This window comes from Neurospora tetraspora, assembly GCF_033439725.1.
Source record: "Neurospora tetraspora strain CBS 560.94 chromosome Unknown B0H65scaffold_6, whole genome shotgun sequence".
In the NCBI taxonomy this organism is placed as follows: Eukaryota; Fungi; Ascomycota; class Sordariomycetes; order Sordariales; family Sordariaceae; genus Neurospora; species Neurospora tetraspora.
The window spans coordinates 3313443-3434158 of NW_026944388.1; the positions used below are offsets into that span (position 1 = coordinate 3313443).

General features: G+C 49.4%; 28 protein-coding genes across 28 annotated transcripts; 14 read left to right on the top strand and 14 right to left on the bottom strand.

The window, feature by feature from the left end:
• The first annotated feature begins 1323 nt into the window (after positions 1–1323).
• B0H65DRAFT_274738 (uncharacterized protein) lies at positions 1324–3444 on the top strand. The gene has a single exon (XM_062822797.1). It carries the CDS (start codon positions 1475–1477, stop codon positions 3227–3229), a length of 1755 nt encoding a protein of 584 aa, XP_062679828.1. The 5' UTR covers positions 1324–1474; the 3' UTR covers positions 3230–3444.
• Positions 3445–5949: 2505 nt separating this feature from the next.
• B0H65DRAFT_274757 (uncharacterized protein) lies at positions 5950–7792 on the top strand. Its single transcript, XM_062822798.1, has 3 exons — positions 5950–6454; positions 6519–6680; positions 6742–7792. The coding sequence occupies exons 1-3, from the start codon at positions 6181–6183 to the stop codon at positions 7746–7748; spliced, it is 1443 nt and encodes a 480-aa protein (XP_062679829.1). The 5' UTR covers positions 5950–6180; the 3' UTR covers positions 7749–7792.
• Positions 7793–8725: 933 nt separating this feature from the next.
• On the bottom strand, positions 8726–9870 carry B0H65DRAFT_473886 (uncharacterized protein). Its single transcript, XM_062827218.1, has 3 exons — positions 9618–9870; positions 9385–9464; positions 8726–9223 (listed from the first exon to the last, which is right to left on the bottom strand). Exons 1-3 carry the CDS (start codon positions 9660–9662, stop codon positions 8890–8892), a joined length of 459 nt encoding a protein of 152 aa, XP_062679830.1. The 5' UTR covers positions 9663–9870; the 3' UTR covers positions 8726–8889.
• A 1162-nt stretch (positions 9871–11032) lies between these two features.
• Positions 11033–13215, bottom strand: B0H65DRAFT_430474 (uncharacterized protein; the record flags this gene model as incomplete). The annotated part of the gene is made up of 6 exons (XM_062824883.1): positions 11033–12288; positions 12347–12634; positions 12697–12777; positions 12835–12876; positions 12987–13043; positions 13086–13215. 6 exons carry the CDS (start codon positions 13213–13215, stop codon positions 11033–11035), a joined length of 1854 nt encoding a protein of 617 aa, XP_062679831.1.
• Positions 13216–14067: 852 nt separating this feature from the next.
• B0H65DRAFT_274893 (uncharacterized protein) lies at positions 14068–15190 on the top strand. The gene is made up of 4 exons (XM_062822799.1): positions 14068–14334; positions 14397–14510; positions 14574–14693; positions 14752–15190. Exons 1-4 carry the CDS (start codon positions 14154–14156, stop codon positions 15015–15017), a joined length of 681 nt encoding a protein of 226 aa, XP_062679832.1. The 5' UTR covers positions 14068–14153; the 3' UTR covers positions 15018–15190.
• Positions 15191–31769: 16579 nt separating this feature from the next.
• On the top strand, positions 31770–41649 carry B0H65DRAFT_473892 (mitochondrial protein from FMP27-domain-containing protein). Its single transcript, XM_062827219.1, has one exon. It carries the CDS (start codon positions 32005–32007, stop codon positions 41179–41181), a length of 9177 nt encoding a protein of 3058 aa, XP_062679833.1. The 5' UTR covers positions 31770–32004; the 3' UTR covers positions 41182–41649.
• Positions 41650–44898: 3249 nt separating this feature from the next.
• B0H65DRAFT_510930 (Glutamate/Leucine/Phenylalanine/Valine dehydrogenase-domain-containing protein) lies at positions 44899–48293 on the bottom strand (the record flags this gene model as incomplete). Its single annotated transcript, XM_062828443.1, has 3 exons — positions 44899–44935; positions 44995–47911; positions 47966–48293. 3 exons carry the CDS (start codon positions 48291–48293, stop codon positions 44899–44901), a joined length of 3282 nt encoding a protein of 1093 aa, XP_062679834.1.
• Positions 48294–50560: 2267 nt separating this feature from the next.
• Positions 50561–50890, top strand: B0H65DRAFT_444831 (uncharacterized protein; the record flags this gene model as incomplete). The annotated part of the gene is made up of 1 exon (XM_062825704.1): positions 50561–50890. The coding sequence occupies one exon, from the start codon at positions 50561–50563 to the stop codon at positions 50888–50890; it is 330 nt and encodes a 109-aa protein (XP_062679835.1).
• Positions 50891–53555: 2665 nt separating this feature from the next.
• Positions 53556–55631, top strand: B0H65DRAFT_473909 (pyridoxal phosphate-dependent transferase). The gene is made up of 3 exons (XM_062827220.1): positions 53556–53818; positions 53892–54247; positions 54314–55631. Exons 1-3 carry the CDS (start codon positions 53608–53610, stop codon positions 55232–55234), a joined length of 1488 nt encoding a protein of 495 aa, XP_062679836.1. The 5' UTR covers positions 53556–53607; the 3' UTR covers positions 55235–55631.
• A 2453-nt stretch (positions 55632–58084) lies between these two features.
• On the bottom strand, positions 58085–58971 carry B0H65DRAFT_432103 (60S ribosomal protein L32; the record flags this gene model as incomplete). The annotated part of the gene is made up of 4 exons (XM_062824981.1): positions 58085–58193; positions 58334–58455; positions 58637–58761; positions 58932–58971. 4 exons carry the CDS (start codon positions 58969–58971, stop codon positions 58085–58087), a joined length of 396 nt encoding a protein of 131 aa, XP_062679837.1.
• Positions 58972–59770: 799 nt separating this feature from the next.
• On the bottom strand, positions 59771–61834 carry B0H65DRAFT_275462 (uncharacterized protein). The gene is made up of 4 exons (XM_062822800.1): positions 61582–61834; positions 61446–61504; positions 60297–61373; positions 59771–60239 (listed from the first exon to the last, which is right to left on the bottom strand). Exons 1-4 carry the CDS (start codon positions 61622–61624, stop codon positions 60147–60149), a joined length of 1272 nt encoding a protein of 423 aa, XP_062679838.1. The 5' UTR covers positions 61625–61834; the 3' UTR covers positions 59771–60146.
• Positions 61835–62344: 510 nt separating this feature from the next.
• Positions 62345–65173, top strand: B0H65DRAFT_275469 (uncharacterized protein). Its single transcript, XM_062822801.1, has 5 exons — positions 62345–63055; positions 63146–63218; positions 63300–63337; positions 63403–63789; positions 63853–65173. The coding sequence occupies exons 1-5, from the start codon at positions 62720–62722 to the stop codon at positions 64984–64986; spliced, it is 1968 nt and encodes a 655-aa protein (XP_062679839.1). The 5' UTR covers positions 62345–62719; the 3' UTR covers positions 64987–65173.
• On the bottom strand, positions 65173–66719 carry B0H65DRAFT_275499 (COP9 signalosome complex subunit 5). Its single transcript, XM_062822802.1, has 2 exons — positions 66455–66719; positions 65173–66366 (listed from the first exon to the last, which is right to left on the bottom strand). The coding sequence occupies exons 1-2, from the start codon at positions 66456–66458 to the stop codon at positions 65360–65362; spliced, it is 1011 nt and encodes a 336-aa protein (XP_062679840.1). The 5' UTR covers positions 66459–66719; the 3' UTR covers positions 65173–65359.
• A 144-nt stretch (positions 66720–66863) lies between these two features.
• On the bottom strand, positions 66864–69360 carry B0H65DRAFT_473932 (uncharacterized protein). Its single transcript, XM_062827221.1, has 4 exons — positions 69068–69360; positions 68604–68664; positions 68421–68532; positions 66864–68355 (listed from the first exon to the last, which is right to left on the bottom strand). Exons 1-4 carry the CDS (start codon positions 69175–69177, stop codon positions 67301–67303), a joined length of 1338 nt encoding a protein of 445 aa, XP_062679841.1. The 5' UTR covers positions 69178–69360; the 3' UTR covers positions 66864–67300.
• Positions 69361–69499: 139 nt separating this feature from the next.
• On the top strand, positions 69500–70837 carry B0H65DRAFT_275574 (regulator of chromosome condensation 1/beta-lactamase-inhibitor protein II). The gene has a single exon (XM_062822803.1). The coding sequence runs from the start codon at positions 69657–69659 to the stop codon at positions 70764–70766; it is 1110 nt and encodes a 369-aa protein (XP_062679842.1). The 5' UTR covers positions 69500–69656; the 3' UTR covers positions 70767–70837.
• A 31-nt stretch (positions 70838–70868) lies between these two features.
• B0H65DRAFT_431547 (Rad9-domain-containing protein) lies at positions 70869–72599 on the bottom strand (the record flags this gene model as incomplete). Its single annotated transcript, XM_062824949.1, has 6 exons — positions 70869–71057; positions 71117–71727; positions 71784–72020; positions 72075–72216; positions 72273–72410; positions 72486–72599. The coding sequence occupies 6 exons, from the start codon at positions 72597–72599 to the stop codon at positions 70869–70871; spliced, it is 1431 nt and encodes a 476-aa protein (XP_062679843.1).
• Positions 72600–74465: 1866 nt separating this feature from the next.
• Positions 74466–76738, top strand: B0H65DRAFT_541498 (uncharacterized protein). The gene is made up of 3 exons (XM_062829174.1): positions 74466–74816; positions 74884–76209; positions 76280–76738. The coding sequence occupies exons 1-3, from the start codon at positions 74793–74795 to the stop codon at positions 76400–76402; spliced, it is 1473 nt and encodes a 490-aa protein (XP_062679844.1). The 5' UTR covers positions 74466–74792; the 3' UTR covers positions 76403–76738.
• Positions 76739–76983: 245 nt separating this feature from the next.
• Positions 76984–77414, bottom strand: B0H65DRAFT_275668 (uncharacterized protein). Its single transcript, XM_062822804.1, has one exon. The coding sequence runs from the start codon at positions 77331–77333 to the stop codon at positions 77115–77117; it is 219 nt and encodes a 72-aa protein (XP_062679845.1). The 5' UTR covers positions 77334–77414; the 3' UTR covers positions 76984–77114.
• Positions 77415–77853: 439 nt separating this feature from the next.
• B0H65DRAFT_430908 (PLC-like phosphodiesterase) lies at positions 77854–79044 on the top strand (the record flags this gene model as incomplete). Its single annotated transcript, XM_062824911.1, has 1 exon — positions 77854–79044. One exon carries the CDS (start codon positions 77854–77856, stop codon positions 79042–79044), a length of 1191 nt encoding a protein of 396 aa, XP_062679846.1.
• A 1002-nt stretch (positions 79045–80046) lies between these two features.
• B0H65DRAFT_275711 (uncharacterized protein) lies at positions 80047–81307 on the top strand. Its single transcript, XM_062822805.1, has 2 exons — positions 80047–80467; positions 80546–81307. The coding sequence occupies exons 1-2, from the start codon at positions 80182–80184 to the stop codon at positions 81211–81213; spliced, it is 954 nt and encodes a 317-aa protein (XP_062679847.1). The 5' UTR covers positions 80047–80181; the 3' UTR covers positions 81214–81307.
• Positions 81308–83608: 2301 nt separating this feature from the next.
• B0H65DRAFT_473952 (ribosomal protein S13) lies at positions 83609–85166 on the top strand. Its single transcript, XM_062827222.1, has 4 exons — positions 83609–83745; positions 84346–84383; positions 84493–84679; positions 84737–85166. The coding sequence occupies exons 1-4, from the start codon at positions 83722–83724 to the stop codon at positions 84956–84958; spliced, it is 471 nt and encodes a 156-aa protein (XP_062679848.1). The 5' UTR covers positions 83609–83721; the 3' UTR covers positions 84959–85166.
• Positions 85027–86745, bottom strand: B0H65DRAFT_275751 (Shwachman-Bodian-diamond syndrome protein). The gene has a single exon (XM_062822806.1). The coding sequence runs from the start codon at positions 86292–86294 to the stop codon at positions 85347–85349; it is 948 nt and encodes a 315-aa protein (XP_062679849.1). The 5' UTR covers positions 86295–86745; the 3' UTR covers positions 85027–85346.
• A 787-nt stretch (positions 86746–87532) lies between these two features.
• B0H65DRAFT_473957 (Alpha/Beta hydrolase protein) lies at positions 87533–89085 on the top strand (the record flags this gene model as incomplete). The annotated part of the gene is made up of 2 exons (XM_062827223.1): positions 87533–88254; positions 88322–89085. Coding segments are annotated over exons 1-2 (1266 nt in total), but the record flags the coding sequence as incomplete, so codon positions are not given.
• Positions 89086–91701: 2616 nt separating this feature from the next.
• On the bottom strand, positions 91702–94268 carry B0H65DRAFT_551315 (uncharacterized protein; the record flags this gene model as incomplete). Its single annotated transcript, XM_062829800.1, has 2 exons — positions 91702–94016; positions 94079–94268. The coding sequence occupies 2 exons, from the start codon at positions 94266–94268 to the stop codon at positions 91702–91704; spliced, it is 2505 nt and encodes an 834-aa protein (XP_062679851.1).
• Positions 94269–102509: 8241 nt separating this feature from the next.
• Positions 102510–109020, bottom strand: B0H65DRAFT_444848 (uncharacterized protein; the record flags this gene model as incomplete). Its single annotated transcript, XM_062825705.1, has 6 exons — positions 102510–103369; positions 103429–104161; positions 104232–104574; positions 104638–107008; positions 107074–107697; positions 109011–109020. 6 exons carry the CDS (start codon positions 109018–109020, stop codon positions 102510–102512), a joined length of 4941 nt encoding a protein of 1646 aa, XP_062679852.1.
• A 514-nt stretch (positions 109021–109534) lies between these two features.
• On the bottom strand, positions 109535–113954 carry B0H65DRAFT_579001 (Metalloenzyme, LuxS/M16 peptidase-like protein; the record flags this gene model as incomplete). Its single annotated transcript, XM_062830745.1, has 4 exons — positions 112726–113954; positions 111804–112658; positions 110113–111748; positions 109535–110049 (listed from the first exon to the last, which is right to left on the bottom strand). The coding sequence occupies exons 1-4, from the start codon at positions 113533–113535 to the stop codon at positions 109535–109537; spliced, it is 3816 nt and encodes a 1271-aa protein (XP_062679853.1). The 5' UTR covers positions 113536–113954.
• A 2403-nt stretch (positions 113955–116357) lies between these two features.
• On the bottom strand, positions 116358–117327 carry B0H65DRAFT_510949 (uncharacterized protein; the record flags this gene model as incomplete). Its single annotated transcript, XM_062828444.1, has 2 exons — positions 116358–116712; positions 116819–117327. 2 exons carry the CDS (start codon positions 117325–117327, stop codon positions 116358–116360), a joined length of 864 nt encoding a protein of 287 aa, XP_062679854.1.
• A 491-nt stretch (positions 117328–117818) lies between these two features.
• On the top strand, positions 117819–118505 carry B0H65DRAFT_430990 (zinc-finger domain-containing protein; the record flags this gene model as incomplete). The annotated part of the gene is made up of 3 exons (XM_062824918.1): positions 117819–118085; positions 118211–118378; positions 118443–118505. The coding sequence occupies 3 exons, from the start codon at positions 117819–117821 to the stop codon at positions 118503–118505; spliced, it is 498 nt and encodes a 165-aa protein (XP_062679855.1).
• Between the last annotated feature and the right edge of the window lie 2211 nt (positions 118506–120716).

Sequence of the window (120716 nt, forward strand, 5' to 3'; positions counted from 1 at the left end):
CTAATTTAATATATTATACGGCTATAAATAGAGTATTCTTCTACTTTCTAATAATTTAAAACTATACCTTTTAAATTAAATAATAAAAATTATTAAAATTTTTATATTATAATTAATTCTTTATTTGTAGATAATTCTCTTAATCGAAAAAATTTATAAGTATTTATACTTAAATTATTAAGCGCTATTATCGATTAGTATATTAATAACTAAATTATAATTACGATTTTATTTATAGAAATTAAATTACTATCCTTTAGTTAAGGAGCTAAGGAAGTAATTTACGCCTGCCGTTTCTTTAACGAATTTACTTTAGGATTCGAAGATTAAGAAGCTACGTTTATAGGCTATAATAATGAATAAATAATATAATTTATTATAAAAGAGAGAGTTTAACTCGTAATTAAATTTAAATATATCGATATATATAAGTATTAATTAAAGTAAATATAGGAGAGGAAATTAGTAAATGTAGTTTACGTGCTTACCAAGGAATAGATTGTAGATAGCCTTATAAAGAGCTTCCTTCCTGTAATATATTTAAAATCTATAGAATAGTTAGGATTCGTAGAGTTATAGCGGCTATAAATTTAATTACGAGAATTTAGTAGCAGAGATATCGCTATAAACCGCCCGAAGGGTATAGAGGATTTTATAGAGGAGGATTCGGGTAACGAATCAATAAGTATAATAATAAGTATAATAAGGCAAGACTCTTACGAATAAAAGTTTGAAAGCTATTGTAACGAAGAAGTAATTTGGGAATAATATTATTTTTGGCTAATTTTGGAAGGATTTTAGGGCATTTTAGGGTATATCTAGGTAGATCTAGCGTAGTTTGTACACTAAATCTAAGGAGGTATATTAGAGGCCAGGGGATCTATTGGGCGTGTACGTGCCCAGTTGGGCTGGAATATGCGGGATTTATCTAGATGCCAGAGCTTCTAGTCTGCAGAGCCAGTCTTACACACACATACACACAATCAAGCCACGTTGAACCCATATCGATTATTACCCATAATATCACATGGCCCGGATGGAATTCCACTTGGCGTTTGGTCATCAGGATTCAGGGCGGATTCAGGGAAGGGCAGGGGGTGGCGGGGCGGCATCTTGGGCTTCCATCTGAATCTTCTGGACTTCTTTCTACTCTCATGACTCCCTTTCTCCATTCTTCTTCTTCTCTTGTCCGAAATCTGCGTAGGTCGGGTCTTCTGCTCATTGTTACCAACACGAGCCGGAAGCTACTTTACCTCGAACACGAGACCAAGTTTACACGCAGTCCCTGCGCCTGTCAGGATTACATCACTCCAATAAACTTATCAGATTCACCTGTCGATACCTACAGGAGCAGTTTCACCCATCGAGTGAACCAGACAAAGCAATACCGCGTCAAAGAGATACCTAGCTTTTCTGCAGGGATCACTGTAAGCCAGTACCCGAGACAGCTTCACCACTTCCTCTCCAACCTACGATGCTCGACGAAAACTTTCCCACCTTCCGCTCCCGCCCGTCTCCGGACAACCCACTCTCTTCCATCCTCTTCTTCACACAGAACGGCGCCGACCCTAGCCCCGAGTACATCCTCCGACGGGCCGACCCGGCCCTCCCGGCCTCGCGCAGCAAGTACGCCGCCGCCCTCTGCGGTCCGTTGAACGCCGACGTCGTCTACGCCGAAGTCCTCGTCACCCCAGAATGGTCGCAACCCACTGTCTCGGGCGCCGAGATGCGCGCCCAGGCACTGAACGGCGCGCCGCCTGCCCCCGCGACGGCGCTGGTCCCGGAAGCCTTTGCCATTCAGCTGTACAACCCGGACTCGACCGTCGCGATCAAGATGGTGCCGGGCACGTGGAACAAGACTGACTCGTGGGAGTTTGAGCTGCCGGTCCAGACGTTCAAGCAGCCCTCGGCCAGCGAGCTTGACAGGGAGAACGGAGGACTGCCACCGCCGGACTTGATGCCGAGGGTCATGTTCAGGTGGAAGAAGGACAGCAAGTTGAGCAAGGATATGACGTTGTACATGTGTGGAAAGAACCTGGGAGGGAGGAGGAACAAAGAGCCGGATATCACGATTGCCATGTTCAAGACTACGACGCGCAAAGATGGGGAGAGCGTGGTTACTGTCTACCAGCCGAATCTGCACCGGGTAGAGGTGGAGGATCGGAAAGGGCTGGAGCTGGTGCTGTTGCTGGGAGCCGAGGTGATCAAGGACTTGTATCTGTCTCCAAAGGCCGATGTGTTCAATGTCGGAGGAGGGGGCTCTCCCGTCGGAGTTGCAGGCAGGAGGAAGAACTCGAAACCTACCAGCACGCCACCAGGAGTGCCCATTATGTCTGGTGCTGTGGCGGCTAATGGTGGTCCATCAGGGGCGGGAGGACAGTTTATTGCTGCGAACGCGATCCGGCATCCAGATACTACACCCGTCAGTGCTTCAGGTGCGGCAAAACCTGCGTCATCAAAGGCAGATATCGATGCCGAAACGCAACGATTAAAAGCCATGGTTGAGCGCGAGGAGCACGAGCGGCAAAAGCGGGAAAGGCAAGAGCGTGAGAGGCGTGAACAAGAAGAGCAACAGCGCATCAAGAGGATGCTCGAAGAGGAAGAACAGCGCGAACGTCAACGAAGAGAAGCAGAGATAGCGGCCGAGACGGAACGCTTACGGAGAGAATATGGAATGGAAGGGCAGGAACTCCCGTCGATCGTCCACTCTCCTACAGCTCCTCAGAACGGAGGGACGTTCAGTAGCAGCCCTGCCCTCCCGCCACGGCAAACCTTCCAAAACACACAACCTCCGCCGCACCTCTTCCAACAGCCAAGCCAGGGCCAGCTGTCACCAACGACCACCTGGGGCGCCACACCCTCCCTGCCTCCGCGGCCCCTTAGTGCCGGTCCGCCGGGGGCTCATCATGGGAGCGGGAGTCATAACAGCAGCAGCAGGCCAGGGCCGTTCCACTGTGATAAGCTGAATAAGGTGTGGAACGGCGTCGTGGTGCCAGCTCTTGATCGTGGCTCTGGAACTCCGGGACCTGGTAGTTCGGGGAGGAGGCGCAGTAGTGGTGCGCCGTACTTGTCGGCGGATCAGAATGGCAGTGGGAGGTATGGGTATAGCCAGAGTTCTGTTGGTCTGTCTGGCGGGAATGGGAGCTCGAGTGCGAGGGATAGGGAAAGAGAAAGGGAAAGGGAAGAAAGGAACAGGAAGATTGCGAAGAAAAAGAGTGCGCATTGGTAGGTGTCTTGAGAGGGGTATTGACACGGGAGGTGTTGGAGCATATCAGGCGTGGTTCCATATATGCATTATCATTTGAAAGGAGTTGGTTGGCGTATCGTAGCATATTTTACCTATTTAGAGAATGGTCTGGCTTGGTGAGGATGGATTTATTTGCGGAGGGTTCGACATCATTTTAGCATAGCGGAAGACAGATGCTATTAAAGACCTTAACTTTGTTCGCAAATGTAGTAGTGACTTTGACCAAGACTAACAACTACGACGAAAAGCAAACCTCAGACCGAGAGGTCTTTGAATCGTAACCACTTGACACATTCTTAACCTGTTCCTTCCAAATAAACTATCCGGGCTAAGCTTGGCCCGGGGTCAATCAGAAACGCGGATGGGACAAAACAGTTGAAACACCTTGACGACTCTCTAGGTAAGGGGCGTCTGATCAAAGCTTCATACCAGGAACCGGGCTGTTTCATGATATGCACAATGATGCGATGGTTTCTATGGAGGCTGTTAGTATTTCTTTCTTGGTTGCATAGCCTACGTAAACAGCTCCGTTTTTTTTAGGTCATCCTGGAGGATCTCCAGGAGGGCTTAAAGCACTTGAAGAGTTGAAGCCATATCTAACTCACGTAATTCTTGGGATACTGTAGGAAAAAGCCCCAGGGATAGAAAATGAGTTGAGCTGCTTGTATGTAGTACAAATATCCAAGAAAGCTTTCTGTTTGCGTCAACTGGGGGGGAATACTATAAAAGGAAACCCCCACATTCATCCCATCTCATTGCCATTGTGTCCATGTCCGTCCCATATCCCTTGAACCTACCCGTCCCGCACGTTCCTTCCTTGCGTGCTTTTGCTTATCTTCTTCCCACGCTTCCCCAGCCGCAACCGCTGAGGCGGGTAGTAGCTTATTTTCCGCTGCGGCAACGTGGTGACACGGGATGAATGGGGTTTTGTTCCTTTAGCTTTGGCAATTTTGGAGGGAAGGAGGGGAAGCTGAGGAAGTGAGGGATAAGAACATGAGGGGTTGCTGATTGACAGGCTGGGGAGTTGGTTACTTTACATAGGGCATCCAGTTCATATTTATCGGTTGATCGTGGTGGTTGACAGCAACGATCTGCACTTTAGAGGAGGGAAGCTCTCCGATACATAGTCCAGTTGTTGAAAAGTGTGTTAGGCTGTCGTCATTTGAAGACTCAAAGACATGATATATTGCCCGTCATTCCCATTAAAGCCATTCTGGCTTGGATTAGTGATCCCAACCATGATGCTCAGGCCGCAACGTCATCGGGCACAACCAGAACGGCAGAAACGGACGAGCAAAGAGACAAGAGACATGGGAATATAATATCCCGCCGTCGCCGTCATGCCATACAACGTTGTGTTCGGCTCATGGAGCTATAGTAAGTTAACGGATATTGGCAGCCCGACTACGACAGAAAGAGTGGGATCGTTTTGGTCGAATTTCCAGGTCATGATTAATTCGATGGGACTCTCCAAACAGTCTTGTCGCTTTTAAGCAGCTGGGCGAAGCTCCCAAGCTCATGAAATCAAGTTTTTGATATACGCCGAGCAAAAACAAGAATACTTGGAAGTTTGGTTTAGGTCTTGAGCGATATACGCACCCTGAAAAAAGATGTGGACTGGAAGACTCGAGCTGTGCCCCTGACAGGAACACGCCGGGCAGGTAAGGTACCTGTGAGAAACGTCCAGTACGGAGCAATATCCGGACAGAACCCAAGCAAGAGACCATTCCCATATGTAGAAGTCGTACCTTTGTACCTGCAGTGAGTTGAGGTTTTTGGTCAACGACCGGGCGGCGCACAATGCCCAAGTGGAAGCCAACCAAAAGACTTTGAGGACCACCGACTGAAAGCGACTTGAACGATTTGACCATCTTTGGGCGCTAGTAACGGTTTGGGCAATAAATGGGGTCACCACTCGCTCGGCCACCCGCCAGACACGTTGCGGCCACTTGCCTGACTGGTCGACCTGGCCAAGAGCTGGCCGAGAACTGGGACAGGCGAGCGGCTAGCAGCTGCGGGCGGGCAATAGGCCACCTGAAATGCTGTTGCTGTGCACACCACAAGCACCTGCCGCCCAAAGAACCTCACAAGCCCGTGTGGAAGAGACGCACGCCCGCAATCAATACAACAGCGCACCGGTCTTGACTGTGAAGTCCCAGACGGTGCAGGAATGGAAAGGAAGACGGTGGCAGAGAGGCACCCACGCAGGCACTGCACCGCAACGGCATTCAATCACTGCACTCAACATTTGCTGCATCTAGACCAAAACATCCACAACAATCGACCAACTCCACCACCGCGACAAGGACATTCAAGAGCCCGTCGTTGCACTGTCCACATCCCACTGTCACCACCGACCGGTCCTTGTCTAGCGGGAGGTGTCTGTCATCCATTTACCTCTCGCCTACCTCTACCTCTAGCCGAACTCCATCCGGCCGATTTCATCACACTTCACGACACGGGAACCTGACCGACCGACGAGACGACAGGTTGCTTGTCAGTCAGACTCGATCCAAACCCGCCTCCGCTTCCCGTACCCGACGCTTGCTGTTGCTCCCACCGCCGTAATTCTCGCCAAACATTGCTCGCTGCTTGTTGCACGATCCGGCCAACGTCTTTTTACTGCAACCAGCCAAGCTTGGAAAGCCCACCGCTTGGCAGCTCTACCCGCCCACTCGCGCCTCCTCCTCCATCCTACTCGTTGCGGAACCGCTCTTGCGCTCCCCAGTCGCTGGGAATTGAGGCGCTCCCCTTCGTTTGTCGACAGCAGCAGGGCCCTCCGCTCTTCTTCCCCCGCATGTCGATCCGGACGACGCAGCGCCCATCGCTGATTCCCGCCTCTCCGTCCTCGAGCCTCCCATAAAGAACGACTTCGGCGTTTTCTGTCTCCTGCCGCCGCAGCCCCGGCTGTGGAGGCCCGGCAATTCGCGAACATGAACTTCGACTCGGGCACCGCGTACGCTGAGTCGGACGCCGACGACGAGTATGAGCGCGATATTCACGGAAGCTCCCCTATCGATCACACCGACGTCGAACACTCACCCATCGACTCTGGCCCCCCCTCGGCCGAACACACCCCTACAACCTACGGCTACCGAAACAGTGCAGATAGACACATAGAAACCTTGATTTCCGACTGGTCTGCCGACGACTGCGCCGACTTCATTGCCTCGATTGGCCTACAGCAATACGCAGATAGATTCATAGGTCCGTTCCGACTACATCGCTAAAAGTAGCGTATGGCTTTGACTTTTGCTAACTCTTCGCACAGAAAACGAAATTGTGGGAGAGGCCCTAGTCGCGTTACAACATGATGATCTCAAGTCGATGGGCATTAACAGTGTTGGCCACCGCTTGATGATTCTGAAATCCGTCTACGATGTGAAGAAGGCTCAGGATGTCCCTATTGAGGACGACCACTACATGCCTCTTAGTACGTGCCGTGCCCCCTTACCTTGTGCAATTCTCGCGTGCTAACAAGCTGAACTTTGAAGCCGCCGCGACCGAAGCGCTATCGGCAAATGCTACCCTCAACGACATTAAGCATCTCGCTGAGCAGTTGCGTCTGAGAGACGAGCGCATCAGCCTCTTTGAGCAAGACCTGCGCCGGTTAACCGAAGACTTTAGGAGGTTACGGGAAGATATGCTACCGGCATTGCGACTCGCCAAGGATGCTCAACAACCGCTACCAAGTGGACCGTCTTACGAATCTACTTTGTCACCGCCAGCTCCAGCCTCGTCGGCGGGTAGCCAGCCGAGTGCCGGCCTAAGTCGGCAATATTCTACCAAGAGGATCATGCTTGGGACAACGCCAAAGGCAGTCTCCCCGTCCCATCTTCAGACTTCCCACGGCCCGACATACGACTCTTCTGCGACTAGTAGAGGTATGATGTCGTCGTCTCACCTTGGCGCCATGAACGGGTCTAGTGCGAACACCCTCTCCGGTGGTTATCCGTCACCGAACATGCCATCGCCTACCTCTCCGCCCACCACCAACATGTCAGGCACTACTCTTGATCCCAGATCTTATCGCGGTGACAACCAACCCCCATCATCGAGCCGATCCACATTTGGCGATAACGATCACTACGGTTCTCAAGACAAACAACCTGTGTCCGCTCCCCGCAGAGGACAGACGCCGGCACCTGATACCCCTGGTTCCGCGAGCAACGCGTCCGTCGAGATCTTCAAGTCGTTCAGGGTCAGTATGGATGACCCGTGCTATAAAGTTCTTCCGGCAGCGCTCAAAAAGTACCAAATCAACGCCCCATGGGATCAATACGCTCTGTATATCGTATATGGCGATCAAGAACGGTGTCTGGGACTGGACGAGAAGCCTCTCATATTGTTCAAGCAATTGGACAAGGAAGGAAAGAAGCCCATGTTTATGCTAAGGAAGACGAACAACGCTCCAGCTGAGGAACAACCCGGGAGCGCAGGACTATCGGCTGCTGCTCGCGGGGCGACGGCCGTCTACGATCCACCGGGAGGTATCATATAAGTGGATAGTTGGGGGAGCGTAAGAGGGACTGCGAAGATGCTGGACCGGTCAACCTATTTTCGTCCGTCCACTATCCGAGCCGAACTGTCAGGGTGCCTCTCTGGGTTGCACAGCTTTTGCATAGCGTGACGGAGGATTATGCTGTGAAGGAAGCCCTGGCATAACTGGGGGTCCGTTGCTCGAGTGGGAATGTCCATGAGAAGAAGAAGTGAAGGCTGAGTCGAGGTTCAACGGTTCAGTGTCGCATGACCGGCTGGCCAGTTCCGTCAGGTTAGCTCCTATCTGGTCTGGAATGGGCGGCTTAATAGCTGAGCGGGTGGAAAGGCAACCGTTAACATGGACTCCAACCTCTACACACACAACCCAAAGAATGCTTGTGTATGAGGACGGTAAACCAGTTAACCTTAGCCTGTTTTGTGTATCTTTCCTATTTAATTCACGGCCGGGGTGGCATGGCAACGGGTTGGAGAAAATAACTGACTGCGCAACGGGGGGAATCGGGGAAGGAGGCGATTTTTGTAAACTCAATCTCATCCGAAAGTGTGGTCCACAACGTTAAAGAACAACACGTTTTGGTATCAATATGCTTGGGACTTCATCTGGTCTGGTTGAAGGAAGAAACGCAGAGGAGGAGGAGGACATCGAAGAGGAGCGGAACCGGGAAAGGGATGGGGGTCAAGTGGTGGGTTAAGAAAACTTTTCGAACTTCTTGTGTTATTTATTTATCATTTTGAGTGAAGAGCTTACACACTCTTTGTTGCTTGGAGACTCTAGGACTGTGGCATTCATGTTCAGGTGTTGTTCATTCGCAACTGGTAAAGCTTTCATGGTGGTGATTTAACGTCTCCTAAGTCCCAACCCCATCTTGAGTGGAGAACACTGTTCGATACCTTGACCGTTGACCAAGATGCTCAAGAGACACTTCGTAAGATCAAGAACCGAAGATATTATAGTCAAAACAGCGAGAACATACATATCTCTAAGTTATGAAATCAACAAAAACCAAGTTTTCTTTATTTTTGCCCAACAACAGATCTCACGAAAGGTAGATTACATCCCATCAAGTATCCTCCGTCATCTACACCACCCAACTACCATCCATCCCCCCAACCTCAACACCCCAAACCCTCAAAAACTCGATCTAGTAAAGCGCATTCCCAGCCTTGATAAAGAAACTGAAAATCGCTCCTATCCCCGCCATCCACACCAAGCTGCGCACAGGCGCAAACTTGCGGTTATCCTGCAAGAAGATATACACAAAGTTGTACACCAGCCTGCTGCCCAGGTAGAACAGCGAGAGCTTGTTGAGCGTCTCCACGGGCACCTTGGCGGCGTTGGCGGCCACGACGCCCGCGGCGTAAAGCCCGATGGTCTCAAGGCCGTTGTTGGCGGCCGCCTTGGCGCGCAGGATGCGGTTTACCTGCTGCTTGGAGAGGGTGGTGTCTTTGGCGAGGTGTTCTTCTGTTTTGCGGGGGCTGTGGTGGGTTGGGAGGGGGGTGTTAGTAAAAGTATGGTGATGGTAATGTTGATGTTGGTAGTAGGTGGGTGGTTGTAAAATGGGAGGGAGGGGGAGGAAATTGGGAACGGATGGGAGGAGTGAGATGATGGAGGGACGGGACGGGAACTTAAGACTTACTTGGCCAAGTCATAGTTCTTACCGGCAGCGAAGCTGGCGTAGAAGTTGGGGAGGAGGGCGAGCACGAAGGCCGCGGGGATCTGGTAGCTCGTGTCAGTGATTGTGTTTCGTCAAGGTTGATGATTTGCGTTTCTTCATTCCCAGGTGCGTTCGTCTGCCTCAAGAAACTGAAGCGTGAAGAGAACCGCATATCGGTTCCTCTTCACATGTCATGAGATAAGGTAGGTACATACCGAGTGGAGAGACCAGTTGGACGAAAGATCAAGGAAGGAAGCCATTGTGATGGACTGTTGATAGAGTAGTATCAAATTGGTGTGTTTTACGGGTTGGAGTATCGTCTTTTTGAAGGATGATGCAGCGAAGTATTACGAAACATATGCTCAGGTAATCGAGAGGACAGAAGCACTTTTATATTATACTTCGGACCTTGCAGTGAGGAGGGGTTCACGATCGAACAGCTTTGATGACGGTAGAAGCTTGTGTGGGGCGACCCACACCCTGACAGGGGTACAAGGGAAGGGGAACTTCCCGAGGGAAGAAGGATTGATCCACTCGGTGCCCCATGCCCCCTGCAGCCCAGAATAGCTCCCTTCCCTTCTTTTGACTGCTTGCTCCCGTCCTCCCGCCCCATGCGCCTCATGAGCCACTCCAAATCCATCGGGCACCGACCGACGAGACACAACCTGAGATCAGTAAACATAAATCGTAGGCGCTGTGCTGACACATTTGCCTGATGCAGAGTCTTCCCTGAATTAGACTCATCATGCTAGATGGAGGCGTATCTAAAAGGCACGGATGATTACAGTTTCAGAGTTCCAGGAACCAGTATTACATATCGAATTTTATGGACTCGGCGGCACTATCAACAGGCGAGATGCGCGAGACATCTGGATTACTGAACAAAGAATGAGTTCGACACAGTCTCGATCACGATAAAGCACATCAGCCTCCTTATATGGCAGTTGTCCCGAGAAACACATTTCCACTTCCAGTTCTCTCTTCGCAAGGTTTCATGAACCGAATCCGCTTTTATTTCTCTACCAACAAACAGATTTTGATAACATACGCGGCGTGGCGTGTCCGTCTTGGATATAAGCCTGGGGAGACAGACACGCATCAACTTCACCGAACATCCTCCTTTCTGCCTTCTCGTCATTCTGTAGCTTCCCCATCTTGTCATCAACCTTTTCCCTCCCTCCGCCCTTCCTTCTTTTCTTGCTTCGCCCATCTCCTTCTATCACTAAGATAGAATAGGTATCCGTACGTTCCACGTCTTTGAGGAAAATGATGCGCCTATCTAAAAAGAAAAGGCATGGAAAATAACGCCCATTTGGTAATACCTATAACCCCTTTCTGAATTTGCGCAAACGTAGATGTGAGCAAAGTAGAAGAAAACCCAGGTAAATTTGCGGCGAGAATTCTCTTACTGCATTGGAGGACATTGCCTATCCAAAGCAGGGACTAGATCGCGCGTGGGGTAACTAAGTCGTGTGATCGCTTGTGACTCCTTTGAGGGTGGAATGATTCTCTTCAAAGTCATTGGGGCTGGCAAAACGTGAGTAGGGCAACATGAAGCCATGCACCATGCTTTTCGGAAGAGGCTTTCCGGCGATCGTGAAAAGCTGACGGGATGTCGTCTAGTGTACGATTAGTAGGCACGGTTGGTGCCACGACGGCCCTTGCTGGGGGCAGCAACGGTCGTCCAGCCGTCATCTTCCTCGGCGGCAGCGGGAGTAGCGGGAGCCTGCTCCGCGCCGGCAGCCGGGGCAGCCTGGGCGGGCTGGGCGGCAGGAGCACCACCGTTCGCACGAGGGCCGCGGCCAGAGTCGCTGCGAGGAGCGCGAGGAGCGCGATCAGCGGGGGCACGGTCGTTGCGGCGAGGTCCACCAGGAGCGGCACCAGCACGAGGTTCCCTAGGAGCAGAGCGCCAGTTACCGCTCTCGGTGGCTCTAGTCTTAGGAGCCTCGCGGGGCTCACGGGGCTCACGAGGCTCACGGGGCTCACGAGGCTCACGGGGCTCACGGGTCTTGACGGGGAGCTTCTGATCGGCAGCTACACCGTTGGCGGGAGCAGCACCGGGGGACTTGACCTCCTCCTCAGCGGCGGGGGCGGGAGCCTCAACGGGCTTCTCAGCCTCAGCCTTCGCGGCCGCGGCATCCGCTTCAGCCTTCTCAGCCTCGGCCTTAGCAGCGGCCTCCTTAGCGAGACGCTTCTCCTCCTTGGCCTTCTCGTCAGCCTCCTTCTTCTCCTTGAGGGCCTGAAGGCGCTTCTCCTCTATCTCGCGTTCGCGGGCGGCAGTATCGATGGGGCGAGCGGCACCGAAGGGGCTGGCCTTCGAGTCAGTCGAAGCGGTCGATCCGGCCTCGGGGGCTTCCGAAACGGTTCTCTTGGTGAGGTTCAGCTTAGGGCGACCGACAGGAAGGGCAGCCGAGGGCGCGGGAGAGTTGGGGACGCTTCCTTCACGAGACTCGGTAGCAGGGCGCATGCTGCTGCGCCATTGGTTGTCCTTCTCGGCGGCAGTAGGAGCGCGCTCGGGACGGTCGCCAAACTCGCGGCGGGGAGGACGGGAAGTATCTTGTTGACGACCCTCACCAGGGCCCCAAGCAGCGGGGGAAGCCCTCCTATCATTGCGGAAAGACTCGCCACGGGCCTCAAGGGGACGCGAGCGAGAGGAGTCCCTGATCTGCTCAGTGGACTCCGCGGGGGGGAGGGGACCACGCCTTTCCCAGTTGCCGAAATCGCGAACCTTGCCATCGTCGGCAGGGGCAAACTCTCTGGGGGCCCTGCGCTCGCCAAAGTCACGTTGGGGACGGTCACGTCCGGGCAAGTCAGGAAGGGGTCCTCTGCGCTCCCAGGTAGGGAGGTCACGGCTCGACTCGCCCCTGTCGCTGTAGCCCTGCTTGGCTGCGAGGTTGTCAATACCACGATCAGACATAACGGATTCATATAAGGGAACACATACGGGGATCGGCAATCTTGATGCGGATGCTGCGACCGTCAAAGGTCTCTCCATCACGGGTCAAGGCAGTCTTGAGACCCTCGACATCCTTGAACTCGGCATAGGCGAAACCCTTGGGGCGCTGAGTCTCGCGATCCTCAATGATGCGGACGTTCACGACATCGCAGCCCTCAAAGAACTCGGTAACGGTCTCGGCGGTCGCATTGTAAGAAAGGTTGCCGAGATGGGCGGTGAAAGGGGGCCTGGTAGGAAGCTGGGCCGGGCTGATGTTGTCGCGGATGGAGGAATAACCTGTCATAAACTCTAAGGTCAACACAGGGTCAAGCCGACTAGTTGTTGGGAGGTTGACGAACCACGGTCAGCATAGGAAGAGCCACCACCATAGGTGGAAGGGCCGCGACGCTCAGAGGGAGGGAGAGGCTGGGTGCCGGAGGCTAGACGGTATGTTAGCGAAACAATATCAAAAAACGACGGAGAAGGCGTTGCTTTACCATAGGTGTCCTCGACCTCATCAGCCCACGAGCCGCCGAAAGCTGTACGATATGTCAGTCATGTATCTCATCAAGCGACAGGAACGGGGTTGACATGACCACCCTGCTAGGCGGGTCGGTGCCTTGGCGTAGAGGGGGAGGGGTGAACTCACAGGGTTCGTTCAAAAATTCGCCCAGAGAAAGCTTCTGGACTTCCTTCTTCTTGGGAGCTGTTGCAAACCCGAATTAGCATGTGACGCCAGCGAGAAGACGGTAGGACGGTAGCGTCACGGAGGGGCGCGAGGTATGGTAGGTTGGGTTTGGAGAGTTGTCGACGGAGTCATGGGGACAGTGACGGTGACGGTGATGATGATGTCGTCGACGGTGGTGGTGCTCACCCATGATTGCGGTTTTTTGAAAGGCCTACGTGCGACAGACGATGGTCGCAAGCGTAGACGAGGGGGTGGTTTGCCGGAGAGGAGTAGTCTAGCCGGCGAGTTGATGGTAATGGCCTCGAAGTGATCCGAGAGCGATGGAGGAGTGTCGAGTACCGTTGAGAGGACGCAGCTGGTGGTACCGACAAAGTGGAAGGGAAGGGCGAATGGTAGACGAGGATGGGGGGGTCGCCGTTGGTTCCGTCGTGATTTCCCAAGTGGATTCAGGATTCGGCGTTGCGGGCAGGACGACAAAAAATTCGTCTTTTGATAGCAGGTGGAATCCAGTGGAGGGTTAACATTTTTTTGCTCGGCCCGCATTGAGTGGGCAGGTGGGCTGCGTGGGCAGCTGGTGGGTGAATGTGGGAAAGTGCGTAAGGGTGGGCGGTGCTATGGCTGCGCTAGTCCTCATATGGCTTAGCGCAGTTCTACTTACGCACCTCCACCTTCTCGACTTTCTCCGTTCGAGACCTTGAAAAGTTGCGCGCTAGCAGAGGGTTCAGTGGGTGTTCTTGCGCGCAGAGAGCCCTGGTGCCGCTTTCGCACCCCTCTCTGCGGGCCGTCATTCTGGGCTCCCCGCTATCGCTGCCCTGTGCCCTGTGCCTTCCACTTGTTACCTGTACTCCCCCTCATGTCCCTTCTCCAAAGTCACATCTCCAACTCCCGTCCCGCATTTGTACCTAGTTGAGACTTCATGGCTGGGTTTCAGTAACGACACAATCGAGGGAACATAACCCAAGCATACACAATACTGCCGTACCAGATGCGCCCTGGGTGAAGCCCAAGTCTTTGTTTGGGTAGTTCACGCATCTGATAGGCTTGAAAGCCATCATCCGAGGTTCACAGGACTCGGCACATCAGACTAAAAGAGAACCAGACTCGAGGAAGTCCTGTCCCCTGACTGAAATGAAGAGAGTTGAGGTTCTTGTCCCCAACAAGGTGCTGGGTGACAATGTAAACAGTGTACAGATGCCGACTCTTTCAGATAATGCGCCCGAAGAACAGATGGGCGATCAGGCTCCTTCCTTCTATAACACACGGCCGGATCCAGTCCTTGGCCCTGCATTGAAACTTGGAGCCGGTGTGGGTGAGTTGAACCCAAAGCTACTTGACTTCTTTACAGCCGATGGACTGACACTGCGTGTTTAGGAACTCTGGGTCTCCTTACCGGAGCTGCAGCCGGCATTATTCGTTCAGCGCCCCCTGGATTGTATGCAGCTACAACTGGTATTCAGTGGTTTGTCCTGAGTTCCAGTTTCTGGGGTGCGTATTCCTATACCTCTGCATATTCAATGTCGTGTGTGCTATAGCACTGACATTCTCCAGGTTCTCGTCAGTTTGCCCTTAATTCTCTGGCAAAAGGCACCGATACTTCCCCTTCAAGGGACAATCTCATAGCAACTAGCTCCGCTGGTGCATTTTCGGGGGCAACGGCGGGCTTACTTCGTAAGTTGGAGAGCAGGAGTCTTGCGAGGTGCGGCAACGTAGCTAATACATGTGGCAGGCGGATCGAAAAACATCATACCGGGTGCCGTCGTCTTTTCATTGCTCGGCCTGGGTGGCGCGGCTCTTCAAAACAAACTCAAATCGAGGGAGAAGTCAGAGAGCTGGTTTCAGAAAGTTATTGACGGGAAATGGAGTCCCATCACTCGCATTACCAACGAGGATTGGGAGAGGATACTTGAGGAGAAGCTGCTGCGAGTTGAGACAGAAATAGCCGTCTTGGATGACTCGATCGAAGAACTGCGCAAGAACGAAAAGCAGACCTAATTGCCATGGTGCGCTTTGTACCATTTAGGATGGTTCTAGAAGCAACAGTTCTGATGGTTCGTATGTAGCCATGGCCAACATTAGCCAAACTGATTCAACGGCATCCTATTCGGAAATACAAATTTCTCACGAGCACTTGGAGAGAATCCTGAATGTTTATCCAGTGTTTATGTGGCCCAAGCGTTCAAGGGAAGTTCTTAGCATTTGTGGAGATTCATAACCTTTGGCAACATAGTGCCAGGACTCTGGGGATGGACTCCCAAGATACCTCAGTATGATTGACAACATGGCACATACGTGTCCGCGATATATAGTAGGCAGGGCGATGTTGAAGTGAGAAATAAAGCTTAGAAATCCTAGGCGTACGTGCAGTACGTTGACGAATGGACGGGTCAGCAACACTTAAAAGCTGGCGGGAGTGAGCGGGAAGCAAGCGAGGTGTAATTATTTGGTGGATCAAGTTCTAATAAATGAGCGAACCCGTCGGCAAATGGATGGAGTTTCGCTCGGGCAGAAAACCCGGAAGCCCCGGTCTTTGGACGACCTTTCCAAAAGACGAGTTTTCACGCAACGTTGACCGAGCAGCAACGGGTGTTGCACTAGAGTGAAGTAAGGAAACAACTTGACAATCCGGGAGTGCTCCAGTGACTTTGATATCGGTCTGGTTAAGCTTTTTAGTAGTGAGCCAAGCTCGTTGGTGGGGACGATCCTGAGGAAAAGGGGTACATGGGATGTCGTCGTGTCGGGTGAGGCTGGTGGCTTGCTCGAAATGGAATTGGGGCGTGTTTAGTTCAAACAGCGAGTGGAAAGAGCGAGTAGAGTTGGGTACAAAGCTAAAATATGTAGTAAATTTGTAGTCTTTAACCGGGATATTGTACTATGATTCCTTTTCTTCTTTCTTTCTACACTGACAGGGGTCCGTTTCTACTCTACAATTGAAGGGTAGAAACGAATCCTTGTCAATTGGAATTGGCATAGCCTAATTAGGAAGGAGAATGTAGGAATATGTAGGATTTTGCTTATTCAAAGGTTGTGCAGGAAATCGATACCTGCTAAGTTCGACGTGCAGCCAAATTCACGGACGAAACTCGGACTACACCAGCATTTCCCACCAGTTGGTAAATATAGGGATTATTTATATAGCGAAAGCTATCAGATTATCAGGGCATATATTGATAGCCAGACTTCTAATCCAATATATGCCTCCCTATCTATATAACCTTATATACTGCATATATAGTGTAGGAATCCCCTTATAACTATAGCTCAATAACTAGGTTGTTTGACAATATTATTACATAAGAACTAGCCTCTTAGAATCTCTAGTTCTTATACTTAAACTCTAGCACCCTCGAAGAGGATTAGGATAAAAATTATTAGAATAAATTATTTCTTACTATATATTTTTTAACCTACTTTATATACTTTCTAATAATTAACAATCTAAATATCAAATCGTTACGCTACGAAATACTATTTAGAAGTACTTATACCTAATACTTCTTTATTTCTTATTATTACCTTTATTAAATTTATTACTATAATTTTCTCTAAGGATACAACTAATACTATCGAAACGAATAAAACCTCTCGTCCCTACTTTAATACCCTAAGTAAGTATAAGGATTAGGAGAATAAGCTATTTAGTCTCGTTAAAAATTATTAATTCACTAATTACCTTCTAGGTAAAGAATTAGCCCCGGTTTTTAATACCTTATACTTTTTCGATTTTTACCTACTATTAGCCGCCGCCTCGGGCCGCATAATTAAAACTTAGGCAAGCTTCGTAAGGCTATAAAATAATACCCTCGAATATAGTAAATCTATATGTATAAATTAATTTACTCTAATATAATATATTCTAATACTGCCTACGCTGTTATAGCCTACTGGATTAATAATATTAGCCCTAATTATAAAAGTAGTAACTACTTCCTCTTCAATAGTAATTCTATTGATTTTAATTTATTCTAATTTAATATCAACTATTCTAATTAGCCAAACCTAAAGTATAATAAATTAGCCGTTATCTTTTTTAAATACGGTCGAAACTACTAATAAATTTATTGCAGATCAGGAAAAGAACCTTACCATTCTATTAACCGACTTTTCATCGATTAGCAAACGTATATTTAATTCTAATTAATCTACTAGTAACCTTTAGTATAAGATTATTAACGACTTTAAATTATATAATAATCGTATTAGGATATAAATATAAAAGACTATTTATATTAAATATAAGGCTAATACTTTTGAAAAATCGGGTATAACCTTAAAATAATTAATTATATTTAAAAGAATTTATAATTACTATCCTATTAATACTTAAATTAACGTTCGCTATTAATATTATAAATATTTTAAACTTCTTCCAAAAAAACCTAAGGGTAAAATAAACAAATAAATTAATAATTAGGATAGGATTATAACCCTCGTCAAACATTATACAATTCCAAAAACTATTTAAATTAATATTTAATTTAACGACCTTCTTAAATATTTAAAAATAATTTGTCCCCTTTAAATAGCCGGTATTAGCCAGCACTTTTTTATAAATATTAAGGAGAATATGTTAAATTTTCGAAACGTATTTAGCGACTTCCGCTATAAAAGTATCCTTAAGAAAATTCTAACCGTATTAATAAGTAAAGCTTATAATATTAAAAGGGGAGGCTTCGGAGTAGGACCTATATTAAATAAAAGTAATATTGAAGACGGGGACGCTTATTAAAATAAATTATATTATAATAAGAAGAAGCGAATTAAATTAATAAAATCCTTAGAAAAGACCCCTCCTCATTATAAAATATATAAATAAAGTATCTATTCTCTTAAAAAATATTAGGATATCTTCCTATATTTAATTAAAATTAATTAGAGAGGAGGATAGTAAATTTAAAAGGTTATTAAAAAGAACCTTTATAAAAACGATAAATTATATAGAGAGATCGACGTTTATTGTAAGTACTTAATTAAATAATATAGTATTCCTCTTTGTAGTAAAGATTTTAAGAAAAATAATAATTCTAACCGTAATAAAGACTATTAGAGCGATTAGGAAAACGACAATAGCCTAAATTAATTTACTAATAAGGATATTTATTAAATTATTTTTAACGTTAATTAGGTAACCTTTTAAAAAGGGGAAAGCGAAGACGCAATTTACTTACTTAAAAATTACATAATATTCAATTTTGGAAGTTTGTTATATATATTTAACGAAATTATTTATTTTATTTTATTTCGGTGCGCCCCGTATAGTGAAGTTTTATAGGTTAGAGATTCCACTATTCTTATTTAAGGATATAATACCATTAATATTACTATTTAAGGAAAGAAAGGATTTAAGAGGTTAAGATTGAAAGATATAGCGTTTATCCTTAATTTTGTAATTAATTTGGTATTTCTTTAATTATTAAGAAAGTAAAGTTATTACTAGGATTATAAATTACTTAGTAACTATGTCTACTCTTTAAATAATATATTCTTTTATAAATCATTTCTATAATAGAATTAAATTATTTTCGAAAACCTTCCTCCTACTAAAATTAAAGCTAATTTCTTTACGAGATAAAACCAATTCAATTCCTATACCAGCCGTAAATATTATAAGAAGAACAGTCTTCTATAGTACTATCGGTTTAAATATTACAATCTTTAAATCCTTAATTACTTTTATAACATCGAAAGAATATATTTTAAAAGCCCTTCTACTATTTAATATAATACGTATAATATTACGAAAATTAAATGCCAAATTAAATAAAACTAACGCGATTGAAGTAATAAATTAAACGAAAGGTTAATTATCAATTTCCTCGATTATAATTCTAATAAAAAGAAGTATATTAGCGTAATATTAATTATTTATCGAGATACCAACTACATTTAGGATTACTATTTTTAAAATAAAATAATTCTATCGATCTTCGTTTACTTTAAAGGTTTATTTATTAACTTCGAGAATTAATATATTATTAAACTACGATATATTAAATACAATAACGAGATTATTAAAATATAAATTATTAAAAATTTCTTCGCTATTAGAAAAATTGAAATTGAAATATATATTCTTAATACTCAAATTCAAAATAGCGGGGCAAAACGCTTAAGGGGTATTATTAAAGAAAAGGGGAGAATTATAACTATTAGTACCTAAATACTAAAAAATTTATAAATAGAAATTACTTCAATAGTTATTTATTTAATAAATTACTTACCCCGCTACCTCTATAATTAGAAATCCTTATACAAATAATTTTATACTTTAATTATTTATTAATATAAATTTACTACCCCTCGAAACCTAAACCTCTTATACCTTCGAATTTATAATTATAAAACTTATATTATAATTATAATTACGTAGCTAAAGTAAGAAAGGCGAAAGAAATATAACCTAAAAATATAAATGAGTTATTTTATCGGTTATTTATTTTTATTTATCTACCGGATTTAAAATCTTTATAATAACCGTATTATTAATATTCGAAATGTAATTTTCAATAAAAATATTACCTTTACTAAAAACGTTTTTAAAAAAAAAAGCTAACTTTAAAGTTACATCTAACGAACTCGCTAACTTACTTAATAAAATAGATTAACTATATAAAATTTACAATTACTTCGGGAGCCGAATCGATTTCGAAGGCGCTTATATAACCGAACTTCCTAATAATCTACTATTATTAAATTTAATAGAAAGTAATAAAAAATTAGAAGGAGTTCCTAAACATTATAATTTATTAAAAATATCCCTTAATTACATTCTTAATCATTACCTAACTCCTCCGGATTTATTACTGCCGTCTTCCTTTTTTACTAGTCTTTTTTAAAATTCTTATTTCAAAGAAAATATTATTATAAATAAATTTACTCTATAGAAGGCCGCCTTTAACGCTAAAAAACTTTATTAACTAATAGCTCTCTACCGAGGGTAAATAATTATTAAAGCCTAATTTAACCGTTTAATTAAGGATAATAAATTTAATAGTATGTATTGTTATAACCTTCCAAAATTTATTTACATACTATAAAGACCTCGATAACTACCTCTTTCGAGCCTAATTTCTAGCGGTTAAGTAAAAATATTTTAATAGTTATAGAGAGATAAAAATTTAGGTAGAAATCGACGCCGATAAACCTAAAACTCAAAGAAAATAAATATTTAATTATATATAGGTTTACGTATATAGATTTTATAAGAATAGTAAATTCAATAAAAATAAAGCGAAACTCGTAATTAGAAGGGATTAATAGTAAAAGATAGGGTAAAAAATTTATAGTTCAACCTTCACTAGAAGATTATTTCGAACTATTATTATTATTACTATTCAGTTTAACTTCGAACTAATTTAATATAATACTATTAATACCTTTATTAATACTAATTTCAATAAGGAAATATTTATAAAAATACCGCTAAGGTATTAACAGAAGGGTAAAATATTAAGAATTTACAAAGTATTCTATAACCTATGCTAATTACTGTTACTATAATAACGCGAATTTATTAATACTTTTATTAATAATAATTTTAAGCCTATACCCGAAGAGTATTATATTCTTATTAAAAACGGGATCTTTGTCTTCTATTACGTAGATAATATTATCTTCGCCTACCCCAAGCGATGAGAGATAGAAGTTTAGCAATATATGAGAGATTTGAAACGGCGATATTATTTTACTAGAAGTAATAAATTGTAATAATTCTTCGGTATCGAAATTATTAGAGACTAGAAGGCTAGAAAAATATAATTATCCTAACGATTTTATTTCGAGAAGATTTAGAATTTTACTAATAATAAACGTATAATTTTCGTCCTTATAGTTAGTTAAGAATTAATACTATATAAAGATAAAGCATTAGGGAAATTAATTTGTCGATATTAAATTAAAGTCGGTTTAATACTATACGCCGCAGTTATTACTAAATTAAATGTTACATTTATAATAAACTGACTAGTTCGATATAGTTATAACCCCAATTTAAATTATTATAAGGCAGCGAATAAGGTATTATATTATTTTTACTATATTAGCGAACTAGCTTTAGCCTTTAGGGGTAATAACGTTCTCGAAGTTATTTTAAATACTTCTTTTACTAATAACCTTCTTAATCGAAAGAACTCTTAAGGATTTACTATTAAGTTCTTTGGTAGTCTTATATACTAGGGAGCAACTAAATAAGCAATAGTTATAATATTAATAATAAAAGTAGAACTATTAGCACTTAGAAATGTAGCTAAAGAGGCGATATTTACGACAAAGCTAATTAAACAATTAGTTTATTTTATCGATCCGATTCTTACTATTTAGTATAATAATTAGTAAACGATTCGCTTCGTAATTGCTGAGAATAGCAAACTAAATACCAAGCTCCGTTATATCAATATCTACCGTTGTTAATTACGATAGGAAGTATAGGAAGGATATATTAAGGTTAAATATTATAAAACGATAAAGATGCCAGCAAATGGATTAACTAAAGTATTAACCGCTAATAAATATAAAGATTTTAGAAAATTGTTATGTATAGAGTCTATTAGAGATGTCAATATAGATAAAAAGGAAAGGAAATACGTAGATTTAGATATAATTAAAGATTAAACTAGGAATGGCTTTATATAATTAGTAATTTCATTTAGCTTTGCTTTAATACCTTTAGTTGAGGGTATCATAGGGCTAAGGCCCGGGCTATAGCGCTCTAGTTATTGACTAGAGCTATTATAAGGCGCCGTAGCTATATTTATATAGCCCCTATTAAAACCTCGTATCTTCGGTAGAGCCGCCTCTTAAATGGAATTTTCCTTCTTTATAGAACCTTAATTAAGCTATATGACTAGTACTTGTATTAACCGTACTATCTTCATTATATTAAGTTCTATTATAATAAACCCAATAGAATAGGATAAATAACCGCTATAATAATAATAATAAAGCTTACCTAATTAAATAGCCGTAGTTAGAATTCCTATAGAACTTTCCGCTGCTATAGCCGCCGCAGCTATAGAATAAGAAGAAGCTACGAGGAGAAAAGCCATACATTTCGTATAAAAGAAGGAAAATTTCATCAAGACGCTATTTACTAGTAACGTATTCGCTCAAATAGTAAAAATAGCGCTTAATATACAATTTACTATTTAAAATTAATAGAACCCCTTTAATATTAATATAATTATTATAATAATTACTATTACCCTAAGCGTTACAATCGGTACTATATAAGAAGCCGTTTCCTATTATAATTTAAACGTAAGAATATCCGTTAGCCGAAATAAGATAGAACCCCTTCTATATTTAATTTTTATATTACCCGATTACGCCTTATATATAAAGAAAAGAGGTTGGCGGGAACTATTATTAGTAATAAATTAAATTAATTAATATTATTAGACACCTTCCCGGCTGATAAAATAGTTAAAGTAGAAGCTTTTTAGCGCTATAGTAGTATTAACGGTACTTATAAACTTAAGGATTTTTTTAACTACCTCGAACTAATTTTCGGTAATAAAAACGAAAACAAATTAATCCTAACCTACTTATATACTATATAATAGAGAGAGAACTAATCTTTATCGGATTAATTGCTTATATTCGAAGAGAATTTTTCAAAAATTAAAAGTTTTTATTTAGGAAAATAAATCTAAACTAACCTAGTTAGAAATTTCTATATTTAATATTCTCTATAACTAATTAATTATAATCGATATACCCGAAATTTACGACTTTTATATTGAGTAGTTAAAAGATATTACGCAAAAGTTTAAAATTAACAAAATTTTCCGTAATATTAGGGGTAATAGTAAAGGATACGGTAATTGTCGCTAGAACTCCCTTTCTTAGCGCGACCTTACCCTTACCTTTAAATACCCTAAAAATATAAATAGTAATATTACAATGGGCTATATTAAAATAAAGGGCAATTTTAGTAATAAGGACGCTAAATATATTAAATAAGTTTTCTAGAATAAAAAAGATAAATACTATATTTTAAATTTCTATTTCCGTTATGGAGTTAATAAGTATATAGTTGGTAATTATATATATTAACCTGTATAACGTCCTCCTATTAATATTAAATCTACTACAATTAAATTTAAGGTTGAATTTATGTTGGAAAATAATAATAAATATTTTTCTTTTAAAGAATTGGAAAAAAAGTAATTCCCTTGCAAAACCGAATAAAAGAGTACTTTAAAATGCTAAGTAAAGAAGTAGGAATTGAGAGCTTCCTAGGACTTATAGAAATAAATGTTATTAAAATACCTATCGTTATTAATAATAAAAATTATTTCTATACCTTCGTCGATAAAAGTTGCTAATACTATACTATAAGTAGTAAAAATATTATTGAAAAATTGAAAATTCCCGTTATACCTATACTTAAAAAATAAGTACGAAGAGCCTTAGTAGAAATAGAAGGGGCGTAAATTAATAGGATTATTTATTTTAGGGTAAATATTTATAAATATAAATTTATTATTTATATTTACGTAGTTCTTAAGCTAGAATTCCCTATTATTTTTGGGGAAATTATAATTAACTACTATAAAAGCCTACTTTATTCCTTATAAATATGAATTTTATAGCCGGTTATTAAATCCTATACTTAGGATATTCCCTAAAGAATTTTTCCCTAAAGGCTAAGGAATTTCAAGAAGTAGTATATTATTTAATAACTATATTCGTAACTATAATAAATAAGATTAGGAAGAAGAGCGGCTAGTAAGCTACGGAATTAACGATATTCGTAGTAAGTTTGCGAAATATTAAAAAGGCTTTCAAGCTTAAGGTCGGTATAATAAATAAAGAATTACGAAAAATAATTCTTATAGAAATATACAATTACTTATCCGTTTAGAAATAAGAGGAGGTTAATAAGGTTAATCCTAACCGCTTAGGTATTGATTATAAAATCGAACTTAAGAAAGATAAAAACGGTAAGGAGCCGCCTCTCCCTTATAATTACCTTTATAATATATTACGAAAAAAGTTCTTAGTATTGAAGAAAACCTTTAGAAATTTTTTCGATAAGGGTTTTATTTATACTAATAATTTAATTACTATTACGCTAATTATCTTTATTAGGAAGCCGGAAGGAAGTCTTCGGTTCTACTACGACTATAGAATTCTTGATACTATTATTAGAATAGACTGGTACCTATTACCCTTAATTAAAAAAATATTCAAAGTTATTACTAAAGTAAAATAGTTTACTAAAATAGATATCGTATAAGCTTTCTGTAAAATCCGTATAGCCGAAGGAGAAGAAGGGAAGACGGTATTTCGAATTCGATATAGGTTATTTATGTAGTTAATTATATTTTTCGGATTATTAGGAATACCGGTGATATTTTAATAGTATATTAATAATATTCTAGGGAAATATTTCGATAACTTTACTTCAATATATATAGACGATATGCTAATTTTTTTATTAAATTCTAAAGTAAATTATTTAGCTAAAGTATACAAAATTATTAAATGTATAATTATCATTAAGTTCTACTTAGACCTTAAGAAATACGAATTCGCAATAAAGAATATTAAATATTTAAATTTTATTATTATTGTAGGTATTAGTATTTAAATAGACCCGGAGAAGATTAGAGCGATTATTGAATAGGAAGTACTTACGTTTTAAAAAGGGGTATAAAGTTTCTTTAGGTTTACTAATTATTACCGAATATTCGTTAAAAACTTCTTTTTAGTTGTAAGACTACTAATAACCCTTACGGGCAAGGGGGTCCCCTTTGAATAGACCGAATAGTACGATGTAGCTTTTAAGAAATTAAAATAATTATTTACTAAAATCATCATTTTTACCTAGTAGGATCCCAATTTACCTACTTTCTTAGAAGTAAATTATAGTAGGTATAATCTCGGTAGTATCCTTACTCAAAAAGGATAGGTAGAAAATAGCGGTTATTTATTACTCTTAGAAATTTACCCCCGTTGAACGCAATTACCCTATTTATAATAAAGAGATATTCGCAATTATTAAATATATAAAGGAGTGGTCTACGGAATTTAAGAAGTATAAGAAATTTATTATCGTTACTAATTACTATAATTTTAAATACTTGATAGAGAGGTAGAAGCTCTTTAAATAATAGGCGCGATAAGTTAAGTTTCTCTTACGGTTCAATTTTAAAATCCTCTACTACCTAGGGAAGTTTATTGTAATTCTTAATACTCTATCCCGTCGGGACTAGAACCGTCCTAACGAAGAAGACGTAGAAGCTAAGGAAATATAATTAATTCCTTAATCCGCTCTTAAAAACTAGTTTGGTATAATCGCTTCCTCTATTATAGCGGAGGAAGACGTAAAGGTATTTAAAAATTTAAATTTGCAATAGCTTTTCGAGAAAGTCTCCTAAAAAGATGAGGTCTACTAAATTGTCCGCTAAGCTATTATTAATAAAGATAGGACCTTCCTAGCTTCTACGTAGGGTTTAAAAGTTTAATTCGGTAAATATACTATTAACGGGCTTAGTAAATTATATTATAGAGGCCGTATTTAGATTTTAAAAGCTTCTACTATTATTAAAGTTATAACCCTATATATATTCCTAAAAGACGTTAAAAAAATATTCTCCGTACTCGTATTATTTAAAAAAATATATAATTCGAAGGCTCTTAGGCACCTCGGAAGAGAAAGTACTATTCATATTGTAAATAGAGATTTCTATTAAATATTAATAAGTACTTATATCCGTTGGTTCTTAGCCAATTACAATATTTGTAGTAAGGTAAAATATTAAAAAAATTAGAAAAGAAGGTTATTAAAGCCTCTTCCTATCCTAAATTAATTCTTTAGAGACATTTAAATAGACTTTATTATTAATCTCGCCCTTATAAGAAGCTACATTAACTTCCTTATTATTAAAAATAAATTTAGTAAATCAATAATTCTAAAGCTAATACCCTCTATAGAAGTAAAAGTAATAGCGGAAACTTTCTTTAAATGCTTCGTACAATATTATAAGTAGCCGCAATTTACTGTTAATAATAGGGGTATTAATTAGACTAGCTGATTTTAGAACTATTTTTATAATTTACTAGGTATCGATTAATTCTTAAGCACCGCTTTTTACCCCTAAACCAACGGTAGCTTCGAAAGAATAAACTAGGAAGTATAAACCTTCTTAAGATTTTTTGTTAATTATACCTAAAACGATTAGGATTATTAATACCTAATAATATAATTAATAATTAATAATTAAATTAATACCTCTATTAATATATTTCTATTCTTTACTACTTATAATTATTATCTGCAATCCCTAGTAGCCTTAGTAATTCCCCTAGTAAAAGTAAATTTGAAGAACCTGCAAGCAAAAACTAAGGATTATGTCGTAATATTATAATAAATTACAGATATACATTAAGCAACTATCGTAGTTTCTATATAAGAATAAGAACGTTTCGCTAACTGTAAGAAGCAATTGTCATAGGGCTAGAGCCCAAGGGTTAAACTTAGCTAATGCCAAGCCGTATCCTACATTATCGATAAGGAGCCTACCTTATTGATAGGGAGCCTGCCTTATCGATAGAGATACGAGCCTTCTAATTGGCCAGACCCGCATAACTACCTAGCCCGTACGCTCCAAGCGACCTATATAAAACCTTCTCTTAACTACACCCTTCTAATATAATCCTTTCTTTTCCTCTTTATTAAATATAGTATTTCAACCTTACACGGCTACTCGCTGTGCCTTACTCTTGCAGACCCGTTATATTATATTTAACCTTCTTTTTCAATACTCCGTTGCATTTACTATTCTCTCGCAAACACGCCCAAAGAGTCTCCCTCTCCATACTACTCTTATCTCCCTTAGCAATAGCACCCCTTCTTCTACGTCTCTTATATCGCCTCCTTTTTACTGGTACACTAGAAGAGTCTTTACTACTCTTATAATCCCTAGCGATACTCTTCTCGCTCGATCTACCCCGTTCGTTTACAATCTACCCTAATTTCAACCGCTACTACCCGGACTCCCATCCCTTTCAATAACAGCACTACTCCAAGATTTTGAACGTTCAAACCTCTACGTAAATAGACTCACCTTTTATAATATAAACTCATCACCTACCTTTTGCCCACTATTAAATACTTTAATAGTAATATTTTTCTTTTAGCTTCTACCTCTACTAGGTATACCCGGTTAAAGACGCTTAAAATACCGAATTAGCGTCGTTAGGAAAGCTCTAAATTCTATTCAAATAAAGAAATAGAGCAAGAAAGAGGGTAATAGTAGTAGTAATTCTAATTTAGGGAGTAATCTTAATTGCATAAAATAAAATTAATCTATTTCGACCCGGTAGGGACTCAAACGGTTACGATAGCAATAATTTACAAAAAGAGGTCTTATTAAACAATAATTTTATTAAAAGTATTAACCTCGATAGAGACGCCCTAATAAAACTACAGTAGAGGGAGGTCTATAAATCTGTAAAGGAAGGACCTCTATAATTATTTAAATATAGTACCTATTAATCAAGAGTTAATTAATCTTATTCTACCCCTCTACGCATATCTTTAGGAGAATTTATTATAATATACAACCGTAGAAAGGCGGTAAATATTATATTTTATAGGTATAAGGATTACTAAACTATTTTTATAGCGGTAAAAATAAAGTTCTTACTAGTAGGAGAAGCAAAACAATACGAAGTATTAGGTGATAGCCTTATTTTAACTATCTCCGGCACTAATTACTAATATATTATAGCAAAAGAGAAATCCCTAATAGGCAAGGTCTAAAAATATCCCTTAATTTAGTCTTAGTTCCCATATACTAAAAACAATTCCGTAAAGGTAAGTATCTAATAGGGCACCGCCGACTCGGGTAGTAAGCAAGTAATCGTATAACGTTTATTTAGGGGCTTAAATAGAAATATTCGTTTTAATATTATTAATTTCTTCCCCATTTAAATAGGCATTTAATTAAGAGCAGTTATTAATAAATTTCGTTACCTTTGTATAATTAGCTGTACTTAATGCTTTATACAGTGGACCGCCTTTTTTAAGGGGGAGTAGGGGGGTAATATTATGGGGCTAGAGCCCAGGGGTTAAACTTGGCTAATACCAAGCCGTATTCTATATTATCAATAGGGAGCCTACTTTATCGATAGGAATGCGAGCCTTCAAATTTCTAGACCCGTATGACTGCCTGGCCCGTACGCTCCAAGCGACCTATACAAAACCTTCTCTTAACTGTACCCTTCTGGTGCAATCCTTCCTTTTCCTCTTTATTAAATATAGCATTTCAACCTTACACAACTGCTCGCTGTGCCTTACTCTTGCAGACCCATTACATAATTAATTAAGGTCTTTAAAGTAAGGGATAAAGTTTGGCTAAATTTTAAGAATTTTACTATAGTACGCCCTAAGAAAAAGTTCGATTGGGTTTATACGAAGTATATAGTATTTAAATTTCTTAGCCCTTTTGTAATAGAATTCTCTAACCTCTCTTTAAGGGTCTTTAATAAATTTTATATAGATTTATTTAGGAAGGCTCGCGATAACCCTCTACCAGACTAAATTACTACCGACTCTTAACTATTAACTATTATAGTAAATAGAGAAAAAGAGTACTTCGTAAATAAAATCCTTTACTATACGACTAAAAAAAGTCGTAGAATAATTTTAATTAATTAAATTAGTTGGGTATAATAGTTTTGGGAATTATTAGAAGAGTTCGCCAATACGGCAGCTTTAAACCGTTTCAAAGCGAAATATAGCCTAACCGATATCAATAATAGATTAATCGAATATTTTAATATAGAATATATAAAGTAATAGAAACGGTAGTAAAGGAAGAAAAAAGGAGGGTAGCAAATATCGATTCTAAATTTCTTTAATTTTTCTTCAGCATTTTATGCTTCTAATTATTCTTAATCTCTATAGCCTCTAATCGCTTTTTAAATAATTCGAAGCGAACTATTAGTTCTATTATAATAAGTTTTCTAAAAAGGAGGGCGGGGGTCGGTGAAGCGGCCGGGGTAATAGGAGCGGTAAGGGTCGGGGGAACGGTAATAGCGTTGCCGGGGACCGAAAGGAAGTAGCTATATTCTTATTTAGAAATTTTAATTAACCGAAATTTATTTTTATTAAAGTAAATAAAAAAAAAGAAATTTACGAAAAAATAGCGCTATCTTTATATAATTCGGCGGCGTAGCGTTAAATAATTATAATTTTATAAATATACCCGAAAGCTTTTATCTTCTCTTTATTAAAAGTCGCCGGTTCTTAAATTATAGTAAACTTTTAGGTTAAGGACGAAGCCCAGTCGTACCGTTTATTATTATTATAGTAAATTATATACGCTTAATTTCTGGGCTTAGTATAGTATTCGTACGGGACGTTCAAATACGAAATGTATGGAACTTTAAAGAAGTTACAATCTACTTAAAAAATAAATAAAATTAATAATAATTTTTTAAAATAGAAATAATAAGGAAGATTTACTAATAAGTATTCAAATTTAATAAATTTAAACTTCTTAAGGGTAGCGACGGGGTTTTTAATATACCTGTAACGGATGGCAGCCTCTTAGGAGGGGGATTAGGAGCTACGTAATAACGGTAAAGACGAAGCCTCGCTCTCAAACGGCTCAAATGGAAATAGGAATAATTCGGACGAAATTAAATAAAGTTTTTACTTTAATTAGGAAGGGTAGGCGAGGAATTAGTTAGGGGATAGTAATATTTATTTTAAGAGTTTAAGTAACAATTAGAGAAAAAAAAGGAAAGGAGAGAAAAAGGGAAAAGAAGTTGGAGGAGGGGTTTTTATATATAATTCTAAAAGTACGTATATACGTATACTATTGCCTACTGCCTATTACCTTCGTCGGTCGAAATAAAAAGAACGAACGCGTAGAGGGGTAGGAGGAGGGAGGAGGGAGGTAATATTATAGGGCTAAGGTCCGGGCTATAACACTCTAATTATCGACTAGAATTATTATAAGGCGCCGTGGCTATATTTGTACAGCCCCTATTAAAACTTCATATCCCCAGTAGAGCCGCCTTTTAGATAGAACTTTCCTTCTTTATAAAACCTTAATTAAGCTATACGACCAACACTTGTATTAACCATACTGTCCCCATTATAAAGGGGGTGTATTAGATTATTAGAGCATATATAGATGGCCAGACTTCTGGTCTAATATATGCCTCCCTATTTATATAACCTTATATACTGTATATAGTGTAAGAATCCCCTTATAACTATGGCTCGATAACTGGGCTGTCTAACGATATTATTGCATGAGGACTAGCCTCCTGGAATCTCTGGTCCTTGTATTTAAACCCTAGCACCCTCGAAGAGGACTGGGACAAGGATTACCAGAATGAATCACTTCTTACTGTATATCTCTTTGACCCACTTTACGTGCTTTCTGACAAAAGCAAACTACACCGCGCGAACCAAACACGCCCTTGGAGAAGAGTGTCGATTCAGCGAAAGCTGTCAGGGTACTCGTCAGGTCTACAAAATCGACCTCTGACTAGCGGGCGGGCCCTGACGAGTAGGGGACCTGATGGAAGAGAGGTGACGTTCCTGGCGTTCCAGTGGAAGAGCCACCTCCCGCAGCGGAGCATCAAGCATCATCCTTGCCTAAAGAAGCTTAGCGCAGAGATCTCGTCTGTTGCTTGAAGCGTGCTCGCGTGCGTGCATTCGGGGCGTTCTTTGCAGGAGAGCGGCATTGAGAGGAGCTGTGGGAAATGGGCTCTGACGGATCAAAAATGAAGTCATATTCGGGCAGCTCATCCGAGCTTGGGGATTTGTGCACGCTGCACAGTAGCAGGGCGGTATCAGATGGCAGTACAAGGAAGACAGATGCCGTGGATGCGTTTCTTTATTAACGCCCGCGGGCGGAACGACAGATGCCCCACTATCGAGACTGGTGGGCACCCACAGTGCTGGGACCCGGACCCGGCCTACCCGTGGCCCGGGGGCTCTCTGTCGATTTGAAAGCGGGAACTTGTCCTGCCAGGCCTCCCTCGCCATCCAATTCCGAGCCCAAGCAGGCGGGTCAAGCAAAAGGACGGGAAGGGACGGACAGCGGGCTTGACGGGAACTCCAGGGCTGCAGTCATCATCATTCCAAGCCTTGCAAGTCTTCCAGGGCATTGCCATTCATTGGATCGTCCCTCATTGCGAGTGGAATGGCGAATGGCGATGCGCTAGTGCAAAAGACCGTGGAATTCAGGAGTCGCGGAAATTTACATAGACGCACAGCGCGGTGGAAGCGGTGGAATTGGGGGGGATCCATTTCGTCAATTTCCCTCCTGAGTAAGCCAGCCGGAAACCAACCAAAACGAGAGCCAGATTCAACTAGTCAGGAACACTTCACGTACGCCTGTCTCTTTTTCCCTTTTTCCCGTCTTCAGAACCCATTCTCGAGCACCTGCCCTTTTGCCTGTCTATCTTTTGTAACACCACGTTGCTCTTCGTCGGCATTGTTGACAGCATCATTCTATCCCCCATCCAGCCAGCCATCACCAACACTGAGCTTCAAGCATCCTTACAGTGTGCGCGCCGCATTCAGGAGTACTGCCAAGTTTTAGTGAGTAACGTACCTCAGCCTGGCCAGGTACCTTTGTACAGGTAGCTTCCCTTCACAGTCGCAGACGAACGACAGCGTAGCTCCGTAATTACGTCTTCGACTCGACGGTCACCCTACGGATTCGAGTACTTGTCCGTCTACCATCCGAACAGCTACACTAACCACCTTGTCCCTACAGCACGACAGCACGGCAGACAGCACCGTAACATCACGACTCCGAATCTCCAACGTATCTTGACTACTACCTCTACGGCCAGCGGCACGACCGGGCGCATTCCATACTCGACACTCGATAGTCAAACAAACCCAACCCGCTTTCGTACCGTTCGAACATGGCATGCTTCACCAATACATTGCGCGACTGAGAAAGAATCCTAGGCCGGCTACGCGCCTGGCACTGCATCGACAATGGCACTGCTTAATCCCACATTCATTTTCGGCATCTTCGTCCTTCTCTACCTATCCTCCTTCATAATATTCGCCGTTGTTCGCATCCTTACCGGCCTCTCGATCCAGCGCATCGGCTACTTCTCCCTCCGACGACTGGCCTACACACCAAAAGATGGCATCAAGATCGAGATTCGCGGCCTTGGCCTCAATGTCCATCGTCCGACTTTTGCCCAACCGACGTGGCTCAGTATAGTGGTGGACGAGTTGGCCGTCACCGTGGATGTCAAGGAGGTGGAAAAGAGCAAGGGCAAGCACGTTACAGGAAAACCACAGGGCGACACTCCCGACAACACGAAGCCAGGAGAAAAGGGGGAGACGGAACCGCTGCTTCCAACACCGCCAAAGGTGCCCGCCATCAAAACCGATACGAGTGCGGAGGGTCGGGGCAAGACTTGGAAACAGTTGACAAAGTTGAAGGAGAAGATTAAGCGGCTGCATCGGAGCCTGGATTATCTGTGCATGGTCGATATCGTCGCCACAAGCTCGACCCTTACTGTTACCGATGTCGGCAGCGTACAGATTGGAAGCTTTACCTTCGCCGTGGACACCCGAGACAAGATGGTAGATCGCGCCCGCTTCTTCCTCCAGAGCAGGTCGGATCAGCCAGGAGAACAACAGCAGGCCGAGTGGATCATAACCCTACGAAGCGTACTATTTACTGCCCATGGACGGCAGGCCACCGAAATCCTCGACAGCGCCAGTTTCAACGTTCATGGTTTTCTATATGGAACGCTCGACGGTCTCCGAGACGTCGCTGTAGGTCTCAAGCTGGGCCGGCTTCATATTCCCTATGACGATGTCCTGCACAGCGCCTTGCTTTATAAGAAGATCAAGGAACTTGCCGCACAGGTCGTCGGGGTCGAACCCGAACCACTTGATGAGTTTGTCGACAAGGTCATGCAGGAAATCGATGTTCCTGGAAGTACGAACCGAGAGTTGATGCAAACCGTCTCCGATTCAAAGGAGCTTGCAAGATCCGTCCTCAGGGGCGTAAAGGAGGTCCAGTTTGCCGTCAGTTTCATCGGCCTCACCAAGAAAATCGAGAGTGTCAAGGCTGGTGGAACGCCTGTGGTGCTGAATGCTTCCATGAAAGAAGTTGGTATCGACCTCCACCGCCTCGATCCCAAGTCTCCGGCTCATAGGATGTACTTCCCCTCCAAGGACATTGCCCACGAGGCGTTGGCTGCCGCGCTCTCTATCTCAGTTGGCATTGACGACGGGCAAGGGAAACCGGAGAGACTCATGTATATCCCAATGGCCACCACTACCGTCAGAACTACCCTGCCCTCCAAGACTGTCGAGCTGGCCGAGGAGGGAACTGCTGAAGAGCGAAATGCAAACATGCTTTTTGCGAATTCCGTTGTAACATCTCCATCTGTCGATCTCAACCCTAGGCATCTTCCGTTACTTCTGGCAATACTGCGGCCGAAGCCAAAAAGGAAGACAGAGAATCGGCAACCGCACATGCTCATCTCACGACTTCTGCCCAAGGCCAACATCAAGTTCTCGATGCACGAACCCGTTCTGCGCATAACCCTTCCTCCAGTCGAGAAAGGTGTCGGCCCTGATGAGTTTGACCTCCTAATCTCGTCCATTTCATCAGTGTCTTTGGATCTTGAATCCTTCCATTCCGCAGTTGAGGAGCTACACTATTCATTAGCTGCTAGTATGCGCATTCAGACACACAACCTGTACTACCAAACTTCTTCTGGTGAGAGATTCGACCTCCTCGTAACAGAAGCATTCGACTTGAAAGTCCAGCTCAACGCTACGCCTGATGTCCACGTGGTTGCGCAGGGAAATCTCCAAACCTTCGCACTGAAGCTGGTCCGCGAAGAAATTGGCGACGGCTTGCGTCACATTGTGAGACAGCTCCGCCCAGATGTCAAGCCGGACAAGTTGGCCATTCCAAAGAGCTCCTCCAAGAAGTCCAACTTCCTTCGTGGCATGCCCTCGTGGCTGCTTCAGTTCCAATTCCAATGCTCGGATTTTAGCCTGGCAGTGGCTGGGGTAGATAAAGAGATATCAGAAGATGCCCGGGGTGTCGCCATTGAGCTGGAATCTTGGTCGATAGACTATCGTGCTCAGAGAATAGATGGTCTGCAGAGACGGCATTCTAGGCGGCGAGCAAGCAGTCGCAGCTTAATACCGTCAGAAGCAGAACTGATGAAATCTGCACCCACTTCCCCCAGAAAGAAACACCATCACGAAGGAGATGGTCGCCGCGTTGCGGTCCATGTGAGGGGCTTGGAGGCGTTTATGGTGGAATCAGATGATATCGGAATTGAGCCTTTCCTCAGCATGCCCAAGCTTGAGCTCGCCTTCTCAACATTGAGCGACAACCAAGGCCCGGTTTTCCATGTCCAGGCTAATATGAAGAAGCTCCTTGTTCAGTATTCTCTATATCGCCATTACGCTGTCGCTTTGGCTGTCTCAGTTCTGCTGAAGGCGTTTGGAAGGCCCGGAAAGCCCACAGCGGCAGAAATGACAACTCCCACGGAAGCATCACCCCAACGACGGGTGGGAGATCTTCTTTCTCCCCTCTCAGCCGGCAGCGGTCTCGATTCTCTCATGATGGACGACGAATCAACAACAGCCCGAGAGTTTGTTACTATTGATGCCAAGGTAACATTAATCCAGGTCAAGGCGGACCTGCCTACAGATCCCCCGTTGATGGTCCACATCTACGCTTTGGAAGCGGGCCGCCAGCGATGGGCTGCTCCTTTCTGTCAGGCGAAGCTTATCAGGTTATATGCCGAGGCTCCCAGGATGCGCAAGGTTTGGGCTAGGGTCATCAGCATTAAGAACGGACGGGTGGACTATCGGGAGTCGAGACGGAAGTTCAGCAACGGAAGCGTGCACGATGAGCGCATGGTTGATATCGCCATGGAAACAATTCGAGTGGCTGTTCCACATGAAATGATTGGCCACAAGATCACGGACAACGTTGCCAATGTGATCAAATCCGTCAAGCAACTTCATCATCGGTTCAAGACCGGCACCAATGAGTACATCCTCGATAAGGGACCCGAAGGTCCGAAAACTGTTCCTAAGGTTTCCTTGCGGGCTCGTACCTTGCTGTTTGACTTGGAAGATGGTGCTTTCGAATGGAAACTCGGTATGATCTACCGTGCGGCTCGTGTTGAGCAGAAACAACGTCAGGCGCGGGAGGAAGCTTTCCGTATCAAGGTCAAGAAAATCCACGAAGAGGCGACACGCGATTCGAGCAAGCTGCGGACGCGGTCTGCTGCACCAAGAGGACGAGCTTCTCCAGTAGGCGGTAACCATGCCAGGAGTCACAGTACTGATAGTCGTCAACAGCCAGGCACTGACCCTCACTTCAGGGGCCGTGTGCCAAGATATGACCCAGATGGGGGACGACTGAACATCACCGGCAACACAGAAATCTCTATTGGGCAGGCAAAGCACAATCTTCATCTTCATAATGCAAGGAGTTGGAAACGGCGGATCGACCGACAGTATGCTGCTGCTAGGAACGAGGTGAAGGACCTGCACCAGGATTACTGGGGCGGCGACGAGACCATCCCAGATGATTTGGACGAAGGCGAGAACATACTGGAGGTTCCCCTCCGGCACGCCCTTATGTCCGCAGTTGTCAACGACCTTCACTTCGTGGTCGACAAGCCGTCTTTCCCCCTTAGAGACCTTCCCGACTTCCTCCATAAGGTCGGAAAGGGTATGCCGAAAGACATGGAATACACACTGCTCGTTCCCTTGAGCGTGCAGATCAGCATGGGAGAGGCAAGGGTGTCTCTCCGCGACTACCCTCTACCTTTCATCCATGTGCCACCCACCAAGTCGAATCAATCTGCCCGCCTACCCGCCCTGACACTAAAAACAGACTTTGTGATCGCCGAAGAGTTCCGAGGCGTCGAATCTACCCGGAAAATCAGGGTTCAGGTGATACCACCGCAAAGCCGTGACTCGTCTGCACCAAATAAAGGCAGCTTCGCAATCGACGTCAGCAGGACTATTGGGCCCGTCAAGATGTTCTCAGACATGCATATCGACGTCCATACCGCCAACCCGACTCGCATAACTTGGGGACCTTCCTATCAGCCAGCAGTTCAAGATATGATGATGGCTATTGAATCTCTAACCAAACCACAACTCGATCCTTCCGAGAGGGTAGGCTTCTGGGACAAGATCAGGCTCAACTTCCATTCCCGCTTCCGCATCACTTGGAGGGGAGATGGCGGCGTCCACCTCGCGCTCAAGGGAAGCAGGGATCCTTACGAAGTCATGGGCGATGGTGCTGGTTTCTTGATGTGCTGGCGCAGTGACGTACGGCTCAACATTAACGTTGACGACGACCCCAAAAAGTTCATGACTGTCGACAGCGGAGAGTATGTTCTTGCGGTTCCAGACTATAGCCACCAAGTCCGCGAAGGTCGTCGTCGTCGCGGAGAAAATGAAAGCATCGCGAGCGAGAGCAGCCATAAATCTACTGCGTCCTTCAAGAAGGTGGTCATGAAACTTTCAGGGAAGGTACAATGGCTAGCCGGTCTTGTCTTTGAGCAGGCCATCGAAAACGGCAAGAGGAACTTCGAGTTTAAGCCTCATTACGAGGTTGTCCTGAAATCTCCGCAGTATGCCAAGCCGCAAAATGGCCTTCCTTACGACGCTTTCCGTGGATTCCGCAGCCAGCATATCCATCTTTCAGTTGCGATCCGCGCACCGGTCGATCGAGAATGGACAGCATCCGACCCTCCACCATCACGCAGCTATAATGCTGTTCATCTTACGCCGCGCTTCTTCACCCACTTCTTTTCTTGGTTGGCGTTATTTTCGGGCCCGCTCTCTCTTCCTGTTCGTCAAGGGCCCCTTTGGCCTAACAGGGAGAAGAACAGTAAAAAGTTTGGCAGGCATTTGGCCACTATCAAGTATAACATCATGTTTGCACCTCTGTTCTTGAGTCACATCTACAAGCACAAGGACGTCGAAGACTATTCCGAGAATGCGGTCTCGGCAACGGGTATCAAGGTTCGGCTTGATAGCTTCATGCTCGATCTGCACCAGCGGCGGGAGGAGTTCAATACCAGAGACCGCGGGCGCGGGACGCAGACAAGAATAAGCAGCATGAAGCTTCACGCAGGTCAACTGGATCTGGTCTCTGCAGATATTCGCGCTGTCTCCGCTAGTATTCGGGGCACGACCGCTGATGCCTTCCTAAAGCACTCGCTTTCGACCTTCGTCACCGACCAGGAGGAAGATGGCACGGACTTGTCTCGATTCACCATTCCTGACAATGACCTGACGTGGATCGATATGGATGACTTTGTTGAGCTCGACTGGATCTTGCCCACGGAACCAAACCCGGACACAAAGATTCTTCCGCTTGCTTTCGCACCTCGCATCACCTATTTTCGCCAGACAGATATTGGCGGTGTCATTGACGGTGATCCGGACCGGAGCAGCCCCTTCGGACAGGAGCCAACCCATTCGTGCATCATGAGCCACGATGATGATCCTAGAAGGATACAGGCTCAGTTGATTCGCCAGCGGTTGAAGCAACTGGATAAACAAATGGAGACGCACAACCGCAACCTGGGTGAAATCGAGCTTCGTCTGGTTCGCGACGAGGATCCGGAGCTTAAGGCTGACTTTGAGGCCTTAACCAGTCACACAACTGTGTTAGCTGAGAAGAAGGTTTTCCTGGAGGGCATGCTAAGGGAAATGACGCAGACCTCGCACTGTTATACTGAGAGTGAGGACTCGTCGTCTTCCTCATCGGCAAAGTCAGAAGCGCGAAAGTCGAAAGCGGACATTAGGGGTTCGATGTCAACCCCCACAGAAGCAGAGTTTGCGAGCGATTTCAAGAACCGTTTCGTCGTCCACAACTTGCAACTGAAGTGGAACAACACCCTACGAAACATCATTCTCCGCTATATCCATCAGGTCGGACAACGACGAGGGTTCGTCTACTATATGTCGCGGCCGGCGGTCAAGTTCCTTCTGGACATCGTTGAGGAGCAGAATAAGAACAAAGCGGCAAAAGAAAGCAACTCGACTCCGTCAGCCAGTAGCCCCAATGTCAACGGTGCAGAGAGGGAAACCCAGGCAGACATTGAGGATAGGATTCGCAAAATCTTGGAGGACGGCAAGAAATTCGCCAGTGCCGAGGATGCAGGGCCCGGGAATCCATCTATGGCCGACCTCGCCAGCGGTATCGCCAAAGAGTACATGGCTCAAAGTAGCTACCATGTTCGTGTCATTGCGCCGCAGATTCAATTGCAGAGCGACAAGAATAAGAAACACGTGGTCCTCATTGCCGCTAAAGGCATGGAGCTCAAGGTTGTCGATGTGATGGACCAGAGCAGATTGTTTGATACGGTCAGCGGTCTCGTTCAGCAACGTTTCCTCGTCAACATGGACAGTACGCAGTTCTTCGTCACCCATCAGAAGTGGTTTTCGACACAGCTGGTGTCCATGTACTCGGGAAATACTTACGGGACTCCAGCTGGGTCTTCGTGGCCGCCTTGGGTTCCTATGGAGGTCATGTTCGACTTTGAGACAGATCCTTTTGGCTTCAAACGTGTTGTCAAGAAGACGTCTGCTATGCTGCGATATGACAAGTACAACACGCTTCGATTGAAGTATAACGATGAAGTGAACGTCAGCGAAGAAACAGACAATGACGGAGAGGCCGCCGCAGACAACACCGAATCCAGAATGGACAACCTCTGGATTGAATTCCCCCAGGCTCACGCATTGTGCAACTCGTCTCAATACTATGCATTCTACGTCATCGTGGTAGATCTGTTGATGTACAGTGAGCCTTTGGAGAAGACGCGCAGCGAGAGGCTCGAGAAGATCATGCTTGCTTCCGACTTCAGCGACCTCAGAGGAGCCCCTGAAATGGTGATCAAACTTCAAGAGCGTGTCCGGCAGCTGGAAGATATCAAAACCCACTTCCAAACCCATGGTAAGTACATGGATAAGAGAGGGTGGAAAGATCGACTGGTGCTGGACCGCGATTTGGCCGCTTGCGAGGATGAGCTTTTCTTCATGATGAAGGCCATCACATCGTCTCAACGCAAGTACGACAGCTCAACAAGCAGCGCACTTCTGAAGTGGAGCATCACAGCAAAGGAGATCGTCTGGCACCTCATCCGGGACACTAGCGAGCCACTTGTCGAACTCCAGCTCAAGAATGTCGAGTACGACCGTACCGATAACTCGGACGGCTCGCACGTGAACTTGATACAGGTCGGAAGCATACTTGGTCTCAACCTCCTCCCTGACGCAATCTACCCTGTGATGGTTGCGCCATACGTTGATGGGAACCGTGGTGGCTTTGACCCAACCTCTCAACCAATGATTCGGGTGTACTTCCACATGCTCGAGGCTATCGCCGGTATTCCTGTCATGGATCACTTCGAGGTCAATCTATTCCCGCTCAAGATCCAGCTGGAGAGGGAGGTGGGCAAGAAGTTGTTCGAGTACGTCTTCCCTGGTATTGACGGTGATGAGGCCACTGGCGCCGCCAAGAACACATCTCCTTTCATCGTCAAGCAGACCTTGCCGGAGGATGACGAGGATGCGGAAGATGATGGGTCTCTCGAAACCGTTGGAATACCGGACAGTGACAGGGAGGCAGGAAGTTTCTCAACGCGGGCGGGTTCTCTCGAACTGCGCCTGCGCCCTACCTTGACATCCGATCCGGAAGCCACACCCACCAAGAACAACAAGGCCTTGAGTATTCACACTGGAGAAGGAAGCTCCTTCAGACTCTTCCGGTCTGTCGGTACTGGGTTCAAGACGGTGTCTAAGAAACCATCGTCTGAAGAATCATCACTTCGTCCCAGCACTCCACGACCCGGCGTCGGTAGGACATCCACGGGTTTATCATCCAAGGATGGCAGCTCAAATCCGGAGACGAAGAAGGGAACTCGCTTCATGTTGCGCAAGACGGCCGCGGACGTGGAGAAGAGGAAGAAGTCGGACGATCTGACCAAGATGATTGACCGAGCTTCCAATTACATGACCTTTGCCTACATCAAGATGCCATCGGTGGTACTCTGCCTGAGCTACAAGGGCAAGGGTGACCGTAACCTGGAGGACGTACACAACTTTGTGTTCAGGCTGCCCACGATCGAATACCAGAACAAGACATGGTCCAACCTCGATCTTGCTCTCAACCTCAAGAACCGGATCATCAAGGCCCTCATCAGCCACACGGGCGCCATCATTGGCAACAAGTTCTCCAAACACCGGCCCAACACCGCGCAGCAGTCCAAGCTTCGCGAACTTGCGACAAGCTCGGTTTTACTGGCTCCAATCCTGTCAGAGTCGCGAGACAACAGCGGCGATGACTCGTCTTCGATATACAACGCCTCCATCGTGGACTTCTCTCGCTCCCCGCCGCGGTCGATTGCACGCTCGCAAACAGTGTCTGTGGTTCCCAGCTCGGAGAGCCGGAGCTCTAGCATTGCTTCCTCGCAGCGATCACCACTCGTGCCGCAGACCACCGCCACCGCTGGTACCAGTAGTAGTGCCCAGTCGATTGCATCTGGGCCACCAGCCGTCGGCTTCACCATGACCCCGCCAACACCTATCCTGCCGCCGGGTATGGATGGCAGCCAACCGCATCGGGGTGCGTTCAGCCTGCTCCGGCCCGCGACGAGTGCCGGCTCGAGACTGTTCGGTAGCAGTGGCGGAGGAGCATCCGGCTCCAGTCCCGCTTCCAGCGGCGACGGAGAGACCATCTCCCGACCCGGCACCAGCAGCGGCGTGTCGATGCTGAGACAATCAAACACGGTTCTGAGAGACGACAGAGAGAGCCCAGAGGCGACGCAGAGGAAGGCTGGATACTTGAGGGACAAGCTCAGTGCCATCTCGAACAGACTGAAGGACCGTGGTGGTCAACAACAGCCCGGCTCTGGTCCCGGTCCCGGGCCCACGTCCGCTCCTAGCAACGATATCTTGAACAGCGACCGGGCTCTTCACGAGGTCGCAGAAGAAGAAGCTGAGCGGGAAGATCTAGAGAATAGGAGGCCTGTCACTGCACATGCTGCTGTGGGACCTAGCTCTAGTGAAGCCATCGGCGGCGGGCCCAGGCCGGATATCGTTGGGCATAGGCTGAGTAGGAGTTTTAGTGCGAGGGTGACCTGAAGCAGACGATGAGGGAGGGAGTGTCTCCAAAACACTGTTTTTGTTATTCGGATTTTTTAATCATTCTACGTTCTCGTTATCTATGTTGGCATCATCTCGAAATCACGTTTTAGTGTCCTTTTTTCTTTTTTTTTCCTTTTGTCTTTTGTGTACTACTCGCACTGGCGTGCGAGAGAACAACATTGTTTGTGGAATCAACCGACTCACTGTCTTGGAACAGCTGAGTTGGGTTTAATGAAGGGGCGGGGGAACTGAAATGACAATAGAGGTTAGACACATAAGGTTATTGCGAACTTGTACATAGACACGGAGAGAAAGAGACCGCGGGACTCAAAATATCTGGCGCTGGACTGAGGTTTTTCTTTCCAATCATGGTTTTCCAGTTGGAAGAAGGGACCTTTGGATACTTGTACAGAGACCGGGAGCGTATATAATATTAGTTTGGTAATTTAACAGCATGACATCCCAGGCCGCGCGGGAGCGCCGTGCAGCACTGCAGTGAGCGGAACTAACTGAAGAACACCATGATGGGCTGAATTGACGGAACGAATTGCACAGGCCAGGAAAGACGAAGTGCGCCTCGATGGACAAGTACCCTCATCAGAAGTCTGTTAGCAACGCTAGTAGAGCGATCAATTTTCACATAGTTAATATCTTGAGCACTATCAGCTGGTGGCAATAGGTACATTTCTTCTGAAAGACCTCTTTGCTCTTTGCCGTTTCAAGATCGCAATGAGATGGGGCATGGAGACACTCAGCTGCGCCTACTTACTTATTACGAGTGCCAACCTCGATGCCAGTCCAGGTTCAGAAGGAGCGCCTGAAAATATACTTGGTAACTGAACTTGAAGTGGACGAATGGCAGGAACGATCGATAATGACGCTGTCTACTCCGCCCAGTCCCTTCAGCACTCAGCTTGACGGATACTGTTTTGTCTTCAGTTGGCCATCGATGCCGGATACTTATGACTCCGTGAGCTCTTGCTCGCCAGTGCCAGTGCCTTGCGGGCTTGGATATCGTCTTCACGATGCAGTGGTCCATTCCGGTACTCAGCTCCAAGCGAGGGAAACTTAGCTGAGCCGAGATAGTACCCTGTGGAGGACTCGGACTTACGGTTGCAGTGTTGCAGTGAGTGCAGTGGTTGTTGAACACTGCAGTCTTAGCTGTGATAATGTGTATGGAGTCTACGGTTGTTGTTCGGTCACGGTTTGTAAGACTGAACGGTTAAGGAGGAGTAACCATTGCGCAGCAGACGGTTGTCTGACGGTTTCTGAGGAAAACGAAAACCAGAAGGTTTCCTCAGCCCCGGTCAATTTGACCTGCAGTGTTCAAGAAGGGACGTTCGGCTACCGCCAGGTGCTCTTACCTAATAACTAGAGTGCCTAGGAAGCGAGTAGGAAGGAGCTGACAAGCAGTGAAAGCCGAACGATGAATCAGTAAAGGGAGGAGCGAAGGCCCAGAAGAAGCAGATGTGTGTACACTTATTAGTGATGCTTGACCTTAACTATGTAAAAATTCAACGCTCTACTACCGCTTCTAACAGATATTCCCTCCAGTGTACATGTTATGGCAGGGAAGAGTTAGTTCTTGCCCATCTAGGTTCTGAATGTCAACGGCACTGCAGCACTCAACTGTCTACACTCGTACGCAACTGAACTGAATAAGTAGGTACTGTTTAGTTATGCAACTCGCTCTTCGCCGTCGGCTCTTGCTTTGCAGTGCCAGTCGGGTGCCGTGTACTGTAGTGTCTCGAAAGCCTTCGCGATGCCTGGTCTGTTTTAGCCCTCAGCTCTCAATAAGTACAATTGAACTTGAAGTCATGGGACTCAAGTGCGTACTTATCTCATTCAGCTTGAGTGTTCATCCAGACCCGCCGGACATTATGACATCGATATCTACAAATCCCACTGTCACCCGCCGCAGATCTTGTATCCCGTCGCCATCACTGACACTTCAACTCACACATGTACTCCCATTCCCATGTTTCTAGAGCGTTGAGTGGCGTGCGTATTTCCGTCGCCAGTAACGAGATTGGATACCATATATACCTGGAATATTACTAGAATACTAAGCAAGTAACTACCGTGACCTCCGGGCCGACGGAGTAAACAGTTGCACCGTCAGCCCCGACTGTTACTGCTCCAGGAAGTGAGGAACAAAGTCTTTACTGTTTCGTCTTCGTTCGGTAAGATATCTCTAAGTACACATGGTCGAGAACTTCCCGGCATGCTGGCATTGTTAGCATGGTTCAGTCGATTTGAGTTGGAACAACGTAAATTTTGATCGAATCATAGTATGAAGCTTGTTCTTTTGGTTCGAATTCGCCGCAGAGGTATCTTTGATCCCCAGCCAATTGTCACTGTAGTTTCCCATCACAAGACCAGTGATACCGCGATCCCCCAGATCTTTGCTCTCTCAAGATGCCGCGGCAAAGATCTGGCTACACCTTCGGTTGCTATCATCATATCAACTGAGTGCAATACTGCGGAAGACGACATTACTCAGCGTAATACAGCTCTCAGTCATTCAAAAGCTGTAGCTCACCTGGCATGTTAGCCAGCCAGCCTGCCTCCTGATATGACTATCATTTCCATTGATCTCGTTCTTCTTCCTTCCTCTCATACCCATCATGATCCTCCACTATTCCAAGCCAGGGAGCTATGGTACTTTTGATCTCAACCCTTCTGTTACAGCCCCCTCAAGAAATATGAGTGACACCAAGGAAACCTTGCAGACAGATAGGCAGTACTTCTTCACAGACATAGTACTTATTGAGAAGGTCTTCTATGCCGGGCGTCACGTCAAACAGATCTACCATTTGTGCGCTTGTAACACTTATCACAAACACTTGTACACCGACCAGACTACAGTCATCAGTCCCAAGTCCCGGCACTTTGTGCAACCGGAGGGATTCATCAAGTCATCAACTGTCAACCATTCTTTCCACGTATCGGCTATTTAAGTCCCGCCGTCCGTTCGTGACAACCATGATCTACCGTGCCGTGAGGCGGGAGATGGACGTCTTGGCTGACACCACCTGATGACTCATGGGACTAAATGGCGGCTCAAGTCTTACTTATGCCGCTGTGTCACCATAAGCTTCTTCCATACATATTCTGGAAGCTGCAGTGAGCTAAGTACGGATGGGGAAGCGAACCGCCGTTACACCCGATAAGACACCGCAGCAGACGATGGATGGTGACCTCAACTTTCTAGAAGACTCTGACTACCGTTCCTGCTTGAACGCCAAGCTTGTTATCTTGTAGAGAAGGACTGAATATGACCCCTTATTCTGAGAAGCTTGAAAGGATCCGTGTCCGATGTCGGTTCACACCTGAAAGGGAGGTTGTGTTGTTCTCGGCAGATGAGAAATTGCCTAGTGAACGAAGACTGTCTGGAAAAAAGAACATGGCGAGTTCAACATCATGCGTGTGGTGATGGCTTGTACATGAGAGAAGAGGTCAATTTAACACAAGGCCTCTCTAGACACACGCTAACGCTCTATCGATGTAAATAAAGCCAAGTGCAATAACTCCATATGAATCTCCCTGAAACCTTATAAGCGAGCATTTCAAAGTTATCATGACTGTTCTCCCATATCGGAAGTAGCCTTCTTTTTCATAAACCCATGTCAACCCTTTTTTTTTTGCGCCAAAACCCATTATATGTAATCGAGATAAACGATGAGGATTAGTCTTTTATGATCACTTGCAAATTCACTCCTTGTTGATGTTTCCCATTCTCCTCGACATGCTAAGAAAAGTGTTAGTATCAACATCATCACCTGAGAGAGAAGAGTAAGGGAGACTTACAAATCATAGAAAGCAAACTGGCTAGGCGAGCTGCCAAACTCATAGACGAAGCGACTGGCGAGGTAGCTGCCAAAGATGGCCCTCAGGTACGAATCCGGAACACGCTCAATGATGGTATCGAGGCCGACCTTGTTGATGAGAAGGTTGGGCAAGGCATCGGCGAGGACGGACCTGCGAATCTTCTCGTTGTCCCAGAGCTCAGAGCGCTGGAGATCCTCGTCAAGAGAGGTGATGGCCAATGACAGCTTGTCAGAGAGAACAGATCGAGGAAGGCCAGTCTGCTCGTGTTCGCGCCAGATGGCCTCGAACTCGAGGCGGGCGTTGTCCTGGATTTTGTTCTGCACTTCCTTGACATAGGCCTTGTAAAACTCGGGCGCATTGCCGCGGGAATCGTGGCACATGTGGGTAACGAAGCCCTTGTCGTCAAAGCTAAGGGAGGCAAGGACCTCGAGCGATGAGCTGGTGACACCACCCTTGTTGGCGCTGGCATCCTTGTAAACGATGCAGCCGGCCTCCTCGAGCCTGAGCTTGGCATCCTGAGTGATGAAAAGGTTGGCACCCTCCACAATGTATGGAATTGTAGACTTTCCATCCTTGATGAGCTTGTTCACTGAGGAGAGATCGATCGACTCGGGACGGCCACCGCAAGGCACGAACATGTCAGTGATACCAGTGTCGCGAAGATGATAGGTGTTACGGAATGCAGTGCCGTTGTACACCACCTCTCCGTTGGGGAGTGTAACGTTGGTATCGTCGCAAAGCACACGATAACCATCCTTGGAAAGCTTGGAGATGTCGAAGTTCGAGATCATAGCTCGAGCCTTGGCAAGGCGGCGCAACTCATCCATGTCAATGCCGTTGGGGTCGCAGAGAACACCGGATCCGTCAACAATAGCAGTGTATGTCTCGTTGCTGAGCAGAATCTCGTTGCTGCCAAGATCACCATCGGGACCACCAGTCTGCATCTTCCTGATCTTGGAGGGATCAAGCTCAAGCTTGCGGTAAATACCCTTGACGTACTCACGGACCGACAAGGTTGTCATGCCATAGGAGTCGTGCGGGATACCACCAAGACGAGGCGACTTGCCGGTGAAGAAGGACTTCCACCAAGGAGCGCCGCGAGCCCGGGCATGCTCAGTGGCCCAGTCAACAAGGTCAGCAGTGTTCTCGTCCGGTCCCATGAACAGAATCTCCTCCTTGCCATAGAGATCGACAATGGGATTCTTGATGCCAGGTGAGTCAGCCTTCAGAAGAAGGTCAAGGATACTATCGATGTACTTCTCAAAGGCCTCGCGGTGCCTATCTTGCTGCTTGGGGTCAAGGAGAATGACACCCTTCGATCCGCCCTCCGGAATATCCTTGTTCTTGCGCTGCTGGGTGCTGGCAAGGCCGTAGTTCTCATCAAAGAGATTGCGGGCATTGATCTGGTAGGCCTCCTTGCTTCGAGACTTGACAATACGAATACCGCCACGTGCAATATCCTTGAAGCGGAGGTGGAAACCACGCGACTCGGAAGTGATGACGAGGAACATGCCGTACAACGGCTTGGGATACTCGACTTCCGGAAGGAACGAGGGGTCAAGCCGGAAGCTCAGAGCGACCTTGGTGGGAGTGAAGAAGTTGGTCTTGAGGACTGCATTGTTAAAGACACGGAAAGCAGTCATGACCATTTCCTCGTGCTCGTTAGAGACGTCCTTGGTGATCTTCTCCTTAAGCTTGGCATCAGAGAGGACCTCCATGGCAGGCGTGGGCGCAACGAGGTGGCGATCATAATCGTTGCCGACTCGAAGGTGAACGCTGGCGAATGAAGCGTAGAGAGCGCGCACAAGCTGTGGGTGGGAGCTGATGATCTCAAGAATGTAGTCAGGCGTAAAGGTCTCGGTACGCAGACGCTTCTTCATCTTGGAGAGAATCTCAACATGCGAGTTGTTCTTGGGGTCGAGGGCTGCGATGAGCGAAGTGTACTCTGTTCCAAGGCGGTTCAAGAAATGCTGGACGAATACCCAGACGCAGTGGGCATAGATGGTCTCCTGCAGACTGAGTTCACCAGAGGCAAACATGTTGTGGAACTTGTTCTGGGGAAGGCAGTACAGCAAGGAAATTTCCTTGGTGATCTGGTGAATAGACTGCTCAAGAGGAGGGTGCTTGCCGTCGATGTTCGCAGCAGGGCGCAGATAGATACTCATGACGGTAATACCGTTGGAGAACTGCTCAACGTACTTGCGAGAGCTTGTGACGCCGTAGTAGTGGTAAAGGTCGCTGAGGGCGCTGAAGATTCCCTTTGCTGTTCGAGAGCGGAAGGCAACTACCAGTCTCATTTCCTCCGAGCCCTCAATGTCGAAAACCTCAATGACGGGGCCATGTCGGCTCACAGCAACCTGGATAATGTCCTGGTAGATCTGCTTGGTGTTCTTGGTCGCCTTGGCAAGGAACATGCGGTCGCTGATAACTTCCAGGCGAGTTTCCTTGGGGTCGGCGTTGGAATCAACGAACAGACACTGATAGACAAAGTAGCAACGAAGAGCTGCCTTGGAGTTCTCCCTCTGTCCCAGGACACCGGGGGATCTGAAAGTCTCGACACGGAAGCGCTTCGAGGTATCGTCGCCATCCAAGTACTTGGACTCTAGTCTGTGCTCATATCGCGGGCCGTCGAAGGAGGTCATGCCGGGTTCGCTTGTGTCGATGTAAATGGCGTGGTCTGAGGCTTCCATGTCCAGTCTGATCTCTTCCCGCTTGTCCTCGCGAGAAAAAGCAGCAACCTTGGCCGCATAAAGGGATGTGATGTGATTCGCAACCACCTGAGGGTTTTCTAGTTGGAAGTAGACGTCGTCAATGCCAAGCTCATTATAGAACCAAGCAACCTGAGCGTCCACCAGAGTCTCGGGAATCCAGCCGCCCCGGACAATGATATCCTTGACTGAAATGGATGTCAGTAAATGTTATAGCGCAGTTTATGATTGGAAATACCAACCTTGCTGCATCTGCTCTGCCTTTCCCTGGAAGACAGGGGCAACATATCCAACGGTCGCGGAGCGGAGCACTCTGTGCCCGTTGCCGTTCACCTTGGGATAGCTGACATGAGTCGGCTGAGGAGAAGGATGTCTGGGGGTCTGATCTTTGAGGTGGTCAACCAGCTTGTGGGTCGGGACATGGGTTGAAGGAGAATCCATCATGGTATCGCCTGAGGACTCGAAAAGTTCGGGGAAACTAGACATGGGGAGGTCAGTTTGAATGGTCAAGCCAGATGCTTTGCGCTTGTAGCCCTCAGGGCTTGGGAGGGGGACGACTACGTCCGCCATGGCGATTGGAGTGAGGCCACAAAAGCCACCCAGGCTAGAATCAATGTGTGTAGAATAAGGTGTACAGGAACACATGGGGAAACAACAAAGAAGAAGAGAACGATGAGGCTCCCAGAAGGGGGTTTTGTAGGGTATTCATGGTGCAATGACAGCCGTTGGCCTTTCATCTCGACCGTGGTATGACCGATATCAGAAAGCTCAACGTGAAAGACAAGAATAACCAGAACATGGAAGGTCCCGTATCAGGTCAAACAGGTCAAGCCCCCGGGATCGGATAAGCCAGGTCGGCCACATATCGTGGCACAGCCATGAGCCAGGGAAGGGAGAAAGGATGACACGGCAAGGTGGCATTGATAACGGCAAGACAAACTCGATGCCGCCAAATTGGGACGGCAGTAAAAACGAGCGCGTTTCGTTTTGTTTTGCGGGAGTGTAAGCTCCGGCATGCGAGTTTGTGCTCACCGCTCCTGAAGCCATGCTTTTGTGTTTCCTCTCGTGCTGATAAGAGAAATACACACCCTTTTGAGGGCGTATGCGAGGGAGAGCGGTACGTACCTGGTCAGAACTTTGCTTGACAGTCGAGATTATCCGCCTAGGCAGATAAAGGGATTGGCAAGTTCAAAGTAGCACAGATACTTGCGCTTAGGTGCTGGTGCTGGGGCGACAGGTATCCGTGTGTATGAGGACCTGTGCTATTTCGAGAAGTTCACAGGCGTCGGTATGGCGATGCTGTGATGCTCTGATGCTGCTCGCTGGCGGGGCGATAGATGAATGGTACCTGGAGGGGCAAGGACCAAAAGCGAGATGCAACGGTCCAGCGATAAGGGTAAATTTGTCTCGGAGGTTTCGAGAGACAAAGAGGACGAGTGTGAAAAGCCGTCAAAGGTATTTTGTTGACAGCAATGCCTAGATTCCTGTTGGCCTGTTAGAACGTGGCTTTCAAGACTGACGAGATAACACGATGCGCATTGTGAAAGGAATTGTGGCCAGGAGCCCTCAATGGTGAGCCACTTAAATGGCTGGTTTCCATGGCGAATTGGCAAAGTTCCCAATCCATCTCCAATCCCTCTTTCCTGATCGACTCATCCTTTCCGTCCGGCCGCCAATGGGAACGCTGACAGGATTCGAATGAGGATCGGGAGAGGTTGCAATCAGAGAAGGAGCAGCCCGGGTACGAAATACTGCGTATTCCATAGTACAGATGATACCAGGATTCATCCCAACATCCAGAGATACGGGACTCGCTTTGCACGCCAGATATCACCCCGAGCAAGAACTCAGGCAACACGCGGCCTTGGCATCCCAGCCTTCGTCGGTGGTATATAATGCGAGCTTCCGCCTTGCCGCGCAAAGGCTGAATTCCCAAGAGATAAGGGAAATAGGGGCAGGGAAGGAATATTCGGATGGAAACATGAAGGTGGTGGGACAGAGGGACAAGATCCAGGGGAGATCGGTATTCGGGGGACGTGACAGGAAAGTGTTCCTGGAAGGGCAGTGTAGTGGTTGCAGCGGCAATGGTGGTAAACCGTGCTGAGTGGTTCAGGGGTGGCCCAAGGATACATTGGTCGTGTCGACGTCACCCAAGGGTAATTGCTAGTGTTATATAGAGGTAATCGCCCTGACATCTCCGCCAAGGGTATTTTTCCAGGTAAAAGGGAAAAATGCCACCTACCAAAATGGACCGGAGTGAGGATATTCGGCCGAGTCTGTTGCACAGAGATAAGACCGGTTTGTTTGTTTGGCTGGAATACAGCTAGGGGTTTCGTCGGTTGGCGGCTTGATATGGAGGTGTTAGAGACCTAGTCGAAGCGAATCCGCCGAGAATGGAACAACAGGCCAAGGCTTATAACAAAAGCTGACAGAAAGAGGGCCTGGAGTTGTTGACCTTTGATCAAGGGATGAAGTGTGTGTATTAAGTATAGTCTTTGAACTCAAGCCTTGTAACTGTTGGCTGACGGGGTGGGCGTCCCAGAGCTCTTTATATGTCTGCACAGTTCCGGCTTATTGGCTTCATCCGTCAATCCATGTTGCTGCAACAAGTGACCTCTAGAGTTGGGGATGGGACTGGAGCTTTACCAGGATGGAAGCCATAGACCGTCGATGGGCCGTGATGGACCCGACCGACATTGACGATGGCTTGTTGACTTGGCTAGAGAGGTAGCGAAAGTAGCTCCCAGGTACCTTCCTGACTGTCTTCACGATGTGCCATGTCGTCAAGAAGGAATGGATGAGTTGCTAACTCTTTCCCCAGAATCCAAAGAGTCCCAATGAAGGGTTTGGGGTCCGTACAGGTACGTACCTGGTTGTGGGCCTTTCTCGCTCTGCCCGCCAACCGAATTCGCCGGACTGCCCACTTGCTGGCCCGTGCTGATTGGGTCACAGGATCGGTACCTGAACGGATGGCCGGGGTTTCCCTCGTTTCTATTTGCAGTCAAGGTACGGGGTACGTACCTCTCCCTCAGTGGGGCACCCCTTCTCCTTCCCCAGAAAAGCGGCTATTCGAGGTTTTCCAGTTGGCCTTGACCACTTCTAGCTTTCTTTCTCTCCGTCGTATCGTCAATGTCGCCATCCAATTTATGGCTGAGCAAAACCTTTGAACTGAAGCCGAAGCCGTCGTGACTCCTCTTCGTGCCCTTCTGCCGTCTTCACTTTCATCAACGCACGCAACTCTTTCGTGCGGTACAGCGCTTCCACTTGCTGTATGAGGACTCGTGGCCATGTGCATGTTACCGGTAAGTGACTTCCATACGGGAGCACCCCTGGGCTTTGATGCTTGTCAAATGGTCAACTGGTCGAATATTTTCTCCAAAAAAGCAAAACATTGCAGGCACTGTTCACCATGATTTTCCCGCTTCTCACCACAGCACAAACGAGCACGTTCTGGAAGCAAGCGTTCAGGTTTTCTGGTGCAGTTTGCCCCGTCGGTACCCAGTGTCGTAATGTACACCGTGCGAAGTTGGGTGTCATTGGTGGGGATCACGACATTTGCCTCTCAGCTTAGGGGGCTCGGTGGGCATCTGGGAAAGGAGACAAAGAGGTACCTCCACAGTATTCGATGCTTCGTATCCCGGATTCTCTGCTGGATGGCAGCTGGACGGGAAGAGATTTTTGCATCGCATGCAGCCCTGTAGAAGCACTATACCGTAGTGAGATGGAGGCAGACTTAGACAGTAGGTGGTGCTGCCGGTGGATTTCGTCAACATCGATCATGTTGTGTGACGGCGTGCTTCTTTACCGCCTCTTGGCTTGGCCATTGAGAATTCAGCGAGCCAAGAAACGCTTACTGGCATCATAACCGTGTATACTGGCCTCATCGGTGTTCTGGAGCCTCTAATCGTCGTCAAATTGTGAAAATTTTGTTTCAAACAAGCTGGTCCCGTGATGGCCCCCAGTACGTAAAAGTTGGAGAAGTTGGAGCTCCCTGGTGGCCTGTACTCCGCGATTACCTCCCTGTTTCTCCAGACGTCGGGACCCACGGCGGCTGCTGAGTGGTTGTCCCGCCGGTTTTCATTACCCCCAGCTTTTCCAAAACCCGTACTTCTTTAGGCCGGTCTGTGTGTGCTGGAGACGCCATCAAGTAATCTGGGGGTAATAGAAACTATCTGGCGCTCCATCTCGAGTCGCACGGGATCCTGGAGTTGGCTCTTATTGCAGGACTAGTAAGCCCAAAACTTGCGCGCTTGGTATGGAGTCAACGAGGTTCCGTATGGGGATCTCCGCCTACCACAGCTCTCTTTCTAGGCTTGACCGCTGATATGCCGTAACGGCCCCCGGGGATTACGACAGCCTCTACCTTCCGGATCGCCTACCGAGGAGGGGCAAGTCTTGCCCCTGGTGACACCGTCGCGGCACCGTCGCTTCCGAGCTGCGAGCTGCGCTTGCGGGAAGGCTGGCGGGCTGGCGGAATCCATTGGGGCTGCTGTCAGGGACGAAAGTTCTGTTGATCTCGTGCCTCATCGACAGGCTTGACAGGGCGCTGTGAAATTCGACCAAAACAGACCTGACGGGTCACGGGAGCTTGGCTTCAGGAATTTTGGCCGGCCGTTGGCATTGTCCAATCCCGCCAAGCAGGGGCAATCCAGGCTTTTTCCCCAGACCCAACATCCTGGCCCGCCAATCCAAACATTGCAACTGCTGATACTCAGACTTCAGGTTCCCCTGACTCTGAGACAGCTTCTCAATGTTGAGAAAATGTACAGCTCAGCTCAGTGTTCGACACGAAACGAGACGGGGAGCACCGCCACGGGTCGAATCCACAACGTTCAAGCATGCTACCGAGAGGAACAAGCGATGTCCCTCGTGTCTCATTGTCCATACCGTTGCTTCATTCAAGCTTTGCTCAGCTGATCAAAGACTTGTTTCCCACGGTAAACATTCCGATCTGCTGATCTATCCGAGAGAACCGTCGTGGGTCTGTCTTACGGTGTATACCCCTAAAGAGTCAATCACCTTTGGCGTCTCGTTTGTCGTTTTTGTTGAGTCTTCAAGGGGCTTGCAGTTCAGGTATCGTAGTCCCTTTTCCAAAACCTTCTGGCCTTGAAAAGCATGCACCGGCAAGTTGTCCTTAAAACCAAGAACAATGGAGGCACGCATATGGCAGAATCTCTGGGCTTTTAGAAGTTGTCGTTACTTTCTGCGAACAGGCCGTGAATCGCGCTGGCACTTTCTCACATGGCAAGGCGCCACCGATGATGCACCTATTGCGGAATGCGGAGACGATGACGCTGATGCTGTGGAGAGGTGAGGGCTTTCGAATTCCAACTTGGCTCTCGAGTTCACGAGACTTGAACCCTCGCATGGTGAAGCTTGCGTGCATTGAACGCAGTGCTTGGAGTTTCCATCGAGTTGGAGGTGATCGTCCTGCTGGAGGCACATGTTTTCCAGGTGTTGACCGTCAAATCTTGGGGTACCTAGGCGGTGAAACAACTGCAAAGCCGCGGACTGGTGCCTCTTGCATGAGAGAATTCACCACGTGGGTTTCATATCCTTCGTCGTCGTCTCTTGTAGATTGGCGGGCGGGAAGTTTTGGTGACAGACGCTTGACAACTGACAGCGTTCCATTGAGATCGGGGGGAAATTGATGGAGACCGGAATCTTTTTATGGTTCAGGCCTTGGAGGTCTGCCCCACCGTTCAGGAGTCCCGTCAGTCCGTCACAAACGACGGGAACAGTTGGTGCGGGACGGTGAGGGGCACCCACGGGCCACGCCAGCCGTTGGCAGCGGGAAAGGTGGGGCATGTTGTTTCCTCTTTGAGAAGAGACGATTGGACCCTCCACTATCGATAGCGACGATGCAAGAGCCTCTCACAACTTCATGGCTGCTTCATCGTGGTCCACCAACAACGACAACCATCCCACCAACTCACCCACCAAGTGGAAAAACATGAGTACCGCAGCGGTTCAAGACGCCCGGAAGCAGGCTGAGGCTCTGGACAATGAGGACCCCATCGCCTTCGTCCGCGATGAGTTCAACATTCCTACCAAGGCCCAAATAGCGAGCTCCCGCTTGGCCGACTCTCACCTAGGTTTGATCGCCAACCATGAACAAGAGAAGTCCCGCTGAGGCACACCAAGATGGGGGCTAATGCTCGGTTCTAGCCGCCTTGCCAGAGTCCGAGGACGATACCAAGTGCATTTACCTCTGCGGCAATTCGCTGGGTGTGCAACCCAAGAGAACAGTCACTCGTCTCAATCAGTATCTCACCACATGGGCCACTCAAGGAGTGCAGGGCCATTTCAAGCCTCTTGAAGAGTCCCCTCTTCCGACGTGGCTTGATGCCGATGCCAAAGCTGCAGAGCTTATTGCTCCCGTTGTTGGTGCCGACGTTTCCGAGGTGGCTGTCATGCAGACCCTGACTGCCAACATCCACCTTTTGATGTCTGCCTTTTACCGCCCCGATATCAATGGTCGTCACAAGATCATCTTAGAGAACAAGGCTTTCCCTAGTGACCATGTAAACAACCCCTCCTTTCAGGCGCCTGTCAGACTGGTAGCGGGATGACTGACAGAATAGTTCTAGTTCGCGGTCGAGACCCAAATTCGCCATCATGGCTTGTCTACTGAAAAGTCCATGGTTCTGATAGAGTCATCCTCCAAGGACAACATCATCACCACCGAGGAAATCTTGTCCGTAATCTCGGCCCATGCTGACAGCACAGCTCTACTCTTGCTCCCCGGTATCCAATACTACACTGGTCAGTTGCTTGACATTCCCGCCATCACAGCTTTTGCCCATGAGCACGGCATATTTGTCATCTGGGATCTCGCCCACGCGGTAGGTAACGTGCCACTGTATCTCCACGACTGGGGAGTAGATGCGGCGGCTTGGTGCAGCTACAAGTACCTCAATGGCGGCCCTGGATGTATCGGCGGCCTGTTCGTCCACACCAACAACAGCGTCGTGACCAAGGAGATCACGGACGAGAAACCTGAGGAGGGCTACAATAACCGCTTGGCGGGCTGGTGGGGCAATGACAAGAAGACGAGGTTTGTCATGGCCAACAAGTTCCACCCCGTGGCCGGTGCGGCCGGCTTCCAGTTGAGCAACCCTAGCATTCTGGACATTACCAGTCTGAGCGCCTCCTTGGAGATTTTCCAGGAGGCTGGCGGCATGGAAGCGCTGAGGAGCAAATCCCTCAAGCTGACCAACTTCCTCGAAGCCACTCTCGGTCAGATGAAGGAGGAAGACCGAGCTCACTTCCGTATCATCACCCCTTCCAAGCCAGAGGAAAGAGGCGCGCAGCTGAGTCTCATGCTCTCCGACGGGCTCCTAGATACCGTCATGAAGGAGCTCGAGGCACGCGGAGTTATCGTTGACGAGCGGAGGCCCAATGTCATCCGGGTCGCACCGGCTCCGTTGTATAACACATTTAGCGACTGCGTACAGTTCGTAGAAGCCTTCTCGGCGGCGCTGGAGGTGGCCACCAAGCGCGCACTTTAAGTGGCTAGGCCCTTCTTCGTTCGTGTATACAAAGTCACATGCTCCGTTATTTTTTTTTCTCCCGCCCCCCGAATCTGTGAATAATGGAAACTGAGATCTGACCAGTCGGGCAAGTTGTTGCAAAACCCATGCAGGTTTAGTCGACCCCGCAAAATGATGAGCGAGTGAGAAAGTGGTTCCAACTGTTCGGGAACCGAGTGTGACTTTCTTCGGATGGGTATTACATCCGGATGCCTTGGGCGAGAAGCAGGAGATTTCGGTGGGCACACCGAGCACATGGACAGACAGCCTTACGTTTTTGTAAACCATGCTATTGGTGGCTAGGTCTGCTCAGGAACGATGTAGTTGTGGTCAATACATGCCGTGCCATAATTCGGTACTTGTGGTCCCGGGTCAGAATTGGATATGCTAAACGCAGACCATTACAACTGACCAACTACAATATTCGAGATCAGCGTTCATTCCCTTTGGTGGTCCAAACATCTCTGATTCCCAGTATCAATCCGGACCAAGCACTCTTTCCATTTCAGCCATACTCCCTGTGTCTCGGAATCTTCGGTCAAACTTCACTGCTCTCATGAGGCCAAATGTTGACGATTCAAGAGACAAGTCACGACAGTATATGTCATAGCCCGAGATATCCCCCGAACTATCAAGAACTCCCACCGTCAAACACCGTCCCATAACATCATGATCAAGACCAACAGCCCTACACTAATGAGCTGCCAAAAGCCAAAATGAAGAGCATGGTCTCTGAGCAAAGAGTACCAGAGCTGAGGTTCCGAGAGCCCATATCCTCTTAATTGCTGACTTTTGCATACCGTAAAGTAGCCGTCGTTCCTTATCCAACAAGAAATCAGTGATTCATCCTCGTCATACTTACCTACTACAATCGCGCAACTCAGTCTAATTCGCAACTCGAACTCGCATCATAGCCAACAGGACTGACTGAACAGATGGTCAACAGCAGATTGACCATGACCACATACATGTAGGTACTCTAGGATTTCGGACCTCCGTAGTCCGCACGGTACCTACCGAAACGAGTTATCACAAGCATATAGAGATGACGACACTCGAATGCATAGGAGACATAAGATTCGCTTATGCCACCCTATTTTACGAGCTCTTCATAGAGTGAGTGTACCCATGATTTTCACTTTGCCACTCACTGATTTCCAGAAAATAAAAACAAGAAAGGTATTTGGCTACAACAAAAAAGGCTCATACTTGGCGATCGCCGTTCAATAACCCAATACTGACATGCCCATGTGGCATACCGTATAATCTCGCGAGATTCGCCAAATACAATGTGCAGAAAAGGAAGGGTTGAAGGTCTGCCAGTTGCATTTGGCGGCCGTCAATGAGCATGTACGTGGTTGTCGGACACCTTTAACCCTGCATTGTCTTTGGCGAATTTCGCGAGATTATACGGTAGTAACAGAACCGGCCCCGGTTCCACGACATTTGTTGTCCTCGTGTGATGTGCACAGGACCCTTCCTTCTCTTCGGACTCAAGCCCCCTAAACAAACGGAAACTCGGAGAGCATCAAGTAATGGTATGGTTAAAAACCACCATCGGAGAGTTGAGAATCCGAGGAGTGAGGGCTTACACCAGGGGTTTGTCACTCTGATAGGTATGCTGTATGGTAGGTGACGCGAGTCCCGGTCATTCGATTTCGGCGTGGCAACAAGATGGGGGAGTACCTATTCAGTATAGACCTGGGAGCAACTATTTCCGTTTCATACGTAATGGGCCTGATAAGTAGTCAGTTAGGTGGATTGGTGTAACAAGCATGAAGTTCCGTTCTAGATACCGCTACCGCTCTCTCTGTGGCGGAAGGTGAGAGACTACCCAGGTGTGTCTTATGACCCTTGTACTTCGGCCTCCGGATTACCTGGCTAGGTTATGCCGATGCTCTACTATCGCTACCTATGTTTGGTCAATGCTATGCCCTGCTCCTGGGTTTCTGATGAGTCTGTGACTGGAAGGTCGCTGAAGTCTGAATATGGGAAACCCCTTATTTGCGAAGCAAGAGCCAAGTGTCTTAAACGAGGGATGGATATGGTCGCTGGAAAGTCTCACAGGATGTGGTTTCTGCTTCCTTTTGGCTTAATAAATGGTTCCCGTATTCCCAACATACAGTTTTAACCTTGCGCCACTGGAGGAAGACGTTGATAGAAACAGAGATCAATACCAAGGTCGAAACGGACAGGTCAACATGAACACGAACAACCGAGTTGGAGCATTTGGCGGCTTGCCTTTTTTGTCTACCTCCAAAGTGTATATATTCTGACCTTGACTTTACGTCAACGTAGGGCGGGCGCTGATCATTCTGGGCGAGACAGTTCATCGACTAATCTTCCCATCAAGCCTGGCATCAGCCTCGAATGGCCATAGTAATGAAGTCAAGTCGGCTGGTAGAAGCGGGTAACGAGCCTATTCTCAGCCATCAGTTCACATGATACCATTCACAACGACACAACTGCTTGCGCTCTGGGTGACGTCAAATTGGTCTGGTATCATTTCATATCTTCTGTCCGTGCAGTGCTGTCCCATATCTCAGAGACAACAAAAACGATGAGAGGCCAACGGCTTGGCTTTCCTCATCACAACGCCGTTCCCGTCCGTTGTTTGTATGTCCAGTGGTAGTAGATGCCTGGTTTTCGTAGTGTGTGCCTTGACAAGCAAGCCGCGTTTGTATTTTCACTAGCCTGGGTTGGTTGCTAGCAGAAAACCCGCTGACCAAAGAAAGCAGAACCCATTTCCCATTGAGACCGCCTTGAGATGCTCCCAAAATCACACATGACGAAAAAAGTGCCCCCTTATGACGATGAAGACAGGAAGATTTAGACCTCGGTGGTAACCTTGGCCTTGGCGTTGGTGACCTTGACGGAGAGCTGCTTAGCGCGAGCGATGATCTCGATGCGCTTGCGGGAAGAGACGTTGTGGGCGATCCTAGAATTGAGCATGTCAGTGATGGTCCATTGCTTCGCCCTCGCCCGTTGCCTTCATTATCCATTGGATGCCGCGAGGGCGAGTCCATGATCCCCATTCCGGCTCATGTCCCAGGGGTATTATATCTCGAGGTAACGTACTCAGCAGCGTAGGTCTTGTTGTGCATGAGGAGGAGCTCGACATCCTTGACGTTGCTGACGAGGAAAGCCTTGTGGCCGGAGGGCATCATGTGGCGGGTCTTCTTGTTGGAGCCATAGCCGATCTAGAAGCGCGAAGCAAGTCGCGTCTGGTTAGCCCTTTGATCGGTTTGAACTTCCCAATCGTTTTCCCAACGATCACCCGCGGAGCGTCTCTCTGTCCGGGGACTTAGGACAATCCAATCCTGCGGTCCCCGTCCAAGTTCGCTCCGCCTTCCACCACCACCGGATTATGGCCAAACGTACCGAGGGCATAGCAAGAGTGCCCCTGAAGCGACGGCGGACGCGGTTATCGATACCCTTGGGCTTGCGCCATGCCGAGTCCACACGCATAAAGCGATCACTCTGGTGGCGCATGAAGCCCTTAGAGCCTGTTCACCAAAAATTCGTCAACATTCTAGTTCCATTGGTGTTCGCATCGCTCTTTCGTCGATTTGTGTTGGGAAACGGCGGTGATGGAGTTGTCGGCCCTCGAGCTCGAGCTCGCGAGGGGATTTCCATTTTTCGTCGGTCGGAGTCGCGGAATTGAGGAAAAACGTACGCTTCTTGACGATAGGGACGTGCTTCTTGGCGGCAACCATCTTGAATATGCTGTTAGAATTGCTTCGTTATTGAAAACACGATTGAACGAGGGTGCCTACCTTGACTGTCTGTTATCGAGTGATGGGGGACTGTTTCGGCGGGCAGCGTCACGGCGGGACCTGGGGAAAAAAATCGAGAAAGTGTAGCTGGTGGGCTTAGGGCTGTGCGAAATTGTTAAGGCGAGGCTTGGTACGCGGTTGTGATTCGCCAGACTTTTGCTGGTGTGGGTCACCATCTGGGTGGCAGTTGTAAGTCTTGGCAGTCAAGCCGCACCTGGATATGGCGCCCAGCCGTCTGAGACCATCTCAGGAGCTGCCTCTTTCTTTGTACGCAGTGCATCTCGCCGGCAACAATTCTATCACCACGACTATGAAATGCACATTCGATTGGGAGTCTTTGCGGATCCATGAATCATTTTACTGAATTATCACGGAACGCGTCGGTCGCTGTCATTTTTCAGCATTCGTGACCCGGGACTCTATCTTGAGTTCAACCTCCTAAGACCAAACACATGACATAGATCCACTCAAGCGATAAGCATCATCGTTTACAGTTCAGCAATGACATTGGGAACCTTCGACAAAACACCAACATACATTCACCCCGAATCATTATCAATCAACTTTTATCCATCCGCTATCATATCGCTGGGTATTGAGCATACACACAAGTCTATGTGTCAAGTCTAAAAGATAGGGATGATTCCGGGTGGTTGATGGGCAATGCTGCTTGACGTCTAAAAGCATGCTGCCTCCCTAATTCCCTAATGGTCGCTCAAGATGTGTAGAAACGGCCATTGCTCCATGTTGACCAAAACCCTCCAAAACTGCCATGTCCTGTGGCAGTGGGAGCAAATGGCCTGCCGGATCAGTGGTGGGAACTTGTAGTTCGCTTATCCAACCGGGCTAGGCCATGCTCCTAAGCATACTACTGCTGGACCGCTCCGCAACAGAGCTATATGAAACCGCAAAAGGTTTGAAGAAAACGGCTACTCTGGTCGTGCGTTTCTCGGTGTGGCAGCTGGGCGACCGTCAAGTCCTGGACTGTCCCACTCGTTTCCAGCCACCCACGCCGAGTTCGATACTTGGCGCGTTGTACTCGTTGAGGGACGATGGCGACGAGGACTTTGCCAATGCTATAGGTATATAGCACTCCCTACAGAGTGTATATTTCCTTACTGGGTAGCGCACTGGGGACCAGCATCCTCCTCATCGTCATCATCCTCCCAATCGTTGCCGTAGCGCGGGTCACCTTGGTGAGCGCCCATCTAGGTTCGAATGTTAGCAACAGCTTCTCTCCTTATACATCTGAAAAACCATCATACCTGTTGGATATCGGCACCAGTCTCATATTCAACGTCATCCATCTCCTCGGCCTCGATAGGCTTGGCCGGAGGAGGTAGGAGCTTCGCCAAAGCGTCATACTGGCTGTCGTCCTGCAGCCAACCATCTTCAGGGAACTCGATCTTCACAACGAGGTACAGATCGCCCTTCATATCACTCTTCTTCACGGGCATACCCTCACCGGGGACCTTGAGGACGTCGCCGGGACGGAGAACCTTGCCACGAGGGTGGTTAATGTGAATGCCTCTGCCGTCAAGGTGCTTGACAACGACACGCGAGAAACCGGCCAGAGCCTCGATAAGGGTAACCTTGAGGTCGGCTGAGAGGTCATGGCCGATGCGGGTGAAGACGTCATGGGGCTCCTCGACAAGGTGGAAGATGAGATCTCCTGGCGCCTGGTCCGGAAGCTGGTCTGCCTCTCCTTCCAAGACGATCCTATCGCCCTGCATGGAGCCGGGAGGAATGTAGAGCTCGAGAGCCTTGGTCTCCTTGCAAGTCCGCTTGCCCTTGCACTTCTTGCAGCGATCCTTCTCCTTATAGAACATACCAGAGCCAGAGCAGTGATCGCAGGGAATGACAACTTGACGGGCCATGTTGGGGCCGATGGACTGGTAGGCCTCCACAAGACCGCGGCCCTTGCAGCGCTCGCACTTGTTGGGCTTTACGTTCTCCTTAGCACCGCTGCCCTTGCACTGGCGACAGACAACCTGCTTCTCGGCAGCGAACTTGACAGTCTTGCCCTTGTAGAGCTCCTCGAGCGTAACCTTGTAGGGCTGCTCCTCATCCGGGCTGCGCTTGGGGCGTCTAGGCATGCCGCCCATACCGCCCATGCCACCCATGCCGAACATGGCAGCAAAGATGTCATCCATGTTGGCGCCGTGGCCGCCGTGGCCGCCTCCCCTCGAGGGATCGAAAGCAGCCATACCGTGGACATCGTACATTTCGCGCTTCTCTTCGTCGCTGAGAATCTCGTACGCCTGTTGGATGGTCTTGAACTTGGCTTCGGCTTCGGGGCGCTGGTCCTCGGGGACCTTGTCCGGATGGTGGATCAATGCGAGCTGGAGATCAAAGAGTCAGCACAATATCTAGAAGCATAGGTACGCGATGGTATGCGTAGTGACTTAACCGACCTTGCGATAAGCCTTCCTGATGTCATTCGGGCTCGCCGACTTATCGACGCCGAGAATGGCTACACGAAGATTAGTTAGCACATGGTGAAACCGAGTGCCAGCATGGCGGTTAAAGGGTCTTCGGTGGCAGCCTCACCATAAAGATCGAGGTCGCCCTCGTCGCCGCTGCTGCTGCTCATGTTGATGGCGTTTCTTGGGGGCTTTAACGCTGTAAAGTGGTTTTGTCTAGTTGAAGGATCGGTCGGTATACCCCGTCAAGAATCCGGATGACAAAAAGGGCAGCTCGCAAATGACGAAAGGCGGGGAGATTGTGGTCTTTGCACGAGTCGGACACTGGACGGATGGAGGAGGGATGGAGGTTCTTTTCGTTTTCAGGTTCGTATGGGAAATTTTAGGCGGCCCCGCGTTGGATACCCGGAGCTCTGGGTACTTCACCTGCTACTGCTCTGCTGCTCCTGCTGAGTCAAAGTTTGTTTGAAAACCCACAGTCAACCTTTCTTTGCAAAAAGTGATCAAATGAAGAAAAACATGTACTGCTGAGACCTTTGCGCAGAAGAAAGAACCATAAGACCCTGGAAAGTATGTCGTGAAGGATTTGAATGCAGTTTCCCCTCATGGCAGGCGGTATCCGTATCGCCGTGTTCCTGATAACGACGGGCGGGAGTTGTCAGTGCCATCCATTTCGCCCACCAGCCCGCGTTCATCTTTTTGCACATGCACGGGCATGCACTTCAGGCTGCCAAACACGATCACTTGTTGTCTGCCTACCAGGCGTTCTGTCGTGTATTGTGGTTGGTTCATTTCTTCAAGTTGTGTTATTATGACCCTTAACATCCAATTCACGAGCGCTTGGTCATAGACTCCTGCTGGTATCGCCAAAATAATTTGACGATAACGATATCCATGTTCCAAACGACCTGGACCCTTGACTTTCCAGTCTCTTCAGAATTGAAGTGCGATGAGATGCCAAGACTGCAGAATGACACCCCAGGGTCCACTTAAAGCTCAGCTCGGTTCAAAACTGGGCTCCACAACCCCAAGTATCCACTTCTGCCACTGGACCACGGGTCGCACCGCCACATCACGAACTTTAGTGCTGCTTCTTGGCATCAATCTTCAACCGCTTCTGTGGCTGTGACATTCAGTTCAGTCTTGTTCGCGACGGATCCAAACCTCACTAGTAGATACCTACTACCTTGCTCCCTCTACCTTCTCATGCTGTTAGTCTCAGCATCTGACTTCACAGTTCAAGAAAGGAGGTGACAGTCTACAAAATGAGGGGCATAGGGGTACTGTTGAGAAGGCCAGGCTGCCCTTCTCTTGCGAGTGTTTCAAGTCTTTCTTCGCGGCGTTTGTGGTTCTCATCGACAAGATCCACCCTCTGCCCCCATCAAACGCAGCAACAACAAGGAGAAGGCGTCTTGAAAGGATCCAAGAAAAGACAGGCTGAGGATAAGTGGAAGCTGCCAGACTCACCATGCCGTACCCGTTTTGCGCCCTCGCCTACCGGATATCTGCACCTGGGATCTCTTAGGACCGCTCTGTTCAACTACCTCCTTGCCAAGGCAACCGGCGGCCAGTTCATCCTCCGCATCGAAGACACAGACCAGGTGATTACTACTCAACACCTTGTACCCCAGGATCACAACTGGTCAATTCGTAGAGGGAGCAGAGGCTGATGCTCTCTATTGTATCCGTAGACTCGCCTTGTACATGATGCTGAGCAGAGGCTATTTGAAGATTTGAGATGGGCCGGTCTCTCTTGGGATGAAGGCAGGCGATGACCAACCCATGAATCTGCATTTGTCTTTTATACCTGCCTCCCCATACTAACTCTGCTTGTGTCGTGAAAAGGCCCCAATGTTCAGGGACCATATGGACCGTATAGGCAGGTAAGACGCACAGCAGCTCTGATATATCACGGGTAGGACTTGAGTTAACCAGTTACATATGCCAGTCCGAACGACTGTCCCTTTATGATGAGCACGCCAACCAGTTGATCCGTGAGGGCAAGGCGTACAGATGCTTTTGCTCGCCCGAGGATCTTGAGCGTCACAAGCAGGCCGCACACGAGTCTGGGGAGTCGACAGCATACCCCGGCACATGCCGCAACGTTTCGCTAGAGGAATCCGACGACAGAGCTTCCAGAGGGGAGAAGTATGCCGTGAGATTTAAAAGCAGCGAGAAGCCCATCATCATCGAGGATATCCTCTATACCCGTTACCGCAAGAGGGAGCCCGAGGAGGACTTCATCATCCGGAAGCGTGACGGGTTCCCCACCTACCACTTTGCCAACATCGTCGATGACCGGGCCATGAAGATCACTCATGTCATCCGTGGTGCCGTACGTTCTCTCCTCTTCACCCTACGAATCTCCTTCTACATATGCTAACCCGTAACCATCCAGGAATGGCTCATCTCAACCCCCAAACACGTCGAGCTGTACAACGCCTTCGGCTGGGAACCGCCCAAGTTCGCCCACGTCGGCCTCCTCGTCGACAAGGAGCGCCAAAAGCTGAGCAAGCGCCACCAGGGCGTCGACATGTCATGGTACAAGGACAACCAGATCCCTCCCGAGGCTTTGCTCAACTTCGCCGTCCTGCTCGGCTGGAGCCAAAAGAGCGGCGAGCCCGATTTCATGACGCTCCAGGACATGACCGATCGGTTCTCCTTCAAGTTCAGCAAGGGCGACATCGTCGTCTCCTTCGACAAGCTCCCCTACCTGCACGAGAAGCACTTTGAGCACCTGATCCGCCAGGAACCGCCCAACCTGCCGCGTCTGCAGAGCTACCTGATCAACCCCATCAGGGACATGATCACAGCTGTTGAGGACGCCCGTGCCGGAACCCCTAAGGGAGCGCTTGAGGAAACAACCGTCCATAACATCCCCCTCCCCTCCCTCGCCTCTCCCGTCCCCCAAATCCAAGAGTCTCCGGCTGCCGCCCAGGACTATATCCTCCACGCCCTGCGCACAGCCAAGTCCATCAAGCCCGACCTGGAGCTCTTCCTCTCGCAGAACCGGTACGCATTCTGGACCATCCCGCCCGCGGTTGTCTCTCAGAACTTCGACGAAACCCCTTCCCTCCAGCACGCCAAGCTCGATGGCGAGGAGGCCAGTCCCAGTGTCGCCATGCGCTTCATTGTCGAGCAGCTCAGCGACATTGTCTCCTCCAAGGGGGAAGAGGGATCTCCGGAGGAGAAGAAGACCGAAGTGGAAGAATGGACGGCCGAGAAGATCAAGCCGATTGTGGATGCCACGGTCAAGGCCGTGAGCGTCAGCGATCCGGAAACGGGCGAGCCGATCAAGGGCGCGGGCGGGTACAAGTTCTTGCGGTGGGCGCTGTTGGCGGGCGATCATGGACCGGGACTGGTGTCGGTCATGGAGCTGCTGGGTAGGAAGGAGACGATGAAGAGGCTGATTACTGCGTACAAGGTCGCTTTGGAGAAGGAGAATAAGGAGGAGAAGGATGCGAAAAGTGGTTCCGGCACAACAGATGCGTTGGCGACCGGTCTTGGACTGGCGTTGTTTGATCTGTTCTAGAAGAAGAGGAAAAGAATGATGGCTTGTAAAGTATTGATGGTGATGGGCCTGTGGCTGTAGCTATCGCGCCGTGTATTACTATTTCTCGTTTGGGTCTACCTGTCCATCTAGTCTTTCACGGATAGTTCCAAGCTCTCATGCTCTTCTCTTCTCTCGTGGGTTCATGGGCATGCATTGACTATCATCTCCAGTTCGTACATTCGGTCCTGTTGCCCCTAGCGACTCTCATATGCCTCCCTCAACACTCCCTGGGACTCTTTAACATGTGGATATCTCTTCGTGCTACCCATGTTGGCGCTATTGCTTTTCCTTTCCGTCCCAGATGCTCCCGCAACGATGTTCACCTTTGCCCTCACTTTAACCTGAAAGGATATCATGGGTTTTCAGGCTGAGCACCCTGCGCTTTCCCACGGCAGCCACAGCCAAACACCTTGCCTTTGACCTCCGCAGCCATCAGTCCAGACCTCTCTTTCGCAGCAATCTGCTTCACCTCGCCGAGCAATTTTTCAATGTTCTGATCGACCGCATCACTCTTAGGCCCCCTTTGCCCAGTCGTTGAGAGCGTCTCCAGCGTTTTCGATGCCTTCGAAATACGGGATCCCAAATCCACCAATTGGCTGCTCGTGTAGTCCCTGTTGGTAAGCAGCGGGTTCTGGGCAAGCGTTTGCACCCAGTACTTATTCCACAACGTCTCCAACAGCTTGCTATCGAGTGTGCTCTTGAAGTGTTCAACATCGAGCGCGTAATACCGATGACTGTGCGCGCCAAAGTCCTCCACCTTGTTCAGAGGGACGCTCTGTCCATCACCCGTCGTCGCGTTTGTCGCCGCGGGAGGCTTGACTCCTTCTGGAATCGTCCTAAACGCGCCAATCTCAACCTTGTTCTGGCTCACCGTCCTGTCCGGGTCAATCACCACCGCCACGAACGGCTCGTTGAACTGCTGCTGCAGGGACTGGGTGCCGACGTCGATACCACTCAGCCAGCAGCCGTAGCCGGGGTGTGAGTGGTACCAGCCGATGACATTCTCGAGGCGGTTCTCCTCACGGCAGAGACGGAGGTATTCGACCATGTACTCGTTCGCTTCGTCCTGGGCGTTGACGCGGGTTTCTGTTCCCTCCACGGGTAAACGATAGGCGTCGGTAATCACCATGGTGCTGCCCTCAATGTAGCCCTGCATCATGCCCATGACCTCAAGATTGCCGCCGGAGCGGGCGTGCATGACCATCTTGATCATGGCAACGGAGGAGATGCGGACGGTTTTGAAGTATTTGTAATCGGTAGTCCATGGTCGCGAGTTTACAACGGCTTTGTGAGCATCTGCGTCGTAGGCGTAAAGGGCATCGCGTTGGACGTCCACAAGGCCGGGGTTCGGTGGCAGCTCTGTGATGGGCATGAAGAGGTTAGCTACGGTGGAGAGCTAGTTATTGGCACAATGAGGTTCGTCACTTTGCGCTCACGCAAAACTTACCCATCTTGGTCAAACGGGTGCTCTCGCCGAGCTAGTATAAGGTGGCTTGGGGTATACGCGAAAGTTTGGATGCAATATCGTAATCCTTTTTAGAGAATTGGTCGTGATAGATGTTGTGAGAGGATCGGATAGCTGTATCAGATACAATCGAAGGAAAGTAGCAGTGTCCGTCGCATTGGATGGTGCTGTGTGTAACAGGCAACAAGCCGGAAGCACGTTGAGGTGGGAGCTTGATTGCGGCAGGCGGGCAGTGGCATTCGACCTCATGTGGGGTCGAATTACGGCGGGGCTCTGGGGGGTCCAGCGAGCGATACGGGGGTTGGTGAAGCTGATAAGCTTCTAATCAGCCATCAAGGTTCTACTGCACAGGCACCACCTACAAGAGCTCCCGGTCTGGACATCGAAGCCACGGCAATGCCATTTTCGAACTTGGTGTGCCAAACTACAGCATAAAAATTCAATAGTGAAGAAGTGACGTTATGGTTAACGCGGCCTAAGGAGTTGAAAGGATTATCGTAGGCAGAAAGTGTATGAAATATCTTCGTAGGCCTCTGTGATGTTACGGACAGCATCATCTCTCACAACGCCTCGTATAGCATCACAGTACACCTTAGAACCGCACATCATCATCATAACAACAAGAAGCACCCGTCAAGACTTTCACTCAGGAAGTTCCTATTAATCAATACCACAGCCGCTCCTAGGAAGTCTACGCCGGGTAGCCGTGTCCTATCACACATATGTCTGTCCTGTCTTCGAACTTTTCCTCCGTACCGCTCAACAGCCTTCCGCGAATATCACTATCTCCCATACCCATTCCCTTCCCTTCTTCGCTGTGGCATCCTTTTAATCCTTCTCATCACTCGCCAAAACGGCCTTAATCATCGCGTTACCCACCTCCACCGCTCCTTTGAACCTCGGCTCGAAGAAAGCCTGGGTAACCGCAAACCGCTCCCTCCACGTCTCGAACTGCCTCAGACCCACACACTCGGCCCAACCCGCCGCCGCAATGGTAAACTGCAAATCGTCCCTTCTGAAGGTGCGATCCTCGATGCCGACCTTCAGACACTCATCCAGCAAGCCCGGGGTCCTGAACAAGTGCTCGGTGACGCCCAGCCAGAGCCGGAACAGGGGAGTCGAGCAGATCATGTGGTCGTAGGGGACGATGCCCAGAGCGCTCCAGCAGTCGACCATGGCAAGCAGCGAGAGATGGTTGTTGGGCAGGGACGGGGCCGAAGGGCCGCCGTTCTCGGGCTGGCGGAGGCTGAACTGGTCGAGCACGTCGTCGCGGAGGAGAGGCTTGCTCTCCCACTTGGGGCTTCCCTCGGCGCCGAAGACCTTTTCCTTGGCGGCGTAAACGCGGGCGCGGAGCTCGTCGGCGCGGCCCTCCAGCATGAGGTAGAACAGCTCGGTGGTGGACTTGGCGAACTGGGCGATCTGCTTGTGGGCTTCGGGGTTGAGGATGGCGAGGCCGGCGTAGACGTGCCACTTTTGGGCGTAGATGCGGAGCATGAGGTTGATCTTGACGTTTTCGATGCCGCCGACATAACGGGTTCCCTCCCAGGGGAATTGCTTGGTTGCGTGCCAGGCCTTGCCCATGCTGAGGAAAGCAGCGTGGGTGACGGCTTGGGTATCGGCCGTGATGCGGTCATGTTCCTCGGCACTCAGGTAGACAACCTTGGAGTTGAGGCAGGAGAGTATATGCTCGACCTTGGAGAAAGATTCATCGGAGGCGCGATGCTTGATGAGCACCAGCGGTTGGCCCTTGGGATCGACATTGGGGCCGTGGAGGGAATGGCAGGATACGATGTCAACGTCGGCGGGCAGGTACTTCTCGAAGGCCTTGATCTCGGGATCTTTACAGGACGTCTGGCCGCCAACAATGGCGCCGAGCTTGGTCGCTAGAAACGAAGCACACGGTTAAAGTCAAGTCTACGCGACGGAGAGAGAAGTCATGGCAACACACATGGACCGTACTGGGCGACGACACGATCAATGACCGCCGCCTCAACACTATAAATGATATAATCGCTGGCGCGAGACACGAGATGACCGTTGCGGAGAATGTGTATATTGTTCTAGAAAGCAAGATATGAAGACTCAGCACTGATTCTGCTGTAGAGATCGGGGTAAATGTGTGCGACCGTACATTCCCCTCGAAATCTTTCACCAGCTCATCATATTTCTCTTCCCTATCGCAGGCCATGATCCTGGAAGGGATCGTTAGCCAACCAACTCCTGATCATGCTACAACACGAAGGATCTGTTGATATCTGGTCAGCGCGAGTCCCTTACAAATGCTGATAGATAAAATATGGGTGAAGATGTTTGTGTTTCAGACGAAAATTGTAAGGTAGCTGAGATTTTTCATCATGGAAAGCTCCCTACACAAACTGGGACCGGAACGGTTGACCAGCCGTGACAGGCGCGATACTCTAGCCAAATGCACTCAAGTCATCATATTAGAGGGTGATGGGGAATGAGAAGAAATGTTGCAACATACCATTTGAAAGTCTGTGTGATGTTTGCTGAAGGTTAGTCGCGGTGGAGTGGCTCCGCGAAGAGCCTGGGCGTGATTGACGATGTATGAGACGAGCGAGGAAGAATTATTACCTCCAACCTGCGCTGCTAAGTCTCCGGGCATACATCTTGCCCATATCGCCCACACCAATCAGGCCGACAGTGAAGCCAGCCATCTTGGGGGGTTCCGATGTCGATGCCATGTTGATGCGTGTGTTGTTTCTCTTTCCAGCAAAACCGGTAGCTTGCGGCAGCTATCACATCGTCAACACAAGATCCTCGGCACCAATGAAGCACTCGCTCGATGATCGCGCGAGAAGCAATGGGTGAGGTTGCGTTGCTGTTGCTGGCTTTGTGATTCGGAAGGAAGAAATTTTCAATTCGGGGAGCCGCATGGTGGGCTTTTAAAGTGACTGGAAAATCTTGGGGCCTGTCCCCACTTTGATTTGCACTTGAAAGCTCGGGCCACCTTGACCCGACACCGCAAATGGAACCACCCCTCCGATCTTAGCGGACCGAACCAGGACTCCACCGATGTCCCGGCCCGGCACCGGCTGCGCGCGGAGGCTGCAATGAATGCCGTCATCCTTGTCACGATCAAAAGACGGGACGTTTCTAGGAAAACAAACGAATTACCATCATCCCACCTCGCTCAGTCTACTACTCGATAACTCATATCAGAATGCTGCTACTCTTCGCTCTTGGGTCTAACGGTTCCGGCCAGCTAGGCATCGGCCACAAAGAAGACGTTTCCGTTCCAAAGGATGCCCATTTTGATGCAGACCTTCCGGCTACCGCCTCCATCACTAAGATTGCCGCAGGAGGTAACCATACAATAATCTTGACTACGACCGGCGACATCTACTGGAGCGGAGACCCAAACACAGGTGCCTGCGGCAAGTTCACCCAAACGCAAATATCGCAGCCTCCTCGATTTTACCCCGGCGATCTTTCATCTGTGTCATCACCCCAAGACCCGTTCAGGGTAGGTCTCGTTGCAGCTACCTGGGAAGCGAGCATCCTCACCCGCCTGGATGCCCAAGGTCGCAACACCAGAGTCTACTCTTGTGGCACCGGCCTGAAAGGCGAGTTGGGCCTGGGCAACTTCATCTTCCGTACGGCTACTCCGTCTCTTATCCCAGATTTTCCTCCTCCGGACACCGAAATTGTCGATCTCGCCGCTTGTATGGGCCATGTCGTTGCAGTCTTGAGCAATGGTGACGTTTGGGGATGGGGTAATGGCCGGAAGGGTCAGATCGGAGCGCCGGAGGATATCGTTCACTCACCCCGGAAAATCGAGGGTTTGAGCTTTAAGGTTGTGAAAGCGGTGTGTGGAAAGGAGTTCACATGTTTGCTTGGAAGCCAGGAAAGCGGTAACATCATGGTCCTTGGTTCAAACAAATGGGGAATCAGGGCTGAAGCCCCGGACCAGGTTGTCGAATGGCGAGAGGTTGGTGCTAGTTGGGGCAATCTGTTCATCTTGAAGGCAGATGGAAGCTTGTTGAGCTGGGGCCGTAATGACCATGGTCAACTCGCTCCCGCGAATCTACCTCAAACCAAACATATTGCGGTGGGGAGCGAACACGCACTGGCCTTGAGCGAGGAGGGTGATGTTACAGCCTGGGGATGGGGTGAACACGGCAACTGCGGACCGCTCAGTAGTTCGGATGTCACAAAGGGTCAGCAGAACGTTATTGCGTCGTCCAAGTTCATCCCTCCGGGCGCTAAAATAACCACCATCGGAGCCGGATGCGCCACCAGTTGGGTGGCAATACAGATGCCGTCAACTTAGAGCCCTAGGAACAGTCAAAGGAGATGCCGAGGAGGACTGATAAGTCGTACGTGACAGTACATGAACAAAACTACCCCCCTAAGCGCTGCTTGGTTTACTTGGTCAAGAGGAAAACAAACCAAAGCGCCGAACCTGGTCGCCAGTTAGTAAAAGAACAAGCATAGGGGACCACATATTACATGCCTCGGAGAGCTGCTGGGTTGGCTCGAGTCCCCCAGCAAGTCTGTCTGGTTCATTGCCGGGCACAGCCGGTCTTGCCAGTAAACTACTAATTCGCAAGGACGACGGGTTCTGGATTGGATGTTAGCGATCTTTTTTCTGAAGACTAGAGGGAAATGACGTAAAAGTACCGGTTCGCCCGTTGCATTCCACTCGACTCGAGCGTTGTCCACCTCATCTTCATCCTCATGATCCACGGGCTCCCATTGCTGGTCCTCGTCGCCTTGCTCAACGAATAACGGCGAATCGGATCGATCAGACCTGGCGGTCACCGGGGGTCGAGGCGGTACGGGTGGTGGTCGAATTTCAAATTGTGTCTGTCGTGGTCGTGGAGGTGTCTTTTGTTGAGGAGGATTCTGCGCTGGCTTTGGAACTTCTTTGGCCTGATTGCTTGCAACAGAGCCGTCAGGCTTAGACGCAGGACTCGGACCCGGACCCGATTTTGGGGTCTTTGAAGCCCTTGCCCTGGTATTTTTGTGCTTCTGGGTGATGGCATCCTGTTCTCCAACCGTCATGAGGATGAACTCACACAGGATACCGTCTGCACTATAAGATAACTTCATCGGGCGTCCGGGTTCCGAGTAGTAGGTTGCGAGCTCTCCGCTAGTTATTTGAGCGTGTTGGAGAATGGCACGGAAATCCTTGACACTAATGATGATGTGAAGTTTGTCTTGAACATCAACCTCGTCAAACTCGGCCATTTCCACAGAAATGTTGGTGTGAAGCGGCTTCTTGAGGACAGCTTTTCACGCCATTGTCAGCATCGTCCAACTTGGCTTGAAGAGATATCTCACGAACCTTCATTGCTATGAGGGCCACGCTTCTGCACCTTGTCCGTGAAGCAGGTGAAGTTCACAACATGATCATCGTCATCCGTATTGATATCAAGCAATTCAATACCCGGACCGAAATGATCCATGAGTTGTCGCAGTGTGTTGGATGAGATCGACCAGCGATTCCCAGCCTCGTCCTTATCAAACTTGGCATGAGTTGGTGGCTTTGACTCGAACGGTAGAGAATGAGACGCGGTGATTCCTGTAACATTATGAGCTTTGTGGGTATGATGACCATGATCGGAGCGTTACATACCGTTCCTGCAAGAGACTCTTGCAATCAACCGGCTCTTCTTGCCAGGGCCATCGTCAATGGCAACATCACAGCGCTCTATGGAAGCATCTTTATCCCGTGCAGAATCACCACCTTGGCGAGACCGAAAGATGGACAAGAGGGACTGATAGAAATCGTTAGTAAATACCCAGGCACAGAGGTCTAGGAGCGACCACTCACTCGGATATAGAGCTGGCAGAAGAATCTGTCACGATACTGGGCATTTCCCTCGAAATGGTAACGAGAGAAGAACCTGTTGGCGGCAAAGGTGAAGCAAACGTATGCTGACTTTGAAATGTTGAGAGTGGTCAAGGTAAGCTAAGAGACAAATAAGTTAACAGCTGTAACATCTCGAGAAGAGAAGATATCTTGGTGAACCCTTTACGAACCTACCTTGTCCTTTCTTGCTTCCAAGCAAACATCATCACTGAACTTGTACATGCAGGCGAGGGCGTCGTGGAAAACAGACACGCCTTCCTCGCTGAGCGTGAAGTTCAAGATTACCATTTTTGGCCGCCGTCGCGATTAGTCGATCGATTTATCTTCTTTTGGCCAGGAAGAGGTTTTTCGGTTCCAAGTCCAGCCACTCAATCCCTCGCATCCAGTCAGCGATTTCTCTTGTGGTTGCCTGACAGAAGGACGGGGGCCTGGACTGGAGTGTGATGGAAAATAAGTCAAGGGCCAAGGAGTGCAGCTGCCGTGGAGTGCTCCCAGGTCCTGCGTGATGCGAAACGCTGTAGCAAAGGCAAGTAAACAAGGAAGGTGCAACTGGTTGCGCTCGGCTGCTCCCACTCGCAACGCGTCGAAACGCATTTGGGGCGGTAAATTTCACTGCCTAGCACTATAGCCTAGCTCTAGGGCCCTATAAAATAGGTACCTTATACACAGGGACCGACCGACGCTGGGCTCCCGTCGTCTCGCCGGACCTCCAATTCTCTCCCACTCGCGCATTGTTGCAGCTTGAACTCGAGCTCACAAAAAAGGTTTCCATGGACCATTGTTGGCACGCACGGGAGCTCCTCAGAATGCCCCTGTTCATACAATTTTTCTTTGTTGGATTGCCGTCTGATTTTGGGGAAGTGATACCTCTATCCATGGTATGTGTAAGCAGCAATATGTAGTAGGTAGCTCAACCTCATTGGCTACCCATTGTGGCCAATGTGGGGCTGGAGACAAACAAATGGAACACGATTCTGAAAACACCAACTTGGAAGCTGTGAATAGAAACACACACGCATTTCTGGATCAAGTAAGCGTGCATTGATGCATTTATCATGTGCATGTACCGAGGGCTCCAGTGCCCTATTTATTGGGGAAAATTTCGCCATCCGGTTTTCTGAAATTATTACCTCCTCTCCTCTCCTCTGTCCAGAACCGCCCAAATCGCTCTGACGATTCGGACACGACCATTTCGTCTTCACTTTTCCCCTCTAAACAATAACTGCCTCCTTTGTCAATCCAGTCCATTCCACCGCAAAGCTGTGCAGAAATAGATCTGTCGCTGTCCGACTGGTCTAGTTTGTCGACAAGTGCATTGTTGCAACCCAGCAGCCACTCCTCTACACCCAGCCTGGACCGTCCAACCGTTTCGAAACTCCTGCCGGCCACGCCACTGCCTCATTCTGCCTGTCGAGAGGAACCCACGCTCCCACGGTTCTTCTGAGTTGCGCTTCAAGATTGGTGTTGCGTTCTCGTCCCTCTCTTCCATCGCAGTACCAAGTACCTATCCCCTTAACTGCTCCTCCAGCCCCCTTCAGACTTGCTATATTTTCTGACTTTTTGCCCAGACAAACTTAACAAAGCTGTTCTCTTCCGCCGTGCCGTGGACGACTATACCGCATCTCGCATTCCCCCTTCTATATCATCACACACATTTTTGATATCATACCCGACGTCCAGCACGTTCTCTACCTATATGCCTTTTATCTGGAGTTGCACTCCAATACCTTGACAACAACAAACCAAATGACACCTTGTTCAGGTGCTTTCAGCTAATCACAAGGCATCCAGATATTACGGCTTCTGTCAAGGTCTTTTCTTTTTTCTTTTTTGATCAAGGATGACCGTCCCGCGATGACTGAAATTAGATAACACTGATATGGGAAGGTTTTAAAAAATAATCCTCGGATGACATCTCAGTAGCTTGTAGAGGGAAGAAAGGAACTCTCATATGTACAAGAAGAGGTTGTAGAAGCGGGTTAGGGTTGTGCATGGGAATATCAAGACCAACAGGCCAAACTTGAAGCTGGTCCATGTAGACGGCTAAAAAGAGGAGAGTAAGGCAGATTGTGCAAATTGAAGCTTCAATAATGAATAAAATGTATTTGTTACATTTACAGGCGACTGCTGATAGCTGTTCCTGCTGTTCAACCAGGCATCACAAACACTGTGACGGCATGCACCATGGCGTTCACAATCAATGCCGGTGCGCGATGGAGCCTTCTACGTCTTTCTACATGAGCCCCACTCCTCCAGAATATCGTCAGGAGCTACCCCGCCATAACACAAGCTGACCTCCCTTCCGTTCTCTGCTCCATACATGGTGACTTGCTTGGAACAAAATCATTACCCGTATTTGCGCATTTCTTCGACACTGCTACAGTTTCGCGATTTGCACGCCAGTATAGTATTTCAAAACGCTTCCCAAAACCGAACATCTAAATCGATAATCAGAGTTACTGCTCGCCGCAAAGCGTCAGGATGCCGGTCGACTACAGCAAGTGGGTAGGTTACCCCTTTTCGGCCACCACGGGTGCTACTCGTGGACAGATGCACTGACATACCGATTCAGGATGCGCTGGAGCTCAGCGATGACTCTGATATTGAGGTCCATCCCAATGTCGACAAGCGGTCCTTCATCCGCGCCAAGCAGAACCAGATTCATGCGGAGCGCCAGCAACGCAAGCTCCAGATCGAGACCCTCAAGTACGAAAGAATCATTAATGATACCCTGATCAAGCGGATCTCCTCCCTTCTTGCCTCTCTCAAGGCTCATGCCTCGGAGGTTAGCTCGCGCAACCCGGGCGAGGTGGCCTTCCAGGCTGTCATGGAGTCGGCCGCTGGTCTAGATCCCAAGGACGACCAGCCCCCGCCGAGGCCTGCTGGCGTTCACAACGCAGAACAACCCCTGCCTACGTACACCAAGATGATGGCAACGCTTCTCGATGATGTGAACAAGACATTGGAGGAAAAGAAGGTCGAGCAAGACAAGAGATACGAGGCTACCATGGCGGAAGTGGAGGAGCACCTCAAGAAAGTTACAAACCTACAGGGCGAGTTGCTCAAGAAGCTTGACGAGCTGGAGAAGATCGAAAAGAGCAAGATTACGAGCGAATCTATTTACACGGGCTTTGATAGCACGCACATCAACAAGTCGAAGCCCTCTACCTCAGGAGACAAGAAGGATGCGTCCAAAGTCGAACTTCTAAACCCGAACTACAGCGCCACCGACAGCCTACCCGCACCCAGCAAGGCCACGGACGATGATGACGATGACGCTGAAATCGAGGCTTCTCCTGCCGCCAAACAATTTGCTTCCATCAAGGCCGGCGACTACCGCGAGTCCCTCGCCTTCCTTACGAAGCACCCAGAAATCCTTACCGAAAAGGAAACCGATGGCTTGCTCGTCCTCGCCTTCGACGCACAGCTTCAGAACCGTGACGACTATGCTCGCAATTGCGTCCACCAAGCACTCCTGCTGCAGTATTGCAGGGCTTTGGGACGCGACGGCGTCGCTCTATTCTTCAAGCGCATCACGACACAAGGCCACCAGGCCCAGGAGGTCTTCTTCAAGGATGTGCAGGACACATACTACAAGATCAAGACCAGAGCTAGAGAGATCAACCTGCAGAGGGCAAAGGAAGAGGCCAAAGGTGGCGGCCAAGAGGGCGTAGAACAGATCCAACTACATGCGGTAGAGCCTGGTACGGTGATTAACATCAACATCCCTCCAGCTGACAGTGAGGACCCAGAGGTACAGCAAGCTAGAGCTATTTTCGAGAGCTTTAGTCCCGAGATGAAGAAGGCTCTGGAGACGGGCAAGTTGGATGAGGTGAACAAGGTCCTGGGCCAGATGAAGGTTGAGGAGGCTGAGGAGTTGGTGGGCAAATTTGGAGATGTAAGTTCACAGCCGTTTCCTTGTATGTTGGTTTGTTGTGAGAACAGAATTGCTAACGTGAGGTCTTTAGGCCGGTGTCTTGAGTCTCGAGGAGGAAATCATTGACGCCACTACACAAGAGGGCCAGGAAAAGTGGAAGGAGATTGAAGCTGCCAAGAAGCACGTAGATGAGCCCGCCGGCGACCCGGAATGATTGATGTAAGACGCCGTCTTCGCACCTTTCGTTCTCGCTTGGAACACTTTTAGGACATAGGCATTGTAATTCGACGGACATAGCAACGAACACAGGAGCATATCAGGCTTCATGCTCTATCAAAGTCCTGTTTTAGCTCTGCAATGTTTCCAGTTTTTCTATAACGATCGCGTTGTCGACCGATAGTCAATTAGCTGGCCGCATCCTCCGATGGCCGAGTTTTTGTTACTGAGTTCTGGCTAGCATATCAAATTTGAGCATCACTCTCAACTTCGCTAGTTTGTTGTTTGGTCGCCTTGGTCCTGTCCGTAAGCAACACAATGGCCACGCAATCAGGTAACCCATCTTAACCAGAGAGAGCATTAACATGGTCAAGACTTGCGTGGGTGTTTTATTCGTTCATCTCGAAATCCCCCAAGCGAGAGCAAGCAGCCTCTTTCTCCACAAGCTTACGTTTCCTTTGCTGAGCTGACGCAGTTGCCCAGTAAGGTGCTCACAGGTTCACAACCTCTGGTATGGCCCGATACGTTGGCAATGGTTCTCCCAAATTCCTCAATGAAGAGCAGCTGAGCGAGAGAAACAAAGAGCGGTTTCCCTGATGTTTCGGGGGTGTTTGAGAGTTTTATACTCGTCTGCGTTTTGATCGGGCAAGACACGGGACCCCTCAGTGCCGTCGCTGGGGAAACCCTTTTCCCAGGTCGACGAGAGCCAATCAGAATCTGCGATTCCTCTCCTGCCTAGTTACCCCTGAATTACAAACACAAAGTTGGTGGTACGTACACATATCTCCAGATTGGGAACTCCGTTCTCCTTTACGAGGCGCACTCTCACCCCGTTTCGGTCTTGGTCCGGGGCTTTTGTATGAGCCGCGCGCTCTGTGAATTGGCAAGTCCAAAAGGGCGAAGATTGCGGATCGTAACCACTCGACCATTCACAGATAAGCGGGTTGACTGACTGCGGTAAAGAAGCGAGGCGCAGCACGCCTCCAAGTTACAACAGAAAATCGTTTCGTATCGCTGAAGTTGACTGGTGAGAGGAAGTCCTTTTTTTTGGAAACAGAGCCTCCTTGTCGTCGCAGAGACGTGGAGTGATCTTCAACTCGACAGCGGATCCCAATCCATTGGGTAGAGGTATGTACTGCGATACATGCGTACCCATGCAGATCCGTTCAAAGAGCAGGCTTTCTCTACCGTGCAGAAAGAAAGGAAAGCCGGTAGATGAGGCGAGGCCGGAAACGCTTGTGGGGAACTTGCATTCTTTTTGCTTGTCATTCTCTTTTTACTCCTCTCATAATTTTTCCAAGACTCTTTCAATATTTACTTCTGGGTGTTAGTCGTTTGCTTCATTATTACACTTGATACCAGGCTCGGGACAGAGAGCCGAACCCCTTCCCACGATCTTTATCACCGCAACTCCAGCCCTCTCCACGAGTCAACCCGAAAGTAATAATAATGCCATCACTCATATCAGCTCTGACGACGGGGCTATTACTGGCGTCTGGAATTCATGCCGTTCCACAGGGACCATTTGGAGCCGAGAGTGGGATCGTAAGCGCGGTACCAACAGCATCAGCATCAACGGCTGGCGTAGCCGCTGCTCAACCAACAACAGCATCAGCGTCATCGAGCAATGCCGCCAGCGATATCTCAGCCTGCAACAACTCACCGTTGCTTTGCGATCGGGCCTACAACAATGTCACGTACATGGGCGCGCACGATTCGTCCTTTCTCCGCGATGCCAGCACCGGTAACAGCTTAGCTGGCAACCAATATTTCAACGCAACAGTCGCCCTCGACGCTGGCATCAGACTGCTCCAAGGCCAAGTCCATGACGCCAACGGGACACTCCACCTATGTCACACCAGCTGCACCCTGCTAGACGCAGGGCCACTCGAAGACTGGCTGGCCAAGGTCAAGTTCTGGATGGACAACAACCCCAACGAGGTCGTGACGATCCTGCTCGTAAACTCCGACAACAAGCTCGTCTCCGACTACGCCGCCGTGTTCGAGGGATCCGGTATCTCTATCTACGGCTACCAACCGAGCGACGGCAGCACAGCCAGCACCACCTGGCCCACGCTAGGCAACATGATCACCTCCAACAAGCGCCTGGTCACCTTCATCGCCTCCATCGACTACTCGCCCACCTACCCATACCTGCTGAACGAGTTCGACCACGTCTTCGAAACCCCGTACAACGTCCTCAGCCTGAGTGGGTTCAACTGCACGCTCGACCGCCCCAGTGGGCAGGGTTCGGCGGGGAACGCTATCTCGGCCGGGATGATGCCGTTGATGAACCACTTTGCCGACAGTCTGATTATGCAGGGCGTCCAGATCCCGGACGAGACGGACATCGACATCACGAACAGTGCGGACACTACCACCACGGGAAACCTGGGGTTGCACGCTGATACCTGTGTCAAGCAGTGGGGGACGAAGCCGGTGTTTATCCTGGTGGACTTTTTTGATCACGGACCGGCGATCGATACCGCCGATCGGTTGAACGGGATCACGGCCACGGGGAGGAAGTCGGTCTCCGGGGAGGGCAAAAAGAGCACAAGCGGCGCGGGGGAGAACCACTCGCCGATGGGCATTAATGTCGCGCTTGTTGCTTTTGTTGGATTTGCTCTGGCGATGGTGTAGATGATGTTGTTAAAGTTTGCAGTGAGTGCTAGAATGATTCGTTTGGGAGAACTCATTAGCATGGTTACGGCGTTGGGCGCAATTCTTTTAGAGCAATTGGATAGACATTTGAAAGGAGATTCTTGCTTTGTGACCATCAGTACGGGTGTTACACGAGAGCTGGTGATGGTCGTCTGATGGTGTCCTCCCCTTGCCATAACTCTTGCGAGGTCTTGCCGTCCACACCAGTGGTGTTCCTACAACAGAGCATTCATGAGTTTCGATCTATATCATGCGTTAAAACATCTTGCTCACTGAAATTAGACGAGCTTGGCCGCAGCGTGCCGCCGTAGTTAATCCGATATCCCGTTTGGTTAGGTAGACTGGAAAGCTGTTCTCGCGCATATATCCACCATTCGTTCTCCTCTTCCACGCACCGCCTCCCCCTTCCCCCCTCATTCCTTTCGGCTTGCAGGATTGACTCTCTGCTGAATGTTCACAAAACTGGATCAGACAGCGCAAAGGTAACTCCAAGAAACGAACAAATCGATGTCGCATTGTTAACAGTACAGAATGTATTCCACTGCTATTCATTCCATCCGGACTCCAACACCGTTTTCCGTTTGCCTCTTTACCAAGAACTGGATGAGACTGGCATGGCGTTGCTAAAAATGATTCTTTGGCCGATTCGAGAATCACCTGCCCTCCACGAGATCGAAATTTTTAACCTCACAGGCAGAAGAATCGTGCTCTTTATCCATTACACGAAGCCTCCATACCTCTAACTTCCAGTCCGTTCCACGTGGGTCGCTTTTGGCCGCTCCTTCCTCACTGCAATAGTTGACCCGGAAGCAAACTGGAAGGTATGGTCAAGGCACCTCCTGCTCCAACATCACAAAATCCTCTCCCCTTCGCAACTGGCTTCATATTTTTGTCCTTCAAACTTTCCGCGCGGTTCTCAATTGCCCATCCACCAATAAATTATCTTTACCACTTGGCCACGGGCTATGGGCATCAACGCAACCTTGATCCTTTTCTTCCACTCGTTTTGATCAATTGTTGAGACTGACATCTGCGAGTGTCTACCCCGCGCAAGCACGAAATAGTCGAGATCTTGAGGCCATCGAGGGTCTTGACGCGCTAGGACACGCAGAAACGATGAGTTCATCAAGAGCGACATTCTACGCGCACCAGACGCTCAATCTCCACGCCCGGTACGGACTATCGGACAACGCGAAGAAGCTTCTCCGAGCTCACGACCACTGGAGGATGGGAGGCCTTGAGCGAGATCAACTGGGTCGTCTGGTCCGAATGTCTCCCGACATGCGCAAATCGATCACAGATACCATCACCAAATGCGCCGAGATAATGCGCAAGAAACCCGCCGAGGTCAAGAATTGTATCGATATCATCCAGGCCTGTACCGAAATTTTGGATGCTGCTGGTAAGAATTGTTCATTGTTACCTGCGTTCATCTGCTCTGTATACATTTTGCCTGGATGCTAACAAGTCCTGTGACCAGACAAACCACCGGATTTGGAGGGCTTCCCATTCCTCAAACTACCCGCCGAACTACGCCAGAACGTATATCGCTGGTACGCAACCAAGATTGTAGCCTCGACGTTGGTTGCATATCCAAGCGAACTAAATTGCGACTGCGGCAAATGGACACCTCCGAATCCTTCGACTCTCCCTGCTATACATCGCGTAGACATGGCGTTGGCCAGGACCTGCAGTCAAATCAAGACCGAGTACCTCGAATTCCTCTATCACAAATACACCTTATACTTCGACTGCAGCTGTGAACTGAGTAAGCGCTTGAAAAGCAACCCGAACCTGCGCGCTAGTCTTCGTTCAATCAAGGTCCATTGGACAGGCCCCGTGTCGGACAAAGCCTTCAGCCGTCTCGCCAAGTGCCAGGAGTTAAGACATCTTGACATAGCCATCTCCAAGTCAACCACCAATTTTGAGACTCCCAGGGAGAAGGAGATGCGGCGTTACTTCCATTCGATGAAGCCAGCTCGACTTGCGGACGCTCTGGGAATCGACGAACTGCTCAGCATTCGAGGCCTCACGTCTGTTTGTGTCTCCCACGTGAACGGCAGACAGAGCACAAAGCGAACAGATGAAGAGCGGGCAAACCTCCAGGGGTTGCTCAAATTCAAACTTCGTGTTCTCGAGCTCGATTAGGGGAAGAACATGTGGGAGGTAGGGTGGTCGTGGTGGTCATGCTTTGGGCGTAGATGCCAGATAGGGGGTATTGGCGGCTAGGTCATTCAAGTGGAGGATTGCAGAAAGTGGCCGAAGTACAGGCGCATGAGCATGTGGGAGCGAGCCATATGGAGAATTTGCTGGGTTCTCGCTGATGCAGTTGAGGGATGTCTGAGTACATGAATGAGTATATCGACAGTTGCCAGTGTCAGTGGCTGTATGGATCACACATGAGGGAGGATCCCGATATCAAGCCAACGGTCTACATACGGCAGCAGGGTCTCGAGGACAAACACGACCAACTGGGAAGGAAGATGTTGCAACGAGAAATTGCGAAAGCCTCCATAGGGAAAGGAGAAGGTTCCGCACTCAATGAACGTCACCGAGTTTATTCTTGTCTTGTACGCAGCTCGCAAGCGAGGCGCATCCTGGCTCAAGATCAACCCCAGGGCAGGATAGTTGACCGAATCAGGCATAAGACGACAGGGCAAAGGTCACAAGTCATCACCGAAACCTACCTTTCCTCGTGTCGTTATGACGTCCTCGGTTTGGGAAGACAGACACATCTCGCATGAGGCTTTTGATCCCCAACTAGGTCGATAATTTGCACAATGACAGTTCATTGCTTTTGCCCCATTTCCATGGAAATGTATGTGAGGTACCGGCATATAGTTTACCAGATGTGCACGCTGTGACGTTTCGCGTTGTCTTTGGTTGCCAAATGACCGGTGATGGAAATCAGGAAGCGTGTTTTTGCTGAAAAATGTTTCGGTTCGAAATAGCGATGAAGTTAAGTAAAATGTGGACCCACATGTATCTTCCGTGCCAATTGCCAAGAGTGCCTGGCAGCTGGCAGAATTCTCGTCTACCGCTGCGCTAGCACCGTATCCTCGAGACTTCAACAACACCGGACCTCCCATCAACACTGACATCTATCACAGCCCAAGTTATACCGATGCTGAACCTGAGCAAAACCCAACTTGCACACTTAATTCAAACCGCCTCTAGAGAGAATTGGAGAGCACAGCCAGCCAGCATCAATTCGGAGTTGAAACATCGCGTTAAAAAGTACCATGTGTTTCTTCTCGTCGTGGCTTTCAATGTTTCTCGGATACACTCCCCACCTTCTCGAGGGCTGTCGCACCATGGCATCAGCCTGGATTTCACTCGTGGTCTCTTGACACGAAACTTACTCTATCATCATGGCTTTGGGAGCTAAGAATACGACGAACAACCTTCACATAAGAACCGTGATCACTTCTCAGTCGTCGTTGTCAGTCTTTGATGAGACACCCCTCTCGCAAATTCTCCGCCCAAATAGGCTGTTGATACCAAACTGGTAGTTCATCCTTTCTTTGCAAGATCTTCCGATAACAAACCACTTCCATTTTTACCGTAGACCCGCGGCTCCTCGAGTACTCTCAACTTTTAGTTTTTTACCCCTTCTTCTGTTCGGCCAGATGTATCTCAGCCGAACACTCACAGCCCTATTGGGCCTCGTGTCCCTAACCTCAGCAGGTGTGTTCCTGTTCCTCACACGTCCTTGGATAGAACCAAGGGCTGCTAACACCAGAACAGCCCCGGCGGCAGTTGAACAACGAGACATTGTTCCTTTCGAAGGAGAGAGGGGTCCAGGGGTCCTCAAGCAGAGACCAAAACCCCAGAAAGCTCCCGCTCTGGCTCAAGGCGCCGCTACTGATACCACCACCACGTACACGACCGTGACTATACCGGGAACTGAGACTACGGGAGTGGCTGCTGCCGCTGCCGACGCCGACGCAACCGCGAGTTCGGAGCCACTTATACTCGTTGCTGGGGACAATGATGGGTCGGTGATTACTGTGGCACCTGCCTCGCCCGCTACGACATCCGTGACTTAGGCTACGGTCGTGCGATCGGAGGTTTTGTGACAAGGACGAAGTGTTGACGACTGCATTGGTTTCCATGGTTAGGTTGTTTTGGTGTTTGAGCGGTGGCCGAGCGTGTTCTTGGTTTCGGAGACTTCTGGCTGTTGGAGCAGGCTGAACGCATTTGTTGACTCAGTTTTATTAACTTTAATAAACGTGGTCACTCACAAGAGGTTGGTTGAAGGGTCAAACCCGCAAAACTTCATCATGAACACGATTTCGAACATCATGCCCATAAGAAGATCCTGTCCCCATAACCAAGCCTGCTGGAAGGTCGAAAGGTGCTGTTGCTGTTGAGGTGAAGGACTGCTGAACGTCGAGGTGAAGGGGCAAACCAGGGTCTGGGTTAGGGTTATCGCAGGAATTTGAGCGAGAAATTACAGACAACTGACAGGCACCTGCCCGGGCACGAGCCACCCGCCTCATTCACAGCAATTGCACGCACTTTTGCCCCGCCACGTGACGCACAAATTTCGAAAACAATCTGGGCTTGAATATCGACGGAGCACTTCCCTCGAACCTGCGACCGAACACACAGCACAGACAGTATCGAGGCGGTATCTCGAAATTATTGCCCAAGATGTCTCTTGTGTCCGGCGAGAAGGTATGTTGCAATCCTGCAGATTCATTTCCTCCCGAAGAAGATCTTGCGTTGCCCAAAAATCTGGGGTTCTTGGCTGCGGTCGTTGTTCATCTTTTGGCGCCGTGGGGATGCCATCACGAATGACGAGTTGGCGTCGCTGCCCACCTTCAAAACCGATGCAAATACGAGACGACATAACGCGAAAGTTCATGGAAGTGGCGTTCCACGACAATGTCGCGACAACAGACGGTTCATCGACGCGCCGGCTTCCGAATACCGATGACGGCCTCAAGCAATGTGTAGACATGGAAGTGGATATGGCTTTGCAGTTAGCCTGTGGTAGACCGAGGATGAAGGCGAGCGACACGGCCTCTGACGACGAGAGATTGCTATTCGACACACATTGCGCATGCGGTGGGCGATACCAAGAGACGGCGATACGAGCAGGCGACCATTAGCATTTGATTGAGCATTGAGCTCTGGGAGCGATGCTTGGACATCGCAGCAGCCAAAGGAGAACAGCACGGCAGGACCAAGAACCGGGAACCGGCAAGCGCTGGGATGCATAATCTTCGACTGGATATCATACAAGACGCTTTCGGATGCTAACTGTCTCTCCAGAGCAACTTCAACCACATCTTGCGTCTGCTCAACACCAAGTATGTTCACCCAGGCACTTCAAGATCCAGACCGCATCGCGAATCCGGAACTCAACCGTTTTCAAGAGGAGGGTCAACATGTTGAATACGGGTGCTGACTTTCATGCAGCGTTGACGGCAAGCAGAAGGTCGTTTACTCCTTGACCAAGATCAAGGGTGTCGGTCGCCGCTACTCCAACCTCGTCTGCAAGAAGGCCGATGTCGACCTGAGCAAGCGTGCCGGTGAGCTCACCTCTGAGGAGCTTGAGCGCATCGTCACCATCATGCAGAACCCCACTGCCTACAAGATCCCCGCTGTACGTTGAACCGATCCCACTCGACATGATTTCGTCGTCTAACCTTCTCTTCTACAGTGGTTCCTCAACAGGCAGCGCGATATCGTCGACGGCAAGGACTCCCAGATCCTCGCCAACGGTGTTGACTCCAAGCTCCGTGACGATCTTGAGCGCCTCAAGAAGATCCGTGCCCACCGTGGTCTCCGTCACTACTGGGGCCTCCGTGTCCGCGGTCAGCACACCAAGACCACTGGCCGCCGCGGTCGTACCGTCGGTGTCTCCAAGAAGAAGGGCAACTAAATATGTGCGGGCTTATTCGGCGCTGCTTTTTCTGGGTTATTGGTGGTGTTATTCCAAGACGGGTGGTTATGGACATCTGGGACTGAATTTTTTCGCCTTGCGAGTATCTGGATTCTAGGTAGCCTATGGCTCATGGGGGAACTCGCATGCTAAGGAAAGACACATCATTGACAGCATGACAATAAACGGCGCGGATATGGAAAATGATTTACTGTTGGGATTCTCATTCGGTCTCTATGGACGTGAAAGACGCAAACCCATTGCCCAAAACAACCAAATGTGATTTTCGATGCCATAACGCCCGCCCCATATATGTGACTTGAAATCTATCAAAGAGAGGAATGACCAACAGGGTATCAACCGGTCACAAGAAAACAAAGTCATGACTTTAATCTTCGTGAGTGACGGCCATATCCAGGACCTCTACTCTTCCCTGTCCCTTGGTCTCGCTTCCGATGAAGTCAGACAAGATCTTGAAAGCGCCGGGCTCTACGAAGCCCACCATTTCCCACTCTTGGCCCATGACATCCTGGCTCTCAACCTGCTCGACGAAGCTGAGAATCTTGTCCTTGACCGTACCAGGCGCCTTCTTCTCTCCCTCCTCGCCATCCTTGTCGGCCTCCCCCTTGGGAGCCTTGACGGCCTGCTTGAGCACGTTGGTCGTGCAAGTAATGCGCAACCTCATTCTCGCCCTGGCAACGGGTATGGGCTGGTGAGCGACAAGCGCCTTCATGGCCTCGAGCGCTTGTGACTTCGCGCTCTTGTTCGTCGATACACCGGTCCAGATGGGTAGGGACTTTGTAGGCTGGGGCTTGGCCTCGCCGCTCTCGCCCGTCGCCGGCGACGCCGCACCGCTCGCGGCCGCGTCCTTCTTCTCCTTCTCCTTCTCCTGCAGCTGATGCGCCTGCGAGCTCAGCATGTCCAGCGCCTTGTCGATCATGCCCGTGGTGTACACCTTCTTGGTGCGCGGGTCGACCAGCTTGCTGGCGACGATGGAGACGACCTCGTTGTGGACGCGCTCCAGCTGCGCGCCGCGCTCCTTCTCGCCCACCTGCATCTCGCCCTTTTTGAGGATCTCGAGGATGATGTCATTGACCGAGGTATCCTTGCCGAAGGCCTTTTGGAGGTCGGCCGTCGGCGCCGTCTGGCCCTTGGACACGTTCAAAAAGACGTTGGGGATCTGCAGGACGTTGTCGAGATCGGTCTCGATGCCGGAGCGCCATTCGAGCACTTTGTTCTTGTAGCAGGCGACCTCGAACCGCTTCTTGCCCTTTTTGAGTCGGACGAGGGAGACGTTGGTCAGTTTGATCTGGTTGGAGGGTTGCTGGATCGGCATTTTGGCGGTGGTTGTGTGGTTGTCGCGAAAGAGTACGGATTGGTGAGTTCGGCGGTATCGATTCTCCGGGAAATGGAGCTGTTAGGAATGGATTCGAAGGTGGTAACAATCGGTTATATAGGATGTTTGAATAGCTTTCTTAAACAGCTGTTATGTTTCAAGAAATCGGGCATACAGGTTGACTTCCTGGAGTTTCTCTGCCCGTAACAGATAACGATATGCCCGTGGAGCACAAATTCTTGGTCTCCGCAACTTTTCTCTGCTGCAGAGCCCGGGCCTTGAAAGTCTGCCCCGCCTGCCCGCCGAGCCCGGCCGCCCAGTCTGATGGGCCGCCCCATCGGCTCCCTAGGCCGAATGACGATTGACGGCGGGCAAAAAGCGGGCTCTGGAGTCAAGCATGCGAGTTCGTGAATTCCATTTGTCCGTCGGATGAGTCAGTGGGTCTTCTTGTTATCGATACCACAACATCTCGCTTGGAGACGGGTTTGTCCGATATTCAAGATGATAAAGTCTGACGCAAAGTGATGCCTCTTCAGTCTCGAAGACCGGGAATGTAGATTGAACTCATTCATTGCACAAGGGATTCTTATAACTAGCCATTCCACATATCCTCTGAAGCTGGCGCCTATTTGAGCCGAACGTGCCAGGAAAGCAGCACAAAATCACCGTTCGTCTGATATCTTCCAGGGATGGGTATCGCGTTGCATAATGCGCGATTCATGAGGATTATTGGAGTCCCGTCAAGGATTCTCATCTCCTCCCGGGAACAACACTCTCCTATACCCAGAGTTGGGAGTATCAGATATGGACAATTTATCAGCAACGAGAAGGAAATGAGTGAGCAGGATGTGTGGGAAATAAATGCAACGGACAAATGCAACGGACTTCCGTAGTCCTTCGGCGTGCGAGCATTGCATTTATTCATCACACAACCTGGTGAGCTGTGCTCGGGCGGTGGACATGGAGTTGCATCGAGGCGACCTTGTTGGAGAGGTTGAGACAATGACGAAGCTTATCAGACATGAGGGGCTGACAGGTTGATTGGCGCCACGTCTTGAAGTCAAACCGTACAAGAAAATAATAGCTAGACATGGCGGTGAAAGCCTTATGGGCGGCTTCTCACCAGCCGTTTGGTGATTATTTTGTCTGGCTGATCGGCTAGGCGTCCGTTCTCGTGACCAGCGTGACCGCCCTGGCACCCTGCAAGGTACCTGACCAATACCCAGGCACGCACTCATGTGGCGGCGCAGCGTCTATCCAATCCCATGCCCGCTTTCCCCAAATCCTGGGGGTTTCTGCTGCATCCGCGTCCGGTGAAGCTCGGTTCCGGGCGTTGTACCTTGGCAGTTGTTGCCCATCCGTTTCCGTTATCAACCTCCTCCTCCTTCCTCTTCCTCTCTTCCATCTTCTTCTCATCATCCATCTTTATCACAACACCACACTCCTATCATCATCACAATGAGGATCTCGGCTTCAACCGTGCTCCTCGGGGCTGCCTCGGCCGCATCGGCAGCTTCGTTCCAGAACCAGGCCCAGCATGTCCTTGCCGACAACGTCCACAAGGCCCATGACGCCATCAAGCCCGTCGCCGACTCGTTCGCGCACACCACTCTCGAGAGCTTTGAGGAGGCCTTCAACGGCATGAACTCCCAGGCCAAGGCTCTTTGGGACGAGATCAAGCTTCTTGTTCCCGAGAATGCCTTCGATAAGCCTACCTGGTTCAGCAAGCCCAAGGCTGCTAAGCGCCGTAAGGACTGGGACCACGTCGTCAAGGGCGCCGATGTCCAAAAGCTGTGGGTGAAGGACGCCGACGGCGAAAAGCATCGCGAGGTTGGCGGCCAGCTCGATAACTTCAACCTGCGCGTCAAGTCGGTCGATCCTTCCAAGCTCGGCGTCGACAAGGTCAAGCAGTACAGCGGTTACCTCGATGACGAGGCCAACGATAAGCACCTTTTCTACTGTAAGCCAATCACCTCGACTTTCCCGAAATAACAAAAGACATCGCGATGCTAACACCAACTGTCCAGGGTTCTTCGAGTCTCGCAACGATCCCAAGAACGACCCCGTCGTTTTGTGGTTGAATGGTGGCCCCGGCTGCTCTTCGCTCACTGGTCTCTTCCTTGAGCTCGGCCCTTCCTCCATTGACAGGAAGCTCAAGGTTGTCAACAACGAGTACGCCTGGAACAACAACGCTAGCGTTATCTTCCTTGACCAGCCCGTCAACGTCGGGTACTCGTACTCCGGCAACGCTGTCAGCAACACTGTCGCTGCCGGCAAGGATGTCTACGCTCTCCTTACCCTCTTCTTCCACCAGTTCCCTGAGTATGCCAAGCAGGACTTCCACATTGCTGGCGAGTCTTATGCTGGCCACTACATCCCTGTCTTTGCTTCCGAGATTCTCTCCCACAAGGATCGCAACATCAACCTCAAGTCCGTTCTCATCGGTAACGGCTTGACTGATCCTCTTACCCAGTATGAGCACTACCGCCCCATGGCCTGCGGTGAAGGTGGCTACCCCGCCGTTCTTAGCGAGAGCGAGTGCCGCAGCATGGACAATGCCCTCCCCAGATGCCAGTCTCTTATCCGTAACTGCTACGAGAGCGGCAGTGTCTGGTCGTGCGTTCCTGCCGCCATCTACTGTAACAACCAGTTCATCGGCCCCTACCAGCGCACTGGCCAGAACGTCTATGACATCCGTGGAAAGTGCGAGGATGACAACAACCTCTGCTACAGCGCTCTTGGCTGGATCAGCGACTACCTGAACCAGAAGGATGTCATGGATGCTCTCGGTGTCGAGGTTGAGGGCTATGACAGCTGCAACTTCGATATCAACCGCAACTTCCTCTTCCAAGGTGACTGGATGCAGCCCTTCCACCGTCTCGTCCCCGGCATCCTCGAGCAGATCCCTGTCCTCATCTATGCCGGTGATGCCGACTTCATCTGCAACTGGCTCGGCAACAAGGCTTGGAGCGAGGCCCTTGAGTGGCCCGGCAAGAAGGGCTTCAACAAGGCCGAGCTTGAGGACCTCTCTCTTCCCAAGGCTGACAAGGAGTACGGCAAGGTCAAGTCCTCCGGAAACTTCACCTTCATGCAGATCTACCAGGCTGGCCACATGGTGCCCATGGATCAGCCCGAGAACTCGCTTGACTTCCTCAACAGGTGGTTGGGCGGTGAGTGGTTCGAGCAGTAAGCGCTTCATGGCGTAACAGGAAACCCGCAACCGGAAAGCGGATCTTATGAGTGTATGATGGATAATGATCGATAAGGGATTGGTTTGGATTACGACAAGGGCATGTGTATACAACTTGGCTAGTGTCAGAGCTCGCGTCTGTTTGATGGTTCAGACAGGACACAGCGTGGCGTAATGGGACAGCATGATTTCCTTTCATTGTCAACAGCTCGTCACAGGAGTAGTCTTTGATAGTATTACAACATTCAAGTATTCGCTAAGTTCATGGACACCATTTCTGACAGTCCACCTGAACAGTCAAGTATGAACAGTCAAGGTGTTGAAGTGTGTACAGTGACCAAGTAGGCGCAGAGGTTTGTCTCTTGCTTACAGTTTCACTATCAGAGGCATATTTGCACGACTTGGTTGAATCCGCCTCCACTTTCAAAACCGATATGTTCCTATTGTAACCATTGTCCTTGGTGTTCGTGTAAGAAACGAACGAGGCTTTATCTAGGGGCAAGTAACCACTTCTCAGCCAAAGACCAAGCAAGTCTCCTCTTAATCTTACCCGCGGAGGTGTTGGACATTGCTGTCCTGTGTCCATAGAGGCAAGTGTGCTTACCTAGCAGTAGCTGTCTGGCTTTCCGAGGAATTTCAGAAGTGGTTGGGTATAAGAATAAACGCATATAAATATCTTGTGGTTGGAGAATTTTCCTGATACCGGCATGCGTTCGTCTCACACGAACGAGACGAGCAGCTACATTGACAGAGGCAGAGGCTGCGAGCAGAAAAAAGGAGTCAAGCAAAGTTAGATGGTAATTTCATATACCATTCTGTTTTTTACGATATTTGGTTCACTGGCAACCACTCAGCTCAGCTCAGCTCAGCTCGGCTCAACTCAACTCTTCCTCATTTCCTCACACACAAAGATATTGACTGGTTCAATCAAGAGGGAGGGGCACGGCACGTAGGAGGATGATAGGAAATAACAATGTTGGTGGGTGGGTTGGGGTATGTTGAAGTGAGAACTGAACTCCGGGAAGTCTAAGCAGCTAGTAATGTTGTGATGATAATCCAATGACGATGAGCCCGAACCAAACCAAGCCAATGAAGAAACGATGGAACAGAAAGAAAGGGAAGAACAAGAAAGAAAGAAAGAAGTAACGAAAGGAAACCAAAAAGGAGGTATCATGTTGAAGGTCAAGAAAGGTAAACAAGAAGAGGAAAAAAAAACACACGAAGAAGTGATAAGAATGAAGCAAGTCCCATGTAAACCTCTAGTAATACACTGACACAACTGAAGGAGAATTCGCGAGTTTTCTTGTTTCCTCGGATGAGCCCAGAATAGAGTCGAGTCTTGTCTTTTGTTTTTGTCTCGCTCTTGGGGGGGAAGGAATGGTAGTAGTAAAACCTCCTATAAAAGAACAGAGGCAGACAAAAAAAGTGTGTGTGAAACACACTCGGAAAGAAGAATGAATAACCAACAAGAAGAAAAAAAAGAAGCCCAATGGTAAATGCTCTCTCTCCTTCTCCCATTTCCCCCTCCCTTTGCCTTTCCTAATCATGTGTATACGTATGTAATTTCGCCGGTGCATCCTTTCCTAATCCCAACCAACTCGATCAATCAATAATCATAAATGCATCTTTTCTCCCCATCCCCTTACTGTCCCAACCTAATGATGAGCAACCGCATGTGAATAAGAGAGGTTTGTGTATTGGTCCACAAACCCATCTAGAACAAATCCTCTCCCCTCCGACTGGGAGACGACACTGACACTCCTTATAATCTTTGGGCGTCCAGTAGGCCAGTGTCAACCAATATCGATGCCGATTGAGAGGGCTTATAGACGGTATCTAAGACTTGCGGAGCCAATGATGGATGGGCCACAGGCTGGCGTTCCGTGAGAATCTCGCGAACCCGAATCCAGAAATTGCACCCGGGCTCAGCAGCGGCGGTGTTATGAGGGTAGGCGTCTCGACAACACCCCAAAGATAAGATCGATAAGGAGATACTATGCGTCACCGTCATCAGATCCTTTTGCGGTATCATCGATATTGCTCGACCTACAGCGGAAAGCTTCATGAGCCGCTGGATCTAGGCCTCCACTTCTTTGCGCGCTTGACAATATCGGGTGAAGAATCCGAGAGCGTAGCATCGTTATCATCTGCCGGGACGACAAGCATGCTGCCTTGTTTCGGAGGCGGCGACGAAAGCCGAAGCAGAGAGATGGCACTCTATCCCATCGAATCTGCTGACCTTTCGGGGCTTGCGGGGCATGATGTCTTTCCCTTCTTCGATTTGGTAAACGAAGAAAATTTGGACGAGAACTTGTTTTTGAGACCCATCAGGCTCCCCTTCTTCTTAATCGTTTTGCCGTTGCCGGTGTCTTGTTCTGGTTTCAGATATTCCTGTCCTAATGTCGATCCGCAGCCATTCATGTGACCGTTTCCGTTAGACATATTATCTTCGTCATCGCTTATAAAATGATCGAGTTTTTCGTTCACTTGCAGCTGATCTCGGTGCGAAGACATTTTGGTCGCCTCAGGAATCGCAGTCGGAGAGTCTGGCGCTGTGACGGTCGTCACAGGAACACCGACAGATTTGTCCATCGAGTCCCTGCTGATGATGCTCGTGCCCTGCGTACTAGGCGAGAGCGGCATCTTGCCCGTCGTCGCGCTGTTTGCCTGCGAACCCCACTCTCCCGAGCAGGGTGCTGAGCTGCCTTCGGTCGCCTCACTGCACCGCTGGCGGTTCGATCCGTGTAACCCGGCACCTCCACGGGAGAAGTCGGTGGTCGTAAGACTAGGAAGCACACCGTTAGGTCTTCCATTGAGGGCGCTCTTTTCTGTCGGGGGCTCCGAATCGCATTTCGGCGGGGGGCTATGTTTAGAGATGCCAGGTTGATTTTCCATCGTCGATCCTGCCGAGGGGAGTAGGAGTTGATTCTCAAAGTGAGTGAGGTTCAGTTCCATTTCGTCAACGGAGCACTGTAGACCGGGCAAGATATCTGCCACGCCTCGGAACAGAGGGAAGGCAAACAATTCCATGAATTTTAGCTGGGACCTGATCCGGCCGTCGAGATTCGTCGATGGTGGAGCGATAAGTGCCGTCTTTTGACCCATATCCCCCTCAATCTGAGTCTGCAATAAGAGTTCGTCATTCAACAGGTGCATCCACTGTACACCGATATCGTGTCTCCGTGCGACGTTACTGATATCAGCGCACTTGATTATAAGAGCGCACACTAGCACCCTCGCCTCATCGACAGCCTTCTCATTCCATCCGTCAAGATCAGGTTTTTGAGCTTGAAGTTTTTGCAAGTTTCCGAGTTTTGCCATGTAGTCGAAATGAAGGGCCATATCCGTAGCCAGGATACAACTGATCATCAACGTGCGCAGACGCCTATTCTCGTAAAATATCGGCCAATGTCGCTTGAGAATCTGGCAGTAGCTGGTGCTGTGAAAATTCTCCAGTACTGAGCGATCGTTGTACAGCTCCGCGAGAGGCGCTCGGGCCTCGACCAGAAAGCCGTTGTTGACACCGGGATGCAAAACATCGTGACCAATGGCAGTAAGGAGGAGGGTGAAGGCTTCTTCCGGACCTATTGAGGGTGTCGTAGAGGATTTTGCGATTGGGTTTGTATGAGTGCCGTTGACGTTTGGATAAGGGGGCAATGCGCCAATCCGGAGCAGCTGGTGAAAAGTTGCCTGTAGAACATCGATAACATGTCGAAAGTTGTGGTATGGCACAAAACCCATATAAGCAGCCCGACAAGCTTTGAGGAAATTCTGCAACTGCGTGGGCGAGATGCGAAATGCCTTTAGCTCCGGCATGGATAAGGCATGGTTTAGTGTAAGTTCGGCTGCGACTATCAGCTCGTCGTTGTCAAACTTGTGAGCATCGAAATGCCATGTGCTGATGGCACGGGAGATCTCAGCTCGCTTCTCTGGGCACACCGAGACATTGGCCTTATAGATCTCATCATCTCTGTCGTCCTCCGTGCTGCAGATCTTCTTAATCAGACTCTCCACCAGGTATTCGCGAAGATAACCATACGGCCGGGTATCGTTGAACACAGCAATCAGCGATCGTTTTCTGCCCTTACGCACATCCGCCAATGCTTGTTTCCTCGAGAGAGCGTCCTTGTAAGCGTAATATGCCCTGTCTTGAATCACTGTGATGCTCTTAGCATTCAGGGGACCCGATAGGACTGCCTTGGCCCCAAAGTCGATACATTGTTGTCGCATCCTCGTCCTATCGGCCCCACTGACGTTGTTCATGGCGTCGGGTAATTGGATAAGTGGGACAGATATAACCTGCTCGTAGAGATGGCGAGCACGAGCTTCGGACTCGATCTTCTTGAGTAACGAGAGGCCGTACGAGTTGCCATCGTGGCTCTCGTCCCTGCGTTCATTCGGAAATTGGGCCGGGAAGAACTGCTGGTAAGGGGTGTCTAAGAGGATAATCGTTGGTTGAAGATCGGCCTCGTGGTCTTCTTGGGGCTTGAGCCAGTGGGACATGCAGGCACCCTCAGTGCTGCACAAGTAAGCTGCATCCAACTGTTAGCACAAAAGGTCGACATGAAGGATGGATATCAGCGGCCCCGCAAACCTTCTGGAAAAACTTCCAAAATGCACTTCACTGTGTCGGCAATGCATTCTGGTTCCGTCTTTGCAACATCCTCGTCCAAATGTCTAGCGCTTCGTTGAATGCAGCGGTCCTCGGACACTGAGCGGTTGACGTATATAACACGGTAGTGGATATCTTCCATGGCAACTTGTGGTTCCTCCATGATGTCCATGTTGACTCTTGGTAGTGACCAGTCTCCTGCGACTGCACTCTTGTGCCAGAAAAAGATGATTGATCAAAACCACAACCTTGGATGCTTGGGTTTCTTGCCGACGCACCGAAACTAGCCAATGCTTGTTTTTAGCCTCGGGGAGAGGGACCCGAAATAGGCCAAGACGACTCCGACAGCGTTTGGACGCCGATGCCTCCTTTGACGCGACCACTAATTGGTATGATCCTTGATCGAGCTTCTCTCTTCCGAAGGCGAGACGATTGCGAGCGGTGCGATTGCGAGGGACGCAGGCCCCAAAGTCACAGCACGAGTTTCGAAAGTTGGCTGGAAATGCTGGCAGGCGATATTTGCGACAATGAAATACAAATCTGGGATTGCGATATCCGGCGAGTAGGGATGTTTCTCGAGGCGCTCAGGGAGGCGAAGAGACTGCTAAGGGCCGATCGAGGTCGAGTTGCCTGGCTGGTCGGGAATTAGAAACGCGACGCACACAAGGTCAAATTGAACAGAACGCCGGCGACGACGACATGCGCGTCTAGACGATTGTGCCGTGGATCGCGGGTAGTCGGTAATTGATGACATGTAACGGGTGGGTAGCGTGGTGGTCGTTGTCGTGCTTCAGGCGGACTGAGACTCGAGGGAAATTGGAAGACGAGAAGGAAGGATGGAAGAAACAAAAAGGAAGGATGGAATCGCCAAGGGCGGGCCTGGGAGGTGGCAGACATGGACGGGAGAGAAGAGATAGGGGAGAGCGTGGAAGGAGTTTGGAACTCGCTGCCTCTACAGTGAGAGGTGCTAACGGTAGCAGTATCCGTACTCGGTACACACACTGGGTAGGTGCAAAGGTACAGGTGCATGTACCTTGCTGTGGAAGTAGAGGGCAGGTACCTCTGGACAATGGGCAAAGAATGGGACGGGCCCAGGGACCCGAGTGTGGGCAAGGCCAGGTACCTTCCATCCTACCTCTAACTCCTACCAGGTCGAGGTAGCGGATAGCGGGCGGGTAGGTAAGGTAGCAGCAGGCAATGGACGGCCGATTATCAGGAAGATGGCAAGTGGAAAAGGCAGGCTCCCGTCACGGTCCCATGCTCCTTATCCGAAGTCGAAGGGGAAAGGGACGGGAAGGAACCTCAAGGCCAGCCCAGCGTCCATCCAACCTGAACATGAACCTTCAACAAGGGGGGGCCGGGGCGATGCTATATGTACGTACATTGGACAGGAGATGTTTGTTGTGGTCGATATTGGCTGCCACGGCGGCAGTGGTTGGAATATGACAAAGACAAGGAGGCCGGCGAGAAAAGGGAAAAGCCACGGCCCCAAAGGAGATGTGGTGGTTGCTCAATTGGTAACCGCAAATGTAATAAAATGGGAGAGGCTAGACCCGTTCGCTCATTGATAGGCATGGGTTTCCAAGGGCGGGGTTCGCTTCTTATACGTACTCCATCTATTTTTTTGCTGGTCTTTGGTCCAATTGGTTTTGGCTTGGGAGCTGGGATGACGCGCGAGCCTGGCGACCGAACACTGGTAGAAGCCGGCATGGAACCCATCCACGCAGCGCTGCACTAACGCTTTCGTTTCATCCACCGAACCTGCGCGGCATGGCACTCGGGTTGGCCGATAGCCCGTGGATCAGCACCCGCTAGGCCTGTCACGTCAAGATCAAAACATAAACAAGACGGAAGAAAAAAATTGTTGAAAAAATGCCACACATTGCTTGGCGAGAGCGAGGTGTCTTGCGCGCGACAGCTCTTGCAAAGGGAAGCAGGCAAGGTCGATAGGGTCAAGTGGGTGTCGCCAGGTACCACAAGGTGACTTTTTAGATTGGGTGAGGGGGCCAGGGGGGGGTGGTTGAGTGCTGGGTACCTGCTCGGCCAAACCTCAAGTGAGGAGCGAATGGGAGGATGGCATGGGCGGGCAGAGCGCCAGCCAGGGTTGGCCGCCTTGCAACGGTTGGGGAAGCTGCTGCGCGAACGGGAAAGGTATCGCTGGCACGACATTTCAGTGGCCCATCAGCGAACAGCCCCAGCTTCTGGCCGTCTTCGAGAAAAATCATCGAACGCGCTAACGCAGCCCACGATTATTTGTGTCCTCTTGAATGTGAACCCTCCCGCCCACCCGCACGCACAGCAACGCACCATTGAAGGCTTACCCGAGGCAGCTCTGCAGCATACTCTGCACCCTCACAGCACACGACTTAACGCATTCTTGTCTGCGAGTGGACGCACCACAGATTGTCATGTCGCCGCAGGTCCCACGGCCGGGTTTCCTCTGTAGTCAGCGAATACGGTACGGTGGTCGAGGTGGTGGTTCACTCGTCGGGTCACTGGTGCCGACCTTGACAGTGTGCGCTTTCCCTCTTCTTGACAGCTGGGCCGAAAACACGGACCCACAAGGGGTGCAGCAAATTTGATCGTTGACCATCATGAATTCATGATTGCGAAAGCGGATTAGCTAACCCCCCGTGCCCCCGTAGAGACCCGTCCGCTGTGGCCCGTCTGGGCAATTGCTCTCCGTGGCCCGTGCAGCCGCTTCGAGTTCCACGACCTGGCTGCGGTCACTGGTCTGGGAGTGGTCTGTGTGGCCCTGGTGGCCTGCACGGCCCCACTGTCACATCTTATTCTCGAACGAAAGAACATTCTTCACTTCTGTTGGCCTTTCAGATGGCTGCGACACTCGACGTGCGCAACCTGTGGACTCGGTTGTGTGCCCGTTTTGCGGCAGGTACGACAGCTGGATCATCTGGATGCCCAGACGTGCCAGAGTCACCAAACATGCACAACCCAGGTCGCATCACCAGGGGCAGCTGTGGTGTTTAATCAGAAGGACCACTAGCGCTGCCAAGGATTGTGGTCATCAATCATCGAAAAGCGGAAGGAACCGCACGCGTCCTTTTGTTAGCTGGGTACTCGTGGTATTCTGGACGAAATCTATCCCGAGCTATCCCAAACCTTATAAGGACCCATTGAAATGATTAAGCACTACGCTAGATGAAAATGTTTTGGTACGGATCGGAAATGTATTAACAAGATTCAACATAACATATTTAGTATCGGAATAGGCATATTCAAGCTAAAGAAGTTGACCCGAGGTCTCGAGCTAACAAACAAACCAGTATTGGACTGTACATTTGCGAGCAAGGTCAGGAAGTTGTGCAGCATCCCGATCGATAGACCAAGAAAGGAATTGTTTTTCGCTGGCTTTGTGGACAGGATCCCGACTTGGGCGGGACAAACAGCACCCGACAGCACCGATGCTGACGGCTCACAGGGGCTCACAGACACTCACACGCACAGCTATTGATCAGATCTCGGTGCTGGTCCCAGGCAAAATCGTCGGCCGGCGTCTCACAGGAATCCCGCTCATGTTGAGGGCGTCCCAATGCGGAGTGATCTTCGGAGTCGGCAACCTCGGGGCGACCTCCACCACGCGCCTTCAGCTGTCTACATGCACTTACTCATATGTACTACTATATCGGCCACATTCCAGTCCTTATAGGCTCGTATATGTCACAGCGGCATGGGTCAAATCTCCAAGCCTTCGCTTTTCGTGCGCGCAAGTTGCCAAGGCATGGATTGTCTTTGGCTTCTCTTTGGCCCTTTGCTGACCTGGCGTGCCTGGGTTTAACTCGCCTCGGAAATATCCACCTTTAGTCCCTCACAGGGCCCAATATCTGCATTTTACCTCTCTCGACCATCAAAAGAGGATCCAGTCTTTGGACTACCTACCTATTGCCTGGCTCCCTGGGCTTTGGGTTTTGGACCGTCCTTAGGCCCCTAGAGCCCTGCAAATGCTACGGCGTAAAGATGATCAAACATGTTCAGCGGTTCTCCACCCCACTGTGATATGTCATCATCTAGGTGCCCGGCTCTCCATTTTGGTGGTAGGCGGGTACCTGTACCTTGACTCTAACCTCGAATCCAACACAGACATCAAACCACCATGTTTATCACGAACTATTGCACGAGGACAAAGTGCTCCATCGCCTGAAACAATAGAGAATCTCGCAGTGGCGGTGTGAAAGCCTGTACACGGCGGTGGCTTCCACTTGTACATCTGGATTCAGCCTGTCACCACCTCCACCCCCCTTCAGCTCCAGGGAATCGAAGGCCTCAGAGGCTCACAGAGCAGGCACCGGACGGAAAGAGGGAATAATTTCCAGTATCCCATCGTTGCCGTATTGAATCAACACACACGGATTGTCTGACCAATCCGTCATGCAGCCCGCCCACACCCCGCTGTCACCAATGCTACGACCTTCCTTATCAAGCTCGGCGCTAGATCTCGACTTGCATGACCGGGGATTAGCTGGAGATGCGCATCCTGTTTTGTCTTGCCTGTGGGTGGGATTTGGGCCAACCAGGCACCTCACTTCAACCATCCGGATCTTAGCCTCGTCACTCACATCCTTCTAGAAGCAAACTCTGGAACAAGCTAACCACGGTTAGACTATTGGGACGGTAGCAGGCATATGTATGGGCAGGGTGGGTGATGACCGACAACAAATGTGAGATGAATGATTAGTCGCTTCGCCGAGGTTGTTTGAATTTGGTATAGTCAGGATCGGCGAGCGACACTCGCCAACCTTTACCCGATATCGCCGTTTGCTCGTACACTACATACAGCTCAGCCTGACTGACGACAGCCGCCCATCGATCAACAAGATATTTCTCAAGCAGCATGCCAGGCATCTCCTCTCACTTCTATAACAGAGCAATTTCAGGTGTCATCACCAAGGCATGCCCTTTCCGAACCAGAGCTCTCTGCATGCTCAGGGAGACAGAGGAAGGAAGTCATCGTTAACTCGGCACTTACAACTACCCAGGATGGCAATCACAAGACATCTCCATCACGTCGGCCGATTGAGTTTGCCCGTTCAACCTCCTCGAACCCCCATCCTGGCCCTCGCTTCGGACATTGGTGGTCTTGTCAATTTGAGACATGCATCACGCTATGCTGAACGGCCTCGCAAGGAAGAGACAGACAAGGGACCGAGTTTCTAACTGACAGGACGGGACACCTCACTTTACCATGCCACGGAGAATATTTCGGCAGTCGAGATTGGAGTGAGTCGCCACGCCAACCCGTGCCACACAACATGATTCAGTCAGGTGTCTGTCGTGGACTGGACTTTCTTAAGGGAGGCCTGGTCGCCTATCAGCTACCTACACTATACGGATACTGACTTGGCGTATTCGAAGTGCTTAGTGCCCTACCCTTGCTGCGTACCACCTGACCTGCAATGGTATCGAAACTTTTGGCTTTGATACCCCTACTCTTCATCCAAGGTCCGAATATCTCAGAATGGATATCCATGATATGGGTGTTTTGAAAACAAAGTATTAGAACGTCACAAGCCATCCCCCACTAACTAGAAGAAAACATGAAAGCCTCAGTAGCACTTGACTACTAGTAGCCAGCCTATCTACTCACTAGTCATCACCTATCATCCAAACCTTATACATAACAGCCTCAATACTTACCTACTAATCTGCCCAAGTGACTCCCTCCAAAAAGAACCGTCCCCCATCCCTTCCGAACATGATTTCCTTTTCTGTTTCAGCCCTGTCGATCACCTTCGATATCCACTTACACTAGGTAGGTATTAGTCACTCCTCTCCTCTCCCAGTCTCACTCCCTAGAGGGAGCCAGTATTGGGTGTTCTTGCTGCCTGTTCTGCCAAGGGTTGATCTGAACCAGATTACACAGTCAACACCATCACACACTCTCATCCGGGCACGCACAAAGATCTCATCTCATCTTGCACATCATCTCTCTCTTGCTTTTACACATCTTGTCACCGAGATTGCCGGTATTGGTAATCATTGCCTTGTCTGGGGTTTGTCTGTGAGTGAGACCACTCTCGAGCCACTGGTGGTGCCGTCCATCCCTGGGCTCTTGAGAAGAAGAAGAAGAAGAAGAAGAGAGTGTGTGTTTACATATCTAGTTTGAGGAGCATCCGTTTTGGAAAAAAGGGACTGTTGTGTTGGTTAGGGACTTGGGCATAGCTGATATGAGGTCGGTCGGTCGATACATGTTGTTGGAAGATTAAACCAAGGTTAAATTTTCATATACTATGGGTTACCTACACAGAGCATATTCCTTCTCAGACCCAGTTCAGCACCTGAACAATATCGTAGAACATACCTACCTACCTAGCCACCTTAACCTGAGCTAACCGACCTATCCATGACATACTATGGTGATATGGGAGTACCTAGGTAGCTCTCCATGTAGTGTCCACAGAAACCTATGGTACATACTCATATACATCCATCCATCCCATCTTCCTCTTCTCCAAGCAACCAACCAAACCAAACCAACTAAACCAAGTTCACACACCTGAAACGATGGAACCTAGAGGCAACTAAAAACTAGTCTAACTACATTACCCGCTCAAAAATCCACTTAAACTTCATGACAATCTACACTGGCGTGAGTCGTGACTGCCGTGACTAGGGACGCCGGCGTTCTCGGCGGGCGGGATGACGATCGTCCTAGCTAGTTGGACTAGTCTCTTTTGTGGACAGAGGCCTAAGCTACCGCTTTGTCTCATTCAAGTCGGATTTATCCCCCCTGTCCCACTAGTCCTACTCAAGCTTAGGAGCTGTGCTGTCCTGCCATCCGCTGCGAGTCACCCGCGTGCTGGAACTTGCCAGTCGTCTTGAGTGGTCTCGCTAAGTCTGTCAGCCCCATCTGCTACGTTGGCGCTCAGGCATGCAGGTCCTTTCCCCGATCTACTAGACCGTATGTGGGAAGGATAAATCCGACTTGAATGAGACAAAGCGGTAGTTCACGATTTAAGTGGCGCCTCCACTATCTTGCTCTAGCAGTAGACTACCGCTTTTTTTCATTCAACTGGGTTTTATCCCCCACACTATACTAGCCAATCACACCTGCAGAGAGACTTTCACGGCGACGCTTAACGGGGCATGCAGACCTCAGCAAACCATATAATTGGCTAGGACAGGGGGGGATAAAACCCAGTTGAATGAGATAAAGCGGTAACCGCAGGATTGGATTCGACCGCAAGCGCAATATAAAAAATGTATCAATTTCTCAGACCCTACCTACCGAGCGATTGCACCTGCAGCCAGTTCTCCTTATACTGGCTACAATAGAAGACTAGTTCTAGGTAGCCGTACTAAGTTTCTAACCGAACGGCCAGCTCTCATAGCAAGTAGTCTCCACTCCCAACTAAACCACTACACCAGACTACATACACTATCTACATACTCAACTCCGCTACGCATGTTGATCACCACCCTGGACACCTACTACTACACCAGTCACCGGAAATTTTTATGATTCCCAAATCACTCAACGGTTTTTACTCTCCCTCTTCTTAAAAAAAAAGCAAGGGATCACAGTGGATTGGTGGATTCCCTCGTGAATATCATGGCCTGATATTCTTTCCCTAGCTTCTTTCCTAGCTTGCTAGCACCCGCTTGGTAGGTAACGATCGTCGTCTCCCATTTCTTGAACGTGGGGAATCGGAAATCTCTCCAAGTTAGCTTATTCGTTGATGATGTAAGGGTCTCTTTTACATATTTGGTGGTTGTGTGGTGTGGAGAGAAAGGGCCCAGCGGAGATTTTTCTGCCTGTTGAGTTGTCTGAAGAGGATACGAGGCCAAACATGAGTTTTATAGCTAGGTACTCTGCTACTGAAGCCATATAGGTACAGTATTCATGGCCATGCTAATGTTCCAATGTTCCAATATGAAAAGCTTTTATTTTCCTAGCCTCATTGTCTTCCTTCCCCCCTCTCTTTCCCAGACCTTCTCTTTCTCTATCTCTGCTGCCCGAATGGGAAAGGGTTCCATCCAGGCTTCGCTGTGATCATTGTATGTATGTCGGTGTATGTATGTAAGTTATGTGTGTGTGTATGTGTATGCACGTTATGTGATAATGCGCTTGTTAAAACATCTAAACCAACCCATAAAACAAACAGAAACCTTTACCCGATGACCATGCACAACCCAAAATCATTCAACAACAGCGATCAACAAAGGCTACCAAGCCTGTGACACAAAAGCAGGCCCACCACGGCGCAAACGCTGGGAGGAAACATGAAGGCAGGGTAAACACCAGACAGACACTGGGTGATGTCACACAGGGAGGTGTCGACATCTTCCCTTCTTCCAACAACAGGATTTGTTATCTATCAAAGGGGATCCAGGCTGTTAAGAAGCATCATAGCAACCGATTGAACTATGCTGCGGTCGCGAACGAAGTCGGACGCCACTAGTCCGACGACTTATCGCCTCCTTCTGGCTTCTTTGGCGGTTCCTGAACTGCTGGCGATTGTCTTTGCTGCTCGTGATCGTCGACGTGAATCTCCGCGACCTTATCGTCATCAATGTCGTCAACGCCACCATCAACGAAGACTTCGTGAACCTGCTCCTTGTGGTCCCATGTCAACTGCGTGATTTGGTCCATGGTGTCTTGGTCCTGTACTGACGGCGGCGGCGGAACATTGTCAGTGAATGCCGAGTAATCGTCGTTCTGTGCAGCAGGCCCGATGAAATCCACAGCGGAGCCATATTCATTGATACCGGCAAAGACAGAAGCTTCGTCGCCGGAGTTGTCGCCTTGTGCCACATCGCTCGCAATCTCGTCGTCCAAGCCACTAGCTTCGGAGCCGGTCTTGGGAATGTTATCGAAACTCCAGGTTGCGGGGAGAGCAGAGGCCATGCCGGACATGTTACCCGCAGCTTCATAGTTGGGTAGGTCAATACCCTCATCCTCAAACTCAATGCTCTTCCGCACCTCAGGACCAGTAATCGTGCCGCTTTCCTGATAGGAGGGCAGTTCGGAGTCGCCATTTAGACCGCGGCCACTAACCGAACCAACTTCTCCTCGCAGGAGAATTTGACCTGCTCCGTTCGAAGCGCTCGGCGACCCACGAAGGGAGGAGCCATGACCGAGACGCTGACCTTCCCCCGAGTCCAGCATTTCCTCATCATCGTCAAGGGAATAGCGCTGGGCGACTTCCTCGCATTTGGGCCCGCCTAGAGGCTTGTCTGAGCGGCGACGGTAGAACAGCAAGTAGGCAGCGGGTGAGACAACCTTAGAGGTATCGGTCACCTTAGACACGGATGAATCTACTCAATGTTAGCATTCGCCTTGTCCGCCGATAACGAGGGCAAACCAAAATTCTTACCATTGAATTCATACCACTGATCATCAACGAAGTTCTTGGCAAAGGCGGTGTAATGGCCACCGCCCAAGCCACCCCAATGATCATCCACAGCAATCAGGTCATAGATCTCCTGTTTACCGTCTTCCTTGTCAATGACCCTCTCGTTCAGGTCGAGGCCTTCGATGGGGAAGTCGACAAGGACATCCAGCTTATCCCGACGCCAGCCAACGGAGCTAAAACGTTTCAGATGGACGACCAAGATATCTGGCGTCTTCCAAAGGTCGAATTTCTTGCTTGCGCGACGGTGCTCCTTGCAACGAGGGCAGTACCAGGTATCCTGCTCGGATAAGATTTCTTCCTTCTCGAACTCGGCCAAGCAATCGTCCAGACTGATACCGTGCTTCTTACGCAGCTCCCGTTGCCTCTTCTTGGCACCCAACGACGGGTCATTCAAAGTCTCAATCTTGTTGTAGGTCCTGTTCGTAGGAGAGAAGACAGCATCAAAAGCGTCCTCGGACCAGTCCACAACAATGCCTTCGCCAAGACGCACAAGGGGCCCTTCCTCGGAGTCGACACGGTAATCTTGCTCAGGAACCTCGATGGGTTGCTGGGCGGCCGCAGCCCGTTTTCTCAGTTGTTCTTTTTCAAAACGCTTCTTGGCCTTCTTGCCATAGGTGCGGCCAGCCTTCATCTTCTTGTTCTTGCCTCGGGGCCCGGCACTGGCTCCCCTAGGAGGACTAGCGATGAATCGATCCTGATCAAGGCGTCAGTACACTGTACCACGTAGGCCGAATTACTGGAGACACTGCAGTAGTTTGACTTACACTTCCCTTAGGGGCATCCGAACCCTCGCTCGACTCATCGGCCATCCGTGTCACGGAATCCACATGTTCCGAGGAAGCCTCTTCACTACCGCTGTCATCCGAGCCATCCAAGGCATTCGGGCTGCACATCTCCACATCCGAAGAAACCGTCTTAGGGGCCCTCGAGCTCAGTCTTTCGTGCTTGCTGGTGTCATTGACGCTTTGCCACCCAGTAGGAACACCGCCATGGGACTCCCTGAAGTAAGACATCGTAAAGAGGTTCTGCAGGCTCGCATTCAGGAATACTGAAGGGTCAATCCACTTAGGCCGCTGCGACTTGAAACGCTTGAGCAGCGCCGGGAGACTAGTTTCCATACCAAGTTAGCTACGCTTTGTACAAATCAACATACTCGTGGGGGTCACATACGTTTGAGGAGCTGGTGACGCCGTTGGTTTCTCAGCGGGAACAGTGTTGCCCATAGTCACGTCGACAATATCTTCCTCGCCCTCGACGGACTTGGCAATTACCTTGGAGTCCGCAGAGTCGATGTCTGATGCGCCATTGACCATCTCGGGGTCCGTAGCCTCCGATGCCTCTTCGTCGGCAGTGAATTCCGACCACGTAGACAAGGTCGCCAGCTTCTCCAGAATCTTTCTGCGGATGACATTCTCATCACAAGCCTCCTGAGGCGTCAACACAATGTAATGTGGCGGTGGGATGTCCTCCACTTTCTTGTGGTATCTGGCACTGCCCGCATTAGGGTCCATGCGATGTAGAACTGGAACAAGGAGACGTTCCGCCAGGGGATTCGACGCAGGTTGAGTGGGCTCTTCCTCGGCATCGTCCAGCAGCGACCTGTACGCCTGCTTCTTGGCCTTTTTGGCGTTGACATTGGTAGGCGGCGCTTCCACTTCATGAATCACAGCAATGTCACCCGATTGAATCTCTTCGTTGATCGCCATCATGTCGTCGTACTGCTTGAAAAACTTGCCCTTAAACTCTTCACCCCCAACAAGACGCTCGGGGGGGACACCGACCCTCGTCGAAAGGAACTCCTTGATGGCCTTGAAGGCGCTCGTCTTATCGACCTCTACAACGATTTCCACTGGAGGCTCGTTCAAGGGATAATACTTGACAGACCGGGACCAGACGTTACTCATTGGCAAGGGCAAAGTGAGGTTGTTGAAAGGATCGAACGTGATGCTGATCTTGTCGCACACAGGGCAATGAAGGGTCGACTTGTACATTCCGGTGAACAAATCCGAAATGATCGAGTCGTCACGCTTCTTTGTGATATCCCACACCTTCTCGGCCATTTCCTTGATAGCAGCTGGGTTGCCGATCATGTCATCCGTAGAGTCTGGCTTTTCAATGTACGGCTTCTTCTTGATGCGGTTCAGGTCTTCTTGTAGGCCATCGAGCAAGAAACCCAAGAATTCTTGGGAGTCCTGCTGACCATAGCCGGAGAAGGCGGGGGCATATCGGCCCACGATGCTTTTGAAGTGACGGGGCGCGACCGAGTTGGGCGCAGGATTCTTATATATTTCATCCAACAGCCGCATGTATGCCATAGCAACGTCTCCGTTATGGGAAAGCGGATTGTCAGGATTGATCTCTTTCTTGGCCTCGTGAGTGAGGAAATACTTGGTCAACTCTTCAACGCTCCGTAGACATTGCAGAGCCGAATTCATGTAGCATGTATTGCCCAGGTTCTGCAAGCCAACGCACCCTGGCGTACGACCGCATCTGGGTTGCACCCGGCCCCTATTAAGGACACTCGGGGGAGCCGGACTGTTACGTCCGCTGCCAGTACCACGGGCCTGAGCGACAATGCCGTTGCCAACGGTCTTGTTACCATTGGCCACTTTGGTGAAGAACGTAGAGACGTAATCATCCCGGTCAACCTGTTCGTCGATGATCAAGGTTTGGTCCACAGTAAGGCCAACCAATGACAGACTCTTCCTCCCGTTGTAGTTGGGATTGGTTGTGGTATCATCTGCTGCGAGGTGATCGCGCTCCACGCCACGCTCTAGTTTGCTGAAAGTTTCAACATCCACGAGCATTTCCGGCCAGGAGCCTGGAGCCCTAGGTAGGAAGTTGGGTATGCTCGAGGAACGCCCGGGAGAGTCAGGAGGGGTTTCCATGCCAGAGGGCTTCGAAACCTCCTCTGTGGCGGGAATTGTTTGCAGTCGCTGCCAGACCCGGACTTTACGATCCATAGGAACAGCAGTCAGCTCCTTGATTTGCTTAAGGAAGTTGTGAAACGATGCAGATGCGCTTTGGACAATAATGGGCGGTGGCGGCTTCTTCAGCTTGATTTCCTGCTCGATGGGCAGAGGGCTTGCTGCCGACCATAGCCTGTGGACGGTGAAGACGGGGGGATGAAACTCAAACTGAACGTTGGGCTCGCTGGCGGCATCAAGCGCGGTATTGTGCGCTATACGGACAATGGGAGCTTGTCCAGGCGCCAGACCATACCATGACAGCACCAGGTCCCATGCGTCTTTGGGAAACAGCTCAGCAGACTCCGATCCCACGCCCGGCTTTAGCTTCACGCACTGCTGGTCGGCGGAGTCGGTGAAGATAGCTTGAATGATATCCGAGTTGTCGATCGGCCCAAGAGGCTCGTTTGAAGCCTCCTTGCTCGTAGACTTCCCATCTGCACCGAAAGCCTGGGCCTTGTTCAGCCATTGTCGTGATACCAAGTAGGCCACATCTCCCTCCTTTGCGCCCCTATCATTGAAGGCCTTGAGAAGTGTTTCGATCGTCTTGATCTGTTGCTCGATCGGTGGGATATCTGCATTTCCTTCAGTTAGAAGACTGCGCGGTTTTAGTTGAGGCACGGGCAGCTGGCATGCTTACCTGTTTTCAAGGGCAGTTCCATGTCAGCGACAGGCACCTTTGTACCTCCGGCGGCTTCTGCTTCCACGGGCTGAGACTCTTTCACATCTTGCCCAGAATTTTGGTCTTGCGGTTGGGCATCAGGGACCGTGAGCATATCCACGTCCTCCCGCGAGTCCACGTTCTCATACTCTGGATCCATGCTGGATGCTCTTCGTTTCAGGGGAGAACCAGATCGATGTGACTGCTCTGAAGCCCCACCCATGAGCGCACGGTGGGGCGTGTTGATGAGGGGAGACTGATTTCTCAAGGTCCCGCAATTGGCAGCCTGCAGAGTCGAGCTGGAGTCGAAGAGCTGCTCGGAGACACGGTCGTTGTCAACGGAGAGATCGGCCGAGGCAGCGCAGGGTGAACTGGCGGCAGAATCGGCAGAGGCGTAGTCGGTCGCAGAGCCAGACAGCGTGCTAAACTGTGTCTGAAGATGCGGAGGTATGCCTGATGGTGGTAGCGAGTCGCCGCGGCTGTATGCTGGAGTATTGGTGGCAGAGACCGAAGCAGAGGCCGATGTGGAAGTCGAGCGTTGGTGGTCAAAGGAGTAGGTTGGGTCGAACTCTGCTTCTTGTTCGGTACTAGAGAGCACCACGTCTAGGGCAGTGTCGGTAGACCCTTCCTGTCCCTGCTCCCTTGTCGACTGGCGGGTAATCCTCCGTTTCTTTGAGGAAGACGTGGTGAAGGTGAGCTGCCTGTGCAGCTCGGAAGGCGCTGGGTCGGTGTGATGGAAGGTGGGAAGTGGGGGACGGCGCGCAGTGGAGGATGCCGGATGGAGATCGGGGAGATCGTGACAACCCAGTGAGACGAGTCGGTAGGGTAGTCACGCACGGCACGGTAGAGCGACTCGGACGGAGCGCCGAGTGGTTGAGGCAGGTAAGACGGTCAGGTCGCGGACGAACTGACTGACTGACAACGACAGGAGCAAATCCAGACAATAAAGCTGGGTCTGGGGAAAGCGAGTCGTTGCGTTAACGCTTTGGTGGTGGCGTCCAGTCCGTGATAGGTTAGCCGTGGTGCATGGGGCGGACTGGTTGGCCCGACGGTCTTCAAGTTTTTTTTTCGGAGTGTCGTTTTTTTCTTGAAGTCCTTTCCAGTGGACTCTCGACGCCTCGACGGGACTCGTTCGGGCGATCGATCAGCAAGGGCACGCTGGAGCCGGAAAATGCGACGGAGGCCAAGTAGCGGGAATCGGGTGTTACAGCGTGGAGATTTGTTGCGTCACGTCAACGGGAACCTGGTACCTTTTTTGGGGGTGGCCAGAAATGGTATTCGAATTTGAAAGAAACTTTGACAATCCTGAGGTTTCTGTCAACAACGAGCCAGACCTCAGGTTTGGAGAGCGGGTGATGGAGATCCTGTCCAATAAAATTTCAGGCGTTGTCTACCCGTGGGTTTCTGTGGTTTTTTTGCTGCCGGAGCGGAAGCTGGGGCTATCCTGGGGTATAAAGCGTGGTCCCGCTCTCAGTCTCGTCGTCGTTGCAACCTGCAGTCGCAAGTGAACAGAATCGCGGTCGCGTCACAGCCCTGCCCTATCCTGCCCTGACTGTAAAATACCTGTAAAACTGGAATGGACGCCCTGGCCGCTTTCCGAGCCCTGTGGAATGCGGGTTCCAGGGCTGATGAAGGAAGCGCCCTGGGCAAGGGGAAGAGCACACCCCGCAATTCGAGCACGCTGCTAATGGTACCTAGGCAGCCCAGGGGCGGGTAGTGGCGTTGATCTCTAACAGAACCTCACTCCCGAGGTATTCCCAGCAGACTTCCTCTTTTATCTTTGCGTGTTGTTTTGCTCCTTCACCAGCACATGGAAGGATCAAGAAGGAGAGACGGGGGATTACGATCTAAATGGAGGCTAGTTGAAACAGGCACGAACGTTATCAGCGCCCTTGTCAGTTTATAGGTTAATATACCGTGAGACATGGCGAGTCAGGAGGTAGGTGAAGTCAGCCGTGAATCATTTCAGCAACTTCCATAAAGAGGATATCATGATTCATTATTATTGCCCCATATCGCCCCTCACCGTTGTTTCATCCAGGACAAACTAAGTCGCGGCTTTCTTTCGAAACATCTGCAAGGTAGACACGTTCATTGTACTTGGACGTTCGTCCATCAAACTGAGCATATCCTTCCTCTGTTTGAGCACATCATGTTGGTTCATCACCCCAAACACCACATCATCATAGTAACAACCGGTTTGAGTCTACCGTTAGGAACCTGTATGCTCTAACTGCAACTAATGGAGAAGGGGGTATTTTCCTGGCAAGCGAATGCCTTTTCGGTTTGTCTTCCTGTCTAACCATGGCAGACAAACGCATACTCTGGCACATCCGTCTAGCAACAAACAAAGGTCTTCCATCACAGCTTTGATTCCCGGAGATTCCGAAAGCAAGGCTTGATATGGAATTTGTTGTCTTGCGCTGCTTGATGCTTCCACTTAAAGCTTGGAATCCAACTCCTCATACTCGCTCAAGTCCTTCACCGGCCTAGCAGCAGCGCTGACTGGCAGTCCAGCCTTGTAGCTGCGCACATCCTCAATGAGAATCGGCTTCGTGCCGTTTGACGACGGCGGCGCCGCATCCTTGACCACCCCGGTGACCTTCTCAGCATGGAGCTTCTTCCATGTCTCGGTGGCGGCATCCATCTTGTTCTCGGCAACACTGAGGCCGTTAAGGTACTCCTTAAGACCAGCCATCTCCTTCTCCTCATCGTGGTCAGCCGCGCTCAGTCTTGCCTGGAGATCAGTGGCAGCCTTGGCTGAGGTAGTGGCATCCAGTTCCAGAGTCTTGACGAGTTCGGTGATCTGCGCAGTCGTCACGTCGCTCTTTGCCTGAGCCTCCAAGTAGATGGCGAGCTTGGCCCTGCTAGCCGACGATGGGTGGATGTAATACTTGAAGAACTCAATCATCTCCTCCTTGGTAAGAGGCTTGACGTGAGCAGCATCACGCTGGGCTAAGGGAAAAGGTTAGTACAAACTGAAGGTAGTGGGGTCAATCTCAGATGTCATGGACTTACAGATCTCAAAATCGTAATACTCGCTATGGATCTGACTCCATTGCTTGTTGGTCTCCTGGTCTAAGAACTTGGGCTTCTCGAGGCGCTTCACGATCAAGCTGCGCTTGTGAGCCTCAAATTGCCTGGGGTCCATCTCTTCGATCCACTTCGCCATCCTCTCCAAAAACAGCTCAATCCTAGTCTCCAAGTAAGGGGCCGTCTTCTCGCTCTGGATAAGGAATCGGAATCCGTAGCTTGTGTGAGTAGCACGTACTCCAGAGAATACCACGTATCCGAGTTGCTCCTTGGTCCTGAGTTGATCGAAGCAAGGCTCTTGGAGTATCTGGGCCAAGAGCAGTGTCTTGGCACGGATAAGAGAGTCGTTCTTGTCACCGACATAGAGGAAGTATTCGATGCAGTTGTTCACGTTAGCAGGATCCTTGAGCGTCTTCTTCCAGACGTAGTTGGACCCGGGCGGGAACACCAATGATCGCAGGATCGGCCATTGGGAACGCGGCAACACCCTCGGCTTGAGTGTAGACTCGACCATATCCGTCAACTTCAGAGCGTCCTCCTTGTAGAGGTTTCCATGAATGTAAACCTCCATGTGCAGCTGAGCGAGAAGTTCTTTCCGGAACTGCCGGACGTGATCCGAGGTAATATGTGGTAGCTCAGCCGCGAGCTCCTCGACCGTGTGGTCATGCTCTGCGGTGAGCCATTCCGTGAAACCGCCAACCTGATACCACGGGACCTGAAGCTCCCAGTTACGGTAAGCTCTGGTCAGACGTTCTTTGATGATATCAAATCTGTCGTCTCGGACCTCCAGATCCCGCATCGTAATGAGAACCCGTTCCAGGAGGAGGGATAACTTGTCATTGTACCCAGATACCTCAACAAACAACCCACGGCTGTCGAGTGATACTAAGTAAGACAAGCCAGCAAGGTCGGCATCGTACGAAAACTCTTCCAAGGCATCCTTGACGTGGTCGGTAAAGAGCCTGGCCTTGACAACGTTCTCGGCAGACGCGTGAATCAAAGGGCTCTTCATGCTAACAATCAAGTTCGCCTTGGGCACCCAAAACGTGTCGTCCTTCTTGTACCAAGTGCGGACAAGGTCGTCATTGCGCACGATCCGCGGCGCAAGAGCTGGTTCCTTGACCTCCTTCCTTTCGACTTCCAGCTTTGTAGGAATGAACTGGTTCTTATGCGGGAGATGGAGCTCCGGGACCCGTTCTTGATCGGAGATAGTGGCGGCCTTCTTGATCTCCTCCATAAGTTCGCTAGGAATCTTGGATAGGGAATACTCAGTCCCGTACCATTTCTCCTTATGCTCCCATTTCCCAGGCACCTCTCGCGAAACGATGGACATACGGAAATTGTCAGGCCGCAAGCAATCAAGGCCCTTGCGGATGAGGTTGGCATCATACTTGCGCAACTTGTTAGTTCCGCTCAAGAGCCATTCCCTAGGCAGTGGCCGTTGCATGACTCCGGCTGTCTTGCTCGCGAAGCTGGAAGCCTGAGTCTTCTGCTTGAACTTGAAGTCAATGTCTCCCATGATCTTTTGCTCTTCGTGGATCCATTCCTGGGGTCCTGTTTGTTTAAGCAAGGCGATGTATTGGAACACCACCTTGACAACCTCCTCATAGTTCTTAAGCCCCTGTATGTTTTGGTCAGCAATCTGAATTAGATTCACGGAACAAGGGAGGACATACCTCTTGTGTCAACTTGATCTGAATGTCAAACATGCCAGGGGAGCCAGGGCAAACAGTCCACGCACCAGCGCTAAGACCATTAGCCCAACCTTTCGACTTGATATAAGCCATGATGCTGCCCGGACCTTCATGGCCAATCAAATGGCTAAGGTAACGACTTGGAAGCTCCTTGAACAAGAGATGCTCGTCCAAGAAGGGGAAGGTGATGTTGAGTTCTCGTGAATCCATTACGGGCTTGGCAAAGGTCACTACTCCGAGTTGCTCCGGCGTAAGAGGAGGTTCATCCGTCCACTCATTAGGTGGCAGATCTTTGTTCTCTACGTCTGAGAACAACTCGGCAACCCAGCCTTCAAGAACGTCGAGTGATTCTCTTCCGAGAACGCAGAGCTTCATGCGGTTGGCCGAGTAATGCTTCTGGTAAAACTCGATGAACTTTTCACGAACATTGACGCCCTTGGACTCAGGCAACACCTTGAGCGTTTCAAGGTTTCCAGTAGAGAAATGGCAGTACGGATGCTTGGGGTTCGAGATGGACTTGTCTAACTGGTGAAGCCGCCACGTATCGTTCTGTAGGTTCTTCTTATTTTCGGAGTCCACAGCCTGAAGCTCCCTGTCAAGGGTGTTGGCTAGAAAGAGCGGCGCAACGAAGAACTGAGCGAAACGATCCAGAGCACCGTAAAGGGGCGAGGGGTTGGTAGCCGAGAGCTCCTCATCATTGCTGGGTTTGGCAGACACCTCGAAGTAATAGTTAGTGTGAGTTGCTGCAGTGAAGGCATTAGAGCTACCAGAATTTGTCGACAAGTACTGGCTGTAGTCATTCTCGACCGGATACTTCTTGGTACCCATGAAAAGGAGCTATAACCAGAAGCCACTAAGGTCAGTAAAAAATACATTCATGGATGAACCGGATGTGGAAACTCACATGCTCAACAGCATGGGCCATGCCAGGCATGTCATCTTCATCACTGAAGCTTCCGACATTCACATCCAAGGCAGCACTGGCCTTGTCCGTCGTGGGATCATGCACCAAGAGAGCCTCAAGCTTATTGGGGAGACGGATGACCCGGTAGCTGCGATCATCAAGAGAGGGCTTCTCCAGCTGATCGGTGACCCGCTCAACAGCGGGTGAGCCCTTGCTGGGCGTATCTTGAGGTGAAGTGGACATGACTGAGTAATGACGCCGGTCCAGGAGGTGAAGAGTCGAAGATCCGGAAAGGCGTTGGGTGTTGTGAAGTGGAGGAGAAGACAGATATTCAAGCTGGGTCTGAAATACAGCGGGCCCAGGAAGTACCGACAGGAAGCGGCTGACGACAGGGAGGCGAGAGTAGGGCGGCGTAGAAGAGAGGGGCGGCGTTGGCGTTGGTGGCGGTAGGCTAAGTGCCGTGGAGGAGGCTGTCCCAGGGGTCTTTAGCTCTAGGGTCCTGCTACTCTGGGGGCGGGTCCAGAATGGTGTCAGGGTCTGTGCGACGGGTGTGGACACGGCACCAGAGCTAGGCAAGGTTACCGGCAAGTTGGGTGCCAGCAAATCCGGGCTGGCGGTGACACTTCCGGTAGGACGGTACTCTGGCGCTTGAAGTCTGTTTCGGTTGCGCGCCGACGCGGGGAGACGTGTGAGGTTGCGGTGGCACTGTTTGAGGGGATACGGGCTGTTACCAGGTCCGCGTCGTGGTTGCGCAACGCGGTTTCGCGGGTTCAGTAGAGCTGAAGAAGTGAGGAGACGAGACGTAGACATCCAAGTGGAAGTGATTGTCGACTCTTTATACCTGATTCTGCCGTCAAGAGTTTCTCGTTGCGGTCGACTCACTGGTTGACTGGATCCTGGGTCGTATCAGAAAAGGTGAAGGTTATTCAAACGAGCATCTGTCCTTCGTGACGATTTTATTCGTGGTCTGCGAGAACCTCGATGGCCCTACCCTAGAGAGGTTGGGGTGATGACGAAGGAACCAGCGCCCGGTGGGGAAGAAACAGACGGCACGTCCCCGCGCCTGGGGAAATGAATCACGGACTAGATGTATAGTGAAGCACGGGAACCGAAAACCCACGATGAACTCGCCTGGTGTTCGTATGTATCACAGCTACCAGTCCAAGAAGAAATGCTGCCTGGAGTGGAAAGTAAGACGACATATAGTTCTGGTTTCTTGAGGGACGTTGGATGAGGGGCAGCTTCACGACAAAACTTCCCGAGGTACGGGGTACCTCTACGTAACCCTCCCTGGCTCACTGGGTGCCACTTCATCACGTTGACCATTGAGGTTTCACCCTACAGCTTCAATGTTTCCCCATGCGGTAAGGAGCTCTAGCATTTCATCGGCGCGTTTACATAGTAGTACTCCGGGCCAAGGCTCGAGCAAGGCAACACTTGTCATCACGTGCATGCTCTCGTTTGGTCGGCTAGAGCACAAGGCTTATCTTTCGCCGGCCCGATGGTCAACAGTTCGGAGAGAAGACCATATATAACAGGATGACTCGATGAGTGAAGTAAGCTGAGCGGAGAGCCTGACAGCTTCTGGCAACGACCTCTTTGCTGTCCTTGAGAGAACAGCGAGAGAGTTTGAAAGTTGAAAAGAGCTAGAGAATGAAGATACCCTTTCTGGCTAGCATCCTTTTGCTTGGGACCCACAAACCCCGCCAGCCCACCTTCCCGTCAACTCAACGTCAGATGGCAAGAGCGATTCGAAGTTTTAAATCTGAAGGGATCGAATCAATGGGATGAAAGATATGTTTGCTTTTCTACGTAGAAGCTCATACACTGACTGACACTTCACAAATATATATGCGACTTATCACCCTGTCGACCCATCAAAAGCCATTACCACAGGACGCACAATGAAGTGTTTAACTCTCCCCTCGAATTATTCATCACTTTCAACCCACACGACATTCCCCAAGCTTCGTGATATGTGACGGGAGAGCCGCACATCTTAAAATAGATGTATGTAGAGTGTGAGATCCGATCCTGCACTTTTTCAAACAAGTCAACCGCCCGAGTGACGACCCCTCGCAAGTGTTCCACTACGGGAATGTCTTGCAGCTGAATCATCAATGGCATTGTTGTCGTTGTCCTTTGATTCTTACATGTACTTTTTTCTCTCGTTGTAAACCTCGCTATGGTCTAACTGGCTGTTCGCGTTGTCAGTTGGATCTGTTCCTTTTGGACACTGACTCTCCTACATTAGCTTGATTGATGATGGTCATCGAAAAGATAAATGATTGCTCTGTCAAGGTAAACAATATGCTGCTGTCAACCTGTCGTACATGCCTGTGGTATCATCAAACACTCATGGTTAGGTTGTAGATAGGAAGTGGAAGAGGGAATTTGAGATGTTACTCAGAAGATTGCCATAGTCCTACATTTCCCTTTTCGAGCTCTCTTACACATTCATTATATGCCTTGCCAAACCACAAACAAATCGCAAACAACCATGGTCACACACGCACATGCGAAATTTAGCACAAGCGCGTAACAGTACACCTAGCACAGAAACGCCGGGTACTATGTTATCAGTTTAGTTTATTCATCGTATATGTCATAGCATTTCACCAGTCTAGGACACGGCCACTTGGGTAAAAGAAGCTATGTGACAGGCTGTGCTTCCGCTCAGGTGCAGTACTATGCGTGGGCAGATTCAGGAGAGAAATATGCGGATGGATCACATATGCGCAATATTAACTTGAAATTCGTGGGGGTTGTAACTGAAGAGACCATGTAAGGTGAAGTAGGACTGAATAGAGAGTCTTAAGCTGCGTGGTTGCTCCCGAGACCTTCAGCCGCCAAGATATTCAATTTGTTCGGGATGGTACCGATGAAAAAAGAACACGGCACGGATGTCACCCGTCAAAAGCCAATATTGCGGTTGCTTGTGATTTTGGTTATTGCTGTTCCTCGCGGCTCGGCGGTAAAAGCACTCTAGGCCGCATGCAACCTTTTCTTCCCCGGCCCTAGCAGAAGATGAAACCCTTGTTCTCTTCTAAACAATTAATCATCCATTGAATGTCTTGACTGGATATGAGCCTCACCGGTGACCGGTCTAGGAGACATGGGCGGGTGGGAAGACCTCCCCGGCGCCTGGGAGGCCATGTTCAAGAGAACGGTTTCAAACCCCTTTAAGCCGCCTAGCGGCATGCAAACTCATCACACTTCCACCACTCTAGCCGCCCATTAATAAACGGGCTATGTCCTTGAGGATCTACTATGCGATCCATCACACCGAAGGCCCTACAATGTCTAAAGGGACCGAAGACCGCAGATTACGCGATGCTACACCATGCCAGATGTAGTCCTCGCACCGCCAGTATAGTGGATGGCTAACAACAGAAGGCCTGGAGGAGTTCCGTAGACGGCCCGAGTTAAAATGATTTAACTCTACATTGGCGTAGACGCCATGGGCACATATATCCTGGTCCTCCGTAGGCATCGTGGCACTCATGCAACCATTCGGCCACTCTCCGGCAAGGAGAGCAGTAACCTATGATCGTGGAGCTTATGAGTATTACGGCCAAGTCTGGACAGCGGAACACCTGATCGTGACTGAAATAGATACTGAACCATCAACACTACTTCCGCGACTTGCGGGGGCAGTCAGCAGCTCGATGACCGTTTTGTCCACATGTGTGGCAGGCCCCGGTGAAAGCCTGCCGCTGAAAGCCTTGTGGCTGGCCACCCGATCCAGATATCGTGGCAGGACGGTTGGGATTGACCTCCCTCTTCCGTCGGCCTTGCGCAAACTGTGCGGCCTTCTTGCGCTCCTCGCTTCTCTTGTCAGAGAACGAGGATCCCGGCCTTGCCCGCTTCTGCCCCCTGGGATTGGCACCCTTCTGTTGGCCTCGGTCTGCCTGCTTGTTGGAGTCGGAAGATGCTTCACCCTCAGAGCGGTCGTCGTCGGAGTCTGAGCCTGAGCTATCACTGTCACTATCACTCTCGTCGTCGTCATCGTCATCGTCGTCGCCGTCTTCCTTCTTCTTCTCCTCCTACATAGTCACGTTAGCGCGTGGGACCAAAATTGCTGCCTATAAACAAACATGCCTTTTTCTTCATGTTGAATTGGCGGAAGCGGGCGGTGGTGGGAACAGCGGCGGGAGCGTCATCGTCATCACTCGCATTGCCTGAGTAGTCAATCTGCGCAAATCCAACTTGAACAACATTCAGCACCGGGCGAGCCCCGGCCTTGGGGGCGACGGAAGCCCCGGGCAAGACCCAGTGGGAGTCACCAAGCTCTGCAGCACGCTTTTCAATGGCAGCTTGTCGCTTCTTCTCTTCTTCCTCCAGCGCAGCCTGGATGGCCTTTTGATCAAACAATGCCTGGTCGGCCTCCGGGTTGGGTGTGCTCGTTTTCGATGCATGAGAATGCTTCCGGCGCTTTGAGGGACCCTCGTCCTCTGTCTTCGGGGTGCTGGGCTTATCGGTTGGTGACGCAGTAGCAGCAGTAGCAGCAGCTCTCTGCATGAACTTCATCGTCATCAAGCGAGAAGACATGGTCTTCTGCGCCTGTGGCGCCGCCATGGTTGGCAGGTTCGTGGGAGCCATCGTGAGTGTGTAGAAATAGGCGCGCGGTAGCGTTAAGGATTGAATGATGTTATCGGTATCGTAAATGTTCTTGTAATCGAGTCAATAGTTTGAGCCACAAACTATTCGGCGCCCGGTAATGCGATGAGGAGTTGGCCCGGCTACAACGATTTTGCGCGTGGTCGATGATGGTGTCGCGCCAACAGAAGAATGGTTGACAACTGACAAAAATTCCCAAAGTCCGGGGTCGTCAAGGTGGGACCTCCCTACGGGCATCTTGGCCCCACTTCTTCTACTTAGCTTAAATGCCAGCTTGAGAGTCTGTGCACGGGCCACACCCCAAGCTTTGAGCCGCACACCCCATACCGATAATCTGCCGACAACAGCATTGGCCCACTTGGCGAAGCTCAACTTCATCATACGTACCTGGCCCAGCTCTCGGCCGGTGCCCGCAGCGACTGACTCGAGACGCTCCCGTCTCCATCCACAACCTCCTCCACAGAACATCCACCATGTACCCTTCCAGATTGCGGGCAGCCCAGCAGCTGTCGCGCCAATGCGCGCGCTCGTTTACCACTTCCGGCCGTCAATTGTATTCGTCGTCGACCGTCCCGGCGCCCGAGAAGAATGGAGAGAAGACTGTCGAAATTACGCCGACTAAACCGGCCGCCGTCGTGAAGCAGGCTCCCAACCGCGCGGAGGTCTGGTCCAAGAGTCAGAAGCCCCGCTCCGAGGCCATGACCGGCCCCCGTTTTGAGCAGACCAACTTTGATCTCCAGGTGAGCTACTACGGCCTCCGTCCAGGAACGAATCTCTGCGCAATCGCAATTCGCAACCAATATTCCGGGCAAGACAGGATACACCAACGTTTAAGACACTTGCTAACTCAAGTTGCAAATGACAGCCTCAACCATGGGCCGCCATAGAGCTCATCCACAAGCAACCTGTCAAGTGGGTGCATGAGCGTATCGTCGCATGCGATGGTGGTGGTGGCCCTGCCGGTCACCCCAAGATTTATATCAACACCGACAAGCCTGAGATTGCCTCCTGCAACTACTGTGGACTTCCTTTCGTAAGTTCACAACAGGCTGCGATTGTCTTGGATTGGATTTATAACTAACGACGTGCTATTTCAGGCAAATGAACACCACCGCAAACACCTCGAGTCCCTCCCCCAGACCTCCTACCCCCTTCAATGAAGGAGAGCGAGCCAGCCGCAGTCTGATTTACGTTGAGTGTGAAAATGTACCACGGTACCAGTCCGTGATGAAGGTCAAACAGGGACCTGTACATACAGAGCTGAATAATGACGAAATAGAACTTCTATCGCTTCAAGGGGCACGAAGCAAGCCCGTACTGATTCGCTTTAATAGACAACTACAATGCAATCTCATGAGCCGGTACGCGCATTCTGTCGACTTGCTAAGGAAGCTTGGTTATCGGCTTGATTTACAACCCCTTCAGCGAACATGGGCACCCCGGTCGGAGCACGCACACACTGTCTAAGTGACATATCCACTACGACCGTATTTCTCCGCCTATTTGTATCGTGCCGGGGCTGAAGTTGTTTGTCGAAGAACGTCCGACGCCACCGAGTATGCGTTTGAAGAACAGGTTTGGAAAACAGCCAAAGGGGCGGGAAAGGAGATGCCGTAACAAACTTGAACGACGTTCATTCCACTGTGGCTCCAACTGACTTTCACCTCCAAAAATCCCATCACTCCCCGGTTCGTCCTTGATTACTCAACTCCAACCTTCAGGACCTTTATGGTGTGGAAAGCTTACACAAGGAACCGGTAGATATTCAAGCCACCTACGTAGGTGTCATTTAGTAAATCGGTTCGCGTGATGAGGAGTGCAGCGTGAGGCTGATATCTGATTTACCAGCAAACATTTGATTTCTATCTGGTTCGGCATGCCCAGTCCTCAGCTCATTCCAGTTGCATATTGACATTATCTCCATGTCAACGGTTCAATTACAACCGCATGTGAGATGAACAGGTTTTGCTGGAGACTGTCAGCTGCAAAAGCTTTTTACAGCTTCTCAGCTTTAGAAGATTTGGCCACCGGGAGGGCAGTGCAACGACCGGGTGTCACCGAGCGGGCGCCAAGGATCCCGTTAGTTTGTTGCTATAAATAACATCGGCCCCGAAGCACCGGGAGTCATGGTTGGGACATTACGTCCAATTGACGCCTATCGGACCCGTTGGGCTTGACCGGGCGAGGACCCCTGAAGTGTGCATTCAATCCACCAAAGTTTACTTTGGTAAACACACCATTATTTCTGTACATCGCCCGCGTTTTGCCAAGCTCAACATTTCAACACCCAGCTTCTTCAATGATTATGCTCACCTATGTGATTCAAGATTCGCAATCTTCAAGGAAGGGCACATTGTTGGGTTGCAGACCACCATGATGCTACCCCTCACCAATGCATTCATTCGGACATCCTGAGAATAGTGAAGTTTCTTTATTGAGGGGGGAGAATATCACGAAGTCCCTAAACATGGCCGCATTCATCCGCCGCTCCCACTCTGAGGTTACTCTGCTGTGATATATGTTCCAAGGCGCACATGCATTGCACCGTCCAATGATCATGTCTTGCAACTTTGTTCTTCAGCACAGCCGGCTCGGTTGCCGGGAGAAAAGTCAGGTCCTTGTCAAGATAACTCGAACTACACTTTGTGAGCGTTCAACATTGACATCGAACAGCGTGCGCAGCATATACCAACTTAGGCTCAGAGCCAGTTGCGCATGTATTTAAAAAGCTCCTTAGTCTAGACAAAGCCAAGGATGCGGCTTCAAAGGCCTAACTACAGATCTACAGTCTTCACCTCTTTGGAACGTCGAATAGAGTTAGGCTCAAGGTCCGTTCCCGTCTCTGCCTTTGTTTCCAACAAAAAGTCTAATCGTAATCTCCGTGTCCTGCACCCAATGCTCACGCTCACGGCATCTCCATCGGTCGGTTCTCCCGACATTGTTCTGCCCCCGCCTTCAATCAGCAAGCTGAACTGTCATGGCACCTTGGCCTGAGAATGTGATGTTACCCACATCTAACCGGTTGATAGAGCACACTTTGTGAGAAAAGAGGGATTCAGCACGCGGAGCACACGCCGAACACAGCCCCGCGAAGAGACCCCAGGATCGCCCAGAGTGGCAGAAAGTGGCATCTTGATAACCCCCCGTCCCCTGCTTTCGTCCAATCCATTGGATCCGCCAGCTGCACCTTGCGGGGGGTGGAGGCCATCCAAGCATTTCAGCACCAACGGCCTGCCCTGTTGCGGATCCTTGGAATCTTGGGTGCCTGGAACCGAACGTGAACCTTGAACCCTTTTCGTCTCATTCTTTTTTGTGTCCCTTGCTCCACAGCTGCTCCTAGCTCTGACATCAAACTCGGAGCTTTTGGTGAG

What these genes read in the sequence shown, in the direction of transcription:
- B0H65DRAFT_274738 (XM_062822797.1), top strand. Translation starts at nt 1,475, where the DNA reads ATGCTCGACGAAAACTTTCCCACCTTCCGCTCCCGCCCGTCTCCGGAC.
- B0H65DRAFT_274757 (XM_062822798.1), top strand. Translation starts at nt 6,181, where the DNA reads ATGAACTTCGACTCGGGCACCGCGTACGCTGAGTCGGACGCCGACGAC. An exon ending in ATACGCAGATAGATTCATAG is followed by an intron (nt 6,455 to 6,518) that starts GTCCGTTCCGAC and finishes CTCTTCGCACAG; the next exon opens with AAAACGAAATTGTGGGAGAG. An exon ending in CGACCACTACATGCCTCTTA is followed by an intron (nt 6,681 to 6,741) that starts GTACGTGCCGTG and finishes TGAACTTTGAAG; the next exon opens with CCGCCGCGACCGAAGCGCTA.
- B0H65DRAFT_473886 (XM_062827218.1), bottom strand. Translation starts at nt 9,662, where the DNA reads ATGGCTTCCTTCCTTGATCTTTCGTCCAACTGGTCTCTCCACTCG. An exon ending in CCAACTGGTCTCTCCACTCG is followed by an intron (nt 9,465 to 9,617) that starts GTATGTACCTAC and finishes ACGAGCTACCAG; the next exon opens with ATCCCCGCGGCCTTCGTGCT. An exon ending in AAGAACTATGACTTGGCCAA is followed by an intron (nt 9,224 to 9,384) that starts GTAAGTCTTAAG and finishes AACCCACCACAG; the next exon opens with CCCCCGCAAAACAGAAGAAC.
- B0H65DRAFT_274893 (XM_062822799.1), top strand. Translation starts at nt 14,154, where the DNA reads ATGAAGAGAGTTGAGGTTCTTGTCCCCAACAAGGTGCTGGGTGACAAT. An exon ending in CCTGAGTTCCAGTTTCTGGG is followed by an intron (nt 14,511 to 14,573) that starts GTGCGTATTCCT and finishes GACATTCTCCAG; the next exon opens with GTTCTCGTCAGTTTGCCCTT. An exon ending in GGCAACGGCGGGCTTACTTC is followed by an intron (nt 14,694 to 14,751) that starts GTAAGTTGGAGA and finishes TACATGTGGCAG; the next exon opens with GCGGATCGAAAAACATCATA.
- B0H65DRAFT_473892 (XM_062827219.1), top strand. Translation starts at nt 32,005, where the DNA reads ATGGCACTGCTTAATCCCACATTCATTTTCGGCATCTTCGTCCTTCTC.
- B0H65DRAFT_473909 (XM_062827220.1), top strand. Translation starts at nt 53,608, where the DNA reads ATGGCTGCTTCATCGTGGTCCACCAACAACGACAACCATCCCACCAAC. An exon ending in CTTGGCCGACTCTCACCTAG is followed by an intron (nt 53,819 to 53,891) that starts GTTTGATCGCCA and finishes GCTCGGTTCTAG; the next exon opens with CCGCCTTGCCAGAGTCCGAG. An exon ending in AGGCTTTCCCTAGTGACCAT is followed by an intron (nt 54,248 to 54,313) that starts GTAAACAACCCC and finishes GAATAGTTCTAG; the next exon opens with TTCGCGGTCGAGACCCAAAT.
- B0H65DRAFT_275462 (XM_062822800.1), bottom strand. Translation starts at nt 61,624, where the DNA reads ATGAGCAGCAGCAGCGGCGACGAGGGCGACCTCGATCTTTATG. An exon ending in GGGCGACCTCGATCTTTATG is followed by an intron (nt 61,505 to 61,581) that starts GTGAGGCTGCCA and finishes ATCTTCGTGTAG; the next exon opens with CCATTCTCGGCGTCGATAAG. An exon ending in CTGGTGCCGATATCCAACAG is followed by an intron (nt 60,240 to 60,296) that starts GTATGATGGTTT and finishes ATTCGAACCTAG; the next exon opens with ATGGGCGCTCACCAAGGTGA.
- B0H65DRAFT_275469 (XM_062822801.1), top strand. Translation starts at nt 62,720, where the DNA reads ATGAGGGGCATAGGGGTACTGTTGAGAAGGCCAGGCTGCCCTTCTCTT. An exon ending in CGGTCTCTCTTGGGATGAAG is followed by an intron (nt 63,219 to 63,299) that starts GCAGGCGATGAC and finishes TGTCGTGAAAAG; the next exon opens with GCCCCAATGTTCAGGGACCA. An exon ending in CATATGGACCGTATAGGCAG is followed by an intron (nt 63,338 to 63,402) that starts GTAAGACGCACA and finishes TACATATGCCAG; the next exon opens with TCCGAACGACTGTCCCTTTA.
- B0H65DRAFT_473932 (XM_062827221.1), bottom strand. Translation starts at nt 69,177, where the DNA reads ATGGCATCGACATCGGAACCCCCCAAGATGGCTGGCTTCACTGTCGGC. An exon ending in TGAAAGATTTCGAGGGGAAT is followed by an intron (nt 68,533 to 68,603) that starts GTACGGTCGCAC and finishes CTTGCTTTCTAG; the next exon opens with AACAATATACACATTCTCCG. An exon ending in CGTCGCCCAGTACGGTCCAT is followed by an intron (nt 68,356 to 68,420) that starts GTGTGTTGCCAT and finishes CTTCGTTTCTAG; the next exon opens with CGACCAAGCTCGGCGCCATT.
- B0H65DRAFT_275574 (XM_062822803.1), top strand. Translation starts at nt 69,657, where the DNA reads ATGCTGCTACTCTTCGCTCTTGGGTCTAACGGTTCCGGCCAGCTAGGC.
- B0H65DRAFT_541498 (XM_062829174.1), top strand. Translation starts at nt 74,793, where the DNA reads ATGCCGGTCGACTACAGCAAGTGG. An exon ending in CGGTCGACTACAGCAAGTGG is followed by an intron (nt 74,817 to 74,883) that starts GTAGGTTACCCC and finishes ATACCGATTCAG; the next exon opens with GATGCGCTGGAGCTCAGCGA. An exon ending in TGGTGGGCAAATTTGGAGAT is followed by an intron (nt 76,210 to 76,279) that starts GTAAGTTCACAG and finishes TGAGGTCTTTAG; the next exon opens with GCCGGTGTCTTGAGTCTCGA.
- B0H65DRAFT_275668 (XM_062822804.1), bottom strand. Translation starts at nt 77,333, where the DNA reads ATGGTCGAGTGGTTACGATCCGCAATCTTCGCCCTTTTGGACTTGCCA.
- B0H65DRAFT_275711 (XM_062822805.1), top strand. Translation starts at nt 80,182, where the DNA reads ATGAGTTCATCAAGAGCGACATTCTACGCGCACCAGACGCTCAATCTC. An exon ending in CGAAATTTTGGATGCTGCTG is followed by an intron (nt 80,468 to 80,545) that starts GTAAGAATTGTT and finishes TCCTGTGACCAG; the next exon opens with ACAAACCACCGGATTTGGAG.
- B0H65DRAFT_473952 (XM_062827222.1), top strand. Translation starts at nt 83,722, where the DNA reads ATGTCTCTTGTGTCCGGCGAGAAG. An exon ending in CTCTTGTGTCCGGCGAGAAG is followed by an intron (nt 83,746 to 84,345) that starts GTATGTTGCAAT and finishes CTGTCTCTCCAG; the next exon opens with AGCAACTTCAACCACATCTT. An exon ending in TTGCGTCTGCTCAACACCAA is followed by an intron (nt 84,384 to 84,492) that starts GTATGTTCACCC and finishes ACTTTCATGCAG; the next exon opens with CGTTGACGGCAAGCAGAAGG.
- B0H65DRAFT_275751 (XM_062822806.1), bottom strand. Translation starts at nt 86,294, where the DNA reads ATGCCGATCCAGCAACCCTCCAACCAGATCAAACTGACCAACGTCTCC.